Source organism: Bidens hawaiensis, unplaced genomic scaffold, assembly GCF_021521415.1.
Source record: "Bidens hawaiensis isolate Kalapana, Puna unplaced genomic scaffold, B.hawaiensis_p1.1 tig00014466_1, whole genome shotgun sequence".
NCBI classification, from domain to species: Eukaryota; Viridiplantae; Streptophyta; class Magnoliopsida; order Asterales; family Asteraceae; genus Bidens; species Bidens hawaiensis.
The window spans coordinates 462-131,803 of NW_027492259.1; the positions used below are offsets into that span (position 1 = coordinate 462).

A 131,342-nucleotide genomic window follows, 5' to 3' on the forward strand; every position below is an offset into this window, starting at 1 on the left:
CAGTTAGGATCATTGACGGACCACTTACCCATCCGAATATCCGATCATCTCTATTTTCACTTTCATGAGAAAATCCACTTATATGAGAAAACTTGAGCATTCTATTTTATTTAGTTGTCTCAAATAAGACTTGAATATAAAATCTCCTTTTTTAATTAAAGTATTTGAATATATCACTCTAATGTTACAAGCAAAACATAAGAAGTCAACCTAAAAGACTAGTCTGATAGATGAGGAAACTCATTTGGCTTATAAACCCCACATCAGTTACCCAGACAACAGATGTGGGACAAGTCTCATAACTTGCAATGGTTTCAGTTCGTAACAATACACCCTCCTTAAGAGGCAATGTCCTCGTTGGTCACGACCACGTTGGTCACGGCTGGCTTCCTCCAGGCCACCACTCCATGGGGCTACGCATGTGCCATGCTGGTGGTTGGTGGGTAAGCAGCGGCTGATAGTGACATGACCGGCTGTGTACTATTCCTTTTCCACCAACTGCAGGCTATGTACGTGCCACGATGAGGGTTGGTGAGTAGGTAGCGGCTGATAGTGACATTTTGTACTAGAGCGTGCTCCTCGTCGTACTGTTGTCAGTGAGCTGTCACCCTGTGATTGGTTCATGGGCTGCTTTGGTCAGATCTTGTCTATTTTGTCCATACCTTGGCAGGTATAGTACAAAAGATCCTCCAGAAGCGTACGGACTGGCTCATTTGGGCGGGAGTATTCCCGCCTTGCTCATTCCTTCTTCAGGTGACATTACTGAATTATTGAGAGTTAGTGCCTTGTGCGTGTAGCCTTACTTTTAGTGCGGGTAGCCTTCCCTGATGGCTTGTATCCGCAGCTGCGGGAACAGGCGGGGTACTTCACCATTGGGAGGCTTTTCCTGCGGAAACAGCTGGCGTACTGCGCGTAAGGTCTTCATCTCTCTGAGCATGGTGGGTCCTGCGGAACCAGTTGGTCTTTGCGCAGACGTCCCTCTTCAAGGTGAGTTTTGCGGGTCCAACTGGGCTCTGCTGGGACCTACCTCTTCAAGTACCCGCACAATTGGTTGTATAACTTTCTTCTATAAATACAACCCGTTACACAAAATCAATAAACTCTACAAAAATAAATGTACCAGGGTCACTCCACAAATGTGGCACCATTTACAGGCTCAACCGACCCAGCAGCTGCTAAAGCTTCTGCAATTTTAAGTGCCATGGTGGCTCGGTAAACTGCCAAGTCAGCAGCCTCCATAAGAGCTTGGGCTTGTTGCCTTTTAACAATGGATGCCTCTTGTGATCTCTTTGCAGCTTCTTGTGTTTCAAGCACTTTGATATGAGCCATTGTAGACTCTTCCAATAACATTTCATCATTCAGCATTGCTGCGCATTTGTTGAAACAATAGGGTTAATTGACTTGCTAACTATGTAGTTAAGTTTTATCATTACTTGTTTAACGAGTTACGGAAATATTCAGGGCTACTAAACAGGCCGTGTTCACGGATTGGCAAGTCGAAGCTGACACGAACCCGAAATTGTCTCACAAACATTAACCCGAACATGTAACATTTTTTCATATTGATAGTTGATACTTGAAAATTAAATTTACATACTAATTTTAATCTTTTTAAGCAATTTTTTTAATGCTATGTTAATTTGTTTTGAAAACTTCAAATTTGATATAAAAAATAATTAAATAGTTAAGTTATTATACAAAACACATTCTCAAAAACTTCAAAATTATATATATTGGTTAACATAAACACGACTCATTTTGCTAACCCGTTTAAACGAATCCCAAACCAGTGAAAGTAGTGTTAAGTTCGTGTCATGTCGAATATTCACAATCATAGCCCGAGTCAACCCATTCAAAATTAAAAGGTCAACACCGTCACCCCTATAATAGTTACAAATCATTTTGACCTTTTTTTTCTAATCAATGATGTGAAACAAACCTCAAATCTGAGTAAAAAGGGCAGAAAAAAAATACTAACCTTCCTTAAACTCTAGCTGCTTTTCCGCAAATCGTCCATTCGCCCGTCTTCTAAACGACCGTTTCTTGCGAATAACAGCACTTGTAAAACGTCGTTTGACCCTCTTCTGCTTATAACACTGTCACAAAATCACTAACTAATAAGCCCCATTCTTACATTCACACACATTCATGTAACAATAAATCTCCAAAACCACATATTTACCTGAAAAACTCGAACAAGAGCCGATCGCCTCTTCTTCCTCTTCGCAATCCAATAACCATAAACACTTTCCAAAACTTCCCTCGACGCCAATCCTGAACACCGATCAACCGCTAATTTCGCCTCCGAATAATCGCGCGGACTACAATACATTCCCCTTTCAAAACACCAATCACTCTCTCAAACCCTCTTCTGAAAAACCCCCATGGTTAACCTTTAACCATTTTTCATCGTCCGAATCCATATCGTAAACCGCATAACTCCGTTCCAAAGTCCTCGAAACTTAATCGCCTTTCGAACTAATATACGACTCAGGTTGCATAAATGGCACATAACCCTCATTATCATACCCAACCACTTCCCTCACACCGGTCACCGGCACTATACTACTCTCAACACGGCCCGAACCATAATTATCGAAAAGCGAAACCCTCGGAATCCTTTTAATTACAGATCTAGCCTTTTTAGGTACAACATCTGTTAATAAACCCCTCTTTCGTTTGCGTGTGTAAACATTGCCAAACTGCTTATGAATAATATTATTCGCTTTCGCATTCTTAATTTCCACGAGATTTAAATTATCAAGTTCCGTACCATGATCAAGAAGCTTAACCTTGTTAACTTGGGTATCTACAAAAGCAGCAGAGATTAGCTTCATCTGTTCCTGGTATTGGTCAGCAAACAATCGTTTTCCTGAGCGTAAAACCTTGTGATCCACGAAAGACCTGGTGGTTCTTTTCACCCCGGCTGATTTGACGGACACACGGCCCACAACGATACCGGAAGCCATTGTTAAATGTGTTCGGTGGATGAATGTGGTGCGTGTATTGGCCGTGTTTAGGGTGTTTCAGTTGTGATCGGAGAGTGAGAGTGTGTGTGTGTGGCGGCGAAAGATGAAGAATTGGGCGGGAAGAGGAGAAGGCGGGAAAATAAAAGGGTCGTTGTGTGTGTTTTTGGCGGGGAATGAATGAATGTAAAGTAAAGAAAAGATTTTTTTAATTTTCTTTTTTGGGTTGGGCCGTTGGGGTTGGTGGTGGTTTGGACCTTGGACTTATAACTCTTGGGAGGAGTTAGGATAGACGTGCATAAATCGGTTTTTTGAAAACCCGGAACCGGGTAGGAACTGGTTTTTTAAGAACCGGGTATAAAATGAAATCGGTTCCTGTCAGGAACCGGACCCGACCCGGTAGGCAAATATCAGGAACTAGTGGAACCGGGTTCGGTTTATACCCGAAAATCGGTTCTAGCGGGTTTTCCTTATTTAAACCATTTTTGACCATTGGAAACCGGTTCCAACAGCTATATTACCGTTTTTAAACCATTGAAACCGTTTCGAATGTTTATACCCAACCCACTTACTATATATAGACGTCCTAGGTTTAGAACTTCTTAACCAACTCCCCTAACTTGTTAAACACTTCAATTACTTGTTAAGGCACTTGTTAAACCACTAACCATTACCAATGGCAACCAACGACGAAGTTGTTATGGTTATCGACACCCCGAGATGCCCCGAGGTTTGGGTTCACTATGACCTGTGTGTCATGACCGACACACAGGAGATGGCGCGATGCAAATACTGCGGCAAGTTTTTTAAAGAGCATCGAATTCCACCATTCGAAAGCATACCAATAAGTATTGCAAGGAAAAAAAGCATTTGGATGCCAAAAAAGGAGAAGCCGGGGAGTCGTCCGGCTCTACAAGTCAAGCCCCCGCCGCCAGTAATAAAGCTTGATGGTCGTAGATGGCGAGACGAAAATAACGAACAATGTTTGTTATTTTTAATTTTATGTTTAATAATGTTTGTACTTAATCGTTTTGCAATAATGTTCGTTGTGTAATGTTCTATAATTATGTGTGTGTGTGTGTGTGTGTGTGTGTGTGTGTGTGTGTGTGTGTGTGTGTGTGTGTGTGTGTGTGTGTGTGTGTGTGTGTGTGTGTGTGTGTGTGTGTGTGTGTGTGTGTGTGTGTGTGTGTGTGTGTGTGTGTGTGTGTGTTTAAGACAAGTTTTTTATTTAACATAAACAAATAACACTTTAAAAATATATATATTAATTGATTCGTGTTACATAATACATAAATGATTAGAACAAATACAAAAATGATTACAACAAATACAAAAAATACAAATTAAAATTAGTCGATATGACTTCGTCTTCTTCACCCGAAGATTCTTCTTCCGTCTTTTGAATTGGACGTTCAAGTGGTATTTCGTCTTCAAAGTTTGCCTTGTCTTGTATACGATCCACCGCGTCCAAATGATCATTTAGGCAAATGCACATCTCTAAGGACTCGGAAGTGAGTTTGGTTCTTTGCATCGATAATATCATTCCACTAAGTGAAAAAACCGATTCCGAAGCAACCGTTGAAGCTTGGACGCTTAACAAGTCACGAGACATAGCGGAAAGAATAGGAAATTCATTTTGCTTTCCTTTCCACCATGCCAAAATGTCAAGGTTGCGAACATCCTCGACTGTTGCACCTTCTCCATAGTTTGCTCCACTATATCGGCCAAGTTCACTAGTTGGTGTGTTACCCCTTTGCCGCTTTGCCGCCGACTCACGAACCGCATTCATCATATTTATAAGCTTGTCTTTGCATGGCTTACTTGATGTTGCTTGCCTCACAAAAGTCGACTTTGAGCTTAGACCATAAATTTTGAAGTAATGGTCATAGCCAAGGGTTTTGCAATATTGCATTTTAACCCACATTATTACTTAACATAGGTTGAGTAAAAAAAAAAACTACTAATGAATAGAATACCGAGACCCGGTTTCGAGTAAACTTATTTTACAAAACTCGTTTCTTTAATTTCTCAAATATTTACATTTTAAACCCTAAACTTTACTTATTTACTTTATTTGTCATGTATTTTACTTTAAACTCTTCTAAGACTACCTACTAACACAAGATCCGTTTAATATAGGTCTTGCTTGTTAAACCGATCTCTCCGATTATTCACGACACTATCTTCAAGTTACTTGTTAAAGTGAGTACTTTTTCATCCCTTGTTTTTCCATCTTTTATTTTAGGGGTGGCATTGCATACTTATTCAAATTCAAATGATTTATACTTGAGTCTTAAACCACAACACCTATTGTATATATTTACTTAAATAAATGCTCGATTTTGTGTTATATGCTTTACATGATTATGTGCAAATTCTTGAATGCTAAGGCTGGTAGCCTCATCAAAGTATGATTGTACGTTAATTCCGAGTATATATGGTATCCCCATATAGAAAGGTGTCATCAATGTATTCTTATTGACGATTTCATTATTGTCGTCAATGTATTCTTATTGACGGTTTATTATCTAAATTGTTGCTATTATTTATTGTTTTCATATACTAGTTGTGGATTTCATACTATATACTTATTGTCCAAAACTATGAAAATTGCTGACCAACCTTTGTGTTGAATGTGACATTTGTCAATTTCGGGTTATTTTATACTTGTATTCTTAATGTAAACCCGACCCGTTTTGTATCCCGAACCTTTCGATATTATCAAAATGATAAATTGTATGTTAAATATTTGTTTTATAGTTGTTGGATAAAAAAACACCCTTTTCGGTTCTTAAAATTCCCCGAAAACGCTCAAAACAAACTCCAGGGACTAAAACTACCAAAATGGAGACTTGAAGGACCCATTTGTAGTTTGTGCTTTCTTGGGTCTATAACCAACCCATTTTCATGAAACACCCTTTATGAAAGACCCATTCAACTTACCCTATATATACACACCCATCTTCTTCATTTGTGCTTGCTCATTTCTTCATTTCTCTCTCAAATTCTTGAATTCTAAGATTGTTCTTCATAAGCTAATCTTTCATTTTAACTAACTTCTCAATACTTAAAGCTTGTGTTACAACTTATATATAATATACACTCCTTGTTTACCTTCGGTCTTTCATTTCTCCGGTCTCGACCGGTTGAAATGTCGGACTAGTAAGGCAAGGTTACATGGAGGACTTTGTAATCCTTGTTTATATATTTAAAAAATCTAACCATATAACTTGTTATACTTGCTTAAATTCTAAATATTTTAGTTTATTTTTCATATTTTTCAAGTTCCATGGTATTGGGTATGTGGTGACTAGCCTCGATTTCATCCCGAGTTGAGAACCGAACCAAAAACCGAACTTTTGTTTAAAAGCATTATTGTTAACTTTTGAATGTAAAACTTGAGTATTATTATTTATAAGTTATTTTACAAGTTCCATGGTAATTGGGTATGTGGTAACCATCCTCGGTCTTATTCCGAGTCAAGGACCGAACCAAAAACCGAACTTTTGTTTAAAAGCTTTATTGTTAACTTTTTGAATGTAAAACTTGAGTATTATTATTTATAAGTTATTTTACAAGTTCCATGGTAATTGGGTATGTGGTAACCATCCTCGGTCTTATTCCGAGTCAAGGACCGAACCAAAAACCGAACTAAACCGAGTTTACTCGCTTAAGACACACAAGTGTGTTTTTAGCCACCAAAACTCATATTTTATTCAAGATTATATTTTAAATCAATTTTAGTTAATTTCTAAACATACTTGGCATGTCGGTAACCAACTTGATCTTATAACAAGTTCGAACCGATAAGGTCGTATACTCGCTTAACGAACGTTAAGGTTCTTCACAATAGAACTACATACTTGGTTAAGTCTATTTTGATTTTATTGAGTTATCTCATAACATTTATTATTTTGGGAAGTTAACTGTGAGCTTGGTCAATTATCAAGTCTCGAACCGACAAACCCGAACACTCGTTTAAACCTCGTTTTGGTATTCTTATAACCAAAGGTTTTGCAATATTGCATTTTAACCCACATTATTACTTAACATAGGTTGAGTAAAAAAACAAAAAAAAACTAATGAATAGAATACCGAGACCCGGTTTCGAGTAAACTTATTTTACAAAACTCGTTTCTTTAATTTCTCAAATATTTACATTTTAAATCATAAACTTTATTTATTTACTTTATTTGTCATGTATTTTATTTTAAACCCTTCCAAGACTACCTACTAACACAAGACCCGTTTAATATAGGTCTTGCTCGTTAAACCGATCTCTCCGATTATTCACGACACTATCTTTCAAGTTACTTGTTAATGTGAGTACTTTTTCATCCCCCGTTTTCCATCTTTCGTTTTGGGGGTGGCATTGCATACTTATTCAAATTCAAATGATTTATACTTGATTCTTAAACCACAACACGTATTGTATATGTTTACTTAAATAAATGCTCGATTTGGTGTTATATGCTTTACATGATTATGTGCAAATTCTTGAATGCTAAGGCAGGTAGCCTCTTGAATGCTAAAGCGGGTAGCCTCATCAAAGTATGATCATACGTTAATTCCGAGTATATATGGTATCCCCATATAGAAAGGTGTCGTCAATGTATTTTTATTGACGATTTCATTATTGTCGTCAATGTATTCTTATTGACGGTTCGTCAATGTATTCTTATTGACGGTTTTATTTTATAAATTGTTGCTATTATTTATTGTTTTCATATACTAGTTGTGGATTTCATACTATATACTTATTGTCCAAAACTATGAAAATTGCTCACCAACCTTCGTGTTGACAAACTCTATTTTATGCAATGTTACAGGTTTGATGTTAGCTTGATTGGATTACTTGAAGAAACTTATTATCTTGGCTTTAGGATATTAGAAAATAAAAGAACAAATTATTTGTTTATCTGTCTATTTGGCATTTTGTATGAACAATTGTTGTGTTATTTATGATGATATGGATTTAAATGAGTTGTTTAAATATTATAACTTTATAGTGTCATTGTGCAATGAGCAATCATGTCGCTCCTTGACGTTTCCGCCTTCATTGGTCGAGGTGTGACATTGAAAAACCCTATTTTATGCAATGTTACAGGTTTGATGTTAGCTTGATTGGATTACTTAAAGAAACTTATCAACTTGGCTTTAGGATATTAGAAAATGAAAGAACAAGTTATTTGTTTATCTATCTATTTGGCATTTTGTATGAACAATTGTTGTGTTATTTATGATGATATGGTTATAAATGAGTTGTTTAAATATTGTCACTTTATAGTGTCGTTGTGCAATGAATATCATGTCGCGCCTCAACGTTTCGCCTTCATTGGTGGGGGTGTGACACGACAATGTAGTTGTTGCGATTTTGAAAACATCAAGATACTCTAAAAAGTAACCGATATTATCCCAAGCACCGTTTGGAAACATATCGGCTTCGCAACGATCCACTAGCGTTCTATGAAACGCTTGTATAGTTTGTTTTTGGGAAAAAGCACAAGCGAGCATATTACAAGTCGAGTTCCAACGGGTTGGAACGTCCTAATTCGGCCCCAAATATTTTCTATCAACCGACTTGCATTAGTTTTTGTATTCAAGATGTCTTCTTTTTCCACCTTTGAAATATCTTGTAACATCAACCTAAATAATCTCAAACCGCCCTCCATGGTTTCGTTGTCAAGACCATCTTGAACAACCAAGTTGATAATGTGGGCAACACATCGAGTATGAAAAAACTTTCCGTAGCAAAGTGGTGTATATTTGATATATAACTTGTCTACCGCTTTTGTATTGTTAGAAGTGTTATCAAACGACATTGAAAATTTTTTTTCCTCAAGTTAAAAGTGGTTATTACCTCATCCAAAATTCCAAACAATTTTTCGGTAGTATGTGGAAACGGAAAGTTTTCAAACGTGATAGTGCGTTTCATCATTTGCCAAGATACCAGATCGATCCAATGCGCGGTCACAAAGGTACGATTCCGGTAACCCATGGGGTACCGACCAAACATTGCTAGTTAAGTTGACACCCGTTTGTAAAGTGTCAAAAAAATAAATTAAATTTTTTTTGGCACATTCCCACAACTTTAGACAATGACGTCGAAGAGTGGTACGACTTACATGGGTGTAGCGCGGTTGAAGAGTCTCTCTAATCAAGGCCGTCAATCGAGGGTTGTCGAAGTGGTTAAACGGCAAACCTTGTTGAATCACGAACTTCGCCATCCTATCGTGAACCGCTTTCACGTTGTAACGAAATATTGCCCCATCTTTACCCAATTCGGCTTGGACCGTGGCGGGAACTTCTTTCAACCCCTTGCAAAATTTATTCTCGATGTGCTTTTTTAAAGTAGAGTTTGAATCATGCTTTAAATAAGTGCCACAAAATTTGCAATGAGCCTTAACGTCTCCATTAAGCAACTCAACCAAATCTCAATTCCGCCTTTCTTTTGCCCTTGTTTTGGCTTGCCGTAATAACCAGTTATCAAGTGGTGGTGGAATGGAATTGAAAAAAATTGGTGGAAAGTGTAAACCGATAAGTTTTCTTGATGTTTTTGAGTTGGAGTGGTAAAACAAGTGAATGATCAAGCCTTTATATAGTTTTTTAAGCTCAAAAACCGGTTCCAACGGTAATATAGCCGTTGGTTCCAACGGCTATATTACCGTTGGAACCGGTTACAAACGGCTATATTACCTTTGGAACCAGTTACAACGGTTCTTTTTGAAAAAAAAAACCGGCGGAACCGGTTATTTCGGGTAGGAACCGGCACCGGGTTGGAACCGGTTCCGGGTAGGAAACGATTTTTGGGAAAATATATGGGTCCGGGTAGGGTTTTCCGGGTATAATAATACCCTAACTGGGTATGGGGTACACCGGGTACGAACCGGAACCGGTTCCGGGTCGGTTCCACCGGTTCGGGTATGAAACCGGTTTTTTTGTGCACGTCTAGTTAGGATGTATTTATTCAAAATCCGAGCTTAAAAATGTAATACCATCCGTAGTGAGTATTTTGGGCTCCATAATTCTTCTTAAAGCGCCACTCACAATTAGAGGTGCACACAAAAACCGGTTAACCGGTTTCTACCCGTTTTTTAACCGAAAGTCTAACCGGTTAGTAAGCGGTCAATCTTAACCAGTTACTAACCGATCCTAACCGCCGGTTAGTAACCGGTTTATATTATTGATTTCAAAACTGGTTACTAATCAGTTAACCGATTTTTTGTTTTATTATTTTATTAAAAACCGGTTTTTAACCGGTTATTACCCGACCGGTTAAATAATTTTTTTTTATTAATTTATCAAACCGGTTAGTACCCGACCCGTTTAACCGGTCTAACCGGTTATTTCCTGTAAAAAAACCGGTTAGAAAATTAACCGGTTAACCGATTTGTGCACCTTTATTCACAATGCCCCTTCTTAAGTTTTGGGTTGGAGAGCTATGTAAATAACGCTAGTTTGAGAGATAAAATGAATTAAGTGGAAAAGATTGCATGAAATAGGGATGAGCAATTTCGGTACTGGTACCGATTTGGTACCGAATCGGTACCAAAGTTTTGAGTTTCAGGACCGGTACCACGGTACGTTACGATACCGGTATTATCCGAATTTTTACCTTAATTACCGGTACCGTCCCGATACCGAACCGAATATTTTGGCACTGGTACCGTACCAATAATTTATGATTTTTTGGACCAGGATTTTCAGTACCGGTACTGGTCGGTACCAGCATGGTACCGATCTCATCCCTAGCATGAAAGTTATGGGTTTTTTTTATCACTACACCACTTTTTACAGAATTCTTTAATATTGACTTGACCGTCACGTGTTACAAAAAACGTCTAAGTGTGAAAAGTTATGACTATGCATGGTGGATTCTTAACTTTTTTGAAGATTTTGAACATGTTGATAAATCCGCAACATGTAGTCCGGAAAGGTGGATAATTGAGTTGTTGAAATTGATCAAAACCCATGTTTGGATTTTGGAAATGGCTCGGGTTTGGAGTTGGGGGTTGGTTCGGGTTTTGATTTGTGGCATTGTTTTTTTAAAGTTCATAACTTTAATATATTTTACAAAACTTTAATTTCAAATTTTTTGTTGTGTCACAGAATATCTTTTATCCTTAAAATTATCAAGTCATTTTTTAAGATGAGGCGACCATAGCTTCTTGTATAGTAGTTGTCATCATCATACGTCACCTTCTCGAATGTGCCAATTTCATTTTACCGCCGCTAACAAGTAACAACACGCCTTTTGAATGGTTGAATGGTGATCAGATGTAGAGTTTATGCCATAAGATCAAATTATATGTTGTAAAGCCACATATAAATTAGTTACTAGTAATAAAGGATCGGCGGTAAAAATTTCTAAGATGTTTTAAATTGTTTTGACTTTGATTATCCTTTTTGTTTTTCCTGAATATATAGTTCGTGGGTTTGAATATGAAACCTCAGATATAAACAATTGGTTACAAAAAACTTCTAAGATGAAAAATTAAGAAATATAAACAATAATTAAGTAGAACAAACGCAAAACATGAGAAATGTGAATCATACATGTGAAATAAACAAGTTGTAAGTTGTAACATAAACTATAGTTGCGTATTACTCAGTGAAAATAAAAGATAGATTCGCAACGATACGTGAAACGAAACCGTGTATTGCATTGCTTTAGTTAGAACTAAAGATCAATAAGTGAATTATCAAGATAACTAGAAAGTAGAAATGCATAATTGATCAAAAACAATAACTAATCTCTTTATTATCCCTTTAATAGTGTACCTAAATAATAACTCTTAAGTATATCTTTTTCCTTCCAAATGACAAAACCTTCAACATGTTACATCAATGATTCATTAAATAGCCTTTGAAAATGATTGGTTGTAACACCCCGGTTAAAGCGGAAACGTCTAAGTGTGACGTACAGATTGCTCAAACACACGTGACACTATTAGGTGACCATAATAACATTATTTCATTTAAATCTTCATGTAACACAAGTTTATCAAATAATACAAGTTGTAACAAATAAATAAACAAATGATCAGTTGTTCTTTGAATATCACATAGGTATGCTATGTGTCTTCTAACTTTCATCCTCGTATCTTTACACCTGTAACATATGTATAAAATAAAGTCAGCTATAAACATAACTGGTGAGATTCCCATATTTTGATATAATACGTAAAAATCATACAATTCATGGACAAGTGATAAACGAGCAAGTAAAGTCCTTTCCAGTTGGTATTAACCAACGTACTCGGGTAATCGCGCAAGTAAAGTCATTTCCAGTTGGTAACAACCAACATACTCGGATAATGAGGCCCTTTTCCACTCGATACAAATGGACCTGAGTGCAAAGGGAAGCGTATGATCATACTTATTGAGGCTATCACGTGCAAGTAAATTCGAACAAGTAATCAACTAACACACAAGTCTATATAGTGAATTGTAGTTTGTAATCGAAATCATAATACTTGAATTTGTAATAAATACACATGCCACCCCAAAATATGAAACATTTAAAAAGGGGTTGTGAGAAACTCACCTCGAAATCAACGATAAACTTGCAATGAAAACAGAAAGCATGATAACGAGACCGAGGCGGTCACACGTCACGAACTATAAATTAAAATGCAAGGAAAATCAAGACTAGCTACTGGGATTTAATTAACTTCGGTTTTAGATATGTTGCACGATTTTAATATGTATTTTAATAGCTTAAAGCATTAATATTATTTTAAGTATTTTTTTAATGAATTTTTAACGGTTTATATTATTTTAATATGGAAGTTACGATAATAAAGTGTACGGATTTTAAATTGGAAAAATTATCTCGAACAATTTTCATATTAACGAATTAAAGCTAGCATGTTATAATTTTAACGGTTAAAGTTTAATGAATTTACTTATAAGGATTAAAGCTAGCGGATTAGAGTTCACGAATTTATAAAACTAACTTAATGGATATAAGCTAACAAAATAAAGTTTAGCGAATTAAAGTTTAGAGAATTATAGTTTACAAATTATAAGGTAACGAAAGAAAGTAAAATTTATTGAATTAAAAGACTAAAGAATCTTAATGTTAAAGAATTAAATCTAACGCAACGGAACTTTTAACGATTTACGAAAAAATAAATTAGTGGTAATGGTTTAACGAACGTGAAGTTTGGGGCTTAGTTGAATTTATAAAGATTTTATTTAATTTTTAGTAATTTAATTTGATAAAAAAAAATGTTAAAGAAAAGGTTAAAAAAGTAAACAAAAACTGAGTCACGGCCCGGGTTCGAACCCGGATCTCCACGCCCAAGCTGCCGAGTCTTAACCAACTAAACTAAACTGTTTGTTTGAAATGGTATAGAACCAATTTTACTTATGTGATGTTTGTTTTTGAAGATAAAAACTGTCTGCAATCTGATTTCATGTCTGCAACTGAAGATGTGGTCTGAAGGTCTGTAGTATGAAAATATAACACTGTTTGTTTTATAAACTGGATATTGTCTGCATAAGCTGAAAATTAGTTACCTATCATACATATCACAGTAGATAAAATTTATTTAACGTCTGTAAACTGCTAGAATAATTAGTGGTGGTGTACGAACTGTGAAAATGGGTGGTGGTGGACGATTGGTGGCAGATGGTTGTGGTAAGCGGTGAACGGTGGGTGGTGGTGATGAACAGTAGTGGTGGACGGTGGTTGGTGGTGGTGATGGACGGTGTTTGGTGGTGATGGGCGGTGGTGGTGGTGGGTGGTGGACGGTGGTGATGGTAATGGACGGTAGTGGTGGCCGACAGTGGGTGGGTGGTGGACGGTGGTGGTGGTGGTGGCGGACGGTGGGTGGTGGTAGTGGACGACGGTGGGTGGTGGTGGTGATGGACGGTGGTGGTGGCTGATGGTGGGTGGTGGTGGTGGCGGACGGTGGGTGGTGGCGGTGACGGACGGTGGTGGTGGGTGGTGGTGGCGGACGGCGGGTGGTGGTGGCGCACGGTGGGTGGTGGTGGTGTTGAACATTTGGTGTTGATAGGATGTGAAGATGTGTGAATAAGTTGAACAATAGCTTATTTTTTAAGACCATAAAAGTATTTTTCATATTTTTTTCTTCTGCAAAAACAAACAGTTTTCAGAAGCTTATGTCTGCGCGCCCGCAGACGTAAGCCCCTTGTAGACCTTTTAAGCAAAAACAAACAAAACCTTAAACTATGGATCATGTTCATCTTCTTTAGTATACAAACAAACCCTAGAGTTTCAATTCAAGAAAACTGATCTATGTTTATTTAATCTATGTTGGGGGTTTGTTTTATTGGCTCAAAACTAATCAAAATCATATAAAACTTACTTGGTAACTGAAGAGGTAGGTCCCAGCAGAGCCCAGTCGGACCCGCAGGACTCACCTTTAAGAGAGACGTCTGCGCAGAAACCAACTGGATCCGCAGGACCCACCATGCTCAGAGACGTGACGTCCTTACGCGCAGTACGCAAGCTGTTCCCGCAGGAAATGCCTCCCAATGGTGAAGTACTCCGCCTGTTCCCGCAGCTGCGGATACAAGCCATCAGGGAAGGCCACCCGCGCAGCAAGGCTACACGCACAAGGCACTTAGCTCTCAATAATTCAGTAGTCACCTGAAGAAGGAATGAGCAAAGCCGGGAACAATCCCGCACAAAGGCGGGAGGGGGAATACTCCCGCCCAAATGAGCCAGTCCGTACGATACTGGAGGATCTTTTGTACTGTACCTGACGAGGTATGGGCAAAAGATCTGACCAGAGATACGACAGCTCATTGACAACAGTATGGCGAGCAGCATGCTCTTGTACTGTATGTCACTATTAGCCGCTGCCTACTCACCAACTCCTGTCATACCACGTGCATAGCCAGCAGTTGGTGGAAAAGGAATAGTACACGGCAGGCCTGGTCACTGTCAGCCGCTGCCTACCCACCAACTACCAGCATGGCACGTGCGTAGGCCACAGTTGGTAGAACATGAATACTATTCATCCGGCTACACTTTCTTGGAAACCTACCTTCGGCTATAAATACCCCAAATGGTATGATCATCTCATCTTATCTTGTATCTTATATCTTATACCTGATATCTGCTCTAGCAATCTCTTAATATACACTTATATTCAAGAGCAATCTAGTCTGATTCTCACGCCGGAGGGTGGTCACAAGGAGGTACCCCCCCCCTTCTCAGTGACGAGCTCATGGTGTCTGTTTTGCAGGTTATCAGAAGAACCATCTTTGCCGGGTCTAACCCCTCGTGGGAAACATCTATTTAACCCCCAGATTATCCGTAATCTGCCGGGGGTCAATTAGTGTTTCTTCATTGGCGCCATCCGTGCATAAAAGCTAGAACTTAATCTTTTTCAGTTTTCTCAAAACTTCTGGAAAGATGGTTAAAGAAACTCCGGTAACCACAACCCCAGCTACTGGGGGGAATACCGGCGACTACACAGTTTTTACGAACACTACCCCGGTTACCCAAGCCGGGGCAAGTGCAGTAAATTTTACGAACACTACCCCAGTTACCCAAGCCGGGGCAAGTGCAGTAAATAATCGCTCACTGGGATTCACCGATACCCAGTTAGAGAGACAACGAACGAGGCTCCCCCGCCAAACACTCGATGAAGTTAAAGCGTGGGCGGAAGCACGTCAAAAAGAATTCCAAGCTGAGTTGGATGAACGCTTACGTTTACTCCAACAGGCTGATGAATTCGTAGAGTACTTTGACGATGATTCGGAGGAATCCGATAGTGACGCAAACCCTCGTCATAGGGCGAAAGGGAAGCGTAAGGAAACGGACTCCCAACCGAGAAGGCATTTTGGAGAAACCTTCAAACCAAAAAACGCGGGTGGAAACCCACGTGACTTCTCCAAAGCATTTAGACCAACTGCGGCAAATGCGGGAACGTCCAAATTTGCAAGGGACATTGCGGAAGCAATCGCCCCGAAAAGTGCCAAACAGATGTCCAACATCGGCACTTACGATGGTATATCTGATCCAGACGATCATTTAAACATATTCATAGCGGGGGCAACCGTCAGTAATTGGACGGAACCTACGTGGTGTTACATGTTCCAAATGACGCTTGTTGGGCCAGCTAGAGCGTGGTTCGATCGTCTACCGGTCAACCACATCTATGATTGGGCAGACTTCCAACAGAAGTTTAGCCAACACTTCAGCCAACAAAGAAAGTATACCGAAGAGCAATGGACAATCTTCAAATGCATTCGAGATGAAGATGAATCTTTGCCAGACTTCATCACTCGCTTCAACTCAAAGAAGCTAAGTCTGGGTAATATTAGCGAAGATCTTGTTCGCGCTGCTTTTATCCAGGGCGCGAACGACCCAGAGCTCATCCGCACCTTAACGGGTAAAGATGGCATGCCATCCACATGGGATGCCATCATGACAGCAGCTAAAAGCTTTGCGGAAACGGAGAAGCAATTGGGTAGAGATCTCCCCCAGAGCACAAACCTCTACACCCAGAAAACAAGAGAAGACAACGTCCTTACCGCCCGACTAAACAAAAAGCGGAAGCTAGGCATTTGGCAGTCAAGGGTAAACTTTGACACCTCATCCGGCTTGCAACATCGGTTAGGCGGAAGGGATAACGTACAGTCGAACCAGAACTCCAGATGGACGCCACTCACCAAAAGCGTCACCGAGATATTCGCCACTGAGGAGCTCCCATGGCCAAAAGCTCCAATAATCCGACATCGTCACAATGCTGATCGGAGCAAATACTGTGACTTTCACAGGACAGAAGGCCACAACACTGAAGAATGCACAGACGTAAAGGACATCGTCGAAGCATTTGTCAGAGATGGGACGCTCGCGCACCTCGTGGCGTAACGAACGCTGAGCAGGCTGATGCGTGTAGAACCCCAGTTGGGGAAAACACGAATAAAATTGCAGCTTCAATGTTGGAGACTACATACTGCGTAAACAACGAGATCCCGAACCAGGTGCATATCGGCTCGATGGCACTCCCATCCCAACAACATGGAAGGGAGCTCAATTACACAGTTTGCATGTAGATCAATTCCAAATTTGTAAAGAAAAGGCCCAGAGCCACTTCTAATGGAAATGATTCTCCTTAGAACATCGATGCTGATGATCTTACATTTATACTTATGAACTTTCCACACTGATATGCCGGTCTTCACCGCATACATAAGTGGGGAAGTCGTTGCTTGTGGAAGGCGGCAAAACCCGCATAAACACAAAAAACGGCAAACCTTCACGCAGGTCAGTCATAGGTAAAGTTGGGTCATCCCACTAAATGAAAGTGCCGGTCCTAACCGCACAAATCATGATAGAGGAAACCGAACTAACCTATTGACAACCGCGCGTCGAACGGTTAATTTATTCAAAACACTGATGCCGGTTTTCACCGCATAAATAAGTGTAAAGAAATCGTTGCTTGTGGAAGGCGGCAAAACCCGCATAAACACAAAAAACGGCAAACCTTCACGCAGGTCAGTCATAGGTAAAGTTTGGTGATCCCACTAAATGAAAGTGCCGGTCTTAACCGCACAAATCATGATAGAAGAAACCGAACTAACCTATTGACAACCACGCGTCGAACGGCTACCCTATTCAAAATACTTAGAAAATTTCTAACAAAAAGATGAGGAAAACCTCCACGCAGGTCAGATATAGGTAAAGTTTAGCCATCCTACCAAGTGCAAGTGACGGTTTCACCCGCACAATCACGAAGGGGGAAGCAAAACTTCAACCTATTATCTACCACGTTCAAAGGTTAACTTATTCTAAACACTTAGAAAATTTCTAACAAAAAGATGAGGAAAACCTCCACGCATGTCAGATATAGGTAAAGTTTAGCCATCCTACTAAGTGAAAGTGACGGTCCTACCCGCACAATCACGAAGGAGGAAGCAAAACTTCAACCTATTATCTACCACGTTCAAAGGTTAACTTATTCTAAACACTTGGAAAATTGCTAATTTAAACTAAAGTATGCATGAGAAAGTCATATAACGTTTATAAAGCAAGTCATCCAGTGAAAGTAGCGGTCTTACCCGCACAAAGATTTATATTTCATAATAATTCATTACAAGAATGGCCGGGTAACTACCCGCCTACAAGAATATAAATCTATACAAGCTAAACCTATCCTAACAGTGGGAAGGGATCTTAAGGTTCAAGCTTCAGGACCACTCCCTCCAAACCCACTTGTACCCGCACCATCAGTTGGCTGTGGCGGTTCAAGGAAGGTCTTTAGAATGGCTAGCCCATCATCAGCAGCAGCAACTTCGTTCACCTTCTCCACCACCGGATGCGGGAAGGCAGCATACTGATTCACTGCTTGGTCATATACAGCTTCAGTATCAACATCATATAAAGGGAAGTTGGAAGGCGGGATGCCTTTCTCAACGAACCCTAGACCAAGCAGGAAGCCGGCCTTTTCCCCATCCTCGTGAGAAGCGTTGAGGGCTGCGCTCATGGCATCGTCGTATGATGTGTCCGTGAAGACTCGATGCACAACCTACAAGAAAAAATACAAGTATCAAAACCTTTTCTTTTTACAAAGAAAAGCGTGAAGACATTATGAAGCTAAGCTTACCTGCGACAACGCTTCTCGAAGAAGCCATTCCTTGGTAACCAGAGCTTCCTGGAGGGCAGCTTGAGCTTGGTTACGGGCGCCTTCGGCTTCACTTTTGTTGAGGTTGGCAAGCAACACTTCTTTAGCCGCAGCCTCTTCAACGCCCTTTAGCTTCCGCTCAGTATGGTCAAGCACCCCCCTCTGGTCTAAGATCTCTTGGAGCTTCTTAGCGTCTTCCATCGCCAAGGCATCATGAGCCTGTTGGAGCGCCTCTAGTTTGGCTTTAAGTTCCTCATTCTCGAGGCGTAGAGGCTCAGCAACAGCTTCAGCATTGGTGGCCCTCTCAGTTGCGTTCCGTGCAGTTTCCTTAGCCAGCCGAAGCTGTTCGTTAACAGCTTGGGCAGCCTTGGAACGGGCCTCGAGCCGGGCCTGAACTTCAACCTCGAGGGCCTTGAAGGCCTTCTCCTTTTCCGCAGTCACTGCGGTAAGCCTCTTGTTCTCCTACCGGACAGCCCGCGCCTGAGCTACTTCTTGAATACGAGCTGCTTTTAACTTGTCGTTTTCACGACAGAGCAGCTCGACGCGCGGCTGCAACCGGGCCAGGAGAATCCGAAGCTCGTTGGTTAGCCTACCCTCCTGGTAGCTAGCCATTGCTTCCCCCAACGCACCACTGGGAGCTGCGTGACGAGCCCACTCCACGCACTCCACATGCGTGCGAAGGGTTGTTCCTCGGCGGATGTTCCATCGTGGAACATACACTTCATTGGAATCCGACACTGCAAAAAACAAAAAGCAGTTAGGAAAAGATGATATATATAAAAAAAAAAAGGCCAAAAGAACCCTACGCACCTGTAGGGTCGACAACAGGCCGATAGCCGCCAAACCCATCACCTGAACCCAAGGGAAATCCATCCAAGAGGTCAGGCTGATGGGAAGGAGGCAGAGGTTGGCGAGAAGCCCCAAGCATACCTGAAGGATCGGCCGTAGCTGCCGACGTCGGAGGAGGCATAGAGGCCGCCGCGGTAGAAACCAACGGAGGTGAACTCACCGGAGGTGAACTCACAACCGTGGTCGCCGCTGCGGAAGTACCCGCAGAAATAGTCACCGCCGGCTCAGTGAAAGATTCAGTAAATGTGGCACTGACAGCCGGCGGAGATGTCATCACAGTTGGAACAGTTGGCTCAACTGGGTGAGCAACTGAACCAACTGAAGCAGGCGCAGTCGCCTGGGTCATCGCCTCAGGTAGGTTGACCAAGCCTACCGTCATGGGTCCGGAGGTGCTCCTCCCCGCTCCACCCTGGAATGCGGTAGCATCCACGCCTGCACAAAGAAGATATAAGTATAATGGCGGAAATATATGAAGTTAAAAAGTAAAGGAAGTTTGTACTTACGGGTTTTCTTGAGCCTAAAAGTGCGAACAGGCGGGGACGAACCCGATGGAGCCGGCCTCTTCACGCCGCTCACTGTCGTTGTCCTGGGCTGCTCGGAGGTGACGGTCGTCTCAGCCTCCGGAGCAGTGGTCTTAGCACCACCAGGGTTCCCCGCCACCTCCTCGCTTTCGGTCTCTGAATCAGACCGATGCACCGGATCGGCAGTGGAGGCAACCTTCGCCTTCCCCTTCCCGCCGGCAGCCTTCTTTTTCCGCACCAACGGAGGACCATCTGCGGATTCCTCATCAGAAGATGACAAGATTAGAGGAATTCCAGCAGAGGTTTCAGCATTGAGAGGTCGAGGGTTGAATAACGCCTTACCTGGCCGCGTGGCGCTCAGAATAGGGTGGCCTGGCGGGTAGACCTCCACAAACCGATCCCTCGTTTGCTCCAAGATGGGCAACTCGTCCTCATCGAGAGCGAGTACCCATCCGAGCGGGACCATCACTCTCCCGCGGCTGCAGGAGAGACTGCAAGTCGTTCCCCTCTGAAATAAAAGAAACAGTTAGAAGACAAACCTATATAAACAAATTAAACAAAGCATACCGTAAGGGACAGAGTTCAAACCGTATTCGAGGACGATGGGAACCTGTGACGCCTCCTTCCACACCCGGCTCATCCCAAGCATCACCATCCCAGACTCCGCAAAGCGGTACACCGGAGTCTGGATCCGGGAGATCTTGGCGAACCATTCCGCCTCTTGGTAGTTTGGGGCGTGAAGGGCGGGGAGTGCTATCCCATTCTTAAATGTCATCGCTATCGGGACGACGCGAGCGGAGATATAAAAAAACTCCCTCTTCCACGACCGAAGACTGCGCTCGATTGCGCAGATCTTCAGCCCCTTGATCCGGTTGACCAAGGTGTACCACCCCTGGATGCACCTCCAAGAATAGAAGGTCAGCAACCGGTCAACATGGGGCTCCATGCCCAGAATAAGGCACACCCACTCAAAGTGGCGGATCTTGGCGATCGCCATCGGGTGTACCTCCGTCAGATGCACACCGTGCCTCTCCAAGACACGGTATACAAACTTCGTCAATGGGAACCTGAGATTCCCATAAACGAAGAATGCAGCATACACCCCTATTTTTCCTTTTGGGGCATCGTACACCGTCTGGTGTGGCTCCGGAAACTCAGGCTCGAACGGCTCGAGCATGAACTTCCGGACGATGTACTGAAAAAGCTCGGCAGGAAGAGCGCACTGGCACTCGCCAGCAGTGCTCTTGTCGTCCTTATCAGAAGTGGACGACGGATTCTCGACGAACACGTCAGACTCCTTGGCAAAAGAAGACATGTTTGGATGAACAGAAAAACGATTTCAGAAGAATGCTCGACGGAATAGTGAGTATTCGCCGAAAATCGTTTAGAAGATGAAGAGAGATGTGAAAGTGTGGATTGCAAAGGACCCTCTCCCCCTTTATATACTCATCGCAATTAATGCGATGAATTTAATGCGGAAGAGAGAGAAATCGCAGGTGCAATGAAACTATGACACGTGGCAAAGAGCAAGCTGGCAACAGCTGTTGAAAGGACGCGTGCCATTAATTTCGCGGCCACGCGCCCGAAAAATCGCGCCCACGCGCCTGAAAAAGCGTCTGGAATGACCATGTACTGTCACGTCACCATAACTTCCTGCACGTCCTGACACAGTCAGAAGAAACCGTCGGACGACGTTTCAACAGTTTGGACTGTTCTTATCCTTTCACCAACTCTTCGAATTTCAAAATTTCAAAAAAATTCAAAAGTAAGCGGGAATATACCCCTTACCTTGGCAACCAAGTAACTATAAGACAGGTGCGAGTACAGTGTTAAGGCAAAACCCTTCACATACTTAGCACCTGCAGGGAATTGAAGCCAATAATACCTCGGCAACCAAGTAACCATAAGACGGGTGCGGGTACAGTGTCAAGGCAAAACCCTTCACATACTGAGCACCCGCAGGGAATTGACGCCAGGAATACCTTGGAAGTAAAGTAACCGTAAGACGAGTGCGGGTACAGTGTCAAGGCAAAACCCTTCACATACCTAGCGCTCCGCAGGAAATTGAAACCAAGAAGGATCTTCTGGGCCATGCTTGCGGAAACGGTAATAACATCCCCGCATAGCGGGAACGTCGAGAACTACATTGTTTGAAGCTCCAAGATTGAATTGGTGGTTTTAACATAATTGATCACTATGTTCAAAACTACCAAAACCTCATGGAGAATCTACACAAGTGGGACTCAACGCTCCTGACTTGCGAGGAGGTTACAGACCTACCCGCATCATACCCAAAGATCAAGCAGGAAAGTCGGGAATTTCTGCAAGTGACATTAGGACTTCCGCGGGAAGAATCCCCATGGAAAACCTTAAAACTAAACCCTTTTCAAAACCCTTTGCTAAAGTCCAAAAGTTCACCTCACTTATTAAACATTCATGAGAAGAACATTGGACTGGGGGGACTTGAAGAGGTAGGTCCCAGCAGAGCCCAGTCGGACCCGCAGGACTCACCTTGAAGAGAGACGTCTGCGCAGAAACCAACTGGATCCGCAGGACCCACCATCCTCAGAGACGTTACGTCCTTACGCGCAGTACGCAAGCTGTTCCCGCAGGAAATGCCTCCCAATGGTGAAGTACTCCGCCTGTTCCCGCAGCTGCGGATACAAGCCATCAGGTAAGGCCACCCGCGCAGCAAGGCTACACGCACAAGACACTTAGCTCTCAATAATTCAGTAGTCACCTGAAGAAGGAATGAGCAAAGCCGGGAACAATCCCGCACAAAGGCGGGAGGGGGAATACTCCCGCCCAAATGAGCCAGTCCGTACGATACTGGAGGATCTTTTGTACTGTACCTGACGAGGTATGGGCAAAAGATCTGACCAGAGATACGACAGCTCATTGACAACAGTATGGCGAGCAGCATGCTCTTGTACTGTATGTCACTATTAGCCGCTGCCTACCCACCAACTCCTGTCATACCACGTGCATAGCCTGCAGTTGGTGGAAAAGGAATAGTACACGGCAGGCCTGGTCACTGTCAGCCGCTGCCTACCCACCAACTACCAGCATGGCACGTGCGTAGGCCACAGTTGGTAGAACAGGAATACTATTCAGCCAGCTACACTTTCTTGGAAACCTACCTTCGGCTATAAATACCCCAAATGGTATGATCATCTCATCTTATCTTGTATCTTATATCTTATACCTGATATCTGCTCTAGCAATCTCTTAATATACACTTATATTCAAGAGCAATCTAGTCTGATTCTCACGCCGGAGGGTGGTCACAAGGAGGTACCCCCCCCTTCTCAGTGACGAGCTCACGGTGTCTGTTTTGCGGGTTATCAGAAGAACCATCTTTGCCGGGTCTAACCCCTCGTGGGAAACATCTATTTAACCCCCAGATTATCCGTAATCTGCCCGGGGGTCAATTAGTGTTTCTTCAGTAACGTTTTGGTTTGATGATGAACACGGCTCACCGGAAAACGACTTTGGTGATTTGGTTAGAAGCTACAGTGGGTATTAAGATGAAAAGAAAAGTTGGAACGAGTTTAGAAGATGTTTTAGGACCTATTTATACTAGTAATTGGATTGTTATTCGTTCAATGATCGTAAATGGAATTTTATTAAAGTTTCCGGCAGTTAACAAAGTTTACGGAAACAGGACGCGCATATTAGTTGTTAATTTACGTTTAGGACAATTTTTACGGGTTTTCCATTATGGACATAAGCCGTTACGAAGTTTAATTGCGTTAGAAGCTTGACTTACGGGAGTATACGGGCTCGCCGGAGCCAAAACTCCGGTTGCCGGAAGTTTGACGGGAAAACGGAAGTGGACGGGTGGGGGGTTGGGTTGATTGAAAATATTTAAATGAATTTACATTTTGGTCCCTCATATTTTCTATATCTTTCAAAGTTATATTAAAAACAAAATAAAATATAAGTTACCACTTGGTCCTTGTACTATGATATATTTTAATAATGGAGGTTATAGACCTTGAATATTTTTCGTATTTTACCCGAATAGCTTGTGAACTGTTTAAACAAAAATAAAACCTTATAATCTCAAGGTTTTGTTAATTGAATAAAACGAATGAATGATAAATAGTCGGGAATAAATGATGAACGACGAACAAGGATGCATTGGAACGATGCAGTGAGTCGGTTTAACGAATACAAGTACAAATTCAAATAAACAATTAACGAATGTCACACTGGATATATATATATATAAACCGAAAATTCGAAATGGGTCGGCTTTTAGGGTTTGAAAAGTAACGAATGTTCATTGGTATTATTCAAGGTACTATAGTTTTTTGTCATCGTCCATTTTATATTGACGTAACATACAAAGATAACACTATTGATTTTTTTTTTAAATTTCAATGATTGATTGTGCTATTAAATAATTTATTGTTTTACGAAACGGAACATTACCTATATATTTATTATACCGGTCAAACTCAACAAAATGTTTAAATATTTAATTGACTCACTTTTTTAAAAAATAACCACGCAAATCATGTCAAGTCGACGACTTTTGATGATTAACTTGACGGGTATTTTAGCCAGCTATTTCCTGCCTATCGGGTTACCGTTGAGTTGAAGATAAAAAAAATTCAATTATTGGCGTTGAAGACGAGATTTTTGGTGTTTTTGTGTCAAGATGCATGTTTTTAAACGGACTAACACGTGCCACTGTTGATTAGTGGGGTTCTCGGTTTTGGATTTTTGATTTTTCTTAAGCTAGATTCTAAAAGAAAATGAGATTATTTTGATGTATGACGGGAATTTTTTGGATTCACTAGCTATGAACATCTTTTCGGATTTTTTGTTGGTTAAGTTTTTACGCCAGTTTATTACAATTCTTTTTAAAAACGTTTAAGTTGATTTAAAAAAAACTATCGATCTAACCGTTTCTTTAAACAAAAACTAAAGATTGCAATAACAGGCTGGTGACACAACTGTTTAGCTAAAAATTTCGTCGATTTGATGATTAAAAATTGTCGATTTGACAAGATTTTGCCTGTACGTTTTTAGAAAAAGTGGGTCAACCGGATATTTTGTTAACTTTGACCAATAAACCAACATTTTCATCATTTTCCCTTTGTGAATATACACGTCTAAGCATATAGGTTCAGTCAGATACCAATCTTATTGGAAGATAATATTGTAAATATAATATTGTAAATATAAGTTCCAATATACCACCGGATACCAATCTTATTGGAAGATAATATTGTAAACATAAGTTCCAATATTATATTCAACAATATTAATACAACCAAATCCAGCTTTTGTGCCATTACCGTGTCGTCCTTTAGTAATTCTTGTACATAGCCGGCACGATGACATAGCCACATACCCTTCATCTGCCGGCCGACGTCCACGTCATCACCACCATACATAAATCCACCTTTCTTCCTCTTCACAACAACCCTCAAACCACCACCATGCAATCCAACATGGATGACGTCAGCCCTACATTATCAAAGCTTAGCACAAGCTCAACAACCGAATCTCCGACCGTCTTAAGCCGCAACGTCTCATCCTCCCACCACACCCCACCACCACCAACCACCACCAAGTATGACATACGCCGGCTGGTGAAGGCCAGTGGGGCCACACTGAGTTTAGATGAGCTGAGATTTGTGCACAAGTTAGGGAGTGGTGATATTGGGAGTGTGTACTTGGTGGAGCTGAAATGCGCTGAGGGGTGCATGTTAGCGGCCAAGGTGATGGATAAGGAGGAGTTGATGAGTAGGGATAAGGAGAGTAGGGCGAAGATTGAATTGGAAATACTGGAAATGTTGGATCATCCGTTTTTGCCGTCGCTTTATGCGAGTTTGGACGTTGACAAATGGTCTTGTTTGTTGACGGAGTTTTGTCCTGGTGGTGATTTGCATATTCTCCGGCAACGACAACCGGATAGGAGGTTTGATGAAGCTGCCGTCCGGTAAGTGTAGTTCAAGATAAAACAAATTCAATTAAGTGTATTCATCAAATACAATTTAATTAACGTGCTAACTATGTGAATCAAGTAGTGTAGTTATAATGTAGTTTAATTGCACTCTTTGTTTCGTATAGTTAGCACGTTTTTTTAGGTTGTGCGATAACTTTCCCCTATATTTAATTAATGCTTATTGGATGTTTATTAGGTTTTAAATAAATTAAAATATATTTTTTATAAGTTTAATAAAGTTTAATGCTATCACCAAAAGAAAATATAATAGCCTGTTTACGGTCTGGTTCGGTTGATTTTGACAAAATGTTGAGAGTCAACCGTTGCATATGATTTCATGAAATGACAAACCAAACAAAACGGGTGGGTGGGTCGGTCTTGGTTTCGATGGTTGACTGTTTGAATCGGGTTTTGTAAATCATTAGTTTATATTAAAACGATAAGCAATATTTTCATAACCGGATCAGACAGTGAACCGGACGGGCAAGCGGTCGAACCGTCCGAACAACTTTTCTCCTAAAAACAACGATTAAGGCTGAAAAAAAGAATTTTCAAAAAAAAAAAGATTTTATTATAATAAACCGGTTCAACCGGTCCGGTTTCCTGTAGGACCGGTGAACCGGTTCAAACTTGCCGATTTTCTGGGAGCCAAACGATCTACATAGAACCGGACCGGTCGGTGGACCAAATCCCGGTCGAACCGGTCCGGTCTCAACAACATTGATGATAAGGATGGTTAATTCGCACTATGAGTACAGATAGAAAATTTAAAACGGGCGGTTCAATTTGCATAGCCGTTTAACAGTTTGGATCTTAAACCGGCCAAACCTGCGACTTGTCTTAGGATGTCGGGTTCAATTGTTCATAAATACTTGATTTAGTGTCAATGAATATTATAAACTGTAACCAATTAGTAGGTTATGAAAAAATAAATTAAATTGATAACTTTTGTAGTTTATAGCATATTAGCATATATGTGTTGATCGGTTTAAACATTTTGAGTTAAAATGGTTCATGTACACATGCAGATTTTATGCATCAGAAGTTGTGGTTGCTCTAGAATACCTTCACATGATGGGAATAATCTACAGAGATCTTAAACCAGAAAACGTTCTTGTCCGATTGGACGGTCATATAATGCTCACTGACTTTGATTTATGCCTAAGATGCAACGACACGACGGCCCCAAAACTTGTTCATGGTCAAGAGCTAGCCATAAGCAGCCCCTTAATGTCCACAAAGGGTTCATTATCCTCATGCATCCTTCCTAGTTGCATCAAGCCAAAACTCTCTTGTTTCCACCCCAAACGGAAACGAAGGTCACGATCCACTAACCGTCCACCCTTCGACATAGTGGCTGAGCCAGTGGAGGCTCGGTCAATGTCATTTGTTGGTACCCATGAGTACTTGGCACCCGAGGTTGTTTCTGGTGAAGGGCATGGCAACGCAGTGGATTGGTGGACTTTAGGGATATTTGTGTATGAATTGTTTTATGGTGTGACACCATTTAGGGGTAGTGATAATGAGTTTACCCTTACCAGCATCTTGGCTAGAGGGCTTCATTTCCCTAAAGAGCCAGTGTCGTCCGCCGCTATGAAGGATTTGATCACAAAACTCTTGATCAAGGACCCGGCTAAGCGAATAGGGTCCATGAAGGGCGCACCGTCGATCAAGCACCACCCATTTTTCGATGGTGTAAATTGGACACTTCTGCGAGGGGCTTCACCACCCTATGTTCCTAAACCCGTCTCTTTTCAAGATTTTGTTGCACAAAATGATCATCGTGATGATCATATAGATTATTATTAGTCACAGACTACAAAAATTGTTGTTTTTATATGTACTTTTGTTTTTATTATTTGGTTATTTTACATGTAAAAAACATGTATTAGTTGATAAAAGTTGCATTGTTTTTAACTTTTGATAACTGCGTAGTAGACTAGGGAAAGCCCACAAACAGCCCAAGTAAAAGTTTCGATGGGCCGGCTAGACAATTTATTTTGGCCCAACAATTAGGCCCAAGTAAAAGTTTCGATGGGCCGGCTAGACAATTTATTTTGGCCCAACAATTAGACCCAAAGTAATTCATTAGGCCTTAGGGGGCCATTTCGCGTGTTTTTTTTTTTTGGCATTTTTAGTATTATTTTAATTGGCACGTTAGGTAAGCGGCATGCGGTCACTTATTTTATCAGGCGATATTTAAAACCACTTCAAGTATCATACGGGCCGTATGATTTCTGCAACACTTGTTACTGTCACATTAATTAGTCGGCATTATAAACATTCTCTGTATAGCATACGACCTGTATAACATTTTTCACATATCATACAACTCATATAAAATCCTTTTGTTTCTTCATACATGGTTGTATAACATTTTTCCTATATCATACGTACTGTATAAAGTTATACAAGCTATATACTAATGGTATGTGGACTGTGTGTTTGTTCGTATAGATTGTCCCTTTCTATAGATCACTAGTACGAGTCGTAAACCATGTGGGTTGGATGTGGTTATGTAACGGAACATAACAGTTTTCTGGTTATCTTGGTCTCATATTTTTATTCTAATATGAAAACACATATTATTCTCATCCAATTTTGTTCTGTATTTATTTGAGGTCCAACATTTATTCCAATGGCTGAATATTACAATCAATGAAGTACAAACTTACACGAACAGACCCAACCACTAGTGATCAAACAACAGATTCAACCACTGGTTCCACTTCTTTGACTTCATTAGTTGGTGCAACCATATGGTCAACGTCAACCACGTCTTTGGCTTCACCAGTTGATGCAACAATATGGTCAACCACTTCTTTGGCTGCACTAGATGGTGCAACCACAGATTCCACCGGTCCATAACAACATGGTGATGCTTCCGTTGGTCAAAATTCGGTCTTCTTCCCAGTCTTGGAAACAGTCTGTAAAATTGCATCTGGCTCAATGTTTCCTTTAACTGTTACCTTTTTTTGCTCGAGATCGATGTCAAAAGTTTCCACCCCTAAACGATGATTTTAAACACTAATAGCATGTTAAATTAGAATTCTTAAATTTGGAAAAGAGATTCCTTTTTCTGGTTCACCTAAGTCTTATTTGGTGACAACTTAAAAAAAACGTCTAAAATTTACTTAGTTGAATCCTTAACCACCTACTAAAAAGTGATTGCACGCACTCAAAGTGGCATGCCATATATAATTCGATTCTAAGAAATAGAATCAACGGAATTATAACGAATTATATACATTAAGCTCCATGTAGAAACACTCGTTGATTCACGAGGATAGAAAGATGAACCATAAACCTTCCATGTTACTAAGAACCCTCTTCACAGCACCAGCACAGCCTCCACATGACATACCCACTTTGAGAACAACAGTCTAAATTAATGCAACCAATTCATAATATAATTAGTAAACCAACATATATATAACCGTTGATTTAAATTTGAGAAAAACAAGCTATGATCTACATTTAAGCCATAATAATCTTCAATAAATAACGTATTACAAACAGGATTACTCGTTCTCTGGATCTAATTACCGAAGGTAAAATAGGGAAAAACGGAAGATATTAAGTACCTGAGACATTGGTGATTCGTTGAATGATCGAGTTTGATGTGATTGTCTAGGAATCTGAGGCAAATTCATCGATTTAAATAAGGGCGAAAAGAGAGATTAAATGCGTTTTAGCTTGGAGTCCAATCATCGTTTTGGTTTGGTGGCATCAGATTCGTGCAATGCATGCATAACTCGGTACAAATGTACAGACGTACAACGGCTCCCAAGAATTCTTGTAGTACAACGTACGCACGCGAGATTTTGGTGGTTGTTTTTGGACCCCACATGATACCACCAAATTAGTGTGTTTTTTCTCAATGATAATCCAACTTTTTTTAAATACCGCTAACGCCCTCTTTATGTCCTTTTTTTTTGCCTCGTGTTTTTTCTTGTAATATTGATATTTATCGCCATTTGGGCATGTAAAATTATGCATCAAGATGGCACACTCCGGATAAATACCGTCGACTCGATAATATTCATATTCGTAGCTGACATCATTTGCGGAAATGAGGAGTCGGGTGCACCTCCGTCTATGACGTTGTTAAAAATAGGAGACAAATGTATGACCGCTATGTCATTGTTTGTGCCGGGCATACCAAAAAACGCGTGCCATATCCAGAGGTCAAATGATGCGAGTGCCTCAAGTATAAGCGTTTGACCATCATGATTACCCTGATAATGTTGACATTGCCAAGCAACTGGTACCCAAGGCCTGTGCGTGCAATCGAGGCTACCAAGCATCCCGAGAAAACCATGTCGTTTTTAATGAAACTCGTATAATTTTTCTATGTCAACTTGAGTCGGACTCCTCAAATATTTTACCATAGAGTTCAATAATAATAACAACAACAACAACAATACAAAAATTAACAATAAAAAATAAATTAACAAATATAATAATAAATTTAACATAAATGTAATAATACTCACATTCGCAGAACATGTAAAGGGCCTCATGAGCCACTGTTTTCCGACATATGTAAATACTCTTTCAAGGTGTCGCTCGTAGTCCCGTATGTTAATTGACGAATAGTCGCTGTGCATTTTTGCATAGGAGAAAATCCTAGTTTGCGTCTCGCGCCCTCTTTTTTTTGGAAATATTCATACTCGTGCTCTAAATCACTAACAATTCGTAAAAATAGTTGGTGACTCATCCGAAAGCGGCGCCGAAATCTTTCTGAATAAAAAATCAAGTCTGTAAAAAAAAATAATCTCTTATCAGCTGGTCATAAGCATCTTTACGATCTCGTTCAAGCGGAGGTCGTCGTCTTTGTGGTTGTGAGCTTTCGCATTGCTCAACTAAGAGCTTAACAGCCTTTCGAACTGTAGAAAATATCACTTCATCTTTGTATCCGAATCCGAAATAGTGTTGGGTTTGGGGTAATAAAAGTTGTGTGTATACTCTGGTGTTGAAGATGAGTCGGAATCCGTATTTTAGAGATGAAACTGGAAAAAAAGTGGTGTTTAATTGAATATGGGTATATAGGTTTAATTTGATTGTATATAAAGAGAAAATGGAGAAAAAAAAACTTCTTTTTTTTAACTGTAAACGGTCATATGGCAATGGCCCCACCCAACTCACCAAAGTCGCCCGGTCTTCACAACACCGCTCAGCCCAATCACCCCTCCCATACCCCCCCTCAGCGGTGTTCCAAGGGGATACAACCCGTAAATCGCCCTTACACCGCCCATAAAGGATGGTCTTATAGTGTGATTTTGTTATTCTTTTTGTTTTTAAGACAAACATATTCTTTTTAAAACAGAAACATAGTTTCTTTTCGGTCCCAAATCCAATTACATGACTGTAATAAGATATGGATCTTGTGTAGAATTATATGTACCATAAGATGATGTCATAAGTACGACGAGCTAAAATTCAACACCTCGGTCTATGGCCACATTAAGGTCCTATTGTTGCGGGTGGACTAGAGCATAGTCACAGAAATCGCTCATACTGCCGCGAATTTCGTATTGGTACGAAATGTACCAGGTCGGAATTCGTTTTCGTTCCGATCGTGGGTTCAATTTGCGAACCAAGAACAACAGTCGTCGATTCAATTGAACCCTAAAACGTGCATCGGAATCGCTGGTACGTCGATTCAGTTGAACCCTAATTCGCGCATTAGGATTCGATGGTACAACATTCCAATTCGATTGGGGGGTTTGTATTTTTAACCCTTAAGTTTGTATTTTTATTAAATTTAACCCTATACTTTACTACTTAAATTTTGTATTTTGCAATATTATATAGAAACTTGTCTATTTCATAAAATTACATTTAAATATTTGTGTGTATATATATATGTAACATTTCAGATTTTCTAAACCGTATTCGTTTACGTATAACCCGACATGAAATATTTTTAGATCTTTAATATTAATCAAAATCCAATATTTTCAAGTAAATAAGTTTCCTAATGTTCACTTTAGGCCCTTGTACTTTAATCAATGTTCAAAACCAAATTATACCAAAACTAGTTCAAGTAATGTTCAATTAACAAAGTATAGGGACTAAACTTGTAAAAAATGAAACTTTTCTTCCTCAACCCCAGAGTGCCGCGCGGGGAGACCCCCCACCCCCGTCGCGCGCCGCCTCCACATCACTGGTCAGATCGTTTAACTTTAGTTCGTTTTCTAGTTCGTTTAAGGTATTAAATCGCTTATTTTAGGCATATTAGAGAAAATTAAGGGCCAAATCAACATCCTATAACTAAAATATGAATCCCAAATCGTTTCTTACTGTCCAAGACCAGATCTTTAGGAATAAATCGAAGATTCATTCCTTAAATCGTATATTCTTGCTTAAACGGGCCAAAAAACCCATATTTGGTTCGTTTTAGCTATTCTTATATAAACAAGTCATAACCATCTGCTGTAAACCTTAATCTAACCCTACTACACCTCCTCTAGCCGTCACCTACCTCTTCTCATTTCGGTTTTTGCATATTCATTGAAGACACAAGCCTTGACGTTTGACTTTGCTTATACGTTGATCTGTGACTCGTTATATCTCTTGATTCTCTCACTTTCCGGGTAAGTTGTAAACTATAAAATTGTTCATACATATTCCCTAGTTAATAACCTTCAATCAATTTCTGAGATTGAAGGGTATTGACTGGTCAATTGCTTTAAAACCCGATAAAGGGTAAAACAGTCAACAACTTTGACTTCTCGTTTTCTCATACTTCTGGTAGGATTCAATGTTCGGTTCAGAAGACTTTTCTTTTAGTAATTAAATTTTAAGGGTTCTGACAAAAACCCGACTCCCGAATCGAAGTTTGGATTCTGGTTAGACTCGACTCGTTTAAACATTAAAATCAACATAACTAGAGTTCTACTCATCCGTTTGGATTGATTCCAGCGGCATTAAGTTCTTTTTTATTTATAGTTTCATATCACAAACTTTCAGATTCTGATCATTACTCTCGTTGGACGCGTATTGGACGAATCGCTTAAATCATTAGTTTGTTTGTCGAATTTATTAATCACTTGCCTTCCGTCTAGGTTGAGTTTGATCATTCCCCTTTTTATACACTGTTTTCTAATGTTTTGGGGACATATGCGTACTTACTCATATTTTATATCTTATATATATACACAAAATCACAAACATAATTATTGTGTGAATATCAGTTGAATGCTATTTGCTAATTGCTACATGTTTAATTGTTTACTTGACAACGTTTCGGAGAGGTCGAACATATCCCCTTGTATAGGGTTCTCATTATTATGATCATACGCTCGTCTTAGTAACCGGAGCCCGATTCGCTTGGCAACGATTTCATTGGCATACACGATTTGGTTATATGCATGTTTGTTATGATTTTGATTGATTATTATCACATGGTTGGTTTGCGCATTTATCATTTATCATTTATCAACTATATATATATATGCTATTATTTAATGATTCAAAATTGGTGATCATCTCACTCAACATGTGTTGTTGACAAACTCAATTTTCTATGCATATGCAGGTTGCTTAGATTGAGGTATGGATATTTAGTCAAGACCATAGGCTATAATGAAGACGATCGTTAAATCATGTTTATAGTCATTTATTTGAATTGTTTTGTAATGTTTGTAAACGTGTGTGAATATTTGAATTAAAATAATTAATTAGATATTGTCATTTATAATTATAATAGTATCTTCGAACTGTGAGCAATCGGATCATGCCCCGGCATTTCCGCCTTAGGTTGGGGCGTGACAATATATAATAAACTGAAAATAATTTTTTTAAATGTATAACTTTTACTTTTTATAAGATACATAACTTATATATTAATTTTTTAAATACACCTCGAACCGGACTATATGGTACACCGTACCGGTTCGTACCAAAATGAACCTACCCCCTCCGTACTGAATTTGTCTAGCCTAGCGAATTGCGTACCCGAACCGCGTTCCCGTACTGGAGCAAACCGCGATTTATGTGACTATGGACTAGAGTTAAGACCATGTTCACCCTTTTAAGGTAAGCAAAAAGGTCACTTCATTGTTAGGCTTATGTTAGCCGGATGGGGTGACACAGCATCCCATGAATTTTTCTTTTGTTTTAACGTATATTTGATTTTATCTCGGCCGACTTCAAATATGAAGCCAACCCATGAAATTTTGACACTGGTCACTAGTAGAGAAATGTCTCCTTTTGGGCGGCGAAAATAAGAAAAAATTATGAAGATGGATCTGAATGAGTATACTAAAACATTTGAGGTTGAAACCATACAGGCTAATGGTTTTATCAGGTTGCGGACAAGATGAATAAAAGTAAACAGAGACCACAAACATATGGTTATAAGTATATTAGAATATTTGAGGTTAACACTTTAGTATTAATCACTAATCATCAAAGTACAAGGGTCATAATGTAAATAGTCAAATTATGTTTTAGCCTGTAAAAGTTTAGGGTGTGTCATTATATAAACTTTGCAACTGACAAAGTTACATGGCTGTATATGTACGATGTGCTCAACCGTTTAAACCTTAGAATCACACCTGCTCGTGATCTATATAAAGGGTTCAACATCATCCTCAATAGTCACAAGAACAAGTTCAACCAATAAAAGTTTGTTCATCAAAATCTCTGTTTGTCTTTATTTTCTTTCAGATCAATTGTGCGAGGGAGGGCCTCGGAGCAACCAACCAGTAAGGTTGTTGCTTTGTGACCTAGAGGTCACGGGTTCAAGCCATGGAAACTGCCTCTTGCACAAAAAAAATGTGTAAGATAATGCTGCGTTCATCAGATCTAGGAAACACGGGAGCCTAGTGCATCAGGTACGCCAAATCAACTGTGCAAGATCATAATCTAGGAAACCAAACCGCTAGTTGCTAGATTATCTATGTTTATAGAAGCTGCAATAATAACTAATGATATGATTATTAAGATCACAACTTTGACACACTCACAAACACATTTCATAAGAAGGTCAAACACTCAACCCTGTGATAAACATATTTTAACTAGTAATAAAGAAAACAACTTAACACATGAGGAAACTAATAGTAGACTCTTCACCAATGCTCACACTATTTCTTTTTCATCTTTCTTTTGGTAAAGAGACCGGCAAATTTTATTGAGATATGAATACAAAGATTACAACCAAAACACACTCTTAATACTGGGTTCTACCAATAAAGGTATCCCAATAATGAAAATACAGCAGCACCCAACATATTATTTCACAAAACAAATTATGGCAACATTCATTCTTTGTTACATAATAGCAAATCATCATATATATATATACCGAGCATACAAACACTTAATTATAGCTTCTCCATGAAGTGCTTATATGAGAATGCAATTACCACGCTTACCAAACATTCCAGGGCCATATGTGGATGAAATGATATCCAAAAGAGGGTTAAACTGCAAGAACGCAAACAGAAGTACGGGTACAGCAGCCAACGAAGACGTAAGCGCTAGCACCCATCCCTGCTCATCTCCAAAAACCAGGTAAAGTATGGATGTAAAGGCTACCATCATGAATATGATCGAGAGGAAGAGGGTAACAAGTGCGATTATCAATCTTTTTGGTAATGATTCGCGAAAATCTTCAACAGTGTATCGTGCAGTAAGTATTCCCAAGAACATTAGCATAGATGAAGCTGACATAAAGAGCGCGAGAGCATCTGCAACGGCAAACACAACAAAGCATACTCTTTCAGAGAATATTGGCAAGCCACTGCCGCTATTTGTTCCACCTGGTACAGTAATTGCAGAAGTAAACACAATGGTAGCAATGAGTGTTGCTACAATGATCCCGGAGTTAGCTCTATCTTTCATCCAGTCCTCACCTTCCTTTGCTAATTTTTCATGCGATTCGGTAAATATTGTTGATGGTGTCTTGCCATATATGTTCCTTTGCTCTTTATCTTGACGACGCGATAGTTTTTTAACCTCCTGCCAAAATTATATAAATCAGGCTTTAATTCATTATGGCGTCGATGCTAGTTACTTTCTAGATTTCGTGCTCTTCTTTCTTTTCCTCTACTATATATTACACTTGTAGCAAAAGAAAAATTACTATTACTGTTGCATGTACCTTGAACCATTGTAGTTCACGTTGCATTTGAAGAGCCGCACCAGGAGCACTTGATCTGAGATTGGGACTAGCATGATCCTCGGTTCCTTCAACCAAACGGGCAGCTAAGTGCAAAGCAGTGTTATACGAGGCATCAATTTGTGCCAAGAAAAGATGACTTTGTGTTTTGATCTGGTATATGATATTGAAGACGTCGGCCTTACGATTTGCAATTGCAATATGGAATACATTGTGTTTATTCTCATTCACTAGAAAAAGCGCGTTTGGAAAGGTAACCAATATCTCCTCAACAACCTTGGCGTTCCCCATAGCTGCTGCTGCTTCTAAAGAATGTCCAATAAGATCTCTTACACTTTTATTACTATCTAATTTTGCTATTTCTGAGCAAATGAATTTAAGGAGTTCACCAGCTTGGGTATGCATCACCTTTTTCTTTTGTAGTTTCCTGATCTTTGGCACTGCATTGTCATCAATCATAATGTGTTACATGCCTATTACTAAACTATTGTGGTGGTGTTGGTGTGGTGCGATCGTGGTATTATGTACTAATTTCTGGTTAATAATGCTTTCTATCTTTTACTTACTGAGTTCAATTGTGGTCATTATTGATAGTTTATTTTGTAGAAATGAATCGAGCATATATATAACACGCCATGTGTGATGTGTGTAGGGGTGACAATCTTGACCCAAACCATTTTAAATGAGCCAATATGGGTTGTTTTAAAAATTATATGGGCTGGTTTCGATCATAGATTTTAACTAAATTGGTCACTTGAAATCCCACCTTATTTTCAAGTCAAAATGGCTTGAAATTCCACCTTCTTATTTTCAGGTCAAAATGGGTTGACAAATTAAAGAAATGGGTCAATGTGGGTTAATGTCTTAAGGGAAAGTGGCAGGTTCGGGTCGAAATGGGTTTTGGATTGGAACGAGTTTGGTTTAGGTTTTGGCTCGGATCAGGTTTCGAGCTGACACGAGGTTTCGCACTGGACGGGTTGGGTTTCGGATTCTTTTGTTTGATTTCGGATTCGTTTTCGGTTTTTTGATTCGTTTTGGTTGGTTTTTTCAGTTTAATTCCTGTTCGATTTTAATTTTTTTAGTTTCGTTTTGATCGATTTTTCGGTTTCGATTAGTTCGGTTCAGTTTTGGTTTTCCGTTCAGTTTCGCCTCATTTCTCGGGTCAACAGGTTCGGGCTGGAACGGGCCAAAACATGTTTCGAATCGTTTTTTTTTTGTTGAACGAGGCCATCGTAAGAAAAAATTTTGTTTTTTTACATTTTTTTTTCGATTTATATTTTGAGTTATGATTTTTTTTTTTGAATTTTACCCCTAAAAAAATTCATAAAAAAATTATAACTCAAAATATAAATCGAAAACAAAAAATGTAAAAAAACGAAAATATTTCCTCCGTTGTCCTCGTTAAAAAAAACGACCCGAAACCCGTTTTGACCTATTCCGACTTGGACCCGTTCCAACCCGAACCTGTTGATCCTAACCCGTTCCGATCCGAACCAAAACAACCCTTTTTTTAATTGACCAATTTTGACCCTAACCCGTTCCAACCCATGACCCGTTTCGACTCAACCCAACCCGTTTGCCACCCCTAGATGTGCGTGATGCATGATACAATGCAAGAATATAGTGCAACGATGTATGTGGCCGAACATACCAAATTCGCTTGCGAGTTTCCAAAACACCAAGCTCCAGTACTTTGTCTTTTTCTTAGAGTCTGGCCAAAGGATATGATCATGCATTAGTATAAAAGTGTTGAGAAAGATTTTAGCAGGCCTATAAACGAACCGAACGCTCGGTGAAATGTTCGTAAACCGTTCGGCGGGAAGTTCGTTTATGTTCGTTTATTTAATAAACGAACAGACATGAACACAAAATTTGTGTTCGTTTAATTAAACGAACGAACATGAACACATGCTCCGTTTGTTCATTATGTTCATGAACGTTCGTTTATTTTTGTTCGTTTATGTGTTAATAGAAAATAATTAAATATCTTTTTGGATAAGTTATCTTCTTAAAAGTTTTGTATTTGTTAATTTGTGCTCATTTATGTTTGTTTGTGTTCATTTACATTTGTTCATTTATGTTTGTTTATCTTTGTTCAATTATGTTAAACAAACATAAACGAACACAAGTGCTCATTTTTTAAATAAACGAACAAAAACTTAAATATTCGTTCGATTAAGCATTCGTGTTCGTTTAAAGTTAAATGAACGAACACTAACATACCCTTGTTCATGTTCGTTCGATTTGTTTGGCGTGATTTCATTATTCACGTTGATGAATATATCGGTCTCAATTTCTAGGCTTTGCGGATTTTATTTGTGTTCGTTTGTGTTCGTGAACCATTCGTGAGCACATTCATTTTCTTAATAAACGAACACGAACATAAAATCTCGTTCGGTAAGTGTTCGTGAACTGTTCATAAACAAATTATTTCTTTAACGAACGAACATGAACAAGATCGTGTTCATGTTCGTTTGGTTCATTTACAGCCTTAGGGTAGAAACTAGAAAGAAAATTATAAAAAGCATGTTGGTTTATACAAAGGAAAGTAGCATATATAATATTATATGTAGCATGCCATTGATACATATTAGTATATCACAAGTAAATAGAGTTTCTTGTTTTGTTAATTTGGATCAACACCATTTAAGACGCTACAAAAAGAATTAAGGATTTTAAGTTATTTGTGATGTGCCATAATTATAGTTTCTGATAACGATCCTGTGATAAAGCATACAAGAATGCCTAAACTTTTAGAAAACCAATTAGAGGTAGTGATGGATCATAATAGTTTTTGATAAAGCTGATTAAGAGGTAGCCTTTAAATGGGTCAGCATGTTTCTAAAAATTCTTCACTAAGAGACTCCAAAAGCAATTAAAGGTGTTTTTTAAGTGAATCAAACACATTATATATTAAATGATTTAGAGACCGTCTTAACAGAATCAATGAATCATTAACAGGCAACCAAACAACAACTTAGTTATTGGTGATGGATCGTAATAGTTTTTGAGAATGATCGATGTGATATAGCAAAAAATAATGCCTAAATTTATACTTAGGGTGCTAAATATTAATTCCAACTTAATAAATTCTCTACGTTAATCCCAACTTTCACTTTATTGGCCTTCACTAAGCCTTTTCTTAACGGTGATTAACTCGGTTAGTTTTAGAGTAAAATATGTCATTTCTTCATGTTGAAAAAGACAAATGAAAAATGTAATTTAACATAAAAACTCACCACCACAAGCGCCGCCACCACCACCTGTTTATGAAGGGAGAGGTCGAAAATGGGTTATTGGATTATTAATAATTCGAACTTTGATCTTTTGCCGGCATTAATAATTATATAAATTTTCAAACAGGCGGAGGTGGTGGCAGCAGTGGTGGTGCTGGCGACGTAGGCAGCGGTGGTGGTGCTGGCGATGTTGGTGGCGGCAATGGTGGCGAGAGGATTGGTATATTTTGCTCTAATACTAACCGGGTTAGTTTCCGTTAAAAAAAGACTCAGTGGAGACCAATAGAATAAAAGTTGGGATTAATGTAGTGAATTTCTTAAGTTGGGATTAATATCGGCCAATGTGTCTATTGGCCGATATTAATCATAACTTAAGAAATTTGCTGCATTAATCCCAACTTTCACTTTATTGCCTCCAGTAAGCCTTTGTTTCTCTCAACTTGGAGAAATAACATAATAATAACTAATAAATTAAATATAATAATGATAACTACTAAAAACTAATTCTAATGATAAAATATAGTAATAATTATAGTAGTATTATCCTAATTAATGATGCCATAATATTAAGATATTGGTGCAAAATAGTTTCTGGATATACATAGCAAAGAATCACCATCCCGAATTTTTTCGATACCAAAGGGAACAGGCGGATGCTCCCTATGATACCAAAATGCAAACTCATCCCCATCATGTTTTCACACCGTCTCACCTTGAAGGAATAGTTCTACGTACCTTTGTCAACTTCCTTCACCGAATTCTCGGTATCATTAGTATTAGTACTTTTATAATACTCGACGGGACTTTCCATTTCATCAGGTAGATCTGCATTATATTAGAAAGCAAAAGACTTTACAATATTTACAAACCACATAAACCAACATGCACTGGTTAAAGTTTGTATTTATTTGGATATACTAGGATATACAAAACATTCAAATATAAAAAAAATTATTTTGCTATTATTTAACATTTTGTACTAAATTTTTTATATGTTTTCAGAAGAGAAAAAAAGTTATATTTATGTTTATATTTTTTATTAACTTTAATTGTGGACCACATTATTCAAACTTTAATTAAAAACATGTGGTTGAGAATGAGTTTCTAGAGTTTTCACAACTCAAGTAGGTTTTTATTTTTAAAAACTTTAATGAGTTTCTAGAGTTTTCACAACTCTAGTAGGTTTTTATTTTTAAAAACTTTAATAAAGTTTTTAAAAATAAAAACTAAAGTTTTTAAAAATAAAAACCTACTTGAGTTGTGAAAACTTTAGAAACTCATTATCAACCACATGTTTTTAATTAAAGTTTGAATTATATGGTCCACAATTAAAATTTATAAAAAATGTAAACATAAATATAATTTTTCTTCTCTCCTGAAAACATATAAAAAATTTAGTAAAAAAATGTTAAAAAAATAGCAAAACAATTTTTTTATGTTTCAATGTTTTGTATTAAATGTTACAACATATATTACGTGTACAAAAAAAAAAACGATGTTACATTGGGTTTTCACAACTCAAATGGGTTTTCATTATATACTTCCCCTTATATATATATATATATATATATATATATATATATATATATATATGGGAGGGATATTTTAAGAACCATGTTGAGTTATAAGAACTTAAGAACTCCATTCTAGGCCACACATTTAATTAAATGGATTGGAATATGTGGTTGAGATTAAATCTGGCAAAAAAGTTAAAGTAGGAAAGAGAATAAAGATGTAAGTGGTTAGACTAACTTTTACGTTCGTTACACATGAGTAAAAAGTCGACTCGGTGCATAAAAAATTCTGCAATTTTTTTACGTGTATGTAACCTACATATATTACGCATGTGTAAAAAAAATTCGAAAAAAAAAATCGTTACACTGAGTTCTTTCGAGTTCTTAAAACTCAAAGGAGTTCTCATTTAAAATCTTTGTTTAATATAACAATCACATAACCCAAAACTAAATCAAGTCACCTGACCGCCTTTCAAAATAAAAAAAAAAATCATATAAGCTAATTAGTTAATTCAGAGCCTCTCAACGCTTAACATGGTACACAAGTCAACTTCATGATGAAAATTGAATTAAAGAGAAGATAAATACCAATTAATAAAAGAGTTAACAAGATGTAATTTACATTTAATTTAATTAGTGTTGGTTACCAAAAAGACCAATTCACATTTATTAATATACCCATTATATTTAAATAATCAGAGAAATAACATGATTGATTAAAATTATTTCTCGCACTTCTCGTATAAAGAACAGTTCTTACATAAACTTAATCACACACACACACATGAGAAAGTTTGCGTATAAATTAAATTAGCATTCTAACTGTGAGAAGCAAGTAGTGTAATTATATGTACAAGTAATTGTGCTATACTTACACTATATTGTATATATAATTACACTACTTGATTATCACAGTTAGCATGCTAATTTAATTTGTATTTGATCCAAACCACACACACACACACACACATATATAGTGGAAAGTTAACATACAAATTAAATTAACGTACTAACTGTACGAATCAAGTAGTGTAATTATATATACAAATACTGTAATTATGTAATTACATCATAGTGTGATTATACTATGTTCTAATTAAACTACACTATGTTGTATGTATAGTTACACTATTGATTATCACAGTCAGTACGTTAATTTAATTTGTATTTAATCCAAACCCTATGTGTGTGTGCGCACGCGCGCGCAAACAATTTTTAACACAAAAAAATGTAAGAAGTATTAGTGTATTTATACTTAATGCTAAATAATTTTATTGTGAAATAATAATACTTACGATTTCATTATAGGTAATAACTATTAGTGTATAACAAAATGAACTAGTCATCATTACCACTCTTGTTCAAAACTATAGCGTAATAATAAGTTTCTCACATGCATTAAAATATGTTTCTCTTTTATCCAAACTATATTACGTAAATATTGCCAACAATGAAGAGTGACCAGTTGACTGACTACCACATAGTTTTCCAAGATCAAAGAATTACAAGATGATACAGGAGGTGGTATAAAACTTAATTAGTGGATGCTTACAGGAGTAGACCTTGCTCTGCCAGAAGTTGAAATGGGCACCGCTTAGAAACGCAGAATGCCTATAAGTTAGGGTTTCCAGGGGTGTAGCCTCATTGTAACACAGCTCTGGAAAGCCTTTAAGCAAAGATAGACATACATCTACAAAATTTAGTTCAAGATTCAGTAAAGTTGCACAATACACCACACCGTAAAATAAATGGGTATCACTGACCCGATTAAATATGTCAAAAGTCCATCAGCCGTACTCTGTCAGAAATCAGGTGGGTACATCTGATTTCGGACTTATTATGGACAAAACTATATATGGACAAACTTTTTAGCAGTAGAACTACTAACGGATTTTAGACAAACTTGCACAAGTGTAAAAAAAGTAAGCTAAAGCTCAGGCACAATATCAAAGAGACTTGATTTTTAGGATTAATTTCGTTGAATTTTTAGATTTTTACTGGAAGATTAAAGAACGGGAAAATGACCAAAATGCTTATTTTGAGCAACACAATCCTAAAGATGCCCATTCAAATCCCACCGGCTCCATATGTCTGGCCCCAAACAAACCTGGCCTCCTATTTATTCTACACCAATAATTGAGTGTCACATGTATAAAACATGTCAAGTTTGTTTCTCGGCAGCCGCTTCCTTTTTTGAGTCTCTGACCGCTCAACAAATATGTTCCTCGCGCCGCCTGGTTATTTCAAAACCAGGCGTCGGGTGGATTTTTCTAGGTGTCGCATAGTTTCTTGCCGGCATATATATAAATTATGCTGTTAATGCGGAAAATATCGAAAATCGGTCAAGGACTGATATTTGAGATATCGTTTATCGCGGTGGGATATTGGTAATTTTAATATCATGCAGAATTTATATATATATCAACTTAACACTAACAATCCAGTATACTATCATACCACTAGCAAATTAACCTTTTCTAACTTGCAAAACACTAACAACTGTAGCAAGTAGGAACTTATCAAGACTTGAAATGCTAACATTACACTAAAAATTGAGAATCAAGATTTAGAAACTGATATCAGTAATATCGATGATATATCGGTTAAATACTGGTATAATATCGGTAAAAAATCTGTCAATATTGCCAATAACATCTGGACCGATATTATGATATTTTGTACCGATATTTTACTAAGAGAGCGATAATCGATATGTCACCGGTGGTATATTAGTAATATCGACTGCCTAGTATATAAAGTGTTGGCTACTAGGCTTGTATGCAAAAATAATTCAAAAAGGATTTGAATTTGAAAAAACAAGGCGGCGCCTAGACTGATCTAGTACTTGCTTGGATTTGAAAATCTAGTAGCCTCCTGGAAAAATCCACCCGACACCTGATTTTAAAATAACCAGGCAATGCCATTTTGTCGGGTTGTCAGAAAAGAAGGTGGCTGACGGGAAACAAACTTGGCAGGTTTTAAGAATAAATGGGCGGCCTAGATGATTTTGGGCAGGACGTAATGGAGCCGAAGGGATTTGAATAAACATTTTAGGAATTGTACGCGTTTGTCAAAATGGGCATTTTTGTCATTTTCTCTTAAAGAGTCAGTATATTTGGAAGGGATTTCAGTTTATTAAAATTCACTCCAATTCAAATATGTATGATTGTGTACTTTTTAAGAAATTGTATACAGATATGCATGATTGTGTACTTTTGACCCACTCGATTATCTTTATTCCATTCTTAGGAGGAAACCCACCAATAGATGAGAAAACATCTTAACATAACTTGAGCCCCCTATTTTTTGTCTCAAGTGGAAACACACTCCAATTTAGATATGCATGATTGTGTACTTTTTAAGAAATTGTATACAAAAAAGTGTGTTAGAATTCTAAGCAAATAAAGACAAAATTACAAACATAGTCCGTTTTTAGAATCCGCTTTTGACCCAGTACCCGATCATCTTTATTCCACTCTTAGAAGGAAACTCATCAATAGATAAGAAAACCCCTTGACCCAACGTCCCAACTTGAGCCCCTATTTTTTTTTTTTTTTGTCAAGTGAGATTTGAACCCAAAACCTTCCTTATCAAATTGAAGTCTATGATACCCCACTCTAACCAATTGAACTAGAGACAAATAAATCCAATATCATCTTTAGTTAATTTTGGAACTCACCATAGAATCCGCCTGATATGAGTGCATGCACAAGTCTTAACCTTTTCAATTCGTCAACTTTTTTAATATCAGTGACTTGTAACAGGTAGTCAACAGAACCTTTTTCACCGGCACATGCAGCATAGTGAACAGGCAGTTGATTATACATGTCACAAATGTAAGGAAGGTCAGGATTCTTCTTCACCATTTCCTCCATTGCCTCAACATGCCCGATAGCAGCAGCTCCGAAAATAGCCGTTCTGCCAAAGCTATTTCGCATTTTCAAATCTGGTGGTGACATCAAGCTTATAAGCTTCTTAACTAAGTTAATGTTTGTTTTCTTGAGACATGCAACTATCAATGGTGTTTCAGAGGCTCCTGTGATGATCGTGCTCACGATGGTCTTGTCTTCATCCAATTTTTCTTGTACAGTGTTCATATCGCCTCCAACAATTGCCTTGTACAGTTCCAAATGAGCCAAGTTCTTCCCTTCTGCTGATTGTGCCAAGTTCTTCCCTTCTGCTGGTTGGTTTGCGACTGTGTATATAACTCTTATGGTTAACTAAAGAATTCAAGGTTTTGTATATTAACAAACTATATATGAATCTATGATTCACCTTTTTAAATACTGAGGTGTAACCAAATTATATGACAAAAAAGTAATGATAACACGTCAATAAGTATCTTAAATCTTAATATCCTAAACGTGAAATAATGACTAACAAATGTTAAAGATAAATGATAAATTAAATAATAATAATAATAATAATATATAATTACGATAGATAAGTAAACGTGGCTAAAAGTTTAACCGTGCTTAAGCTAATGACGACAAAGGTCAAACCACTTGGCATTGCTGTGAAGGTTGGGTACTACGGGTGCCACTTTTACCCGAAACCCGATCTGAGAAAACCTGTACCCGAACCTGAACTAATCTGACTCGAAAAACTCGAATCCTTAAGAAAGACTTAACCAAACCCAAACCGAAGCAACTTGGCTTGGTTCTTGGGTCTGATTTATGTGTTTTGGTCAACCCGAAAAACCCGATTAAACATTTAGTTTTAAAACTAAATACATTTTTAGGTATAATTAGCTAAGCCTTAGCTGCTAAGTTATCATAATATGGTCTTAATCGACCATTGTCATTCCACATATTATAGATTGATTGCTTATTGTTAATTTATGTTTTCAGTTTATGATTAATAGCAACCGTAACCGAACAACCAAATCATTCTTCTTTTGAATTGTTTTCTTGAGTAATGTTAATTTATTGTTGGTTTATTTACGTTACAACCGAAGAATAATATGTTGTTTTAATTTTAGCATTGTAGTTTAATTTTTTTTTCCAGGATACCCGAATCCCGGTTAACCTAACCCGTGAGAGATTTGGGATAGGTTTCGGGTCAAGACCTAAAACTTTGAAACCCGAAGAACCCGACACGAAAAACCCAAAATCCAAAAAACAAACCCGAAAAACACCCCTATTAGGTGCTTGATACCATAGGCGGACCTAGCTTATTAGCACCGGTGTCACATGACACTATAAAGATAATTTTGTATGTAACTTTTACAACCGAAAATCATGTGACACCTATTTATAAATTACTGTAACAATTATATATGAAGAGTGAAGTATTTGTTACCGTGATCAACATGAGTCATCGCAGGAAGTCGTTGAACATTTTGGAGGATAAAATTCCACAACTCAGCTGAAGTGTTTCCAAGAAATGAACTAGATAGTTCTTTCCATAAGTCATCTTGAATTGTTGAAATGATTGAACATCGTAGCTGGTCATCTATTTCCTTACATTTCGTACAATCTGTCTTGATACATTTCAATTGTTCATCCATTGGCTCGATGAAAGAAATGAGACCGTTGCCCTCGATATAGTCGTGCATGATTATTTTCCAGAAGCTGACACTGTAGCGATTGAGTTTGGGGAAGCTACTGTGAATATCATGATCCATGTAAGTTCGTTGTGGGCATTTATCGGAAAATGGTGAAGAAGAAGGTGATGATGCCATTGTTGATATTGTTCCTAGGTTAGAATGGTTTGTTACTTCGCCTGGTTCAAGCATATATATTAGTGTTGTATCATGCATAGTCCTTTTTTTATGATATGAAAGAAAGGCACCTTTCTCTTTTACTTGGACATCAGTGATGTGGATAGTTGTAGCATCTAGACAATGAGTGGAAATGGAGATTAGGGACTTAGGGAGTGGATGGGTGAAAATAGGATACATTATTTGCATGTAAATTATGGGTGCTCTTGATACAAAACAAAATTTAAATTCACAGCTGTGAGAAGTGAGAACTACGAGAACCATAGAAACACTTGTTCGTAGCAAATGGATTCACAATGTAGTGAGAGAAAAATACGTGTCTAAGCATCCATAGCCGATTGATCTAGTGGTTTGGTGTTTGCTCTCCCACAAAGGTAATGGCGGGTTTTCAATCCTTACAAATAATAAGGTATGGTGGAATTATGGTGTTAAAAAAATCGTTGTTTAAAAAAGATATATAAGTGCCTACGCAATTCAAAAGTTTAATTAGGTGATTTTATTATATAAAATTTAGTACAACCACCGTCTAGTTCGTCGGTTTAACTACTCTGACACAAATAAAGACGGTTCAAAAATACTCGATAGATAGTTTCATGTGCGCTGTAGCCCGTAGGTCATATCCAATTCTGACAAGAGTGGTTAAAAGCTACAGCTATATCTTTTCTTTATAAAAGGTGTCAATAATGAAATAAAAATGCAGACAAATAAAAGGGGAAAAGGAAGAATGATAGAAAAGGAGTGTGTGTAAACAAAAGAAGTAAAAATTTAATAAGTCGTATCAACTTTTTTCTTGATTATTTGAATTTGGGACCCAAAGATAGATTAGCTTCGTAACAATAGATCAATCAACTGAAAAGCAACATATCATTAGCAATAGGTGTACAAATTTTAAATGGGTTGAAATATATAGTTAGAGCGTTATGCGGGCTTTGTAGATTTGTATTTTGAATCGTCTACTAATCACTTTTAAAATTAAAATATAATAATTTGAAGATACTTCAAATCTTTAATTGGATAAATCAAAAGAAAAATCAAGAACAACGGAATAATTATGAAAGGTTTGTTCATAAAGTGTGCTAGAAATGAGATCAAGAAAGTCCTTTTATAGGTGGGAATAGAAGCTAGCAACGAAACATTGCAACTCTTCATGAAAAATAACTCTTTGGCGGTTATAAATATCAACAGTTGGACACTTATATTTATAGGAAACCCATTGCTCCAAGTCGCCACTGCTAATTACGTAGTCACGTATGCATTGGTAGAACTAATAGTCAGGTTGTTACTAATAATGATCGGTTTCCATTGATGATCTGTTCCAAACTTCCAACTACCTAATCATCATTTTCATGCAAATTTTCACCAATCATACAAATCTGAAATAACTTCTAGTGCACTATTAACAAGGGAATGAAAGATTATTGTGCTAACCGAGTAGTTTGATCCATGTCAATGCTACAACCTTTGTAACACCTGGAAAATACCGTGCCCAAAATCTAGTTCATCGATTTAATTGATCTGACCCATATATAATCAGTTGTCACAATAAAAGCAGTTCAAAAATACTCAACTGATAGATAGTTTCGTGCATGCTGTAGCCGACAAGTCATTTCCAATTCTGACAAGAGTGGTTAAAAGCTACAACTATGTCTTTTCTTTATAAAAGTTGTCAATAATGAAATAAAAATGCAGACAAATAAAAGGGGAAAAGGAAGGATGATGGAAAAGGAGTGTGTGTAAACAAAAGAAGTATGAATTTAAGTCGTATTAACTTTTTCTTTGATTATTTGGATTTGGGACCCAAAGATAGATTAGCTTCATAATAATAAATCAATCCACTGAAAAACAACATATCATCAGCAATAGGTGTAAAAAATTTAGGTGGGTTGAAATAATATAGTTAGAACGTTATGCGGGCTTTGCAGATTTTTATTTTGAATCGTCTACTAATCACTTTTAAAAGTAAAATATAATAATTTGTCGATACTTCAAATCTTTAATTCGATAAATCAAAAGAAACCAAGAGCGAGTATGAAAGGTTTGATCATAAAACGTACTAGAAATGAGATCAAGACCATTCTTTTATAGGTGGGGAACATAAGCAACTTGCAACTCTTCATGAAAAAATAACTCTTACGATTATAAGTATCAACAGTTGGACAATTATATTTGTAGGAAACAAAACCCATTGCTCCAAGTTGCTAGTGCTAATTACGTAGTCACATATGCATTGGTAGGGGTGCAAACGAGTCGAGCCCGAGCTCGACTAGGCTCGAGCTCGGCTCGTTTTACTTGTACAGGGCTCGAGCTCGAGCGCGGCTCGTTTCGAGCTCTATTTTCAAAGCTCGAGCTCGGCTCGTGAGTGATTTTCAAGCTCGGGCTCGGCTCGTTTACTATATATCAATTACTTTTTTATATAATTATAATAATTTTTATATATTTTTTTCTATTATAAATTTATGTATAAAATAATATATATTATTTAGTTATTTTTAATTATTTTTTTATAACATTATATATATATCAATTAATAATTATTAAATATATATTTTAAAAAAATATATAAATGGCAAGCTCGTTTAGGCTCGCGAGCCGGCTCGAGCTCGATAAGTGAAGCTCGGGCTCAGGCTCGTTTATTAAACGAGCTTACTTTTAGGCTTGAGCTCGGGCTCGGGCTCGATTAAGCTCGGCTCGATCGAGCTTTTTAACGAGCCAATCTCGAGTAGCTCACGACCAGCTCAGCTCGTTTGCACCACTATGCATTGGTACAACTAATAGCCAAGTTGTTATTAACGACCGGTTTCCATTGGTGATCTGTTACAACTACATAGCCATCATTTCCATGCAACTTTGCACCAATCATAGAAATCTGATATAGCTTCTAGTGCACTATTAACAAGGGAAATGAAAGTTTATTGTGCTAACCGAGTAGTTTGATCCATGCCAATGGCTACACCCTTTGTAACACTAGGAAAATACCATGCCCAAAATGTTATTTTTAGGCCAAATAGTAATAACTGTAAAAGTAAAGTTCAAGGTTTAACTGAAAATAAAGAAAAGTCATGGATAGCAAACCCCTATCAAACCCATGTCGGTCCGCTATGGATTTTAAAGCATGGTGAATCACTACCCATAGGCATAACGGTTTGTTACTTAACAACGAAGAAATCAATACAAGAACGACACCTGATATATGATGATGCAGTGATGTTGACGCAAGCCAAGTGACTCATCATCGTAGTAATCTGCTAGCGGCGCCACAAATGGTTGGCTAAGGGTAGATATTTTCTCACACATCAAGAGGCTTACACATGTCCAATGACGAAGTATCTGTGGTTTGGTGGCGGACCGCCGCCAAAAGGTGTAACTGTAACACCACGGATTAAGCGAAAACGCCTGAGTGTGACGTACAGATTGCTCAAAACACACGTGACACTATTAGACGACAATATTATCATTAATTAAATTATACTTCAAGTACACGAGTTTGAAACAAGAAATACAAGGAAAATAGATGCAACTAAACAGTTTGTCCATTAGTTTAAGTAACCTAAGTCTAGTGTCTTCTTCGTATGTCATCTTCTACTAACAGTACGTGTAGCATATGTATAAAATAATGTCAACTATATGAATAGTTGGCGAGTTCACACATTTTGATGTAATACGTAAAAATCATACAATTTCATGAAACTTGTGAAAAACACAAATATGGGTTCTTTACACTCGAATCAAGGTCCTGGGTGTAAAGAATAAATGAAGGTCCTTTCCAGTTGAGACAACCAACGTACTCGGATAATGAGGTCCCTTTTTCACTCAAAACAAATGGACCTGAGTGCAAGGGGGGGGGGGGGGCGTATGATCATACACCACTTGAAATTGAAGCAAGTAAACACACAAGTCCATATAGTGAATTGTAGTTTGTAAGCGAAATCATAATGCTTTGAATTTGTCAAGATACATATGCTACCCCCAAAAGTAATAAAAGCATCAAAAAGGGGGTGTGAGAAACTCAACTCGAAAATGAGGACGATATTTGAACGAATCAAACAAATGGGGCGGAGAATCACGGTGAATTTTCCTAAACAAGTATATACACATGCTAGATTTTAACAACGAGTCTAAATGTAAAGGAAAATACGACAAACTGGGACTTAGGATTTTTTTATTTAAAATGAGATTAACAAAAATGAATTAAAGTTTATATGCACAATTTGATATTTATTAGTTAAATATGATTTGTAAATGAGTAATTATATCTTATTAATATAAGCTTAAATAACATGATTAAAAATAATTTATGGTTAAATGTTTTGTTTAATTTAGTAACATAGTAAATTAATTAGTTAAAAGGCTTTTCATGATTTATCTTAAAGAAATTATACATATTATATTATGTTGAACATAAATAAACAATAACTAATTTACTCAATCAATTATTTAGAAATATCAAGTATATTAGTTCTATTATAAGAAATATGTAAATAAAACAATTTTGTATAAATCATCTTATTTGAAAGAAAGTTTATGATGATCAACGGATTATAAAATTTAGCTAAATATTAATTTTTGTTCTTGCAAAATAACTAGGTTTGATCCAATATATAGAAAATCGAATTGTTTATCTTGGATATGCATGATCATAGTGATTCTTAAAACCAAAATATAAGATTTTTATTATAAAAGTACCATGATTATGAAGAACATGTATCAACATTCAAGGTAAAATAAAAACAAAAGCTATAAAATGCATGAAATCATAAAACTTACTTGTTAGTGCTCTCAAACTTAAGAAAAAAATGTATTTGAGGTATGAAAATGATGGAGGATTAGCCATCTTTATATAGTGAAATTGTAGAGTTGTTATGTTTATAGAATTTATGGAATTTAATCATATGTAATATAATTAAAACAAAAATTAAAATGGTTAAAAGGTTTTCAAAGTATTTAACTCTTTCAATTAGTTTTAAGTAAGTAAAACATTCATTGTTTTTATTAGTTAATTAACATAACATATGAAAAGATGATGATGATGATGATGATAAAAATAGTTCAAAAATAATTCAAATGAATTGCATGAGATATGTACATGAATAGATGATTTGATTATGAATGTTTTAAATGAACATGTAAGACTACAAGGGTGGTGAAAAATATAATTGCATAAATGATCACATGATTGAAAGGTGAATTACGAGAAAGTTCAAAATTGTCGAATGTCATATAAAATACGTGAAACGAAACTTGAGATTAATTAATAACATTATAAAAATTATATATGTAAATAAAAACAAAACCAAAAATTTAAAACGAGTCGGGTTTTCAGGTTTGAAAATTAACGAATGTTACGATAACGGTATGCTACAGGTCCTGGGAACAACCTATAAATAGCGAGCTAGTATGAGAAGTTAGAATTCTCATTCGATTTTTCGATGTTCTCTCTCAAACTTGGATCTAGAACCCGAGGCTCTAGCTAACTATCAAGTGTTGCTTTGCTGGAAGCCCGAGCCATGGCATTTTAATCAGAGTGAAGGTTTTGCTCGATTATCTAAAGTCGTAAACCTACCGATTAGCTGGTGGTAAGCTTATATAAGGTAAAGGTTATTGCTTTAATGAATTTTTATTTAAAATAAGACCTTAGTGGGGGATATAGTCAACTATTTGAAAGTATAAACTGTATGTATTAGTTTTCAAGTAGAGGTTTTGATACATGAACGCTTATCTATGATGAAGAATCGACTCTTTTAATATAATATGGATAGTCAAACATAGGGTATGAAAGTCTGTTTGTTATGATGTACAGCCTATCAGGAAAGTAATGCTTTATTGAAAATGGTTTTAAATTATAAAGCATGGTTAAAATTATAAAACAAGGTTTGAAACTACAAAAACAAACCCTATAAAGGTTCGAGACAAGATCATATAAATGATTAGAGTATTGAAGCGACATATTATGAAATTAGGTCATGGAATATAATCAAGTGTCAAGAAAACGACCACGATTATTGATGGTTGATAGGGTGAACACATACTATCGTTTACAAGTTGTTTTACTCTTTTTAAATAGATGGATATGGAAAAAATATTTAAAAGGGATTGGTTCAAATTCTTAATACGTTTTGACATAAGGTAGTAACTACTAACTAACACTCAACCTAAAATACATGCGTGTCTGGTCCTTACATATATAGTCTACAGTAGGTATATCGTAGTCCAACTTGCCGCATGTATCATATTACCTTGCAATGGTATTGCGTGTATATTTTAGTTGCAATGAAATCGGATGACTCGGATAATTTTGTAACAGGATCCTTGTAACTTGTCATGAACAAGAAAGTTTGTAAATGATAAAGGAGTTTTTAAATCCATTTGCATAAAGTAATATTTTATCCAAGTACCGTTGCATAACAGATTTTGATATATTAACAAAGTGATACGAACTGTTAGTCATATGTCGAGGCCCCTAAGACCGGTGAGACACCCTTGGACCCCACCAAAGATGTTGCCCAATTGAATCCATGTTCACATTTCACTGTGGGACCAAGGGCTTCGTCCCCCTTGAACCAATGGGGTAAGAGCGTTGGAAATGTACATAGTCTTGTAGAAATGTGTACTTCACATCTTCTAACTTGCAACAATGTATATACTCAGTTTGTTTTATCTTATGTAATTCTAACTAAACTAGAATGGTTTCGATAACACTAAAATCAATTGCATGTTAGACAATCCTCTTGTGTGTGGTGATCATATACAACATTTGTTAACCTTCTAGCTAGAAATTTTTTAACCGTCAATAAAGGTATTTTCACGTTGTTTTCTTCTTTTATATATTGACTCTCAAATTATCGCTTGCACTGTAAGTCACTGCGCGCGTGAATGACAATTGAAAATTCTTGATTATGTCATAACCGTTCGTGGAGGTTTTTGAGCAAAGAAAATAAGTTGTAGTGGTGTTAACCAATTATAGAAAACAAGCAACGTATCATCAAAATGAGTGGAAGTAGAAAATTATAGTTGTCTCATGAATAAATTAGGAATATTAAAAGGGTTCAAGAGAGAGAAAATGGAAAACTATGGTCCAAACATGGTTTGATCACGCTAACATGTTAACTTGGGTCTTATTACGATGTCAATCGATAGTGGAGTGTGGAGGGAGGTTTAAGATTGCGGGCATGGCAAATATTACTAGTGTTCTAGCAAAAGACTAAAAGGGAGAAGAGGCTATTGATAATTTTTGTGTCATCAAATTATTTTCTTTAATTATAACTTAGAACCAAAAGAAAATTTGATTAAATGTCGACACAAATTAAAAGGTGTGGAGTGCACGCATGAAACCTAGGCCCATCCGTTGTACCCGATTCCAAAAGATATAGGTTGACGATATGATTGTTGCATCTATATGTCATTACTTAAGTATATGTAAATTACATAACAAGAGATAAAGGTACTGTCTGGTCTCATAATATCTTTATAAAAAGAAAAACTTTATGAATTAGATCAATCAAATCTTAACAAATTATATAAAAAATTGGATTATAAATATTTGTGCATGTGGATGTACAACTGAGTTATAATATATACAATCGAAAATCAACAACTTAGAAAAAAAAGGAGCTGAAGCAATTTTGCGAAGTTTTGTAATCCAAAAGGAAGAGTCCAAAAAATAATAATAATATTCCACTACCAAACACAATGAAGAAAGAATACTTATTGAAAACTTGCATACACCTCAAAACAAACACTAGACCGAACATATGCAATAGATCCTGATTTAACCAATTCAAAACGATTAGAACCCTAGCAAAACGAACCATATCTTTTTGATCGATTAAATTCAAAGCAATTGGAAACAATAAATTGATTACATGACGAACAAGCTAAAGATAAGATAAGATGAGAACCTGAAGACACGGGCAGCGGATCCGGCAGTGAGAGGCTTCGGCGTCCGATGGTGAGAGGCGGCGGCCTCCGACAGGAGAGCGCCGCTGATGATTAACGGTTGCGCGTGTTGAAGGAGGGGTGTATTAGGTCTGATTCATTCAACGATTGCTTTTAGCTGAATGGGTAAGATCCCCATTCAGCCATAAGATGTTATATTTTGACGAAACAATAAATCTGGCCGAATCAGACCTTAACCATTAAGAGGTCCATTCAAACCCAAACAAACAGGCCTTAAAAGAGAGAAGAGGCTGTTGATAATTTTTGTGTCATCAAGTTTTTTTCTTTAATTATAACTTACTTAGAACCAAAAAAAAAATTTGATTAAATATCGATACAAGTTAGAAGGCGTGGAGTGCACACATGTTTGAGACTAACCATAGGAACCCTAGGGAGGGGGCACCCCTAGCGAACGAATAAGCGAAAAATCAATTACCATATACGTAGTAAAATGGTTCCGAATATGGCTTCGGATCAGGATGGCTGGAGAACATAAGTTTCCTATCTACTGGAAGTAACTGATTTATGGAAAGTGATGTACACTATTTGAATTATCCCATTTAGATTCTGATAATATCATCGAAATACTTAAATCGGAAAGTGATGTACACGATTCAAGAGTATCCTACGAACCAATATACGTACTAGGAAACCTACATATATACTGAGATTTTGAGAAAAACTAGTTGTAGCTCACTGGCTAGGACATTGATATTAAAGAGAAATTAACATAATAAAATAGTTTCGTCTTCAAGTATAAAGGATGCATTATTGACAACACAATATCTTTAAAAATTAGTATGTCATATGATATATATTGGGTCATTTTTTACAAATTTTATGATTGATTTAATATAATATTAATACACAACAGATTTGAAATTAAGAAACAATTTCATGTATAAACTTATAAACTTTCATCAATCGACCAGTTCACCCAATCACCCATCCTTTTCCAGACCGTATGATCGGTTATAAATCAACGGCTGAGATCATCTCAAATCTTCTCCAGTTTTGCACCCTTGATCACCGGATTCGCCTTAGCGATCGCCTCCTTCCCCATAGTCTTGTAATCGAAGGTGCAACCATGCTTCTCTGGGTACCTGTTATTACTTATTAGTGTTCTTATAGGCAAAGTGTTCTTATTAGTAATTCATTATATATTTGTTATATAGGTAAAGGTTAAAATACAAAGGAAGATAAAAATGAGAAGTATAAGAATGATTTATGGCAAAAAAAAAAAAGAAAGAAAAAAAACAAAAACCATCAACAAAAAGTAATAAAAAAAATCATAACTCAAAATATAAAAAAAAAACAAAAAAAATTAAAAACTTAAATGTTTCCTCCTTCATTCTCATTCAAAGAAGAAGAAGAAGACATAACGCTGAGATCAAAGACACAATGAAGAAAATGAACAAAAACACAATAGATCGCAAAATATAACACAATGTTGAGTAATATAACACAATATAAAGAAAAAAAACACAATGTCAAGAAAAAAAAAAGACACAATCAATGACGAAAATAAAAACAAAACATAATGGTAAACAAAATGACACAATGATCTTTCCCTCAACGTTGTGTTTTATTTTTTATTTTTTTTTACGACGAAGATGCTGGAAACATTTTTTGTGTTTTTACTTTTTTCGTTTTGTTATTAAATTTTGAGTTATGATTTTTTAAATTATTTTTAAGGGTTTTTTTGTGTGATTATAAATTCTTCTCATCCTTCTCATTTTTGTCATTCTTTATAGAATAGCTTGACTCATATTATATATATTTTATGAGTCGTGAATAAAAAAGGTGGTTGATCATTCTCTTATACCTATGGGTCCTGCAAAACGTCGTCCCGCACCTGCACGTGAAGCCCGTGAGGCCCACACGCCGCTTGCACGACGCGCACCTGTTCCGCGTCTGCGACTTTACAACCACCTTGGGCACGATATCAACCACCGACGAATCGATTAAAAGGGAAGCGGTTATTGTAGCGGCCGAGGACGATGACATGTCCGGTTGGTGTTCCGGCTGAGATAGGCTCTTCTCGATGGCGATTTTGGCCATTATGTCGTCTCGTGAGCGATCGATTCAAGTTCAAATCAATCGCTCAATGAACCTATAGACAATGTAATTCAATATCAAATGTAATTATCCAAGCTAATATGGAAAAATGGATATGAAGATATATTATATTATTATTAACTTACGTTACGTTGCAATCAGGAGAATATTAATAAGGGATTGAGGGAAGGTGGGGAAGGAGGGAGAATTGGGACGAAAATATAGAAAGTTGTAGGAATGAAGGGAAGGTGTTTGTTGAATTAATTGATGTCTAAATAAGGAATAAATGGCTGTGAGGGTATTAGGATACGTGGTTATACGAACGCTCCAAATTTTCACTTTTTTATTTTTATAGTCAATTCGTGACGTAACCTAAGTTATTAACTGAATTTGTCTAAAAAAAGGTTTTTAATAAAAATGTAGTGGGATGAATTCTTGTCCTACTCTAATAAAGAATATGGGATGCATCGTATGGGCCTAAGTTCCTAATCTAACTTTTAAAATTTCACAATGCAACAGAGCCGGCTCATACCTTATATGGAGCTCGGTCTTAATGAGGGCCTGAATTTCTTTTTTGTTTTTTCGATGAACTCGGGTGAAAATGATAGATAAAAAACCAATAAGGCTAAAAAAATTATGAACAAGTCTATTAGACATTAGATAATCTAACAATATATTGGACTTGTAAATGATCTAATAGTTTGTTTCATTGGGCCATTTTAGAAGAGGGGGGGGGGGGGGTGTTAAGACCCCTTCTTTAGTACTCGTCTTGAGCACTCAGAATCTCAATCTCGAAGACCACCCTAAATTATGCAATAAGCATTGGCGACGATGCCTAAACGGTCGGTTGAGGTTGAACGCGTAAGCTAGAACAAACTCAGGTTGAGGTCCTTTGGTGAAGATGCATGTGCATTGTATGCTCAACTTGTATGTGGTCCAACTCCAACTCAGGGCCGGCTCGGGTGTAGGGCAACGTGGGCGACCGGCCGGAGCACTTAATTTTCGGGGTCACAAAATTTTTTTTATCTATATATATTTATGGAAAAAAATACGTATATTTAATGTTTTACCCTAATTATACAATAACTAGCTTGGTCTAGTGGCAAAAAGGGTATGACTCTCAACCAAAAGGTTGTAGGCTCTAGTCTCACTTGAGAAATTTTTAAGCTTATTTTTATACAAAAAGTGTAGGTCCCAACGGGGGTGGATCTAACAACGTGTCTTGGATCAACCAAACTCGGTGCTAGCGGAATATTACACCAAGCTACCTTTGGTCTTGGATCTTGAGTTGTTTATTTTCGGTTTAGGTTTAGAGAGTCAGAGAGAGTAAGAGAGAAAGATAAGAGTTAGACAATTTGGCAAAAACTTATTTCTCTCATGGCATGCTTCCTATTTATAGGGAAGCATGCATGAGAAGCATTTTCATATCATCATGCCCAATGAGCATCTTTACAAGTGGCCTTGGGCTCAGTTACATACAAAAAGAACATTACAAGCCCAAACATATACAAATACATAACATTCTAATACAAAAGACTTGTACATACAAAACGGGACCTAACAAAAAGTTTACCAAATAAGCCCATTTAAAAGTTTAATTGTTGAAATCAAACAAAAAACCATTTACATAAGGCCTATTTTTTTTACTTATATTATATCGTTACTTGTTAGGGTCTACAGACCTTTTTATTTTGGTTCGGACGAGACATATAAATTTTCGGAGACGGCCCTGCTCCAACTTTGTGTACAAATTGTGTATTGATCTCATTGAGCATGTTCCATTGGTGCTTACATTGTCATCATACTAATACTATGGACCAATTTGATTTAATTGAAGCTGCATATATACCAAGTCTCAAATAGAGAATGTGTGAGCATGTACATTTATTTATTAAAAGTTAAGAGACGTTAATGAAAAACTTTATAAACCAAGGGTGTATATCTGCAATAATTTTTTAGGCAAATTGAAAATAAATAATCTCACATTTTGTGTATTGGCCGATAATAATCCTACTTTTAAAAATCACTACCAATGGTCCTTCGTTAAAAAATACTTAACGTCGTTAAGGTTTTTCCTAGTTTCAAATCGATGTTTCAGTGCTTTTGATTGGAAGAAGGATACGAGTTGGTTGATGTAAAACTTATCTCGAAATTGTGATCCAAACGACGAAACAATGTTTCAATTCGGGTGCTTGAATTTTCAATTAACAAAAATCAAACAATTTGAATCACCGTTTTGAGATAAGTTTTACATCAGTCGACTCGTATCGTTCTTCCGATCAAAATCCCTAAAACATCGGTTTGAAACTAGAGAAAAAACTTAACGACGTTAAGCATTTTTTGACGGAAGACCATTGAGACAAAAATCGTTGAAAGATGGAAACGGTCGTTGTGATTTTAAAAGATATTATGAGCCAATTAAAAAACGATGGATTATTTATTTTAATTTTCTTTTTTTTTAATATAAAAATGAATAATAACACATGGGATGCGAGCGAACAGACACTCGTGAAACAAACCCTATCTATCTACATTTCCCCAATCTGATGAAATCAATCAGACCTAGGGTTTCCAACAACCCTAGATCAGCATCAAATCACCAATAATCACTTACTGTACACTCAATCAATCAATCACCATGGCGGACTCAGCTCCACCTGATTCATGGGAGGTGGCCGACTTAGACGCCACTATGAGCCGCTTAATGCTCTCTTCTAAGCCAGAACATAACTCCGATTCAACTACTAAAACAACAACGGCTACTCATAATAATAATAATAATAATAATAATAATAATAATAATAATAATAATAATAATAATAATTCTTCGTCGGATGGTGTCACGGAGAGTTTGGTGAATTCTGTTGATCAGTTTCTTCGTGAAGCTTTACAAAACCCTAGGGAGCGCCTTTCAGGTATATTTTGGTAATTGTTTTACGAGTAGATAGATTGCATTGCAGCTAATTGTATATATGTTGCATATTTGAGTTGATTATTAGGATTTGGATTGATTGATTGGTTCATCTGTTAAGTGGTTTACTTTTTTGTTTGGGGTCTGTTCTCGGGTTCGGCCTCGGTATAATGAAGACTAGAGGTTGATTATTGGACTTATTCTCTTATTTAACCCCCCTTTTTTTTCTTGTTTTCTAAGTTACAAACCTAAAACTATCTTTATATATTGTAATAATACCTCATCACAGGTGTTGAGAGGTAATAATAAATTACTGGTTGCAGCCCTGTCAGCTTAGGCTGAACCACGTAAATATTTGTGTAGTTTCTGCAGTTTGATTGGGCTTGTGTGTTTTGCTATAACCGAGATCCTAACATTTTTTGAAGAGTGACAAAAGATACATAACTTTGCAACTTTAGTTTGTTATCATTAATGAGCAGATTACTTGGAATTTCTTAGCCCTTTTATGTGATCAAAAGCAAGGGTTATGATCTTGACTGTGTTTAACTAACTTGGCCAGTTGTTTCTGATGACTCATAACTGACGTTAAATGCTATCGTTTTTGTTTTTTGCTTCTTTGTGAATAAATGCAAATAGTGACATATTGACATGCTATGGTGTAACTATTAACGATTTGGCATATAATTTGTTATATTGTTTCAGTTCTACGCATGGAGCAGGATGTGGAGAAGTTCATAAATGATCCTTTGCAACAACAGATGGAATTTCAGCAGTTGCCCACATCATACCTGCGGTTAGCAGCACATCGTGTGGCTCAGCATTATTCACTCCACTCCATGGTTTTGCTAGACAACACTCTTCCGGATGGTTCCGGTTCTCGAATCATCATTAGCAAGACTTCCGAATCCCGGCTTCCTTTAATCCGTTTAGCAGACATCCCATCCAACATACCAATGGAGGAGAACCTTAACAACAATGTTGGTAAGGTTGCAATCAAACAAAGGCTCAAACGATCACAGGCCAACAGTGGACCAAACTCAAACTCTTTAAAAAACAACAGTTTGAAGAGTGTAGAGGAGAGAAAAGAAGAGTATAACCGAGCACGCGCAAGAATATTTAGCTCTAGTTCCAGCTCTAGTGAAACAAGGGTGCAGGAAGTTTTACAGCATGATAATAGTCTAGTAACAACTTCAAAAGCAGAAGTACCTGTTGCTGATGTCAGCACTTCAGTTGATTCCTCTGCAGGAAGCAGTAGACCGGGTAGAACTAGGACAGAAAAAGAGCCGGTTGTTAGGTCAAGGAGTAACAGTAGAGTGGCTATCTTTCGTGATCGTGAAGTTGAGCAGAAGGATCCGGATTATGACAGAAACTATGACAGGTTAGCTAGTTGACTAAAATTATGTGTGTGCATTGGTCGTTTTGTGCTAAAACTGAACCAGAAACCTAAAATTTGGTTTTTGATTTTTTAAAACTGTTGGTTTCACAATGGGTTTTGTTCAGTTTAAGCTCTTTTTGTATTACCATTTGGGCTATAATGGCTCAATAATGAATTTAAGCTTGAAATGCTGGGTCTATTTTTTTTTTATTATTTAAAGATCAGTTGGTTATTATACATTTGCACCGAAAATTTTAGTTACATCATCTATCAAGTTACTTATAAATTACTTAAAATTGGGCTAAAAATGGCCAAAATAATGAATTTATACTTGAAACTTTTGGCTTAAACTTATTTGTTAGTTAAAAGTTTAAATTGATTATCACACGTGTGGACTTAAAGTTTTAAGTTTCATCATTTATTAACTTTTTAAAATCGTTTTTTTGGTTCAGTTCGTTTTTTTTTTTGCTTTTTTTTAAAGAACGTAAAACCAAACTCTAGTTTTCTGCCGGGCGCAGTTATTATAGTTTGGTTACATTGATTATTCTAGTTACGGTTCGGTAATTTCAGTTTCATGCACACCACTGACTTGGAGCTGCATTATTTTTTTCTTTCTTTACATTTGTAGTCATCTCAGTTTTTAGATTTATGCTATCGCACATTCACTCTGCTGAACTAGGAGCAATAATATGATGTTTATGTTTCAGATACGCTCAAAGATTTGATCCAGGGTTTGGGTTTAATGGAGGCCCATATCCCATACAGCCGATGTTCACACCAGTCTTGAACTACAATACTGAATTTCCTCATCTTGGTGCAGTCCATAGGTCTCCTATCTCTACTGACCACCAACCACATGCACTTATTCAACATATACCTGGTCCATGGGTCCCACCATCTTCACCTGCAGGAATAGGCTACAGGCCTCCAGATGCAATGGTGGCTCCATTTAGTCCTAACCATATGCCTCCACACTCAGCCACCACGCTTTATATGCAGTATCCATGTCAACGACCCGGGATGACATTCATTCATCCTTATGAACAGGTTCATCAGCATTATGCACAGGTAAGAAACAATCATATGTAACAATATACAGTTGTATAGTAAGTTGATTGTTATCTGAATGATTTTTTTTTTGATGATGTGTCATTGCAGTTTCAACAACAGCCATCTGATGCAAGTTTTGGATTAGCCCGGCCCCGGTGAGGGGCTTGGGCCATGCCTGCACCTAGCCAGAGCTATGGAACTGACGTGCTTTATCTTAGCTGGCAGAGGTGCAGGCATAACTTACTGAGATTGGCTGAGATGAACCTATGAGTATTATCTTGGATTTGACTTTTTGGTTCATTTCATCAATCTCGGTTCTGAGAGCTTTATAATGATTTGGTGAAGCTCATTGGTCTCAACATTTATGTTGAGTAGATCCACTGATGATAAGAAAGTTTGATAAAAAAAAGGAAAGACTATTGGAGTTGCAACAGTGCGCCTCTTTCCTAAGTGAATGTATGTGCTAGCATTCCTTCATTTTTTTCTTGAATAAAAGTTCCATAATTTGCCTACTTGCTACTTTTTAAGGAAAAAAAAAAGGTGGAGTCTGTTGGCTGCTTTTTTTCTTGAAAATGATTTTACATAGATGTCTTTGGGAGTTTACTGATTTCGAGAATTGTTATCTTTTTTCTACTAAATGTGAGGTTACATTTGGAAGTCGAGTACATTTTGAACAGACTCAATTGATTGCTAGAGGTTAATTGTAATTGTTTTTTACACATAAGAAGTGGGCTAGATTCTGGTTTTAAGTCTGAGGGCTGGTTTAGAATTTTATTAGTTGAATTTAATTGTTTTTAGTTGTTAGGAATTAGATTTACTAGGATTAATTTATTAAGTGTTTTGAGTCATGCGTTTTAGGTTTGAGCCAAGTATAAATAGTTAGTGGGGTTTATTGTTTTTGGTGTGCTTTACACTTTACATTTATTAATAAGGAAATAGTTGTGGGAAAGTCTACCCGCAAGAATCTGTTTGTTCTTGTGTTTTTCTGATCCAGTTTCTAACATGTATACTGAAGTTAACATTCCTTTTTCTATTTAGCTGACATTTTTAAGCACTAAATGGCTGATATGTTTTAAGGCGATTGGTTAATGGGTAAAAAATGTATGTAAATTATAGGGTGGGGTTTTAATTGATTGTGAGTGTAAATTATAGGTGGAGAGAGAAAGGTAGTGATTGTAAATTTGGGAAAAGGGTTGTGCTTTTTTGTAAATTATAGGGTGGAGAGAGAAAACTGTAATGATTAAAGTACAAAAAAATATATTATTTAATTAAACAGAAGAGTGAAATGTAGTGTTTTTAGTGTAATTATAGAGATAGGGATAGAGAACCGGATAAGAATGCTCTAATTTAGGCACTGGCAGTTAATTAACTCTTTATGTTATTTATAGATTAGGATTTGAGTAGTTATTATTTTTCTTACTGTTAGGACTTAGGAGTTTATCTTTGGATAGTTTGCTTAGTCTCCAAGATATGCATTAGTAGAAGCATAGATGTCAGGGTATTGTATATGGTATGGTCTTTCACAAAAGAGTCGTTGGAGTTTCCACAAAATATACGTGTGTTAATTGTGTGTGATATACGATTTTGAGCCAAAAATAAATAGAGGGTTGCACCTACCACGTATAATGTTATTGCTTGGCATAGTGTAGTAAATGTTTTTTTTTCCTCTGTTGTTTTACAGCTCCATAAAGCATAATGGGAAAAGTACACTTGTTCGGGTTATGTCTACTTTTGCCGACTGAACAGAAGAAGAAAATGGTTGGAAATTCCTAACCGTGGATTTGGAAGTTTGAAACTTGTATGCAGTGCTAGTCACTGCTTATGGTTTTTAGCAGAGCTACAAGCTCTGTATTATGGACAATGGCTCACGAACCATGCTCACAAAGGCCTGTGCTCTGTTTCGGTTTAAAGTTGGCTGTTGATAAAGCCAAAACTGAACCAGATGGTAGGTATTTCTGTTTACCTGCAGATTCGTTACTAATGTTATTGCACCCTTTTCTTTCGGTAACCATGAGAATACACTGCTAATCAACGGGATCTGGTAAATCGCAGCTTGTGCTGGGTAGGTGGCCTTGGCAGGAAACCAGTGGAACTAAGATTCGAACTTGAGACCGTTGTTAGAGAGGGGAATCAGGTACTTATCACTGCACCGCTTCAAAAGGCTATCTACAACTTGGGAAGACTGGCATCAAGTATCAACTCATCTAGTCGCTTTCTAAGTTGCTAATGGCTGTTATTCTGTATTTGTTTTTTCTAGAAAAACCTAGGTTTGTTGGGTGTAATAGCAATCGTTTTTTTCTTCTCGTAATTAAATAAATGTAGAACTCAACTCGTCTTTTTGATGATACTCTGGAAAGATCATTTGTTTAGCATTTCAGTTTGCAATTTCTTTGCACCATGATCAAAGTTTAAACTTCTTGATTAGTTAACCAGACGTATTTTTGGATGGAATGTTTTCTAATGCCAGTTTTAGTTATTTGATTGATCAATCAAATAACTAAAACGATTGTTGTCGTGCCACACAAAGTCAAAGTGTGTTCTATTGTTTCTGGGGCTTCCTTTACAAAAAGGTTACCATTTTTCTCCACGTAAAATGTTCTTTGCAATCCATCCATTGTAGATATACACCCAAAATCCACCCTCCAAAAAAAAGATGTTAAAAGACTTTTGCAGGAACCCATTTGTTCCATTGAATACCACCATCCCCTTGGTTAGCTTGTTGAGAATGCTACAAGACTTTACCCAAAAACACTAGGGGGTGAATTAGTTATAACCGGATATTCACCTAATTGTATTTTTCTCATGTATTTTTATATTGTTAAATTTTGCCAGAGTAGGACCGTGGTGGTGGTAGTAGCTGCCATGGTGGTGTAAAGCGCACCACGTATTTGCCACATATGCATGCCATGTATATGCCACGTAAGGAAGTTTTTGACACGCAAGATTGTCACGTTATAAAAAACTAATGACATTAGGATTTCGTTAGTCATTGTTTGTTGGTAGAAGAAAATGATAAAAGGTAGGACTGTCACCAGCCATTTCGTTAGGTGAGACCGGGAGCGACTAAAAAGTGATAGTTGATATTATTTAAAACCAATATACCCTTTTTATATATACGTATTATTTTTCAATTGAAATCCTTCGTGATTTTTATTTACTACTTCAAATTTTGTTTATCCCAACATATTTTATTTTTCATTTGAAATCCTTCATGATTTTTATATACTCCTTCGTACTTTGTTTATCTCAACTTCATATTTTGTTAACTTGAGAAATTTATACACTAAAAAGATAAGTGTTTTGAGTTATTTATAAGGTTATTCATTTTCTGAAATAACCTAAACAAACATGAAGCATAAACAGGAGTCGAATTGTTGTTTACTTGTTACTTTGCACCGGATATGAGGTTCATTGTAGGTAGAGGTGTAAAAAAACCGGTTTGGGACCGTTTTAGGCAAACCGAACTGAACCGGTTTGGGTTTAAAACCGGTTTTACCCAAACCGACCCAAACCGCCAATTTCAGGATCTACCAAAACGGTTTTAAAACCGAACCGGTTTGTGCAAAACCGGTTTAAAAACGGCTAAAACCGGTTCATAAACTGGACCGAACCGTCGTGACCAGGCCGGCCTATCTTGCTTCTAAACCGGTTTATAAACCGAACCGGTTTGAGTCAAACCGGTTTTGACCAGCCGTTGACCAAACCGGTTCGGTTTGGGTTTAAAACCGGTTTTGTACACCTCTAATTGTAGGGGATCTAATTGGGCTCACTTCATGGTCCAGCCCAAAATCTTGGGCACCCTTTTATCTCAGCCATTAAGTTTATCTCTTGATAAATTGAAGAAAAAGACCATGTTGACACTTAAGACAATATTCTCAAGTCCTATACTCCTATTGATTCTCATTGATCAAATGCCATGACTGGTTACTTAAGTGAAACGATGCTTACCTTAAAAGTATAAAGAAATATCTATAAAAAAAACTCGTTAACTTGTATCAAATGCATGATGTCTGGTAATCGACACGAATCTAGTTACTCCCCTAGCATCCATTTCTCATTTTAGAGTGATGAAATATATTAAATAATTGGTCACATAAAAGCCTAGTATATGCAATGATGAGCTCTATGCACCTTTGGTAAATCAAGTTCCTAAAGATACTGCTTAGGTTGCTTTTCTTGCATCACCGATCATAACAAACACAAAAAGTTCAACCCTTTCCGTTAACTACAAAATTAGAAGGGTTGTGCTGGATCATTGGCTTTCAGGCCAGCCAAATTTCCAATGATAATCCTAAATGATGCTTTCTTTAAAGCACCGAAAGCCGTTAACTTGTATCATGCGCATGGTCCTTGGTAATTAGGGGGTGTCTTGGATTCCTTATTTTACCTCCTTATAATTTTTCATTAAGTTAATAAGTTACAATGAAACTTTTCCTCTCACAATATAAACAATCTCAAACACCTTATTACTTTTCAAAAAGTTAACAAGTTATAAGTTGGTGAAAATAAGCAATCCCAAACACCCCCTTAATATGGGTCTTGTTAAATGTTAATCCCGTAACATTCATTTCTCCTTTTTAAGTCATGAGTATATTACATTGAAGAAGCTACATCTAATATATGCATTATTGAATTTTACTAAACAAAGAACATGCCATCTTAAGAAATGAGTTCTCTGAAAGATGTCACTTAGATTTGCTTTTATTGCGTCAGTGATCACAAAAAACACGCAACGTTCAACTCTTTATGAAACCAGGGGGTCTGCGAGATTATTAACCTCAAGCCAACCAAAATTTCCAATTAACAAAGATATTCATGAATGTATTGTTTCTTGTACTTTTAACACCCTCAATGATGATTTCCTTAAAAGCACCAGAAAGTTATTATGTACATTCGACACGAATCTACTCCCTTGACATTCAATTCTCGTTTTCAGGTCACGAACTTATCACGTTGAAGAAACTGCAATGCATGAATCAATCACAAAATAATCTAGTGTATGCAATAATGACTTTTACCAAACAAAGAACAAAAGAGCGTCGCTATGATTAGTTTTTTCACTTTTTTTCTTTTTGCGTCACTAATCATAACAAACACGCAAAGTTCTCTTACTCTTCACGGAACTAGAGAGGATCCGCAGGGCCATGATCAAGTTAATATTAGTATCTAATGTAGTTGCTATCTTGTAGTTTAACATTCTAAATGATGCACCAAAAGGTCACTAACTTGTATTATGGGCATGTTGTTTGGTAATCAACACGAATTTTTACTTCCCTAGTATTCATTATTTCTTGTTTTTAAGTCATGATTATATTACGTTAAAGAAACTACATAAAGATCTAGTATATGCAATTATGAGTTTTATCGAACAAAGAACGTGGCATCTTCGGAAACACATGTTCCAAAAAAAGCTGCTTAGATTAGCTTTTCTTCCATCATCATCATAACAAACACGCAAAGTTCACCTCTTACTCTTCACATGAAAATCATGGCGGGTATATTCTAACAAACTACCCGATATCCACAGGTATGCCCGATACTCAACTTGTAATTACCTGATAAAACTAATGTGTATTAGGTCGAGTATATGACACAGTTTTACAATCAGGTACTAGGTTTGGGGTAGCATTGACACTATGAGATGCCAAATATTCAATTTATAAGTGTATCCAACTCATGCCCCCTTCTTATTATTTAAAATCCTAAATTGCCCCTAATAAATTAGTTACATGGACCATACGGTTAAACATTTCTGATTTCCTCACTGTCTAAAATCCATTATTCTTTTCATCACAAATCCAGATATAACTACATAGACTAATGTTTAGGCTTGAGATCGGGCTCAAACTCGTTTGAACTTTTAGCGAGCCACTCTCATTACTTGATAAGCAGCTCGGTTCGTTTACACCCATAAGCATAATACCTAATTTCCACATATAGACTTGCTGGCTGTGTCAACTTTCATGTGACCCTATTTTCATGCTTTTATTTTCTCCCTTAACTAATCACTTTATGATGCCTATATAAACCACCAATTTCCACAATGAACACACCACACCACACCATCATTATATCACCAAAAGCTCACAAACATGAGTAACCGCAGAGCCAACAAGCACTCAGCTATTCCAAGCAGGGACGAAATTGTGGAGATGGAAAACCGCAACTTAGACTTGTATCTGCAGAACTGCCGTATCATTCAGGAAAACGAGAGGCTAAGGAGGATGGCTCAAGAGTTCGAGGAGAAGCAGGCTCGGGCCAATGAGTCAAAACAGAAAGTTGTTGATCCAGATTGTGCTAAGGAACCCGAGCCGGGCCTTGACCTCCAGCTCTACCTTGGTCCCAGTTCCCAGAATGAAGCCAATTCCAGCAATGCCGACGCAAAGAAAAAGCACTAGATGTGTTTCGTCTAATAAGTTATCAAGTTGTTGATCGTCATATAATAAGACACCCGTCTTTTCTTTTTATAATAATGTCGTTTGCTCGAATAATGTAATTTGCATGGATTTTAAGAAGTGATTGATGTTTTAGTTTTTAAAGTTAAGTTGCAGTAACATCTTAATGAGTGTGGTAAATGGGCTCAGGTAACGGCCTAACGCGTCAAAAAGGTTCACGTTGAAACGAAACAAGTCATTTTTTTTATATCAGAAACAAACGAGGTTATACCAAGGCTATGAATTTAGCAACTTTAAAATCTAAAATATGCTTGTTGTGTCAACAATGTCACCCAAAGTCATTTGATAAAATCTGGAAACTAAAATATGTCGTCAAAAGCTGGTGATTCGGTTTTAAAAGGTATATAGTAAACAGTTCAAGGGTGAGTTTGTCAATATAAATTAATTAAAGGGTTGATATAACATTTTCAGAACAAATTCAGTTATTTGCACTCTTTAAGTTACAGAATAATAACCACACGATTTATTTATTTTTTCAATTTTTATTTAAATACAAAACCGAACCGAACATAAACGAAACAGAAAACCAAAACCAAACTATCGAAACCTAAATCGATCAAAATGAAACTAAAAAACTAAAATCGAGCTTAAACGAAACTAAAAAAACCGAAAAACCGAGCAATATGAAACATAAAACCGAAAACGAATCTGAAATCGACCAAAAAGAAACAAAAGAAACCGAAGCCCAACCTGTCCCGTGCGAAAACTCGTGTCGGCTCGAAACCTGGTCCAAGTCAAAACATGAACCGAACCTATTCCAATCCAAAACCCATTTTGTGCCGAAACATGCCTTGTGTGGAAATATGTGCCACTCCATTTCTTAGGACACTAACCCACATCGACTCATTTCTTTAAATTGTTGACCATTTGACCCAAAAATAACAAAGTGGAACTTCTAGTGACCAATTTTTACCAAATTTGTTAAAATATATGACCCAAAATAACCTATTTAATTTTAAAAGGAACCCAAACTGATCCATTTGAAATGCTTTGGGTCAAGATTGCCAACTATAATGAGCATCAAGACTAGTTTGATTTTTTATACTTTGGCCACCATAGTTTTTATTATTTGAGCCTTTGGCCATTCTAGTTTTGTTACTAAAAAAATAACCAGCTTATTCGTCAATTGTTATCAACGCCGAATAATAAAGGTTCTTGAATTAAGAAGGTACTCCAACCCAAACCGGTACCAGCATTTTCAATCCTACTTCTCAATGGTCATGTAACCATTTCAAATAAAACAAGGTACACGATATTTAAACATCACGCGTCACCTATACAACTCGTATAGATCTATACGAATCGATATGGAGAAGGGACGGCTTTTGTCAGACATCATCAAATTATGTTCCTATGCCTCGTATAGAACAATAGGCACAAAGGCACACATTTTTATTTTTTTTAAATTGTTTATTTTTTATAAGATCTTTTTAGTTAATTAAAACTTTTAACAATAAAACACCGAAATGTACGATTTAACATTCCACATTGTTATAAAACAAAAACACATAATTTTTTTATATAAATAACATACACTTATTTAAAAGTAAACATTTTGTTTTATACTAACTAAACAACCTACGAATAATACGAGCGTTTTGAAGTACCGGTCTTCTGAACCGAGACCTCGAAAGTCGAAAGTCGAAACGATCTTGTTGTTCGGAAGTACCACCTTTTAACATAAGCCCAATGGAGGCCCGTTCCCCGGGAATGTAAAACTCGGCCCAGCCGACTTCTGACCGCAAACAAATCACTCACCAGTCATCACTCAGAGAAACCAACTGGAAAACATCCACATCGCAGGAGACACGGAGCCAACCACCACCACCAGTAGCCACCGAATTTTCCGGCCGATCTTGACCGCCATTATCACAGTCTCAGGTATCATTTCCCTAACTCAATTGTGCATTTATTCCCCCAATTTTAGCTCAATTTTGCTCCAGCAAACCTAGGGCACATAATCATCAATTTCATTTCTGCTTCTTCAATTCAGTTACGAAATGCAGTTAGTTTCCGTTAGGTTTTGCACACGTGGCTGTAATTAGTATGCTGCTATAACTTCTTCATGTATGAAATGATTCAAATAGAGCGTTGACTTTTTGACCGGAATTCATGATACTTATGTAATTTATTCAGAATATACAGTCGATGGCGCGAGTACTTCAGTTACAAAATGTAGTTAGTTTCTGTTATGTTTTGAACACGTGGCTGTAATTAGTATGCTGTTATAAGTTCTTCGTATATGATCCAAGTAGATCGTTGACTTTTTGACCGGAATTTATGATCTCATATGAATGTGATTCGTAATTCTTTCAGAATAAACGGTTTACGGTCCGATGGCTCGAGTGCGTGTAGTGTTTTAAGTTATGGCTAGTTCTTCTGAGCCACCTTATTTAAATGGAAAGAGGGGGCCCAGTCTGGATAGGTCAGAGAGAACGTTCAGTTCGGGGTTTGTCGTCACACGAAGTGGAGCTAGTGCATTAGTAGCAGCATCGGGTAGTTTACCGACATTGTCTCAGTGTTTGTCGTTTGAGCCGATTCAGATTGGTGACTTGGGAATTGATAGGTCCGCTGAGTTAAAAAGGGTCATGGGGATTATAGCTGGAAGCACATCTGAAGAGAATTCTTCAAAGAATTCATCTTTGTTATCTGTTGCAGAAGATCTAAAGCGTTTGAGATCGAGTGTTGTGGATACGTGTAACACAGCCAGGTATGGTTTGTTACTTTCACTATTTGGTTTTTTAAATATTTTGTCAGCTATCTTATTTAGTAGACGGTAGACCATGTATAACCTGTTACAAAGGTGTCCATATGTTTAATATTTCATGATACAACTATTTAACAGGGGTAGGGTAAGCAAATTGGATGATCACTTGCATAAGTTGGATAAATATTGTGACAGTGTAATCGTGAAGAAAACACAGAGGAATGAATTTATGGCTAATGATAAAGCAGATGCTTTAAACTTGAAGATTGTAAATCAAAGAGTGGAAGATCGTCCTAAGAGTGTTCTTTTGAACAAGCGTGTTCGTACTTCTGTTGCAGAAACAAGGGTTTGCTTCTAACATGATTTTGTAGCTCTTTTTGTTTGTTTATAAAATTACAAAAGCACTTATGTAACATACAACCGCTTGTGGTGGTAATTTATTATGCACACTTAGAATTTAAAAGACTACAAACCTCTTTATATATTTTATTTCCAAATATGTATTAGGCGGAATGCCGGAGTAATGGTTTAAGAAGGCAGCCTGTGGTGATGACTAAAGATCGAGATTTACTCAAGGAAAATGATGGAGAGCTAGATAATTTAGAAGAAAAGATTCCTAAGTTTCCTGCTGGTGGTGAAGGGTGGGATAAGAAGATGAAAAGAAAACGTTCAGTAGGCACGGTTTCTACAAGATCTATGGATAGTAATGGAGAACCAAAAAGAACCGCTCAAGACAAGGCTGCCAGTGAACCTGTGTTGCAATCAAATGACACACATTCTTACAGGTAACCTATCTGTTAATTAGGCAACAATATGTGGTTACATTATACAATGGGTTCATAATGTGTAGTTAGGTTACATTGCAGATTAGGGGCTTCTAATGGTACTGGTACCACTCACAAGATGGATAACAAGTTAAAAGGGCCTTCTTTGCCTGATAGTTCTCGTGCCTGCGAGTCCCCTAGAAATGAACTCGAGGGGCCCACCAGTAGTGGGTCAAATAAGGAAAGGATTCTTACAAAAGGAAACAATAAGTATGCGCTTACTTCTAATACATGCGTTAAATAATCATGCATTTCTTTTATTTGTCTAAATTATATTCTATTTCCAGGTTAAATACTCGTGATGATAATAATATTCCCAGTGGTAATTTAGTGACAAAAATCAAGGCTTCAAGAACCACGCGTAGCGGCGCCATGGTGGCCGCCAGCTCATCACCAAGTACACCTCACTTAACTGGAACTCCAGAAAGCTGGGAGATCGTTATCGGTGGAGCTATGAATCGCAAACGGGCTACGCCCTTGGGCCCGCCTTCTCCTGGTATGGCCCAGTGGGCTGGTCAGAGACCACAAAAGATGTCTCGAACTAGGAGATCAAATCTGGTGCCGCCTGTCTCAAATCAAGAAGAAAAGCCGTTATCATCTGACAGCTGTTCACTCTCTGATGGTAGTGTTAGTGTTAGATTAGCCTCTGATGGGACCAATGACCCTCTTATTTCGAAACAGTTAAAACCTAAACAAGAGCCAGTTCAGTCCCCACATCGGTTGAATGAAAGTGAAGAATCTGTTGGTGGTCAAAGTCATGGTCAAAATGTTGGACCTTCTTTAGCAGTTGAAGTGAAGGTCAAATCTATTATTATCGAAGAAAGTGGTAAGGATGTGAAGAGACCCTTAATTGCAAAGGCTAGCTCTACAATAACTGGGGTCAAGTTGGATAACACACCCATAGTTAACCCAATAAGAAGCAATACGACTGGTTGTGAGAAGAACGGAAGGTGTGATTTTGACATTTTGTTTACCTATAAACACATAGTTTTTTAGTTGATTTTTCGTTTACTCATGAAATGGTGCATTTTCGCCAGCAAGTCAGGGCGTCCTTTGAAAAAGCTTTCAGACCGCAAGGGTGTTTCAGGTGTTGGCCAGAAAAATGGTGGTTCTGATTTGACAGGTATAATATTCTCAAATATTAGAAAATAAATTTTTCCGTAAATTCTGAAGAGAGTTTATATTTATTATTATTATATTATTATTACTATTATTATTATTATTATTATTATTAATTTATTATGCAGGGAAATCTGATGACCGTGAAGAACTAATGGCAGCTGTAAATAATGCTCGTAATGCCACCTGTAAGATATAATTACTTTTCTATATATTATTTTTTCATTTTAGGTACAAAATATTATTGCATTTTAGTCCCCAGTACAATATTTATTTTAATGCTTCTGTAGATCTAGCGTGTTCAAGCACTTTCTGGAAAAAAATGGAACCGATATTTGCTCCTGTCAGTTCAAAAGACAAAGTCTACTTATCAACACAGGTGGGAACTGTTTTTAACAAAGTGTTTAAATTATTTTACATGTAAATGGTTTCATTTTAGTTGCTCAATATCCATTCTTGATTTTTAACTTTTAAATCACATCTTCACATATGATGTTGGAAGCAGCTAAAGGAGCCTGATATTCAGGAAAGCTTTTCTCAGTTCAATGGTCGTGCAAATAATGTTGTGGTACTTCTTTGAGCTTGAAATATTGATATGTTTTCTGACTTTCTCAATGTTTATGGGCATTTAGGGTATCTCATGAATTGATCTTTCTTTGCTCTCACAGATAAACTTTACACATGAAGTCTCTATATACAATACAAATTCTTCTGGAGAAAGAAACATGCATGTGAAACATCAAGGAAGTGAGTCATTTTCTGGGAGACTCGATTCAGATAAAACGTCAAAAAAATTCATTCCATTGTTCCAGAGAGTATTATCAGCACTCATTATAGAAGACACCATTAATGAAATTGAAGAAGAAAATACCCAAATTATACCACTTCAAGCTCCTTTTTATGATTCAGCTTATGATAGATTTCAAATTGATGATTTCAGTGAGCCTAGAAAGAGGGTTAAGCGGGAAGTTGAACATGATACAATGTTTCAAAGTATTCATTCAGTAAAGGTGTCTTTTTCTAGCAATGGACATACCAACTCATTTAATGATTCTCCATGTGATGATGTGGCGTTGGCTGGGATCTCAAAGAATTTGGTCAACCGACCACAAGTGATACAAATGGAAGGTTTTGGCATTCCTTCATTTGATAATCAGTATGACCAAATGTGTCTAGATGACAAAGTTCTTTTAGAGCTTCGCAGCATTGGTCTAGATCCGGAGTTAGTGGTATGTTCAGACTCATTTTCTTTAATACTCTCTCTCTCTCTCTCACACACACACACACACACACATACAGGGAAAGGTTCATAACCAAAAACTAAATTATTGCAAGAACAAAAGGAACAAACCTAAATCGTTTAAATTTTATGGTTTACTTTTTTTAAAATTTTTGCTTATACAAATGCCTATGTTATGTACATAAAAAGACCATTAAACTAATTTTTTCATTTATAAACGGTTTCCTGCATATATGTAGGTTATGCGTAAGAAATATAGTACACATGATTTTCACATGTGTAGGTTCTATAAATAAACAAATTTTGTTTATATACTTTTGGAATGTTGGGTGAGATGAATAAACCTTGCATTTCAACCATTTTCTTGTATTTTAAAATCTTAAAAGCTCTCTGGTTGCTCCTCACCTCTTCTCAGGCCACCAGATTTCTTTATTTGTAAATGAAGGCTTCTCATTCATTTGACCCGAATTCACGGGGTATAGGTCTCACCAAACCCAGATAGTCCTTAAACGGGTTATAACATCTCATTATATTAAAAGTTAATCTCACCAAATATTTGATATGAAAATCCTATAAAATAGGGATATACTAAAGATTAATATCCGATTTTTTAAACAAAGATGTTATTTATACTTAAGAAACAATTTATAGTAAAAAAAAATAAGCGGGTCATGGGTCTCACTAAACCCATATAGCTTTTAAACGGGTTATAGCATCTCATTTATTTGTGAAACCCTTTCATCATCAAATGTTAAGTATATTATTAACTTCTTTACAATAAATAAAGTTAAAATTCAAAAAATATATAAATATTAGAAATGAAAAATGTAAAACAACCCTGTAATACGGGGGATAAAAGCTAGTTTATTATATTTGAAAAGGTGAATGATTTGTTATCTTATATTTTTTCTTGCAAAAAAATGTTTCATTGCGTAAAACCCTCCCTTATATATGTGTGGAACTCAAAAAAGTATATACTTTAAAGGTAGAGGCAGCAATTTCATCCACTATACTTTTGAATGGGTCAATTTGGGCTATTTTGTAATCTCTTCTGGAACACGTAAAACGTTAGCTTGAATGAAATGGGTTGAAAGTCGCTCAAAATGTATTTTTAACGCAAAAAAGTATGAAAACGTCATAAATCTTTATGTTCCACATATAACTTTTGTAATCATATCTGACAGCCTAAGTTGGATGACAAGGAGGATGAAACAATTAAGCAAGAAATCAACCAGCTGAAGACAAGACTTCGACAACAGGTTATGGCGAGATATTACTACATTACATTTTAGCATCTGTTTATTCACTAGTCATATAAACTTTTGGTATACTTAACATTTTCATTTATTATATAGAATTACAAAAAGAAGGCCTCATTGGAGCAATTATGTAAGAGTATAGGAAACAGCTTTGTGGGACGGTAAGAACATTATACATGCATCTCTTTTGTTAAACTTAACCCAGTTTCATTGTTTGTATTCTACCTCACAAAATCACTTGACTATGCAGAGATCTTGAACAGCTTGCATTTGATAAATTGGTGGAGATAGCTTACAAAAAATTTCTGGTAAGTTCTAGCCCTTTATTTGCAATTTGAATCTAAAATTGATACAATAATTATCTAGAATTTGATTAAAACTAGGAGATATTATTAGACTGCTACATAATTGAATGATTTTGTTGCAGGCTACTAGAGGGCCTTCTAGAGGTGGGACCCTAAAGATTCCAAAGCATATTGCAATGGCATTTGGAAGAAGAGCACTTGCCAGGTGTCGTAAGTTTGCGAAATCAGGTGTCAGTTGCTTTAACGTGGCCCCACTTCGTGATATCCTTTTTGCTCCACAGGAAGTTGAGTTATTCGATGATGTCAACACTGCATACCAGGGTGAGAGGAAAATAAAAGTCAACCCTGCTGGTCGAACACCGACATCTGGGAATGGGCATGGTAACCAATCTACAAGATCACTACACCCTGTACAGCCTTCACTAAACGGGCCTAATCATAATAGAGATGTTGACCCGCTTCATGATATGGACCCAATTGATGAATTAGGGGTAGGGGGTCCTCAGGATCTGAGTTCTTTGCTGAATTTTGATGATGAGGAATTGCAAGACGATTTTTCAGCAGGACTTGAGATACCAATGGATGATCTTACGGAATTGAATATGTTCTGATAGAACTTGATGGTTTTGTTTTTAACTTAAGCAGTGGAAATGTATATTATTGTGGTTTCCCGTTATATAAGATCATGTAACAAACCCGTTATTTGTAATTATGGCCTCCTTTTTGTTTCATTTCCGGTTCTGTTAGTTTAGAGAATTACCAGATATCCTCTTAGTTAATCTTTTCACCTTTTTGTTTCATTGCCGGAAATGTATATTATTGTGGTTTCCCGTTATATAAGACCATGCCTTTGTTATGTTTTTTTAACAACCAAGAATACACAACAAACTACACTGAAGCAAATAATGCAATAAAATGTGTTGATTACTGTTATTATGTTTTACATCATGTAAAATTTTGTGATTTAGCTAAAAATAAAACAGGCCAAACTTACATGACCATTACCAAAAACTACACATTTTGACCCGTTATCCAGTTTATCAATCCATCTACTTTACCACCTCTAGTTAGGAGTCGTGGTCGAATTTGGGCGTTTGACTCCATATGATGGAAAAAGGGAACATAGTTCTTCAACTGTTTTTATAACAAACTTTGGATTAGGCAGATGAAAGCCTAGTTTGTAAAGATCATCATCAAAGTGACTCTGTTTGAGCGTTTTCTTGTAATTTTCAGTGGCATTTCTCGGGTGACCCCTTGCAACAGCAATCTGCATAATCACACACACAGTCAAGTACTCAAGTTGGACAACATTTGAACATACACATTATGCCCTATACTACAACATTATACATTGCTAACTTAATCAACTATGAGTTTTACACAAATCTAAAGAAAAGAATCACAACATGTAACACTAGTATAAAAATGCAGTTGATCGGTAGCCAATGTTAATTAGAAGAATTTGATGATTCATTCATTCCATGTACACCCATATAAATACAAGGGAAAGTAACAAACCTAACGCTAAACTAGGAGATGATATATGCACATGCTAATTGACAGCTATACATAAATAAATACATGCTGACTAATACGCCCCTGCAGTCGGAGCATGGGGTTGAATGCGAAGACTGGACTTGAATTTGTGAAATAATGCACGAGGTAGTCCCTTGGTGAAGATGTCCGCATATTGGTAGTCAGCCGGAATGTGAAGTACCCGAATGGAGCCGAGGCGAACCTTGTCAAGCTCAACGTGTTTGGTGCGTTGATGTTGGACAGGGTTTCCCGAGAGATAAACTGCGGATACGTTGGTCATGGCGTCTCGCCAATTCGGATAAGTGAGGGCAAGTTTAAGATTTTTTGGAATAGGGGAGATGTCAGGAGGTGTGGAAGTAGTGGTGTGTAGAGAGACGGGTAGTTTTGGTTTGTGAATGCCAGCACGTGATCTTGTTTGCATGGGGTGCATGTTTGGTGGAGGTGTGGGTGTTGTCAATGGTGGAAGGTTGGGGACTTTGTATGTCGGGTGGGGTTGGTGAAGAAAGAGGGTGGTTTGTAGGACCTGGAGAGGATGGTGGGGTGTTAGGTGAGGTCGATGGTGTAGGAGTGTGTTGAGGGGTGGACTGGATTGGTTCTGTTTGCATGGGATGTGCTGGTGGGTTAGATGGACCATGTGTAAAAGAGTAGTTATAAATGTATTTTCATCCAATGTGACATGTCTGGATAGGATTATTTTTCCCGTGGCAAGATCGAGACAACGATAACCTCGATAATCCGGAGGGTATCCTAGAAACACGCATCGAGAGAATCGAAGATGTAATTTATGGGGTCGAGTGGATGACAGATTAGGGTAACACAAGCAGCCAAATACCCGGAGGTGCTCGTATGTGGGGTGTTTGAGATATATAATTATAAACTAAAAATATATTTTAGTTTACCTCGGTTAATAAATAACTAGTTGAGACACCGAAGGCAAACGAACTGAGCTAGGTGACACAACGAGATCTAACGACCAACGGTGGCAGTGAACGAAGGCAACCTGGCAGCGGTGGTGGTGTGCGTACAGCAGACTGCAAGCAGCGGCGGTGTGCGGCTGTGGAAGGCGTCGTCGGCGACGGCAGCTGGAGGCGGCGGTGTCCGGTCACGGCTGGACAGCAGCGGTGGTCAGATGGCCCGCTGTGGCTTGGGTGGAAGAAGGAAAGAGATGGACTTGTCTTGATTGGATTAAAGTTAGGGGTAAGGTTATAAAATATCATATATTTATATAACCCTTAATTAGGTTTAACTAATCTAATTAGTTATAAACCCAATGGGCCAATAAGTCCACCTCTTGCTCCAAAATCCGTTCCATTTAATTTTATCTCGTTAAAGTATCTAATCCGGTTAACTAACTTAAACGGGTTTATAGTTCGTTACCTCACGGTGTAACTCTTACGGGTCATAACCCGGTTGCCCGTATTGACTTACCCGAACCGGTCCATGATTCCAACAATTAAGACTTTCATGTATGTTTGCCTGAATTAGTTCATTATAAACATTTAAAACTGCCATTCATTATTGACTTCATGATAGTGTGGTATTTAGCTAATATATATTGTTAACTTGTATTCTTACATTATGCCCGTTTATACAAAGCATGATATGTTCTTGCAGTTAAATCATCATCTAGCTCTTATATTATATATAAGTGACCACCAACCAATACACAATAATCATTGAACCGCGAAACCGTCGTTGGTTACTCTTGTGGAGCTGGTTACACGTCACGGCATAAATATACATCATTTATTCACAACAAGTTAGTTAGTTAGTTATACGAACCATTGCTTTGTATTAACACATTAATCACATATCTATTAGCCTTTGATTTATCTAAAGGTATACACTATCCTTTTCCAAATTACGGTGTTACAATAAGATTCATCAAGGTACGTGAAAAATATCAACTACTATAATAAATATGACAGAATAGATTTATGTAAATCACAATGTTTGCCATAACCTTTCTCTTTCTATACCATCGCACGAGCTATAAAGTTTGGTGCATCTTTCTTCTTGAGTAATCTTATGTAGCTAAACAAGTAATATGTGACCATGACAACTAAGAGAGTACAAACAATTGCATATCCAATCCACTTGAGTTCTGGAGGAAAGGATAAAATCAAGTAAAGAGAGAGCACCGCAAGAACGGTTGAGAAATTAGAAGTAAATCTTAAGAGCATGTGACGTATAGGAGAGATCTTTGCTTCTCCGAAAGCATCATTTGTGTAAAGTAGGATCCTTGAAGTTATTATCGTGATGGGCAATGCAACAAGTGACATGATTATAAAGAAACCATGGGTATCAAAAGGAGAGTGATTTAGGTTTTGAAACTTCACTTGAATGAACCCTATCAATGATACATACATGGCGAAAAAGGTTCCAACATATATGTGTTTGAATATTTTTGAATAATCTTTTAGCCTGACAAGAACAAGCAGAAAAATAAAGATCTAAATCAAAATACATAAATTTATAAATTAATTCTTTTATTCATCTAGGAAAAAACGTTAACATCTATCTATCAATGACATATGCAACCATTTGAAATTTTAAGCAAATATGAACATCTTTACAAGGGCTGGCTTCGAAAAAGCAAAAAAAATTTTAGGTAGAAGACAAAAACCTTTTTGGACCTTAAGTAAAAAAAGTATGTTGCTGGGTTTAAATAATTTAATTTTGATATGACTTATTTGGTTATAATTTAAGCTGTGTAAATTTTTTGTATAAAAATATGATTAAACATGTCTCAGATGAGATGAGACTAGAACAGATAACCTTTTGGTTGGGAGTAATACCCCTTTACAATTAGAACAAACTAGTGATTATGTAATTGAGTTTAAACACTAATATACATATTGTTTTAATAAAAATACATATAATTAAAATAAATAAAAAATTCGAACCTAGCGGGGTGTCGGGCCTGTGGCCGTCGACCACCTGGCCACACCTTAAAGCGCTGGCCCTTGGGGGTGGCAGGGTGGTCGACGGCCACAGGCCCGACACCCCCGCTAGGCCCGATTTTTATTTTTTTTTTGAAAAAAAATATATGTATTTTTTTAAAAACAATATGTATATTTAATGTTAAACATAATTACATAACCACTAGCTTGGTCTAGTGGTAAATGGGTATTACTCACAACCAAGAGGTTGTGGGTTTCAGCCTCACTTGAGACATGTTTAATTCTTTCTTTATACAAAAGTTTTTTACACAATCCAAATTATAACCAAGTAAGTCCATAAAAAATTAAACTGCTTAAACCCAACAAAATACTTTTTTTACTTAAGGCCCAAAAAAATTTCGGCTTCGGGCCAAAAGTTTGTTTGCTTTCTTAGAACCGGCCCTGACACCTTATGGCCGACCCTGATGTTTACCAAGCTTTTTAACTACTATAAATCGCAATTACTTATATGCATTGGTAACAAATCAACACCCATGTTACATATAAAAACAACAATCACAATTTCATGTTTATGCCTTAAAATGAATTACAAAAATTTGAGCAAGATTTTATTGTAAACAAAGTGAATTGATATTTTGTATTTTGAAGCTAAAACAGAGTAGTCATTAGTATATGCTAAAAGTAGATGTGACTAGAAATAGAATATATATTAGCTAATGATTGCTAAGGGAAAAGAAATGTACAATCTAGAACAGAGACATAATATCTTAATCTTAAAAAGATGACGAAATCAACCAACCTAGTACTGGTGGCAGGGTTTTGATGTGTACTGAAAACAGGAAGTTGATCAGGAGCTCTTCCAGTAAGGAAAATGGGATCGTGGTCTAGATAATTCTCCATAATATATAGAATGTTTATGGTTATGGAAACTGGTTGGTATATGTTTGTAGCAAGATATTAATGAAGTTTGAAAGAAAAGAGTGCTTGTCGAAAGAGGGTCGAGTTGTGTATATATAATGTTTATGTAGAGTGCTGTGATATGTGCTTATGCGAACTTTCGTCATAAGGATCACAATGGACCCACTGAAACACAAACGTGAGGAATATTCCCAAATACTCACCTATTTACATATATATTCAACTCATAAAACTAAATTACACATATCTCCATTTAAATATTATATATTAAGACAAAAAATGCCCTTTTTAAATTATTATCTTCATCTTCACCACACCATCTTCATCTTCATCGGTGCATCACACCCATGGGCGGATCTAGCTAACAAATGGGTGGTTAATGTCTGTTCCTGTCATTTGGCTAAATGTTAATGTATATATAGGGAAGGGGTGGGTATTGAGCGCCCATGCCCGTGCAAGGTTGGATATCAAGCAAAATTTTAGAGGTTAAACGTATGAGAAATCAAGGCACCTTCCCCATGTTGCAAACGAAGCTCGCCCGACGGCTTGATTTCTTGCACAACGATCCGAGTAGACTGAGCTAGCGTTGCCTACGGCCAAGGCTAAGGCATGTCCATGACCAAGGCCAAGGCAAGCCAAGGCACGGCCTTTTCATCCTCATTCACAACTCTTCATCTTCACCACACCATCTTCATCTTCATCTTCATCTTCATCGGTGAATCACACCCATAGGCGGATCTAGCTAACAAATGGATGGTTCCCAGGAACCACCCAAGTTTCGAAATAATAATGTATTGTTATATAGAAAATACTACAGTGAACCACCTTATAAATTAGGTAGGAACCATGCTAATTGCAATACAAGTGCTGGCTCAATTGGTAAGTTGTTGGTTTGGTAAACTAAAGGTCACATGTTTGATTCCATGTTCCAAATGTATTTTTAGAACTTCTTTTTCCTAACTCAGCTTTTTATCAATTTAGGGTTTTATAAGACAAATTATACAAACACATACACACTTACACAAACACCTCTCTCCTCTCTTCATACTCTACAACGCACACCACTACCAAACCACCACCGTTTGCCGACCACCGTCTGACCGTCGTCCACGACCACCGCTGCTGCTTTTCCGGCTGAGCACACACCACCATTGGTCCATTACTCCTTCCTCCTGCCTTGCTACTCTTCCTTGAATCCTTCCACTGTGACGGTAAGTCTAGATTCATTTGGTAAATGTTAAATGTTGTTCTTAATGTTGTTAATTTCTAAGTTATTTGTTAACTTTTAGTTTTAATTTGTTAGTTTGTTGGTTTTAAATTGTTAGTTTTAATTTATACTATGTGTTTTTTAATTTCTAATAACAGTGTCTTTTCTATTAGTTTATCGTATTTTTATTATGTAATGAACTTTGCCCGAATCATCGAACCGACCTGAACCTCAAACCGACCCGGAGTTTTTTATATCCGACTCTGTGAAAACATCTAAAAGCAGTGCACCACCTGAAAAAAATTCTGGATCCGCCACTGATCACACCATCTCGTACCACCTATGGACATCCAAGGGTTTTCGGTAACCACCATCCCCTTTTTTCCGGCCACCACTATCTCAAACCATCCCTAGACACCAACGATTTTCTGGTACATCATCTCCTTCGTTTTTCCGGGGAAGGGGAAGAGAGGTGCAACGGTCATAACCTACTTGGGGTTCATGGCTGCCTTTCTGGAGTGGGGAGATGTGGCGGAGAAGATTATGGGTGTGACGGCAAGAAAGGATGAACAGACCGGTTTGGGGTTTATAGCCATATTTCCGGCCAGTAATGGAAACAATTTTCTGGTGAGGTATTTTCCGGCAAGGTGACCCTCAATCATCTTTAACCTACAGCCTAACACTGCATTTTCGGGTTTAAAATATAAGGAAAAGAAATGATAAGATTGGATAGGGGAAGAAAGGAAAAGAAATTATATATTTAAAAGACATTCTCGAGTTAAAATAAAAGAATAAGAAAGAAAGTGTTAATTACATTCTTGAGTTAGATATTAAGGAAAAGATAGGAAAAAATTGTAACTTTACAATCATGTCCTTATTATTGTTTTAGATAGGAAGGAAAAAATAGGGTAAATTAGTAATATTATACATGACTATAAACTTTCCTTTCAAATCAGGCCATATTTGGCTGGAAAATTTTGAAGGAAAAAAACCTTAACTTTTCTTTACATTCTCTTTCTTTTCTTTTAATGAAAAAAGAAAAATTTTCTTATTTTTTCTTTTCCAAACCCTTAAATAAAAAACTCAAGAATGCAGTGTAAGTGATAACAAAAAGAAAGAAGAAAGGATAAAGTAGTCTTTCTATTATTTTTTTTACAATAAAATAAATCTAAGTGGGTATATATTTGTTTTAAGGAAGGGGATATATGTAAATTAAGTTTCAAGGTTGGATATATATGTAACTAGTTTTTGAACCTGTGTATTACACGAGATTTGTCAAATGATAAAATAAGATCCATTATTTCAATTGTGATTATCAAAATACTTATAAATTAATTAATGTAGATTTAATGGAAAAAACAAACAGGGTTAACGTAAATGACTTAAATAGCATGATTTTAATGGAAACGTCAGGTGTTGATTTGCAAGAAATTTAAAAAATGTACTAAAATTGCGTAGTTTGTTAAACCTCACTTAATTCAATAATGTATAAAATCCACACTATGCTATAACCCACTTGACAAAATAGTTTTAACCCATGATCCATGAATAACTAGAATGAATGAAATGAGAGATTAGACATTAAAAGAAATGTAAGCTTGACACCTAAGCTTCAACATTTTTTTTATTAGTATTGTAAGATAAGATGTAAGATGTAAGATTTATGAATTTAATAAGGGGATGTATGTAAACGCCCCTATTAATTACGTCATTCAACTTTAGCGTGGCTTGCAATCTCTGTTTCTAACTTCAATAATATAAAAGAGTGTCCCAAAACTTATATGTTATTGTATATTTCGTCTTTTCTTTAACTGATGTTAAATTTTCCTGTTAAGCAGGTGTAAATGGACAATTACACTCCTGCAATTAAAAAGGAAAGTAGTACCAAGGCCCGCCGCGTTGCGGCGGACTATAAAGCCACAAAATAAGAGTCCAAATCGAACTCGCTATAGTCAACATCCTATGACTCTCACAAATCGCAAGTTACAAAAACAATTTGCAGATATGTCTTGGCGGTAGTAGTTGTATAATAGACAAAAGCTTTTGCTTTTAGCATCTGCATTGTCAAAAAGAAGTAATTGTAGCTGTTACTTTAAAATAAGGTTGTTAAGAGGCGGTAGGGCCGTCTCCGAGAATTCAAATACCTAGGCCGAGCATAAAAATAGGCCCTAACGAGTAACGAAATACATAAGATAGTTTTTTTAAACGACATTAACGTTATAACAATAAAAATAGAAAATTTAGTAATAAACTCAAATACAATAATAGCTAACCTCTAACCGATAATTTGTGAAGCTTTCCTAGCATTCTTGACAGCAAACTGTTTGATCACTACATATCTATATTAAAATATTAAAGAAGTCAATATATATATATATATATATATATATATATATATATATATATATATATAATATATATATATATTATATAACTAAAATGAACTTGGTAGTTGGCACCAAATAAATGAATAATACTATAATAGCATACTGCATATCTACCTTCAAGAGTTCAAGTCTCCAATAGTTCTCTTCCAACTTCGTCCGTTCGTATAGTTGTAACAATGCTAGATCTGGATCATAATAGTTTCAACAGTTCTCTTCCGACTTCTCCGTGACTCCGTCCGTCCCCTTAGTCTTCTGTTCTTCCCTTCTTCACAACCAGGTAGGTCACAATTAGTCAATTAGGTTTTGGGCTGCTGGCTACTCAATCGGGTCTCCTAGTCCATCCGTCGGCCTTTTGCTTCCTTTATCTGCTTTATTGCCTATTGGAATTCAATCAGTTTATAGTTATTATCATTTTTTTAAACTAATTTGGACCCAATATCACAAATGGATTATGGTAACAGAAAAATTGGGTCTAATATGTAATAAGTGGATTAATATTTATTCCTATTCTATAAAGAAATTTAATATATATATATATATATATATATATATATATATATATTTATATAATATACTAGTAGGAGTGCCCGCGCGTTGCGGCGGGACAATATAAATTTGGTTGACGGCGCTTTGATCCGTTATAGTGCCAACATTAGTTGCGAGGGGGGGTGACTTTTTTTGCCCAAACTACTGCTTTTAACTAAATTCCAAACAACAAACCTTTTATAAATTCAACTATAACACAGTGAATATGACAAATATTGGTTACTCCATATTTGGTTTTATGCGATTTATTTTGTATATATTTCTAGCGTTGATGCCCACGCTTCATGACGGGGTCGTAGGATTCTCATTAATAATCCTTGTATAGTTTAATTAAACTCCAAACTTCATTACGAGAGAAAACAAATGACATTTGATTTATAATATTTATAATGTAAAGTTCAAGTCTTGTAAAAAGCAATAGTAATGTACTTTTTAACATTAACAGATGATGATCTTCAATCCAAGCAAAAAAGAGGAACTCTTAGAATATTTATTTTTTTTATAAAGAATGATGTCGTTTTTTACACAACTCATAGCAAGATCTATCATAAATAGACACGCAGCGAGAGTGCCCATGACATATGTTACTTGCAAAACAATGGTTTTTATGTTTCGTTGCCCATTGTCAGGTTCACCCTTTTATGCAAGTTAATGAATATAATAGCAAATCAACTACAATATACAAATGATAGCCTAATCATAGTGGACATATCTGACTCTTTTAAGAGTTGACTTATGAGCATTGAATTTTTGCCAGTTCACCCTATCAAAGTATAAACTTCAGTAGTTGGTGATACAAAACATAAAACATTGTCCAAAATGCTTCAACGTGCCAAAAATATAACGCATATAAAGACAACATAACAAACTGGAGATATTGGCTTAGGTGTGCTGCACTTTTTCATGTTACAAACAGTTCTAAAAGAGAAATTGACGTTTTCACATTTTGGGCATTCCCAGTCATTTTCTCGAGCTCCATCTGAAAATTGAAACAATGACAAACATATCATAATGCACCATCACAATATTATAAGCTTCAACGCATAAAGCAATTGGATGTGAAATACCTTTATTTTGAGATGTCGCTTCTGGGAAAAAATCCAGGCTTTGGTCCTTATTGAGTTTCAAGAATCAGACAATCAATCAAAACTTAGTAACATATGCTATGATCTTAGACCACTAACAAAATGGGGTACATAGCTGGTTTATAAATTTGAGGTCAATGGAAAATAACAGTTATATCCGTTGCAAGATAAAGACATACCATAGCAGTCTGGCCAATCGGCAAACACAAACCAAGTTGGTCCATCAGTTGAGGTAAACCATAGATACCACATATACAGAAACATGTATTATTGATAAACGTAATATATCATAAAAAACACATTGATAGAAAGTAGAAACTATAAAGCACCAGAATAAGGGGGCGTGCCAGAAATTGGCAGAGGTCGATAAGAATTGCTTACATCAAGGAGACTGTTGTAGATATAAGGATAATTAGAACCACCAGACAATGGAGCCTCGTAAGGCGGAATATATGTTGCATTAAGCAGAGATGCACCATAAGGTGGAACACCCACATACATTGAAGCAGGTGCAGCAGTCCCGGTATAAGCAGAAGATGAGGTGTAGCCCTGTGAGGTCAGCATTTGCCTTGGAGAAAATTTCTACAATATCAACATTTGGTTAATAGATATATATATTTAAAAAAAAAGGCGACAATGTGATTATGCGACCTACTGAATTATGATCAGTTGGTCTAGATTGTGTGCAGTTACGCATGTTGCAAGTTGTCCTAAATCAAAATTTGGCATTTCCATAGCTGGCACAGGTCCGATCATCTACTCTACGACCACCTAAAATCATATAAATCTCCAATAAATACCAGAAGTTATAAATCCACACTTTAATGGTACACTTTAATATAACTCCCAACAACATTTTAATATAAAGTTGGGTCACTTCGGCATTACACATGCAAGTGCAAACACCACTGAAGAGTAAGTGTCACCTTTCACTAAGAGTATTGGTGTCTTTCAAAAAATTTAACAGAAGAGTTCTCACTATAAATAGTTAATGCCTTAAAAGTAACAGCTAAGGGTTATTTCAAAGCTTGAATTACATATATATTATATAAGATGTGAAAGTAGAGCAAAATGAGTTCAAAGTTCGGACCAATTAATCATCAAATGCATTGCTAACCCCTTAAAACACCATCCCAGTTTATGTTAAAATTAACATGAGTAAAGAGGTGCTGGAAATGCTTATTAAAAATGCTAATGCTTTTTTAAATAAGCAAAAGCAAGTAATCAGCTGGAACAAAGTGCAATCTATGAGATAGTGTTTGTGTTTGCATCTATTGGTACAACAGGCAATAATAAGACACGTAGTTATTTTAGTGTTCATAAACTCTGTGCATTAGGATTTAAAGATATAAAATGATCAAAATCAGATAACCAGTTTGAATAAGAAACTCACAGCCACCTACCCAAATTGCTTATTTCATCCTCATACAAGCAGATAATCATAGCGATGTACTTTCTCATTTGTAACTTTTGTGCTTCGGGTCAAAGATCTTTAGTCCTGTTTGGGTCATTTGGTAATTTGAAAGCTAGGTAAGCAATCCAAAACATTAAGCCGGTATGATAATGTGTCTCTTTCTTATTTATTTAGCAGTTTTGTTTTTTATAAGCATTCATGTGGCATTTTCAAATAAGATTATAAAATAACAAAAAGAGATTGTATAAACGTTTAAAATAATAAAAAAAAATAAGTTGATCTAATAAATGACACATCACCATGTGAACTCAGCATTTTGACCTGCTTAGTTTCTGACGACCCAAACCGCAAAACATGACAAGAAAAAAAGGCATTTTATAATGACCACGAGGCACAAAAATTAATAACTTGTACTATTTAAGACACATGAGAAAGTAAATTGGTATCATATGTAAAAGAATCATAACTTCAAGCATTTGGCCCCTATCCAAACACTCAAGAAGTGCTTATCTGCTGTGTCAAAACACCATGGGCAGATGAGCACATATAATTATAAGCTAAAATACAAAGAATTAGTACAGGAGTGTGTAAAAATCAATAATTTTGACTAAAATCCAAATTCACATATGTTGGTAACTTTTTGTTTCACATATGTTGGTAACTTTTTGTGGCTTCATTTGGAATACTATATCCTAACATTCTTATTATTGTTTGACATTAGGTTACAAAAGAAGATGGTTATGGCTTTTGGTTTTGCACTGAATTTACAACATTAGCATGTCATAAAATGGCTATGAAATGTAAGACTTTCTTTCTTTGAATTCGAAGGAAAAATCAGAATATTTTTTAACCTAAAGTACGAATATCTTTTAAAAGAAATTTCAAGATTTCTACTGACTAATTCAAAAGGATAATCAGTGAGTGCGTGTCCAGCTCTAAAATATGCGCCCGCAACCGATTCACCATCCCTGAAATATTTCGACATTCAGCTTCCATTAAGATCTATGAATCCATACCAAAATCTTATCATCAATATATCCAAATCATACAAAAAAGGATAGGCTAATATATGAATTTCTAAGATAATTAATACTTATTCTAAAAACTACACAATGATATTCAGGATACAGAGAGACACCTTTTTTGGAGTTATTGCACACATTACTTAAACTGGCTACTTAAATTGGTTGCTTGAAATGAAGACGTGACTAAAATGGTGATAAATAGATGTTGAAAGTGATTTAGTAAATTAGTAAATTGTTTGCAACATTGGATGTCCTAAACTACAATCTTGCTTTAAATGATTTTATGCTAAAAATATTTAGCAAATTAACCCGATTCTAACGATTCGGGTTGTAGAATATTAGTATCGGGTTAAATTGCTATTATCTTTTTTTTAAAATGGCAGTCAACCCGGCCCGTTTCAAACAAGTAATAGTAATACAAAATCTATTTCCAATGCTTAAACTTATAAAACAAATGGTTCAGTGCATATTTTGGATCATGAGTCAAATAAGGGTTATCCCAGTTAGCCAATAAAGCCCTAATTCAAACAATCAAGTCTGCAATCACACTAAATCAAGTAAATCCCTAACATAAGTGATTCAAATTTCAATAAATCTTCATCTGTTTAGTCATTTTACATCCATCACTAAACAACTAACAATAAGCACAAAATTAACACAAATCAGTTGCAACAATTAATCTCAAAACATAGTTCAATCATTGTAATGTAAGGCAACTACACAAGTTATCCTAATGGCACATCAACCATATGATACCTAATTAGTTTAATTTGAATTTAAAAGCTTCATATAGACTCTGTGACCTAATTGAAAACTATAATGCAATCGAATTCACGATACGAAACCTTACCGAAAATAATAACAAACGTCACTCTGAAGAGCTACACAGCTCCGATTTCAGCAATGATACGTGGGATTTGCAGGTGGAGGCTGGGGGGTTTTAAAGGGCCTGTTAAACCATCCATTGATTATGTATTGAAAGATTGTAACGGATGATTTTAATGATTGTATTGAAGGCGCCAGATTGTTGTATTGCAATCGCCGGATTGTGAACCTTCGCTAGGGTAGGACGTGAATGAGCATTTAATTTAGAGCGTCTTATAGAGAGAGAAAGTAGCAGGTGAAAGGTTGTCTATATGCATTATAATGTAATATAGATATAGATATATAAAAAAATTGTGCCCCGGAAAAGTAAGTGCCCCGGCTGGTTGTCCGGGTTGCACCACCCAAGAGCCGGCCATGAGAGGTAGTTACTTCATGTCCCCATTTTCCTTTACCCTTTGTTTCGTTTATGTCCTTGACTTGTGTCTGCATAAAAGTGGTTCGAGTTAGAACTATAATTGATATGTTGTACCTCGTGAATTAGTAAAATCAGAATCACATTTTACGAAGTAAAAGACGATATTAACACATACTTACAACCTAATCTAATACTAATCTTATGTGTACATATTAAATACACACATAGGCAGGAGGGTACACACCTCAAACAAAGGTTTTACCCGTAGAGAACCCATAGAGAATCTAACCAGTTTCAAATTGAACCCAATTCTAACCCGTTATCCAACCCAACCATCTACCTTCATGAAAAAGACTATTTTTTACCCGGTATCTAGCCCACAATTAATATATCTGATCCCTAACGGATCGGTAAACTCAATTTATAATATTTTAAAAGTGATGTTGTATACACAGACACATTTGCTTCAATGCAACTTTCATAAATCAAATCATAATAGTTAAGACATAAATATTTCAATACATAAAAATAGCAATTGTGTAATGTGTATACAATTTTCTTACCTCAAAACTTATCCCTAAAGAGACACACGATGATAAAAAAAATGCATTAAGCCAAAAACCAAGTAACATCATAGATTGCAAAAAACATGGACTGATTAAAAATAAAAGTCAAATGAATAAACCTCTAACCGACTTAAGTTCAGATAAATATCAGATCAATCATGGACGTTTCTGCAAAATCAAACCACTTTTAAGAGTTCAATCACCATAAAAGCAAAATCTCCTAACAACATCATATAAATAACACTAAAATTTGGCTAAATCACATCCAAATTACCTGTAATCGAAGAAACGCAAAGAGAAAGCCAATCAATTGCTGCAAAATTGAAACAATTTTAGGTATAGCTTAAACCCTAAACGAAGCCAAAACTTTGAAATAAACAAAATATACCGGCCAATAACAACGCCCGATGACACATGCAAGGGAGAAGATGAAGGTTTCCGATGACCTATGAAGAATCAAAAGACGCCGATCACCACAGTCGCTATCATCGCCAAAACCCAAGGTTCGGCAACGGTTTCTGTCGTTGCCGCCGTCAACCTCCACCGTCACTCTCGTCTCGAGGAACCAAGGCCGTCAAAGATTTCCGTCGATCGCTTTGCAGATAAGCTGATAAAAACAAATTATCGGTGGTGAGAGACAGAGGTGTGAGGTGGGTTTGGAAGTGGATGGAAGCGTCAATACAAAGCATCAGAAACTGAAGCGGTAGAAGTGAGGTGGGTTTAGAGGTCCAATCAGAACGAACAATGATTAAGAAGTCTTCATCTCCTTCCAGTTCTCTTTCTTACTCCATGATTAAGAACTCTTGATATGTTGAACTCTAGAATGTTTCAATAACTCATAAGTTTTTTTTTTTATGATAAACATTTACATAGACTTCAGAGTAGAAACCAACTGCAAGTCCCGAATCTGGATCACTGCAGTTTCTTGAAACGCTATCTTTACGGGAATCAGAACACTTACGGGCTCGTGTACGACTGGGTAATCGCTTTTCTGCCTATCATTCGGAAAGATATATATGAAGACATGCAAAACTCGTAAGGAGTTTCCACGTAAAATCAAGTAGTTTTAGTTTGTATCACATCTACTTTTACGCACCATAAAAAGTTACCATGACATACAATGACTGTCCAAAAGCCTTTTAAGCCTAATAACTCCACTAGTTAAGCACACAGAATCAGTATATCTATCATTTTCCAAGGTTGGATCAATTTTCTGTTAAACATAGCTAACGAACTTCTTACGAAGTAGTAGACTTGAAAAATAATTTCATTTCCCCTAAGAAAAAAAAATTTTTAACATTAATCGCCCCGACCAAAACAAAGTCTTCAGGTAAACGGCTATCCCGAAGATCCAATGGATCAGCTGGACCGACCACATACTAGTATGTGTCCTTCTAACTAATTAATATGATCGACTAATTTTAAGCGAAAGAATGAAAACTCATCATAAACCGCCCCGGTCACTTTCAGTCATCTGGTTAATGGCTATCCTCAAAATCTCATCATCATCATCATCATCATCATCATCATCATCGTACTCAGTATATCCCACCAATAGCAATGCTATGGTAGGGTCTGAGGAGGGTAAGATGTAGACAGCCTTACCTCTATCCCATAGGGATAGAGAGGCTGCTTCCGGTGAGACCCCCGGCTCGATAGTAGTTTTGAATCAAGCCTTGGACATAAGACACATAACACTCAATCATCGGGACACCGGCTGATTGGTGCATGTGCCCTTGTCTTTCGGCTATCAACGCCACCACATGATGCCTGATTAACCTTCCGCCACTTTTAACGTTATTTTCACGTGATTAGTAAAATAACGTCAAAATTAGTGCAATTTTACTTTTGTCCACCCAATGGTTCACACATATATACATTATATGTGCGCACCGCAAGCAGGGCGTATTTTAAGCGATAGTGACGTTTTTTTTTTTTTTTTTTTAAATATAACATGAAAAGCATGGTTACTCGGGATTGATCATCCCATTCAGCTCGATAAGGTTTTGAAATATTGTTTTGTCAAACGCTTTAGTATAAAGATCAGCGAAATTATCAAGCGTATCCACCTTTTCAAGCACAATCAGTTTCTTCTCAGCACAATCCCGTATAAAATGATGACGTATGTCAATATGTTTAGTTTTACTGTGCTTCACAGGATTGTTATTTACTGAGATAGCAGCAGTGTTATCAATGCAAATAGGTGTAAGTAAGAAATTCAGACCATAGTCGCGCAACTGTTGTTGAATCCAAAGAACCTGGGAGCAGCAGTTGGATGCTGCCATGTATTCTGCTTCACAGGTTGATATTGCGACCGAAGTCTGTTTCTTGCATTGCCACGACACCAATCTGCCACCAAGAAACTGACATCCTCCAGTTGGACTTCCGACTCTGATTGCACCCTCCATAATCAGAATCTGTGTAAGCGACTAGCTCCAAGTCTCCTCCTCTCGGGTACCACAACCCCAGCTTCGGTTTGCCCTTGAGATACCGCAAGATCCTCTTCACACCCTTCATGTGAGATTCCTTTGGGTTTGCCTGAAAACGAGCACAAAGACAAACAGCAAACATTATATCAGGCCTAGAAGCAGTTAAGTACATTAAAGAACCTATAATAGCCCGATACTGAGTTGGGTCCACATCTGCATCACCGTCTGACTCAGCACCCAATTTGTGATTGACGCAGATTGGAGTGTCGAATGGAGTGTTGTCCTCCATCTTGAAGCGTTTGAGCACATCATGGACATACTTGGTCTGATGAATGAACATCTCATCCTTCTTCTGATCAACCTGCAATCCTAAAAAGAAAATTAGTTCACCCATAGCACTCATTTCAAACATTTTCTTCATGACGGCCTCAAACTCCTGACACATGGAGACTTTAGATGCAGCAAAGATAATGTCATCCACGTAGACTTGCACCAGCAGGAAGTCGTTTCCTTCTCTCTTAACGAACAACGTGCTATCAATCTTCCCTCTTTCAAACCCATTTTCAAGCAAGTAATCTGATAAAGTTGAATACCAGGCACGAGGTGCCTGATGTAGTCCATACAATGCCTTGCTTAACTTGTACACGTGATCAGGAAAGTCTGGGTCAGGAAAACCCGGAGGTTGCTCAACATACACTACCTCATCAACTTTCCCATTCAGAAACGCACTCTTCACATCCAACTGAAATACCTTCATCTTCTTATAAGCAGCGAACGCCAAAAACAATCTAATGGCTTCCAACCTTGCGACAGGAGCGAACACTTCATTATAATCAATCCCCTCTTGTTGATTAAAACCTTTAACGACTAGCCTCGCCTTTTTTCTTATGATAATCCCTTTCTCATCTCTCTTGCACTTAAACACCCATTTTGTGCCTATCGCATGCACATGCTTCGGTTTTTCAACCAAAGTCCAAACTTCCATTTTCTTGAATTGAGCCAACTCTTCTTGCATAGCTTCGACCCACGAGCTGTCCTTGAGAGCCATTTGATAATTCTTCGGTTCAATCTGGCTGATAAAGCAGGTGTACAAGCATTCGTTGATTATCCCTGTCTCCTTGATGCTTGTGTAAACACAGGTGTGCTCATTCAAGCTACGTCTTGTTTGTACACCGGAGGACACATCACCAATCACATTCTCCAAAGGGTGATATTTATGAATTCTCGTGGTCGGAACAGAACCGACATGCAAATTGTCTTCCAAGTTAGAAGAGAGCTCGTCAATGGTTGTATCATGCTGAGAGTGAAATGGATTGAAAAATTCTTCTTCAGTTGAGGCAGCAGGGGTATCGATAGCATTTGATGAGGAAGGTTGACATTTATCGATCAGCTGTCTTTGCAATAGGTTTTCTTTCTCATCAAGGATCATCTTCGTAGCAACTCTCTCTTCTTCTTCAGCAATATCCAAATACTGTATGTTAAAAGACTTAAAAAGTTTAACATAGTCGAAAAACTCAGCAGGTCCGTTGCTTGGTTTTGGCGGTTGGTAACTTGTGATATCGGTGTTACACACCACCTCAACCTTGCTGGTCGATGTATTGAAGACACATCTGTTGGGAGTCCCAACAACATAACCGACTAAGATTCCTTCATCGGCTACTTCACCAAATTTAGAATTTGTCTTCAAAATCGAACAAGGGGACCCGAATGGTTCAAGACCACTCAAGTTGGGCTTTCTCCCATGCATAAGCTCATAACACGTTTTACCAAGTCTTTTGACAGTTAAGACTCTATTCAGAACATAACAGGCTGTAGCAACAGCTTCAGCCCAAAACACCACAGGAAGCTTTGAATCAGCCAGCATTGTTCTGGCTCCTTCAATTAATGTTCTGTTCTTCCTTTCAGCCACTCCATTCTGTTGCGGTGTATACGGAGCGCTGTATTGGTGTTCAATCCCTCTCTGAAGGCAGAAGATCTCCATCTCAAAATTCTTGAACTCCGTTCCATTGTCACTCCTGATGAACTTAACCCTTTTATCCATAACGTTCTCAACTTTGGTAATCAAATTCTTCACCATCTGAGCCGTTTCGTCTTTTGATTTCAGGAAATATACCCACGAATATCGTGAGTAGTCATCAGTGATCACCAAGCAGTAAGAAGTACCTCATAGACTTTTTGCATTCACAGGACCGAAGAGATCCATGTGAAGCAATTCTAGAGTACTGGCAATTGAATTGACTTTCTTGGTGAGATGGGATTTCTTGTGCTGCTTTCCCTTCTTGCACGCTATACATTTATCTTCAAAATTGAAATTCTTCAAGGGAACGCCCAGCACAAGTCAATTCCTGACAATGTGGTTCATCTTCCGAAGATGAATGTGCCCCATTCTCCTATGCCACAATTCGGACTCTGATTCACTCGCTTTTGTCATAAGGCATGATTCTGCCGTGGCCATTTCAGTTGATCTCATATCCATAATATATGTATTTCTTTCACGTGGAGCCTTCATCAGAATCCACTCCTCTGGTATCTGAAAACCAGGTTTCAACACAATCGCCTCATTCTTTGTAAAATGAACGGTGTACTCCTTATCACAGATCTGCGACACACTCAGCAGATTGTGCTTCAATTCTTCTACAAAGTTAACCTTCTCCAAAGTCATCTTTCCGTTTGACACCGTTCCCATTCCAGTAATCTTGCCACCACTTTCACCGGCAAAGCTCACTCTCCCTCCTTGAACAGGTTTCAAATCATGTAACAAGTATTTGTTACCCGTCATGTGCCCGGAACAGCCGCTATCTACAACCCAGAGATTGTTGGCAGCCCTGTTCAACTGTTCCTGCACAATAAAGCAAAAGATTAGAATTTAGGGACCCAAGACCAATTGGTCTTGGATCTATACATCCCAAACTTTGGCTTTCCAAAGTTAGTATCTCGAAAATTCCTGTAAGTCCTATTAGGAAACCTCCTTGAAGATTGATTGTGAGGCCTACCAAACCTTTGTGAATTGAAAGAATTATAACTTGTGGTTTGGTTATTAGCAGTGTAAAACTGAGATTTGTTTCTATGAAAACCTGAATTAGTCACATTTTTGAATTTTAAGTGGTTTTCATTTTTAGCAGCATGATAATTACTATTAGGTTTATTCTCAGCTTTAGTAGGCCTTACACCTCTGAATCGCTGTTTCAGAGGGCAATCTGCAACTAGGTGCCCCATTTGATTACACCTAAAACAACACCTATGTTCAACCTTTTTATCAACAGGTGTTTTAGATGTCGAGGCTATATTACCGCCCGTTCGTCTCACATATGGTGGGACGTACGGGTTTAGTGGAGTACTCCTTTTATTTGTTTTACCTTTTTCTCCACTCTTGGGTAACACAACCTCCTCTTTTGCCTTACCAGACTCGGATGACTTATCCGAATCTGACGAGACTGGACTTTGATCAGAAATTTCAACACTTGAAACAGGCGAACTTGTTTCGCCTCTACTAACATTTGGTTCTTTAACAGTTACTTTAATTGGCACTGTCTGAGCAACCTCAAAGTCAACAGATTTCTGAACACTAGGGTTAAAAGTGTAATTGTGATTGTACGGTGGTGGAACCTCATGATAACCGATTCCTCCCCTCTTGACAGAGGAACCTTGATCACTAACAAGGTGATCAAGAATAGCAGAGGAATTTCTGAATTGCTCCAGTTTTCGATTCAGTTCCACCACTTTCACTTGGTGGTCAGCAATCTGTTTTTCTCTCTCAGCAATTAGTTTGGTCTTTTCTTCCAAAACTTCATAGCTTAAATCAATCACTTCAATTTTTTCAGCAAGTTTTGTTTTTAGACTTTTAACATCTTTTTCACAAGCTTTTATTTTAATTTTATAATTATTTTCTCTTGATTTAATAAAGTGATGATCTTCTTTTAAAGTTTTAAACTCAGCATCCAAATTAACATACTGATCAGTTATGGTTGCTAGTTGCTCAGACAAGTTCTCACATTTTGAACAAGTTGGTTTAGGACATACCTCGGAGAGCTGATCTTTAACATCTGCCATGAAAGCTTTTTCTTCTCCGGTAACCTTCTCACTTTCTTCAGTTTCAACCTTCGCCAAATTTGCCTGCTCAAAAGTTTCTTTAGACAGCAGGTTCCAGTTGTATTCACCATCTTCTCTGGACATCATCGCAATATAATCTTTAGAACCTCCACTTTGCTGTGTAGACCTGCCCTGACTTCGTTCTACACGCTCATTCCTGCATTCCTTTGCAAAGTGACCGTTTTGTTGACAATTGTAGCATCTCACCTTTGCCTTGTCAAACCCTGGCTTTCCACCGACAAACTTCCTACCGGTCTTCCTCATAAACCGCTTCACTCTTCTTACGATCATGGCCATCTGCCATTGCAGATCCATTTCCTCCGATCATCAGCATCAATCTGGTCATAATCTTCATCCAACATAGCTGGATCAACCACTTTCCCTTGAATGTAGTTCTCATAGGAAGCAATAAAAGAAGCATAGAGACCAAACTGCTCTTCAGCAGACTTGACACTCATAGGCATCTTGGAGTAGTTGTTGCTGGGAGTACTTGGAGAGCAACTACTCTTGCTTACCTGGGGTTGAGAACCACTCGATCCACCTGCTACATAGCAAACATCACCATTTGTGTTGACTGACACGTGACCCTCATGTGATGAGTTTGCGCCCGACTCTCCTTTCGAGTAGTAGGCAGCAGATTCAGTCTTCGATCCTGAGCTAGTGTTGACTTTAGCTCCATACATACCTGGATCTTGAACCTGATCCATAGGAGTTTCTTTTCTGACCATGTTAAGCTCAAAAGTTCTGAGCTTGTTGACTGCCGTTTCAAGATCATATGTGGGAAAGTCCTTGTCTTCCCTCATCAGCACAGTGTACATCTCCCATTTTGGTGGGAGAGCATCTAGAAGCTTCTCAACTATTTCTTCTTCTCGGTAGGAAATTGAATAGTTGCTCAATTCAGTCATCAGATGGTAATATCGAGTGATAATATCATCTAAGGATTCATTCTTCAAATACTTGAAGACTGAGAACTGGGTTTTGAGCAATTTTATCTTTGAAGCACGGATTCCTACATTCCCTTCAAATCTGTTCTCAAGAGCTTCCCAAAGCTCTCTTGCTGACGTATACTTTCTGAACGTATGAAGGATCTCTTGAGGAAGAGCCATAGTAATAGCAGCATGAGCCTTGCTCTCGGCCTCATACATCTTTTTCTCTTCTTCTTCCATTTTACTATACTTTTTAATTTGATCACGACCTTCATACTCCATAACTGGTGGAATATAACCATCCTGGATGCATACCCACATCTTCGCATCCTGGTACTTGACATATTGTATGAACCGATCCTTCCATGCAACGAAATCGGTTCCCTTCAGCAATCTTGGGGCCTTGGTAGCTGACCCTGCTTCAACTTCCATCTTCACTAACTCAGAGATGTTGATCGACGACATCTTTCCCGAAAAGTAAGAAACCTGAAAAATTAAGAATTTTTTTTTTTTTTTTATATTAAAGTACTGTAGGCGAAGTTACGGATAACTTCGCTTGAAGTAGGCGAAGTTGTAGAGAACTTCGCTGAAGAACTTCGCTGATAACACTGCTGATTAACTTCGCTGATTCTTAACTTCGCTTGAGGTAAGCGAACTTAAGAGGTAGGCGAAGTTGTAGAGAACTTCGCTTGAGTTAGGCGAACTTGAGAAGGTAGGCGAAGTTGTGGATAACTTCGCTTAACCTTATATCTTCGCCGAAACCCTACGCACAGTGACGGCAACTTCGCCTGATGAACACGGAAGATTTGCAGATCTGTAAATCGGATTTTAACGAGGTTTTTGACGGTGTAAAGGCTTGAACACGATGGTAGGAGGTAAGAATGATCAAAAACACAGAAAACACGTCCCGCGAATAGTCGAAACGGGGACGATTTCTACACCCGCGTGAATATCCCGAACCACACAATCGAGCAAATGCTCTGATACCAATTGTAGGTTCCCTGGACGGATCACACGAGATATCTCGGTCTACTCAGGTGCGGAATCCCTGCGTAGATCGTTACGAGCGTAGAAAGCAAACCAAACAAACACACACGAATAAACCGAAACACGTTATATATTAATAACTGAACTCACGTGATATGAATCACTGATACAGACTCTCGTCCTCACGTTACAATGAACTCAAACCAGCTTAGATCAACTCGATTAACTAAAACGACTAACTTCTAAACCAAGCCGTAAGCTGGTATATAAATACACGACAACTTCGCCTGATATGTTCAGGCGAAGTTGTCCATAACTTCGCTTGTTCAACAAGTTCGCCTAGGCGAACTTGTTAACAACTTCGCTTAAACAAAAACATAAATAACATTACAGACTCGATTACAGACACTAGACTATGAGCTACTGACATTTATGCACCAACAGGTGAATACGCCCTAAACTTTTACAACTCTTTTAGAGTCTGAACTGTTTACATAGGATTTACGAATCCTTAAAACTTTATGTTGCAATAATAAGAAACGGGCATACTTAGATTAAGAGTATACGTGTGTCTGGATCCATACATACATGGTGATTCGGAGTTCCCCGAGGCCATGCATATCATCAAACACGCCTCTGGAAGTCTACAGGACTGTTCAGAGAAATGATATTGTGTATATGATTAATTTTACATGTACTTAGGGTAATTGTAACCCAATTAAGTTGGGTGCCTAATGAGTAATGTCACAAAGGTATTATTATTGATATTCACAATGGTATTATTGAGTCAGCGTCATTCACCGGCTGTGTGTTGACGTATTTTCCCCCACATTTCAGGGAAACTGTAAAGAATAGAACTGACATGCAAGACTGATCGAAGATTGGAGACATAGTCATTAGAGGTAATCTGATGGCTTAGATATTTCATTTATAAATATTATAAAGAAATATATTTTTAAAAGACAGGTATTTAAACTATCAAACAGGTATTCAATAAAGATTACAAAAATCCAATAAACCAACTAAATAATGCATGATAAGGAAGTCAAATCTTATCTTACTATCTTACTATAAACAAAAATAATAATGCTTAGTTGTCATAACCCTATTCAATCCTAGCATAAAGTTCCTTCATAATTTTCTAATCTCTCTTCTTCTTAATCTATGTTATCCATGAGTCATGGGTAAAAATGGTTTGACCCATGAGTTACAACATTTTCAGCATATTTCAAGACAAGATATTATAAACATATTAACGACCATTTAGAACAATTTAATACCTAAAATATAATTATTCTCAATGTATACCTTACTTTTTATTAAAGAAGTCAGCATTTTTTTAACAATAAGGACTCTTGAAATCGATTTGAATTATTCAAAACTTCTCACTTCACTATATAAAGTTTTAATTATGGTACTTAATTTAAATTTCCAATTAACGTGATTATTTAATTTTGAGTAAAGTGCTAAAATCGTCCATAAGGTTTGGTTAATTATACGATTTTCGTTCAAAAAGGTTTTTTTTTGCGAGTGGGCCATCAAGGTTTCCCAAATCTTACCAATTATGTCCGAATTGGTAACTCTGTTTAAGTTCATCGTTAATTCAGGGGCAGTTCTGTCTTTTTATTTTTTGTTAATTAATATTAATAATAAAAATAAAGAATATGCAATAATCTTAAAAATATTACCCAACCTTTGATACACTATACCATCTGCATATTACCATCTGCAACAAACTTATCGCCCCCCCACCCTCCCTTCCGAATCCCCACCGGCCACCGTCAAAGCTTTTCCGGCGACGACCAACCACCGCCATCACCTCAGATCTACATAGGGGTGCTCTGAATCACAGATCGAGAGAGAGAGAGAGAGAGCAGCAGCAGTAGCGACGGAGTCGAGATTGACAACATCGGTGGCGGAAAAAGGTTTTTCCAGCGACGGCGGCTATCAATCGTTTTTCCGGCGACCACCACATGAACCACCGTTGACCTAGAGTTTACGTTTATCACCGACGATCTTAGATGTTCAAGGTTTTCGTCCGCCATCGGCAACCCGCCTGAAAGTTGTAGGTTTGAGAGAGAGAGAGAGGCGGGGTGGGCTGGGTTGGAAGCCGATGGTGGTTGGCAATTTGGCAGTTCAAAGTTTTTGTGATAAGAGAATAAAGTTTGACATTTGAAAATATGATCTTGATTCTTGAAGCCACTAATTTTTCAAAATATTTCTTTAATTTGTGATGTTCTTGGCTGTAGAAACAGAGATGATGAAAGTGTTGTGGCGATGATAATTTGGTAAAGTGTAATTTAGAATTAAGTTATGAAGATGTTAGAAAGACCAAAGTGCCCCCTCACACTTTAGCGAAAATTCAGGTTTACCCTTAACTTAACAATGAAATTAAACAGAGTTGGCGATTTGGATGTAATCGGCAAGATTTGGGAAACCTCGGTGGTCTACTTGCACGAAAATACTTTTTGGATGAAAATCGCATAATTAACCAAACCTCAGGGACGATTTTAACACTTTACTCTTTAATTTTAAATATTTTATTTAATTTTCTAAGCATAATCATTCTAAAAACTATTAAACATTATAACCATGATTAGTTATACCTAAAAAATTTGGAGTCCTATAATTCATGTTTTTTGATGAAAAATTATAAATCCGAGTTGTATGTTTTTTGGAAATCGTTAATTCCGGTTTTTTTGATTTCATAAACATTTATCATATAATCAACTTCAACAAAAGAAATAGGATCATATAAATAAACAACTTTTCCTCGCAATATTGAACTCATAGACATGTACCAAATCATTCTATGTTCTCTTTTTTTTTTTTGATTTATTGTTGTTGTGAATCCATTTGAATCCGTTTTTACATCTTTTTCGAACTCATAACAGTGTTGAACTCATAGCAATGTTTAATTTGTTTCTAGGTTTTCGATATAAATGCAAATTTGAGATTCTAGACTTCTTATTTGTACTATATATTTAATTTCCTTTTTACCTTTAATTTCGTGTCTTTATTTCTAATAATGGACTTAATTATTTTTTTATTCGAATCTCATGTAATACACGGGTTCAAAAGATAATAACAAGAATAAATAAATGGAAACCAAAATCTAAACTAGTATATAAAACAATTTAGGTGTAGTAGGATGACTTTACAAAAGTTTCATGTCTGGTCTCTTTCTAATGTTCTTGCACTCTTGCAGGAAGTATAGAGAAGTTTACAAATATAATTATGCATTTATGTTTAAATTAAAATAAAATATTATTGGCCGGCTTTGTTAATAAAATTAATATTTATTATTTTTAAAAGAACAGTGACCAATACAACCTCGTCCCACCCTTACAACAGGTCCCACGAGAAGTCCTTTTGTCGTCAATAACAGCAGGACCCACAATCAGACCTCTTTCCTCCATTCCTCGTGGATCATTTTTTTTAGGACGACCAACAAAGTAACGCCGGATACTTCGTACGTGGTTCCCATTGGTTAAAGGTAGCCCGAGCCGGCCACGAGTCCGGACGGACGGAGCCCCTAACGGTTCACCTATTGAGGGATTCCCCGGATAAAACCCGACCTCCAAGCCCGCCAAACGGCACGACAGCGAGGAGCCGGTAAAGTCGGGTGAGATCAGGACTCGCCAGGGTCATCCCCTATATCTCCCATATAAATTGGTGATAGTGAGATATGAACCCCATACCTCTTACTAGTAAAGTGAGTGCTCTACCTCGTAGATCACTTTTGGTCCCATCACTTGTCGATGATAATGTTTTTAACTGGCAGTTGTTAATTGTTATTAGTTACTTATCTAACTTTTTATCAAGATATATGGGATTTTTAGAAATTAGTTTAATCTGCACATGAATTTCTTGGACTCCTAGCTTCTGGCTAGGGGTTTCCATTTTGGTTTCTATTAAATTTTGACTGTTCAAAAATATATAAAGCCATAACATGTAGTCATGTACAAGTATATATATATATATTATAAATATATGATTTAGTTACAAATGGTCATGTGGTTTGTCAACTTGCATTTTATTTGAAAGTTGAAACTGGTGACAATTATTTTTTGAAGTGAGATTATTGTCGGCCAACTGTAAAAAGATGGGATTATTAAAATCCAAATTGTCTAGTTTACTTGAACTAAAGTTTGTTGTTGAAAAATAAACACTATTTATTAACATTAAACTTAAATTAATATATTTTATTTAAATATTAATGTATAAAATTAGGTTAAATTGTTAATTTAAATATAAATATATTAGCTTTTAACATTGAAGTGAAACTAATATATGTTATAAAAATATTAATTATTTAGATTAGGTTAAACTATTAAATTAGATGGTGTCCTTTTAAAAAAATAGATAGTGAAGGGGTCGGGGTGTTGTTTGAGCATGTGGTGAGAATTTTTAAATAAACTATTTTATTTGAAAAAGGAGGATCCTCATCCCTCACAAGGTTGATGGAGTTTGACGCTTCAACCTCTTTTTAACATTAAACTAAAACCAGTTTATTTTATTAAGATATTAATCAATTATATTAGGTTAAATTATTAAGTTAGGTATTACGGGGAGAGTAAGGAGAAAATTGTTTTTATGGTTATATATAAATTAGTATTAACATTCTCATGTTACGGTGGAGGTATAAAACCGTTTATTTTATTCAATTATATATATACTAGATTTTATCCCCCGTATTACGGAGGTTGTTTTACATTATTCTTTTTCAATATTTATGTATGTATATTTGGATTTTAATTTTATTTGTTGTAAGAAATTTAATAATTAATATACTTGAGGTTTGATGATGAAATGATTTCACAAATAAATGATATGTTACAATCCGGTTTAAAAGCAATCTGGGTTTGGTGATACCCATTACCCATTTATTTTCTTTATTATAAAATTGTTTCTTAATTATAAATAATATCTTTTTTTTAAATAAAATAGGATATTAATTTTTAGTATATCCCTATTTTATAGGATTTTCATATCAAATATTTGATGAAATTAATTTTTAATATAATGAGATGTTATAACCCGTTTAAGAGCTATATGGGTTTGGTGAGACATTTACCTGTGAATTTGAGTCAAATGCGTGAGAAGTCTTCATTTACAAATAAAGCAATCTGATGGCTTGAGAGAATGGTTGTTTTACATTTTTCGTTTTTTAATATTTACTTTTTGGATTTTAATATTCTTTACTATAAGAAAGTTAATAATATACTTAGGGTTTGATGATGAAAGGGTTTCATAAAAAAATGATATGCTATAACCCGTTTAAAAGCTATCTGGATTTGGTGACCCATGACCCGCTTATGTTTTTTATTATAAAATTGTTTATTAATCATAAATAATATCTTTTTTTTAAAAAAATTGGATATTAAATTTTACTATATCCTTATTTTATAGGATTTTCCTATCAAATAATTGGTAAGATTAATTTTTAATTTAATGAGATGTTATAACCCGTTTAAAAGCTATCTGGTTTTGGTAAGACCCATATCCACGAATTTGGGTTAAATCAATGAGAGTCCTCCATTATATAAGAATTTTCATATCGAATTTACCAACACTTCAAATACACCTTTATTAAACTATGAAATAATAATAAACTTAAAAACATTTATGTCGATTTCAAATATGCATTTATTAAGAGTTATTAGATTTAAATATTCATAACTTTCACTCATTGTCCGGTAACACTCCCAGCTCATTTATACTTAGTTACTTACCACTACCCTCAATTTTCACCTTATTTTCTTCTGGCACTCTAAAGCTAACGTGATTTTATTTTTTTTATAATGTGGCATTTTTAGAAATGGCTTGGGAGTGCCAAAAGAAAATAAGATTAAAGTTGGGAGTGGTAATAAATATTTCATTAGTTGGGAGTGTTTCCAGCTAACAAGTGAAAGTTGGAAGTATTTAAATCCAATAAACTATGATTCCGTACAAAAAACAAAAATTATGATATGAAATATGAAAAAACATTGGTTCAACCTAATGGGTAGTCGTTGAGATTGTGAACCTTGCGGATTGATTCTGAGAATGGATATATACAAATAATCAATGAAAACAAGTGTGGGGTGAAGGGTTAGAAGGGAGAGATGCTTTAAGATTTATCAAAAAGTCATCATCGCCTTTATCAAGGTCTCTCCATGCATGATTGTAAACACAAAGAGAGTATACTAGGAGAGAGAGAGAGAGAGAGAGAGAGTTGGATATGAGGTCCTATTTATAGCTAAGTTTGTTTGGAGGTGGAGGCTTGTTATTCGACCACGTGATGAGGCCGGGCTAGACGATCTCTGCCATAGCAGCCATAGTGGAGATCATGGGTGTCAGTTTGTGCTAGCCCCACCTCCTTGTACTGATTTTCCCATGCGGGGTGTAACAGGTGAGTTCGTGCATAATGGGCGTACACGTGTCATTATTCTGTTGGTGCTTCGCTTTGCACAGGTTTGTTGTCCTTCCTTGTACCTTTGTTGTGTACTTCCTTTGGACTCGCTGTTCTGGGGTATGTGCGTAATGGGCATGTGTCTTTGTCTTTCCCTTATGTAGTTGGGTTCGATTCTGGGTTTGACACCAGCCTCATCAAATTACACATCCACTTCACTCGAAAACACGAAGTCACCACGACCACCACTGCCTTCGGTCACCATTCCTTCTCCTGTGGCCAGTAACTTTCGTGAACCATTAAGAACTCAGCCAGATGGCCTAATTTACCTTAGCCATAGTCCATCATCCTCCAAATTTTCACCGACTTTCATATGAACTGAAACATGTTTACACTTCTACATGCCAAATGAGCCCAGTGACACATTTATTTTGTGAAAGAAAGATGTCAACCAGTCTTTTGTTTGACCTCCAATCCAAGGAAATAGCACAGCTCTCCTGGATACAACATGTCAAATTCTCCAACCATTTTCTTCTTAAACTCAATCAACAAATCGTTAGATCATTAGATGAATCAGAGTAGCCGATATCATCTACATATAAACATGCAATGTAAGTTGATTTATCCTTTTCGTATAAACTGTTGGTCTCACAAGACACAAGTGATTCTCTTTTACTCATGCTTCTACAAGCATGTGTCAACTCGCTCATTTGACTCATTTTACATTTCCACTTCACAAGTAGATCGAAATCACACCATGGCTTGCTATAAATTTCACTGCAACAATGTCCCTATGCTAGCAGCAAATATACCTTTTGCATGTATCCGACCGTTATTGCTTGTATCATGTCCAAAAGTTTACGTTACATTTAGACAAGCAATACCAAAACCTTAACCAGGAATGATGACAAGTATGATGACTATGAAATGAAAACTAATCAAAGATTTTCATGATCAACATAAAGCACTGTAGGCCTTTTAAGATAACAAAGGTAAGGCATTAAAAAAAGGTACTAGATCTTGCAATAAACAAAAATTCGAAGCAGAAAAATGATAAAATCATGTCTTCCCATAATATCAGTAAAACTACTACACTTCAAGTATTAGTGGCCCTAGTGTAGATTTGTTGACTAGCATGAGCCGACACCATCCTGATTGCACCTCTTGCCATCAAATCCTTGATCGCCTTACGTGCCAATGATCCATTAATCTAAAAATAAATTATATAAACAATATAAGATAACTTATAAATATGATTGAAGCAATACCTCAATTGTTCGGTGAAAATAGCTGTATGACAATTTTTAACAGTTAAAAAAACATTGAATGTGGTGATTAACATACAAGAACACCTTAACAAAACGCATAAAACGACGCATAAAAGATTTTGAGACAGTTACCCTTAATCTGTCTGATAAAATGGATGGAGTGATGAGCTTGAACTTTGGAGCTTCGGAAAGAAGCTTATCATATGTCGCCTTATCGAAGAGAACCATGTTGTTCACCTTCTCCTTTTGCTTTCCCTTGCTCCACTTCTGAAAACGCCAATTCATAGACAATCTAAGCTCTATTTCATTCAAAAACAACCAAATTCATAATGCCTATCATTCAAAAATATAAAATAATTTTTTCTTTAGCTACAATGATCCTAACAAAACCTCCAAAACGTCTTAGAAAGTCTTAATTTCCAGCATTTTTAATATTATATAATTTTGAGTCATAGATAATTTTGGTATGCTACCAATTTGATTTCACCTAATCAGATCAACAAATCAGCAGTCGGTCAAAGTAGGTTCAAATCAGCCCAAATCAATCAAACTCGGTTGAATTCCAATAAAATCTGTCAAAATTGGTCAAATCTTTGAAGTATTTATGAAATTATACTTATTAATCCAATCCAATTAGTAAATTTGATTAATTATACATAAAATTTTAAATTTGTTTGTATATATATTTTGAAGAGATACATATAAATTCCTATCCGGCTAATCCCTATTAACCAGTAGGTACCCCCAACGCCCGACTAGCGTCTACCATATCCGTTCCACATCAGTATTCAAGAAAGTTCACAGTTTGCATCATACATCAAAGTCTATTTCTTAATATTAAAAGGAGATCTAATTTCAAATCAAAACTACATTCAGTTTAAAGCCTAATCTACAATCTAATCCCCAAATTACACAACACATACTTAAAATGCATCAAAAACTAACCAAATCAACTGAACAAATAGTAAAACATATATATAAAACAAATGAAAGTAATTATTCAAGAAACGGACCTTCTTCTTTTGCTTTCCACCGCCGGACTTGGCGGGTTTAGACGACGGAGGTGGAGCCTTTTCCTTCTTCGGAGCCTACATTCACCATATACTTTAAACCGTCAGATTATTATCATTATTACACGAGATCCAATTCAAACATGTAAAGCTTCAATTAGGATGAACATACCATGGAATCTGATGATCTGCTCTGCTACACTAGAGGTTCAAAGTTGTCAAGAGAAAGAAGCTGCGCGTATATTATCTGTTGTTCATGTGGTTATTTATATAGCTAGGGTTTCCAAGACCTTGGTTCAGTTTTCGGCTTACATTTTATCGGGTCGGGTAATTCTATTATTATTATTATTATGGCTTAGGTTCAAATAAGAAGTTTGATTTTTCTAAGAAGGTTAGAAATGAGGGTATTTTAGTCTAACATTTTAATATCAAAATTCACCTACTTTAATCTCAAAACCCACTTACATTAATTTTCAAAAACCCACTTACATAAAACCCAATTACATCCTCACTCATCTCCTACAACAACCACCACTCCACCGCCCACCGCCACCACAACCGTCGCCCACCGCCACCGCATCGCCGGAAAAGTCCGAAAAACACAATGGAAAACACTATGAAAAACACAATGGAAAAAAACACTATGAAAAAAAAAACACAATTGTATGACACAATATAAAAAACACAATGAAAAAAACTATTGTATAACACAATTTTGTAAAACACAATTTGGTAAAACACAATTTATAAAAAAACCCACTAATTTTTCTTTAATTTTTATATTACAATATGGTAATCATATAAAAGATAAAAAGACACTCGATATTACGGTGAATTTGTTTTTCAATAAAAACGTCCTAAAGACTTGAAAAGAGGATGAGATTATTATTATTATTAATTTGGGAAAATTCTCAAAATAGCCTCTTTTGAGAAAGCCCAAAATAATCCTTTATTCTTAATTTTTTTAAATTTTGACTTTCTAGACGTATTGGGAAAGATAATAATAATATAGATGGAGCAGACCAAATAACTAAGGAAAGCTAGGGAGGAGACCAGATTTGGGAAAAATAATAAAGGAAAAGTCCAAATAATTTTGAAATCTTGGAGTAAAAGTTTAAATTTCTACTAAACCTTTTTTTCTCAAAAAACCATCTGTAGAGACTATATTTATATGTTTCCTATCTTTTCCGTCCATATTTTCAAATTCTATGAAAAAGAGATTTTTAAATCTCGTCTTGAGAGACTAGATTTTACCACCACCACCCACCGTTCGCCACCACCACTATCCACCCCCACCACCCATCGTCCGCCACTACCATCGATCACCACCCACCACCATCGTCCGCCACCACCATCCATCACCACCACCCACCGTCCTCCACCACCACCGTCTACCACCTGACGGTAAAGATGAAGATAATGAAGAAGGTGAAGATGAAGATGATGATGATGATGATGAAGAAAATGGAGAAGACGGTGGGTGGTGGTGATGGATGGTGGTGGCGGACGATGGTGGTGGGTGGTGATCGATGGTAGTGGCGGACGGTGGGTGGGTGGTGGGGGTGGATGGTGGTGGTGGTGGTGGCGAACAGTGGGTGGTGGCGGTAATGGTGGTAGTAGAAAAATCACAACCAATTCAACAAATATTAAAAAATAAATAAGAACAAACAAAGTTTCCTCAAATTTATAAAAAAAATCATTACATTTTATCTCTCCAAGATATTTACACGAGAACTCATCCTTTGTATGACACGTACGATTCCCCCCACTCCGCTACCGCAATGTCGAAATGTCTCAAATAGTGTTAAATTTGGCCAACTCATCAACTTTTGGCTCATAACTATACATACCTTTATTCCCACGACCTATTACCCAATCATTTATCCCCCACTTTCTGCTTTACCTCATGCTCGAACTTCAAACTCGTACTATTGCAGTAACTCGAGCACACCCGTTATAAGGCTTAATTTGTTTCCGCCATACAAAACCTTACCCCGCGTTCCTTGACCTCTCAAAAGTTTATTTGATGTTCGACTTAAATACTTCGCCTTTTCAAACCTATCATTATTTCTTGCACTCCTTTTTTTTCGCATTTAGTTTTTTCACAAGCATTCTCTTTCGTGAAATTTCAAACCCTTATTATTTTAAAAATCATTAATAAGCATATACAAAGTATATTCAAGCAGTTTTTGCATCAAAAGAACTTTACAAAAATTCAAATGGTTCATTTTTATTACTATTATTATTATCACTACTACTATCCCCAATACCTTATTATTTTATTACCATTAATATTAGCATTATTAATACCATTATTGTTATTACTATTATTACTATTCTAATAAAACTATTAAAATAAAATAATTCACTTTAAACAATTTCTAAGTCGGGAGGCTATTATATTACCATCAACGAGTTATTTTATCTAGCAATGTCTATTTTCCTAAAACGTCAACCAACCGGGAATCCTTTACATCGAAAGTTTTCCAAAGTTTTCTAACTAGCTAAGTATATATGCATGATTATTATCATAAATTTCCTTTGAGTTTTAAACATTGCGTCCTTACAAACGATTTTCACAAACAATGTCATCAATCATTTGTTTTCCTTCTTTTGTCAACGCCAACGAGTTTCGGATTGGTAAATCATACCACCGCCCCACAATAACCTTCATACCGCAAAACCCATTTCGAGAAGACGGGCATCGCAAGTTACCTTTTTGTGTTCCTTTCTTTCATATGCTATAGGTATTTTTTTTTTGTTTTGGCATTCTCATGAAGTTTTATATCGAGTTCCTTTCAAAGGTTGTCTACGAAGTTAATATCGAGTTTGATTATTCGTTTATTAGTGAACTATTTTCATTTATCAATACCTTCTAGATCGGTTTACTTTGTTATTTCAATCTCGTGGTCTATAACCGATTTTCCATAAACATAATCGTTTAGTGGAAGTTGGAGACTATGAGCATGTTTATACACAGGTTGAGTTTATTTTTATTATACGAATTGTTTGGTCATATTGTTCTATTTCCACTCAACGTTTTGTTTGAATGATTTTGTTATTCATAATCCCAATGCTATACCAATTTGAGATCAATATCTTAACTCGATCTTGAAGTTTCAATTATTTTGTTCTCAATGTTTTATCAATTTGAGACGAATGTTTCACTTTGATCTCAAAATTTAATTATTCATTTTGTGATTCTTAATCTCAATGTGGTCTTTATTCACACTAATATTTTATTGGGAATTTTGATTGTTTAAACGAGTCATTATTGGCTCCAAGAATTTACTCTATTCAGTTATTAGAGTTTTGTTTATTCTCGAATCCAATGCTTTACCGACTTACACGTTTATATTTTGTTAGCTCAATACCACATTTATTTGTTTATTTATTTATTTTTCTCGACTTCAATGTTTCGTCTAAGTATGTTGATGTTCATGACTTTAACGTTTCCATTCGTTATTATTATTCTAGGTTACTCTAGGATCTTGCTTATTTCATTAGAATTTCAATTGCATTGTTATTTCGTTTAAACTTCAACGATTTCATCTATTTGGATCTAATGTTTTCGCGTGTCCTTAACTCAAAGGACTTGTTTATAGATTTTTGTGATATTCCAATCCTTATAGTTTATTATTCTTAATTTAAAAGCTTTCATATAAGAATTTATTTTACCTCAACCCACACAATGGGACGGATTATGTGGACCATCCGACGATAAAGGTAATTACGGGTCGACACGTAATTATCCAAGTCCTCGCATGAAAGACATAATAAGTAAGTTGTGTGCAATAACTCGAAACCTAGAATGATATTGAAAAACGGGACAAATGAAATATGATAAGGGCATGGTGGATAGGCCGCTAGTACATCTTATATATAAGTGTCCTTACCATATTCCCATTTGTGGTGTCCTTCGGGCCATTTAAAGATCGACGTTATTGTTTTTATTTAAATATGCATATAAAAATCGTTAAAACTTTTAAACAACTCCTCATATGAGTTGTTTTCTTTTAAAATTTTATTTTTATTTTAATTTCGGGACGAAATTTCTAAAAGTTGTGAATCCTGTAACATTCGTTGCTTTTCGAACCCGAAAACCCGGCCCGTTTTGAGTTTTCGGATTTTTTTTGATTTCAAGTATTTATATATATAAATATATATATATATATATATGTGTGTGTGTGTGTATTTTATATTCACGAGATTCCTTTATCGTTCGACAATGTTTTCCGACTCGATTCATCGTTCAAAGTATTTATGCTCATCGACATTAAATGTTCAATGTCCGTTGTTATTCGATTGTTTATGAAAACCCGAGTCTTATCGATAACCTAGCTTAAACGCGTAAATAATCCAAATCCGAAAACTATATAATTTAATTATAAAGTTTAGGGTTAAAAGTGAAACTTTAAATATTTAATAACAACTTAAAAGGTTTTAAATTACATTTAAAAAGTTTATGAAACTTCAGGGGTTCAAAGTGTAACATTTATTTAAATTATATTATTATTAAAATCAACCCAACCCACCCCCGTCCCTCTCCCCGTTTTTCCGGCCACCGTCGCCGGTGGCGGCGCCGGAGTTCCCAAACAACCTCAATCCTCGACTTTTTGACCCGTGGAATTCGTTTAACGCGTTACATAGCCGATATTACATGGTAATCAACATATTAATTATATTATAACAAACTTATTCGCGAATTAAATCCCGTAATGGACGCCGGAAAATTCTTAAATCAAATCAACCTAATTGACGCGTAAACGCTCCCATTACTAGTATAAGTAGAAGCATAACCTCAAGCTAAACTCGCTCATTCCTCTCTCTCAATCTCAACTCTCTGTTTCTTAGCCGTAATTCCAAGCTTTAGGGTTTCGTTTTCCGGCAACCGGGTTTCGGCCAAAACAAAACATATTAAGGTAATTGTTGTGTGTATTATAATGTCGATGAACCAATAAACAGAAACCCCAAGTTAATTATAACGAACATAGAACAGAAACCCCAATTGATAAATTAGGGTTTATGCTCTTGAAGATGAAGAAGATGAATTCTTATTGTTGTATATATATATAATGATTTCAAGTATAAAATGAATTTGATATGCAGCTCAACTGGTTAGTCACTTGGTTAACTCAAGACAGGGTCACGCACACCTGTTTTTTTTTTTTTTAAAACTGTTATATATTTATTTTCATTATTAATATTATTAATTTAGACTAGATGGTATATAAATATAATTGAAAACCAAATTCTAACAGATGACTTTCCCTAGAACACTTGGTTAACATGCTTCACTTACACAGCCAAGACCCGGGTCAAACACTATTTTTTTTTGTATTACTTAATATCAATTTATTAATAATTAATTAATTATTTAATCAATTTAAAAATCAAAATAAATTTATAAGAACCTTTTTAAATTAAATAAAAATTATGTAAATCAACTATAAAATATATCTTATCATTTTACATTTAAAAACCAAGTTTTTCGCTTTCGTAAACCGTAATTAAAAATTGTTTATTAATCGTAACGTAAACTTTAATTTACTGAAAACCATCTCATTAAAGCAATAATTATATTTTCGACTTATAAACAATAGTTCAAGTTTTCGAACATGCAAACTTCATATCCTTTCCGTTAAAACACTTATATCGTATTAATAACCGATTTTTCGTTAAAACATAAACAATAATATTATAATCAAAGAATATAAAATAATATAAAATATTCCTTACAAGTTATACAATAAACAATCCCATACGATTATCGATTAAGTCTCGTTTTACTCAATTTAGTTAGTGCGGATCACTTGTTTCGGCTTTCGTGACACGTTCGGTTGTTTTCCATTTTTCAACGCTTTCGAGTTCTCCTTTTTGCTTCAATACGTAAGGTGAGTTTTTTCACCACCCCTTTTTAATGTTTTATTGTTTTGGGGTAGCATATGTATCCATATTAAAATTCAAGTATTGGTTTCTTCTATTACAAAACTACATTTCGTATATGGACTTGTGTGCTATTTGTATTACTTGCACGAATATTACTTGCACGTTGGGAAGCCTCATTAAGTATGATCATATGCCCCCCTTTGCACTCCGGTCCATTTGTATCGAGTGGAAAAAGGCCTCATTATCCAAGTACGTTGGTTGTTACCAAGTGAAAAGGACCTTACTTGCGCGATTACCCAAGTACGTTGGTTGTTACCAACTGGAAAGGACTTACTTGCTCGTTTATCACTTGTCCATGAATTGTATAATTTTTATGTATACTGTGGGAACTCACCAGCTATGTTCATAGCTGACTTTATTTTATACATATGTTACAGGTGTAAAAATACGAGGATGAAAGTTAGAAGACACATAGCATGCCTATAGGATATTCAAAGAACAATTTATTATTAATTTATTTATTTGTTACAAATTGTATTATTTGATAAACTTGTGTTACATGAAGATTTAAATGAAATAATGTTACTATGGTCACCTAATAGTGTCACGTGTGTTTGAGCAAGCTGTACGTTACACTCAGGCGTTTCCGCTTTAGCCGGGGTGTTACATCGGCTCCCTCGTCCTCGTTTTCATTAGCACCACCGTCGCCGTCGTCCTCGTCTTCATCATCGAATTCGTCTTCGTCTTCATCACTGCCCTCGTCCTCGACTTCATTTTCACCCGGAAGGCGCCAAAACATCCAAGCATATAGGACCAAATCCGCCATAAGTGAGTTATGTATTTCTTTTAAACGCACAAAATACGCTTTCTAGTCTCTGTTCCAAAGTTGCTGGCATTGGTGGTGGATCATTGTCTGGTATATAAGTTGGACAAATTGCTCGACTTATATGGTGCACATATACATAGCGCTTTTCATTCTTTCCAACGACCATAGACTACATGGATTTTTAACAAAATGCCAACGTTACTGAAGAACCCCAAAACACCTCTTGATGTTCTTTCACGAAGACTCTTGTACTTTTTTAAAATATTCTCTTTTTTCATTGATCGGGTCTATAGACGTTTTCACTATAATCGCATACTTCGGATATATCTCATCACCCAAATAGTAAATGTGTCGGTAGTGGTTATCGTTAGCCCAAAACGAAGCTACGGGATGGTATTGGAGATCTAACCCTCCATCACAGGCGACTGTTCTAAGACGTTTGTGTCATTGTTGGAGCCAGCGACACCAAAGAACGCCGACAAAATCCAGAGGTTGTATGAAGCAATTGCTTGAAGACTGATTGTTGGTCCTTTTTGGTCACCTCGTGTATGCTGATCACATCGTCATGCGGTTGGACAGTTAGCTCATTCCCAGTGCAAACAATCTATACTCCTGATCATGCGGGGTAAACCATGCACCCTAGCATGCGTCTTGTAAATCCGTTCTAGATCGTTACAATTAGGCGTTCTTAGATAACGTGGAGCATACATCTTTATTATTCCTATATAAAATAAATAATTAAAATCAGCTAAAAAAACTACAAGATATATATATTTTTTAAAATTGAAATATACTGTAGCAATAATACTCCAAGGTGTCTCGCGTTGTTTTGTCGGCCATCTTTAAGTACTCGTCGTTGATGGCGGTCGTGTTTCAGTAGGCGAGCACGCGTATAGCTGTGGTAACCTTTTGGATTGCGGTGAATCCTAGCGTCCCTCGACTGTCCGGTTTTCGCTTAAAGTAATCAAACTCGCGCTCCATATCTTCAACAATGCGCAAAGATAAATGTTTAGACATAAGAAATCGACGCCTAAAAGTCTTCGAGTTCTTGTATCTCGGCTACTCATCGAAGCAATCTTCCATCAAAAGAGTGTTTGCGAACAAACGGCCTCGTACAATATATGCTCTTTTCGTAAGTGGGCGTGGAGGAGAACTAGAGAACTCATATAATTTGTCGCGGGCAAAACCGCACCCGTATTCGCCTCTTCCTCCGCGTCGTCATCGGCTTGTTGGTCGGGGCCAAAAAAATAGTTGTATATAGTATTAGGAGATTCCATATGTTTGATTTTGTATAGAGTTGGTTTTGTGTAGAGTTTGAAAAGTACGAGTATTGATTGGGAAGTTGATGAATTATATAGGAAAATTCTTTTAAAGAGCCGTTGGTTTCAACGGTCAAAAGGGGGAATGTTTCAAAATTCGTGACATTGCAACGTTGCCTACAAAACGCCGGCTCAAAAATACCAACCCAAAATGCCCCCCGGGGGGGGGGGGGGGGGTGTTCCACGGCGTTTTGGAGCCAAAACGCCCCATAACGTTGCAAGTACGGATGGTCTAACAAAAATATACTTTCTACTTTTTTAAACTTACTCGACATTTTTGCTCATGAATAAAAGCATCTCCAACATCAAACCTTTATAAACTGTCATATCATCTATCATAGATTCATATCTGATTTTAAACTTCATTCAAAAATGCATATTTCTTCTACAATATCAAACATTTACAAAACCTATTAAAAATTATAAAACTATCTGTGTGTGTGCGTTTTAGATACTGGGATCCACCACTCGTCCAACTCACTTTCCATTTGTATGTCCCTTGCACACTTGGAAAGCGAACCTCCTTCCCACAATGCATGTAGTCCGGGATGGTTTCGTCCGTCATTGCCACATAGATGCGGACCTTAGGCATTGGAGCCTCACGTCAGGACGATTGCCCTTTTGCTTTGTACAAGTTATTTGATATTACTTTTAGGAATTGTATTTAGATATTTTAAATAAATTATAATTTGTAAATGTATAATGTACGGGTAATTCACTTATTCATTAAATAGTCCGATAGTACTTTCATTAAAGCATGTGCTGAAGATGCTTCTATGAAGCATGTTGTTGTTGTTGTTCTTCTTCTTCTTTCCTCTTTTTTTTTTTTTTTTTTCTTTAGTTAGCTATAGACTTATAATATTTAACATGCTAAACCTAAAATATAAATATGAGTAATTGGTGCTAGTTTTACGCGCTTATCTTTTGATTAAACGGTTTTTTAAAGTTCTGTATATTGCACTACCACAAGCGCATTACTATATTGAATTTGTGAGAGCTTGCACGAAATTGTATTTAAAATTCGTGACATAAGATAAATTGGTTTAAAAAATAAACATAAACATTTGGTTTTGAAATGTTGGACAGACTCTAGATCACAACAAGCCGCTATAGCTTATAATTTTTTAAGTTTGAATGCGTTTTAGAAATTTTTTTCCAATAGACCACTCTAACTTTGTTCCCCTTTGGTACTCATGGTAAATGTCATTTTACATTTCATTCTACAGTCATAATAAGCAAAGATTCATAAATAATCATCCAGTTTTTAGTTTTCTAATAGGATTGAAAACATGCATATATCATTACAAAACTATAGCAACACCAACATCATCAACAACATTAACATCAATATGAGTTAATATACAAATAGCCCTTATGGTCTCATGGTTTGTTAGCACTTTTGGAGTCCAAAATTACAAAATAGTTTTTTAGTACGCTGTGTTTTAAATTTTGTCACAAGTATAGGCCTAACACTAACTTCCAATAAAACTTCGCGTTAAAATTGTGTAAGTGACCAAAATGCCCTTTGAATATTTTAACACATGGGCCATTAGTTTAATTAACTCTATAAATTAATTACATAGACCATTTAACTCCTTGCGTCCCACCCCCTCTCACATCCTTGCTGCAAACTATCAACCACCCCATTGAACACTGACAACACTGTTTTCCGTCACCCCCTTGAACTTCATGCCAATCACCACTAACTCGTTGCACCCCTTCGTAGACCATGATTTCGACTTGTCCTAATAGTTAGCAGCCCTAGAAATGGATACATTATCATGAAACTATATTATTATAATGACACGTTTTATTTAAATTAAAAAAAATACAATATAGTTTACATTTTAAAATACAAGTTAAACTCAGTTAACAAATGGAATTATTGGAACGTGAAATTCACGTGAGGAGTGCATTCATGAAGCATCATTGCTTTGTTGTTTTCCACCATCCGCATGGGCCCTCAACCATGCTTTAATTTACATTTACTTAAATAAACCAATTTACAAGTCTAGTAATACGCACAATACTTAATAGATATATCAATCATCAAGAATATTATAATTTCATTGTAGTTTGAAACTTTGTTTCTTAATTACGACCACTTCTCGGGTAGTGTAAACATTTTGAATTCATTATAATGCACTTTCCCTATGTTTTATATTGTACTTTGCACATAAGAAATTTAAAGTTCAACATGATGTCGGAGTTTTTTACCAAACTAGTGTAGTTGAAAAAAATATTTACTAATTTAGTGTAGTTTGAAAATTATTTACCAAAATAGGTGTTTTCTTGAATTTGTTTGTCTCTCTCCTCTATTAATTGGATAAAACTTAATTCTCATTATTTATTACTAATTCACTAAAATATAAATCTTACACTTTTTTATTTTGTTTTAAAAACCTTTTAGTGTGATGTTTTATTATTTTATATATACACACACTCGAGAATTATTTTTGAAGATAGGCACAGTCGACTAATTAAGAATGCAAAATTTTATTTTTAGTTTGGTATACAATTTCTTATTCTAAAATTAATAATCACTAATAATTTATACTGGCTTTTATTTTTTTATTAAAAAAACTAGCAGATCGAGTAAAGGGATAAATTAGTTATTTTCTTCTTAAAATAAAGACTAGTTAAAAAGATAAAAGCTAAATTAAATTATTAGTTATTATTATTTTTTCGTTTATTACAGTTAGAATAAGAAATTGTATACCAAACAAAAAATAAAAATTTGTCTTCTTAACTATCCAGGCTGCACCCATCTTCAAAAATAATTCTTGTATAACATCAATACTAATAATAATAATAATTAGTAAATACATATAATAGTAATAATAATAACTAAATAAAACCTAATAATAATAATAATAATAATAATAATAATAATAACACCACGCTAGCTAAAAGGTATAAAACAAAATAAAAAAAAGTGTAAGATTTATATTTTAGTGAATTAGTAATAAATAATGAGAATTAAGTTTTATCCAATTAATAGAGGAGAGAGGCAAACAAATTCAAGAAAACACCTATTTTGGTAAATAGTTTTCAAACTACACTAAATTGGTAAATAGTTTTTCCAACTATACTAGTTTGGTAAAAACCTCCATGATGTCGGTCCGTTAAACTACAAAGTATTAGTGGCGGAGGTACACAGGTGGTCTAAGGTTCAATCAGCATCATTCTGTAGGAAGTTGGTTCATCGTTTTATTTACATAAATAATAAAATTAATAAATAACAATGCTCTCGTTATTCGTAAGAAATATATATATTTATACAAAACGAGCAATAATTAATATAAAACTTACATGTTTATATGATCGGATGAACCATTGTCTTCGTTGAGAATACCAACGGTATCTTGAACTTCGTTCTTGATTGCAAATCGAATTAAATGTTGACGGTTGTGGTTGACGATTCTTGTCCAACACAAGTCCTTAAAACATATTTCGAGCCTCCCCTCGAAGAACTCATCTTTTTCCTAGGGTACAACTTTTAACATTCTAAGTGAGTTTTATTGCATGTTCATGGGAACTGATAATTAGTTTTATTTGAATTTTGTAAGTAAAAAAACAAGTTAAAATAAAGTATTTTTACTAAGTTTGAGACCAAATAATTCGGGTGTCATGTGGTTACAACGTTCAGTTTAAGACCAACGAGCTGTTGAGATGTTGGGCTATTAGCCTATTAGCAATGGAACCAGAACAAGAATTAACTGTTTACAAGTGTGGACTACAAACTAACTCTAGTAGTTGGGCTCGATTAAAAAGAAAGATGGGCTGCCCAATCCACTTTAACCCAAAAAGTCAAGGCTAAATCGAGAATTAAATAATTAAATTAAATAAGTTCAACGATACTAGCTTGATGATTAGGCTGGTACCTTGAAACAATGGTAATTCTGAATAATTATCGACGCAATACAAAATACCCTTATACTGTGTGTTGTAGATGGAGCCGGGTTCCGAATTCATCTAACAATATTGTGCCATGCAGTGCTGACTGGACACTCGCTGAAGCTACTGCTGAAGCCACCTGAGCCTGTTGTGGTCCAGGCGAGCGGTGGCTTCATTGAATTATCTGATTTATTTATTTATTTAATTTTTTCTTCTAAATTTGGAAACTAATAACTAATATTACATTAAAATAAAAATATTAACAAATAATAATACTAATCTAGTATAAGATTATCGGGACGTCTAGACTAACTCATGACGAAGGTTTCTATGGACCTCGCGGTTCTTGAGATATATAAAAGACGTTTTTGAGTTTTTCATCATCGGTGATTGTCGATTCGGGTCGTGAGACGTTACCTTGGTAGTTTTGACAAATAGCCATACCTTGGTCCTCAAGAGCCATGTTATGTAGAATTATACAAGTGTAGACGACATTCATTATTTTCTCCCTTGACCAAAACTGTAGTGGCCTTGAAATCAAATGAAAAATTTTCATTACAACTCCAAACGCCCTTTCAATATCTTTACGTATTGTTTCTTGCTTCTTCTTAAAGTACTTCATTTTGTCTTCAACTGGAGATGCATAAGCTTGAACAAGCATCGACCATTTGTTGTAAATCACATTAACTAGGTAGTAGCCATGCTTGATTTGAACCCCGCTCGCATAAAATGATTGAGTTGGCTCAACCCCGTCAATAATGTCATCGAATATCGGTGACTGTTATATAATATTTAGTTATTTAACCCGGCAACACCAAAAAAACACATGCCAGAACCAAAGATTATGGGAGGTCGCCGCCTAATACTGGGGCCGGGGTGGTCACCCTGGTGAAACTGTCTGTAGGACAAATATCCCATCCAACATACGTACAGTCGATGCTACCGAGCATTCTGGGGAACCATGTTTTTCATCATGCACCTCGTATATGCGTTGGATATCATACAAAGTTGGTTTGCACAAATATCTCTGTGAGTAAATCGATATGGTCACTATGTATAAACATTGTCAAGTAAACCCTCAAACAATATATAAAATATACCCAAACGAAACGAAACATATATATATATATATATATATATATATATATATATATATATATGTATATGTATATCTTGATAGAAAAAAGGAAGTGAGTCTCGCGAAACTTTTTCAGACATTTCTAGGTATTCATCCATTGTGTCTGACAAAATTCCATACGCTAGTTGACGAATAGCAACTGTACATTTTTGGATGGTCGTGAAACCCGGTCTATGCCTTGCATCTTCTTTTTGTTGAAAAAAAGGATACCGATTCGACAAATCATTTGATAAACGCATGTATAGTTGTCTACTCATTCGAAAACGACGCCTAAAATGTTCTTCGTCATAAAGGGTATTGGGGCTAAAATAGTGACGTACCAAAGTTTCATTAGCGCCCACTCGATCACGATGAAGAGGTGGTTGTCTTGTAAGTCTTTGTCGTCCTTGAAACCGTTCAGCCAATAGGTTTACTATTATTCTCCCGGCTTAAAAAATAAGGTCGTCTTCCTTTAAAGAGTCGGACTAAGAAAAGGAATTCCATTGCATTTTTGGTTTGTATTTGGGTGTATTGAAGAGAATGTGTAACACCCCGACCGATGGCGGATTATACATCGGGGCGCCACGTATTGTTTCATTACTCGTGACACTATTTGGGTGTCAATATTTAATAAATGCATTTTCATTGCGCACGCGCAGAACACAAATCGTAAAGTAACATAAATCATATCATAACTTAAAATATTCAAATAACATAATTCGTCTTGTTACATTTTAATCTAGGTCCAAAGAAAAAGAAAACATCCTACGTGTCCTTGAGATTTCCAAAAGCAGCTACAGCAAACCTGAACATGTGTTAAAATAAAACGTCAACACTTGCGTGTCGGTGAGAAATCAAGTTTAATAGATATAAATAGATAATAAACACTGCGCGCAACATGTGCTTAACTGGAGTTTAACATAGGGTGTAATCAGATTGTGATCAAGCCTTAGATCATAGCTCATAGTTCAATCCGTGCTCCCAATTGAGCACAAAAACAAGAAATCATACGTGCATGTGTAACAAAACAAGAAAACCGTAAACGATAGGTCTCCCGTGTTCATCTAATGGATCCATGAAAACTTCGGAATAGGCCGAACAAAGCGGTTAATGATTCACACATACAAATAAACAGCCAAGTAAACGTCCATAACACATGGGGTTTTGCGCACATAAATTTCATAAACAAGTTTAAGACTCAAGTTGTACGAACACATGAACATCCCAAAACATTAAAAATAAAAGGGGATTAAGTACGAGATTACTCACCTGAAAAAGGTGTGTTGAAAGATAATGCAAGAACCAACTTTTAAACAAGCACAAGTTAACCTATAAATAAGAGGTTATTGGTTTAACGATTGGTTTTTATGTCTTGAATATATGCAGTAAGTCACTTAAACAAATTATTTAAAAGGAAAAATTATATATTAATTATTTACCGAGAATCTGGGCAGAACAGAAGAGAAGAAGGAGGCAAAGAGAGGAGTTGGAGGCGTCGCTGAAGAACTACGGCAGAGAGCAAAGAGAGAGGGGTTTTGGGGAGTGTTTAAGTGTAGTGTGTGAAGTGTTAACAAAATTAGCCTAATTTATAGGAAAAACCCAAGGGAACACAATCCCTTGAAAAGGGGGGAAAAGATCAAATCAAATCAAGCAAAAGATATTAAAAAGCACAAGAAAACAAAAGCAAAAGATATCAACAGATACGCCGGCAGCTGCAGGGAATGGGGAAAAGCTGGGAGATGTCAGAAAAGCACTGTTCAAGGCATGCAAAAGAAGATTTCAAAAGATTATGTCAGTCACTTTTTCTGTCAACCAATAGGATTGGTGCGCATGCTGCGCCGAAAGTGGCTTTTCGGACAGATGTCGGAACTGACCTACAGCGCTCAAACAAAAGATAAGATATTTTAAAAGCATACAGGCTGACCTAAAACTGAAGAAAAGACTTAAGGTCTAGCGCGAGAAGATTCGAGCGCGCGCGAGGGCGGAGGCAGACAGAGAACAATTCTAAGCGCGCCGCGGGAAGAACTATAATCCTTAGCGCGTCGCGAGAAGAACTACAATCCTTAGCGCGTCGCGGGAAGAACTATAATTCTTAGCGCGCCGCGGGAAGAACTATAATCCTTAGCGCGCCGCGGGAAGAACTACCATTCTTAGCGCGCCGCGGGAAGAACTACAATCCTTAGCGCGCCGCGGGAAGAACTACCATTCTTAGCGCGCCGCGGGAAGAACTACCATTCTTAGCGCGCTGTGGGAACAGTTCGCCTCGCGTATTGCAGGAACAGTCGGTCTTCGCGCAGGCTTCCTTGTAAGGAGTCTGGCGCGTGGAGCTGCGCAGACATCCTTAGGCGGGAAGAACCAAAGGACAAGCAAAGAGTTAAAAGAGAAAAAGGGGGGGGGGGGGGTTTCAGGCGCAAGGGTTAAGCAAAGAGGCGGGACGGCGATAAGAGAGAAAAAGAGGCGGGACGGCGGGAAGAAATTATTATAAGTAATATAAAAATATATATAATTTATTTAATGTTAATTTTACAAAGATTAATAATCAAATTTTAAATCATAAAAAGAATCGGATTCGAAAACGGGTACCTGGGTCGGGTCGGATTTGGGCAGTTGTCACAGTCTCCCCTACTTTAAGAAATTTCGTCCCGAAATTTATCTCGAAGTAGGTTGCGCAGAGAAAAGGTGTGGGTACTTGATCTTCATTTGATCTTCCCTTTCCCAAGTGAACTCGGCTCCGCGCTTGGACTGCCAACGAACTTTAACAATAGGGATGCGACTGCGCTTGGTTTGCTTTACCTCGCGATCCATAATCTCAACAGGCTTCTCAACGAAATGCATAGACTCATCAACTTGAACTTCATCAAGTGGTATGCGGAGGTTCTCGTCAGCTAAACATTTCTTAAGATTGGATACATGGAAAGTTGGATGCACATTGCTGAGCGCGGGCGGCAGGTCCAGTTTGTAGGCAACTTTTCCCACCCTCGCAAGAATCTTGAATGGACCAACATAACGAGGTGCAAGCTTACATTTCTTCCCAAAGCGGACAACACCCTTCCAGGGCGACACTTTGAGGAGAACAAGATCACCAACTAAAAATTCGAGAGGCTTCCGCCTGCGATCTGCGTAACTCTTCTGTCGGCTTCTGGCAGTCAGCATATGATCACGGATCTTGGCGATTTTATCGGTTGTCTCTTGAACTAGTTTGGGTCCTGTGATTTGAACTTCACCCACTTCGTTCCAACAAATCGGTGAACGGCACTTTCGACCGTAAAGTGCTTCAAATGGGGCCATACCGATGCTGGAGTGGTAGCTGTTATTATAAGAGAACTCGATCAGAGGTAGGTGTGAATCCCAATTACCTCCAAAATCAAGAACACAAGATCGGAGCATATCCTCAAGGGTTTGGATGGTTCGCTCAGACTGTCCATCAGTCTGAGGATGATATGCAGTACTCATGTCCAAACGAGTTCCTAACGCAGATTGGAGAGATTTCCAAAAGCGAGATATAAAACGGCCATCGCGATCGGATATGATGCTCAAGGGAGTACCATGACGGCAGACAATTTCTTTAACATAGAGATGCACAGGTTGTTCAACACGGTAGGTTTCACGAATGGGCAGAAAGTGGGCAGACTTGGTCAATCGATCCACTATTACCCAAATGCTATCATGTTTGCTTGCGGTCAAGGGTAACTTGGTGATAAAGTCCATTGCTATACTTTCCCATTTCCACGTAGGAATTTCAGGTTGTTCGAGCAAACCAGATGGGCGTTGATGTTCAGCTTTTACCCTAGAACAAGTTAGGCATTTAGCTACGAACACAGCAATATCCTTTTTCATACCAGGCCACCAATAAGAAAGGCGTAAATCTTTGTACATTTTGTCAGCACCAGGATGAACAGAATACCGAGTTTTGTGCGCTTCACTCAGTATGACAGAGCGAAGATTCTCATCATTGGGGATCCAGATGCGATTGAGATAACAGAGAATTCCATTCAGGTTAGGGACTAGATGTACTTCTACACCACACGCTAACTCGGCGCGTAGGTTGCCTTTGCTGATCGATGCGCGCTGCGCGTTGCGAATTCGCGATTCAAGATCGTTTTGGATCGGCGCGAAGCGAAGCTGCGTGCGCGGCAAGATACAGTTGAGTTGGCTGGGTTTGCGGCTGAGCGCATCGGCTACCACATTAGCCTTTCCAGGGTGATATCGGATCTCACAATCGTAATCGCTGATGAGTTCGTTCCATCGGCGTTGTCTCATGTTAAGTTCCTTTTGATCAAAAATGTGCTGAAGGCTTTTATGGTCGGTGTAAATGATGCACTTAGTCCCATAGAGGTGGTGTCTCCAGATCTTTAAGGCAAATACAACTGCACCAAGTTCGAGGTCGTGAGTCGTATAATTCTTTTCATGAATTTTAAGTTGCCTTGACGCGTAAGCGATAACCTTGCCTCGTTGCATAAGTACACAACCGAGACCTTGGTTGGAGGCATCGCAATAAACGACAAAGTCGTCAGTACCCTCAGGTAACGCTAGAACAGGAGCTTCGCACAACAATCGCTTGAGCGTTTGAAAGGCTTCTTCTTGCTTAGAGCCCCAAATATACGGTTTGCCTTTGTGCGTTAATGCTGTTAAAGGCAAGGCGATTTTTGAGAAGTTCGAGATGAATCGCCGGTAGTAACCAGCTAAGCCCAAAAAGGAACGGATTTCGGTAGGAGTGGACGGTGTAATCCAGTTCTTGATTGCTTCAATCTTGGATGGGTCGACATGAATACCCATCTTGTTTACAACATGACCAAGAAACTGTACTTCATCCGACCAAAACTCACACTTGGAGAGTTTGGCATAGAGTTGTTCGGTTCGAAGCTTTTGCAACACCAACTGAAGATGTTGTTCATGCTCGGCCTTGGTTTTGGAATAAACCAGAACGTCATCGATAAACACGATCACGAATTGGTCCAAGAAAGGCCTACACACCCGGTTCATTAGATCCATGAAAACAACGGGTGCGTTGGTTAAACCGAAGGGCATGACCAAGAATTCAAAATGACCGTAGCGGGTTCGAAAAGCAGTCTTGGGAATATCCTCTTCGCGGATACGTAACTGGTGATAGCCAGAACGGAGATCGATCTTGGAGAAACAAGAGGCACCTTGGAGTTGGTCAAAGAGGTCGTCAATACGCGGTAAGGGATACCGGTTCTTAATGGTGAGCTTGTTCAGCTCGCGGTAATCGATACACATGCGAAACGATCCGTCTTTCTTTTTAACGAACAACACCGGAGCACCCCATGGCGAAGAGCTAGGGCGAATGAATCCTTTATCGGTCAACTCTTGAAGTTGACTTGCTAATTCTTGCATCTCAGCGGGTGCAAGACGATAAGGAGATTTGGCTACAGGGGATGCACCAGGGACAAGATCAATACGAAACTCGACTTCCCGAGCGGGAGGTAAACCAGAAAGATCATCGGGAAAGACTTCAGGAAAGTCACGCACGATGGGAATTTCAGAAAGTTTCTTCTTTCCTTCATCGGGTTTGACCACATTAGCTAAGAACGCGACACATTTCTTCCGCAAAAGTCTTCGGGCTTCAGTGCATGACATAAGTTTAAGACCGTTAGATGGTTTCTCGCCGTAGATATGAAGATCTTGACCATTTTCCCGAGGAATGCGAATCAACTTCTTGGCGCAGATTACTTCGGCGCGATTTTGCGAGAGCCAGTCCATTCCAATAATAACATCAAAACTTCCAAGAGGCATGGGAATGAGGTCGATTAGAAAATCGTGTTCATTAAGGTTAAGCGTGCAATCTTTGATCACGGAGTTTATTAAAATAGTTTCACCATTAGCCAATTCAACTGAAAAGTTTTCGTTTAAGTTTACTCGTGGTCGCGCAAGTTTTTGTTCAAATGCGCGAGAAATAAAACTTCTATCGGCGCCAGTATCAAAAAGCATAGATGCATATTGCCCGTTAAGTAAAAATGTACCATTAACCACGTCATTATTCGCTTGCGCTTGGTGCGCGGTTATATTAAAAGCTCGTCCGCGCGTCACTTGGTTTGAAATTTGGTTAACCGGATTAGCTTGGGTAATTTGTACTTGCAGTCTCGGGCACGCGTTCCGGAAATGACTGGGGTCACCGCAGTTATAGCACGACCTGGGTCGTGGATTAGGGTATGTTGGTTGTGGGTTTAGCGGGTAAGTTGGTGGAGTTTGCGCGATTGGGTTGGCGGGAAGGACTCTACAGTACTCAGCAGTGTGACCATTACGGCCACATCGGTTGCATTGTCGACACGGGGCTTGAGTTGGGTGATGAAGCTTACAGGTTGGGCAAAAGGGTTGGTTTCCTGTGTAAGGTTTCTTAGTTGACGGGGCAGGGAGTGCGGGATTGGTTAAGGCATAGTTATGAACTACAGGGGGTGTTGGGTAGGTTGACAGTGGGTTAAGAGCGTGTACTGGAGGTTGGTAGGCGGGTTGCTGGACAACAAGCGGGTTGGTAAGCGCGTAGGCTTTGCGCCTGCGCTTGAGGTTGTTACGGTTAGAGGGTTCTGGCTTGGTTTCTGTTGGTTCTGGGACAGTCTTGGTGAGTTTGGTCTTTTCGGCTCCCCGCAGGAACAGGGTTCCTGCCCTGACATGGTTGTCGCTGAGCACAGCGGCCAACTCGATGGCGTCAGAGAGGGTTGCTGGGTTCCTGGCCCATACAGAATCTTGAATTTCCATGGGGAGACCCCCAAGAAACTTCTCGATGGCTCGGCGGGAAGGGGTAACTAGGTGTGGGACAAGCAAACTTAGTTCGTGGAAGCGCGTAGCGTACTCGCGCGCTTCGCCACTGTACTGTTTCAAGTTCCAAAATTCCTCCTCAAGGCGCTTTATTTCGTTGGGAGGGCAGAATTCTCTAGTCACAAGTTCCTTGAATTCCTCCCAAAGCATGCTAGAAGCAGCCTCTGCGCCACGCGCATGAGCTACTCCATTCCACCAAGTAAGCGCCCTTGATTCTAGGACACTTGAGGCGTATAAGGTTCGTCGGTCTGGAGGGCATTGGGTATGGAGGAAGGTGTTCTCAATTTTCTCGAGCCATTGGAGCATTACGGTGGCTCCTTCAAGTCCTGTGAATTTCGGAGGGTTACCCGCATTAAAGGATTTAATACTGTATCCGGAGGGGTTGGTATTATTTTGGTTTAAAGCTTGGGCTATTGCGGCGGCCATTTCCTGGGAACGTTGCTGCCTACGTCTGCGCGCGGCTTCTCTCCTCTGATGACGGCGAGATAGCGGAGGCATTCTATAAAAGTTTTAATTTTTGTTAATATCTTGGTATGGGAAATCGTTTTAGCGCAAGGTATATCGTCGTAAAGCTTGTTTCGCGGAGTTAAATGCTATCAAATTTCGAAGTAAAATATGAATTTAAATGCAAACTTAATACAGGTAATGAATTCGAATTGAAAATCGACAATTCATGTATCACCATGACTTTCCGAATTCTCAATTTAAAATATCGAGTAAACGAGCATTGAAGGTTGACAATTCATGTATCACCATGACTTTTCAAATCTTCAATTTAAAATATCGAGTAAACGAGCATTGAAGGTTGACAATTCATGTATCACCATGACTTTTCAAATCTTCAATTTAAAATATCGAGTAAATGAATATTGGAGATTGACAATTCATGTATCACCATGACTTTTCAAATCTTCAATTTAAAACATAAAGTTAATGGTAATTGAAAATCAACTATTCATGTACCACCATGACTTCTCGGATTTTCAATCCCCACAACAAACGAATATGCAAGTAAAGAAATAAATCGAAATTTAACAATAAAAATCGAAAGATCGCGGATAAAACACGAAATCATGTGCTGCTTAAGCGCCAGCATATTTTATAAATATCGAGTAATTAACAATTAGTGCGCAAACATGAGATATTTCTCATGCGCGAGAAGGGACTCTTAGGTATTCTAGGTCGTTTCGTTTAACCACCTATCCTAAAGTCACGGAGCTCTGATACCAATCTGTAACACCCCGACCGATGGCGGATTATACATCGGGGCGCCACGTATTGTTTCATTACTCGTGACACTATTTGGGTGTCAATATTTAATAAATGCATTTTCATTGCGCACGCGCAGAACACAAATCGTAAAGTAACATAAATCATATCATAACTTAAAATATTCAAATAACATAATTCGTCTTGTTACATTTTAATCTAGGTCCAAAGAAAAAGAAAACATCCTACGTGTCCTTGAGATTTCCAAAAGCAGCTACAGCAAACCTGAACATGTGTTAAAATAAAACGTCAACATTGCGTGTCGGTGAGAAATCAAGTTTAATAGATATAAATAGATAATAAACACTACGCGCAACATGTGCTTAACTGGAGTTTAACATAGGGTGTAATCAGATTGTGATCAAGCCTTAGATCATAGCTCATAGTTCAATCCGTGCTCCCAATTGAGCACAAAAACAAGAAATCATACGTGCATGTGTAACAAAACAAGAAAACCGTAAACGATAGGTCTCCCGTGTTCATCTAATGGATCCATGAAAACTTCGGAATAGGCCGAACAAAGCGGTTAATGATTCACACATACAAATAAACAGCCAAGTAAACGTCCATAACACATGGGGTTTTGCGCACATAAATTTCATAAACAAGTTTAAGACTCAAGTTGTACGAACACATGAACATCCCAAAACATTAAAAATAAAAGGGGATTAAGTACGAGATTACTCACCTGAAAAAGGTGTGTTGAAAGATAATGCAAGAACCAACTTTTAAACAAGCACAAGTTAACCTATAAATAAGAGGTTATTGGTTTAACGATTGGTTTTTATGTCTTGAATATATGCAGTAAGTCACTTAAACAAATTATTTAAAAGGAAAAATTATATATTAATTATTTACCGAGAATCTGGGCAGAACAGAAGAGAAGAAGGAGGCAAAGAGAGGAGTTGGAGGCGTCGCTGAAGAACTACGGCAGAGAGCAAAGAGAGAGGGGTTTTGGGGAGTGTTTAAGTGTAGTGTGTGAAGTGTTAACAAAATTAGCCTAATTTATAGGAAAAACCCAAGGGAACACAATCCCTTGAAAAGGGGGGAAAAGATCAAATCAAATCAAGCAAAAGATATTAAAAAGCACAAGAAAACAAAAGCAAAAGATATCAACAGATACGCCGGCAGCTGCAGGGAATGGGGAAAAGCTGGGAGATGTCAGAAAAGCACTGTTCAAGGCATGCAAAAGAAGATTTCAAAAGATTATGTCAGTCACTTTTTCTGTCAACCAATAGGATTGGTGCGCATGCTGCGCCGAAAGTGGCTTTTCGGACAGATGTCGGAACTGACCTACAGCGCTCAAACAAAAGATAAGATATTTTAAAAGCATACAGGCTGACCTAAAACTGAAGAAAAGACTTAAGGTCTAGCGCGAGAAGATTCGAGCGCGCGCGAGGGCGGAGGCAGACAGAGAACAATTCTAAGCGCGCCGCGGGAAGAACTATAATCCTTAGCGCGTCGCGAGAAGAACTACAATCCTTAGCGCGTCGCGGGAAGAACTATAATTCTTAGCGCGCCGCGGGAAGAACTATAATCCTTAGCGCGCCGCGGGAAGAACTACCATTCTTAGCGCGCCGCGGGAAGAACTACAATCCTTAGCGCGCCGCGGGAAGAACTACCATTCTTAGCGCGCCGCGGGAAGAACTACCATTCTTAGCGCGCTGTGGGAACAGTTCGCCTCGCGTATCGCAGGAACAGTCGGTCTTCGCGCAGGCTTCCTTGTAAGGAGTCTGGCGCGTGGAGCTGCGCAGACATCCTTAGGCGGGAAGAACCAAAGGACAAGCAAAGAGTTAAAAGAGAAAAAGGGGGGGGGGGGTTTCAGGCGCAAGGGTTAAGCAAAGAGGCGGGACGGCGATAAGAGAGAAAAAGAGGCGGGACAGCGGGAAGAAATTATTATAAGTAATATAAAAATATATATAATTTATTTAATGTTAATTTTACAAAGATTAATAATCAAATTTTAAATCATAAAAAGAATCGGATTCGAAAACGGGTACCTGGGTCGGGTCGGATTTGGGCAGTTTCACAGAATGAGTAGAATGAGTGGGTATTTTTTGTAGGTTTTTGTGTGTAGAATGAGTGGGTATTAATCCAATGGTAAAATCCAAATCCCAACACATTCCCTCCCTAACGGTCACTTTAGCCCACTCCACCACAATCACGCCGGCTCGCTCGCGGCGCCACTCGCTGTAGCCCGTTGTGGTGTTCGCCACTGACGTAGCTCGCGCCACCTGGTGAAGTTGTTGATCGCGAGACCGCAACGCACAGTCTTAGACAATGTGTTGTCGTTGAAGCCGGGCTTCAAATTCATCCAATAATATTTTGCCATGCAGTGCTGGCTGGACACTTGCTGAAGCCGCTTGAGCCTGTTGTGGTTCAAGCGAACGGTGACTTCAGTGAATTTTCTGATTTTTTAAATTTAAAATAAGAATATATATTAATAGATAAATTTTTATAACAAAGATATAAACCACCGGAATCACCCTCAACACCGTTTCGCCGATCACCATCATCACGGTTGATTGAATCAAAACAACTGGAATCACCCTTACCACCATTTCGCTGATCACCCT

The 131,342-nt window shown here is 37.1% G+C and overlaps 5 protein-coding genes and 3 pseudogenes across 6 annotated transcripts; 3 read left to right on the forward strand and 5 right to left on the reverse strand.

The window, feature by feature from the left end:
- Positions 1 to 1,125: 1,125 nt before the first annotated feature.
- On the reverse strand, positions 1,126 to 2,332 carry LOC143546811 (uncharacterized). Its single transcript, XM_077038393.1, has 3 exons — positions 2,183 to 2,332; positions 1,979 to 2,096; positions 1,126 to 1,367 (listed from the first exon to the last, which is right to left on the reverse strand). The coding sequence occupies exons 1-3, from the start codon at positions 2,330 to 2,332 to the stop codon at positions 1,126 to 1,128; spliced, it is 510 nt and encodes a 169-aa protein (XP_076894508.1).
- A 23,077-nt stretch (positions 2,333 to 25,409) lies between these two features.
- On the forward strand, positions 25,410 to 27,770 carry LOC143546812 (serine/threonine-protein kinase D6PKL1 pseudogene; annotated as a pseudogene). Its single transcript, XR_013137657.1, has 2 exons — positions 25,410 to 25,900; positions 26,935 to 27,770. The product of XR_013137657.1 is annotated as a serine/threonine-protein kinase D6PKL1 pseudogene (transcript).
- An 835-nt stretch (positions 27,771 to 28,605) lies between these two features.
- On the reverse strand, positions 28,606 to 29,511 carry LOC143546814 (copper transport protein ATX1 pseudogene; annotated as a pseudogene).
- A 5,752-nt stretch (positions 29,512 to 35,263) lies between these two features.
- Positions 35,264 to 46,471, reverse strand: LOC143546815 (uncharacterized). Its single transcript, XM_077038394.1, has 6 exons — positions 46,090 to 46,471; positions 45,946 to 45,986; positions 44,468 to 45,008; positions 40,010 to 40,099; positions 36,021 to 36,478; positions 35,264 to 35,878 (listed from the first exon to the last, which is right to left on the reverse strand). Exons 1-6 carry the CDS (start codon positions 46,469 to 46,471, stop codon positions 35,264 to 35,266), a joined length of 2,127 nt encoding a protein of 708 aa, XP_076894509.1.
- A 12,683-nt stretch (positions 46,472 to 59,154) lies between these two features.
- LOC143546785 (uncharacterized) lies at positions 59,155 to 62,332 on the forward strand. Its single transcript, XM_077038371.1, has 4 exons — positions 59,155 to 59,415; positions 60,114 to 60,789; positions 61,494 to 61,854; positions 61,945 to 62,332. Exons 1-4 carry the CDS (start codon positions 59,193 to 59,195, stop codon positions 61,993 to 61,995), a joined length of 1,311 nt encoding a protein of 436 aa, XP_076894486.1. The 5' UTR covers positions 59,155 to 59,192; the 3' UTR covers positions 61,996 to 62,332.
- Positions 62,333 to 70,657: 8,325 nt separating this feature from the next.
- On the forward strand, positions 70,658 to 76,405 carry LOC143546816 (uncharacterized). Its single transcript, XM_077038395.1, has 14 exons — positions 70,658 to 71,001; positions 71,137 to 71,344; positions 71,506 to 71,783; positions 71,865 to 72,032; positions 72,110 to 72,772; positions 72,860 to 72,945; positions 73,070 to 73,129; positions 73,232 to 73,320; positions 73,447 to 73,509; positions 73,610 to 74,170; positions 75,366 to 75,440; positions 75,537 to 75,601; positions 75,691 to 75,748; positions 75,868 to 76,405. Exons 1-14 carry the CDS (start codon positions 70,658 to 70,660, stop codon positions 76,354 to 76,356), a joined length of 3,207 nt encoding a protein of 1,068 aa, XP_076894510.1. The 3' UTR covers positions 76,357 to 76,405.
- A 403-nt stretch (positions 76,406 to 76,808) lies between these two features.
- LOC143546817 (ranBP2-type zinc finger protein At1g67325-like) lies at positions 76,809 to 87,788 on the reverse strand (annotated as a pseudogene).
- An 18,586-nt stretch (positions 87,789 to 106,374) lies between these two features.
- LOC143546786 (small ribosomal subunit protein eS25) lies at positions 106,375 to 107,948 on the reverse strand. Its single transcript, XM_077038372.1, has 4 exons — positions 107,848 to 107,948; positions 107,679 to 107,753; positions 106,798 to 106,932; positions 106,375 to 106,607 (listed from the first exon to the last, which is right to left on the reverse strand). Exons 1-4 carry the CDS (start codon positions 107,848 to 107,850, stop codon positions 106,494 to 106,496), a joined length of 327 nt encoding a protein of 108 aa, XP_076894487.1. The 5' UTR covers positions 107,851 to 107,948; the 3' UTR covers positions 106,375 to 106,493.
- Between the last annotated feature and the right edge of the window lie 23,394 nt (positions 107,949 to 131,342).

Bases quoted from the DNA above. Each gene is read 5' to 3' on its own strand.
- LOC143546786 (XM_077038372.1), bottom strand. The intron at 106,933-107,678 runs GTCCGTTTCTTG...TGGCGTTTTCAG, and splicing joins GTGGAAAGCAAAAGAAGAAG to AAGTGGAGCAAGGGAAAGCA. The intron at 106,608-106,797 runs GTAACTGTCTCA...ATTTATTTTTAG, and splicing joins TTTTATCAGACAGATTAAGG to ATTAATGGATCATTGGCACG.
- LOC143546785 (XM_077038371.1), top strand. From the start codon at position 59,193: ATGAGCCGCTTAATGCTCTCTTCTAAGCCAGAACATAACTCCGATTCA. The intron at 60,790-61,493 runs GTTAGCTAGTTG...TTTATGTTTCAG, and splicing joins TATGACAGAAACTATGACAG to ATACGCTCAAAGATTTGATC. The intron at 61,855-61,944 runs GTAAGAAACAAT...GTGTCATTGCAG, and splicing joins TTCATCAGCATTATGCACAG to TTTCAACAACAGCCATCTGA.
- LOC143546816 (XM_077038395.1), top strand. From the start codon at position 70,658: ATGGCTAGTTCTTCTGAGCCACCTTATTTAAATGGAAAGAGGGGGCCC. The intron at 72,946-73,069 runs GTATAATATTCT...TTTATTATGCAG, and splicing joins TGGTGGTTCTGATTTGACAG to GGAAATCTGATGACCGTGAA. The intron at 74,171-75,365 runs GTATGTTCAGAC...CATATCTGACAG, and splicing joins GTCTAGATCCGGAGTTAGTG to CCTAAGTTGGATGACAAGGA.
- LOC143546811 (XM_077038393.1), bottom strand. From the start codon at position 2,332: ATGTATTGTAGTCCGCGCGATTATTCGGAGGCGAAATTAGCGGTTGAT. The intron at 2,097-2,182 runs GTAAATATGTGG...ATTTTGTGACAG, and splicing joins CTCTTGTTCGAGTTTTTCAG to TGTTATAAGCAGAAGAGGGT. The intron at 1,368-1,978 runs GTTAGTATTTTT...ACAAATGCGCAG, and splicing joins GCAGCTAGAGTTTAAGGAAG to CAATGCTGAATGATGAAATG.
- LOC143546815 (XM_077038394.1), bottom strand. From the start codon at position 46,471: ATGGCATCATCACCTTCTTCTTCACCATTTTCCGATAAATGCCCACAA. The intron at 36,479-40,009 runs GTACGTAGAACT...ATGACAATGCAG, and splicing joins GGTGAAGGAAGTTGACAAAG to TGCCAAAGATCAGGAAACTA. The intron at 35,879-36,020 runs GTACATGCAACA...TAATTTTGGCAG, and splicing joins GTGAACTACAATGGTTCAAG to GAGGTTAAAAAACTATCGCG.